We start from the raw sequence: 144179 nt of genomic DNA, 5'->3' as shown, positions 1-144179 counted from the left end.
TCTTAACATCTGAGGTCATCAGTCCCCTAGAACTTAGAACTACTTAAACCTAACTAACCTAAGGCCATCACACACAACCATGCCCGAGGCAGGATTCGAACCTGCGACCGTAGCAGTCGCACGGTTCCGGACTGAAGCGCTTAGAACACCCGTGCACAAGCAGCCTACTGATGGAGGAATCTTGTAAGCAGCAACACACTCTCTGGCGCTGCAATTCGCAGAGGCCATTTCCCTGGTCGTTATACATGCGCGGCTTCCTCTAAACATACTGCCTTGTGTGTTTTTTAGGTTGGATTCTGCTGCCTGAAATCAACACACGGTATCGAGACGCTGCCTATGGCTATTTAACTAATAACTTGTTAAATAAGATAGAGGTAATACAGCCCTTTGTAGTCCATATTGTAAAGTTCTATTGAAGGAACATTTGTGGATGGCTGATTGGAGAAATTTATGTAGTGAGTAGTAATTTAACACTTTCACTAGACTCTTCTTGGCAGTGTCACAAGTCAATACTGAATAATTGGAACCATCGTTATCCTGCAATCTACAGGAAATTGACACTTCTGTATTGTCCTTAGGAGTTCCTTAAAAGACCAATATGAAAGTGCAGGATGTTTTAGAAAGATTCTCTCTATTGCATGAAAGTATATCTTTTACATCATTAAAGACAGAATCGTGGGATGGATTTTTAATTCACGAACACGACTGCTGTTTTTTTTATTATTTTGAAAACATCTGACTTTACGACTTAGTATCTCTTACACGAATTCACTTATAAAGTTAAAGTAGTTTTTACAAGTACGTTTGGGCATAAAAGTTATCATTTATATTTCACAAATTTTCGATGTTCCATCTACCGGACGCACAACAGTAATATAGACGATAATCAAACTCGTCCCTCACTGATTTATATGTGTCTAGAGCTGCTGTATTCACTGCTTTAGTTTTTCGACATCATAGTTGTCAGAGAAAGGTACATCGACAGCGTCTTTCACAGTCCTCAACACAAATATAATTAGACATGAGGCACCCTTGGAGGCCAATGGCGCATCAGTTCGGCCAACCCATTCGGCTCTTAGCACGATCCTTCTCCGAGGTAGCTCATTGTCAAGGAAAGTTCATACTCACAAGCTCTGTCCCATTGAAAAATGGAATTTAGGGCACGTTCTCGCAAATATGGAAGACGTCGGCCCCTTAACATGTCCAGGTGAGTGATTCCTGTGACCAACTTTTCGGCAAAACAGTAAGAGTTGTAAATATTTTCTTTTGAAACATCGCAATCGCATTAGGTTTGCTATACTCTCGTGCTCTTTTCCATTGAAATGTGTATCACAAATGGGTGCGAAAACTTGATAAAAATATTGCAGAATGGCTCCATTAAAAATGAAATGACTTTTGACCAAATCTGAATAATATTATGCCACAACAACAGGCAACTGACATCTTACATTAAGTACAACAATTAGCTTCCGTGACTGCCTCAACATAATTTTTCCTCCACAGCTTACAAGTAGCCAATACTTACGGTAATTCGTAAATGGATACAAAATGTTAGAAACAAAGGTACTTTGCTCATCTGGAAAATAAATCACCTTAGGATTTGGCCTAGGCAAAAGGTTAAAATTCTTACCCTCAGCAAGCTTTCACAATTGTGGTAGTTATATCCCTTCCACCCACATAATTAAAATAGTTCATGTCTACAGTTTTGTTTCAGCCGTTTTTTCTCGAAGTTCTAGGCTTTATTCTGAAAAAATTACAAAAAATGTACGGTTACAGTACTGGCCCTCGCTGGCCCTTACTCTCTCCCGTATTTTGGATGGCTTACGAATCTCGCGGTGGAGGAACTGGGCGTCTTATGAGAACCACGAATCGATCCAATTTTGTAGTAGTTCGTATGACCGGAGGTGCTGTTCAGCCAGGCTGGGTGCTTCTGATGGAGAGAGGTGGTATCCAGAGACGGCTGGTGGTAGGAATTCCCATTTCAAAGTCTCCAAGTATGTTTTGACGGTTTTACGAGATGGAAGTCGAGCATTGTCATGCTGGAAAATCCCCTTTCCATGTCTGTTGTTGTATTGTAGCCGTTTGTTTTTCAGTGCTCGTCTCAAACGCGTCAGTTCCTTTCGATAACGGCCTTCTATGATTGTTTACGACGGCCTCAGTAACTTCGTAAACCTTCTCTCTTCCATCAAACAATCGTTGTTCTTGATGCATTGCAATCATTCACTGCACATTTTTTTCATAAACAAGTGCCGCGTCATAGGTATTACTCAGTATTTTATGACCCTAAGCCGTGGATTTCTTCACGTTAAGGTAGAAAATTAAAACTTCCCGCAAGTGACGAAATTTGCATCTAAAGTTGCCATATTCAGACAACAATAACTTTACGATGGAACCACAAAGCGATTAATATTTTGCAGGCGTTATGTTTACAAATCTCTAAGCTTATACAGTGACACAACCTACCACCAGCACGACCACTTGCCAATGCTGCCATCTATCGCAAAGCGTCTGAAGCAAAATTTTCGACGTAATAACATGATCCAGGTTCGGAGTTTTGAAAACATGACGGTGCGGTAGCGAATAAACAAAAATATTTCACAAAATGTTTAGTATATGCAGGAGGCCATAGCTTTAAACAACGCTCTCCTAGCTCAGAGTTTAAAGATTAAACAGCATGTTAATAAAGAACATTAAAATAACACTTCATAATGTAACTAACGTGTAAGGCTCCACCGAACTTTCGAAACCCCAAGACAACCCCATATCTCCTATAAACTGTTACATATAATTAATAACAACAACAAGCATCCGTTTAAATTACAGACAAAAAATTTACATAAATACTCCATGACCATCCCTAAGGTTCAGAATTTTAGGGAACTCTAATTGATGTGTCGGCAGCTGGGCCAACACCTTGTAGATAGAGGTGGCTTAAAAGGCACGCTAGACTAGCGCAGACGGGCGTGAAGTACTGGAACAGGATACGTAATTAATGCTATGAAGAAAAGTACGTAGCTGGTATAATACTTATCTTTAATCAATCATTGTGGTACATCGCACAAGGGAGACTTTAATTACAATCACTGTAAGGCTAATGGCGCCTTGCTAGTTCGTAGCCATTAACTTAGCTGAAGGCTATTCTGTCTCTCGGCTAATGAGAGAGAAAGGCTTCGTACGTCTAGTCGCTAGCTCTGTCGTCCGTACAACTGGGCTGAGTTCGAGTCAGTCTCTCGAGACCTGCCTTGTGGTGGCGCTAGGTTTGCGATCACACAGTGGCGACACGCGGGTTCGACATGTACTACAGGACCGCGGCCGATTTAAGCTACCACCTAGCACGTGTGGTGTCTGGCTGTGACACCACACTAATACCAAAAGAAACAGATAAAATTTTCTGTTAATACACCACTTCTTACAAAATTTCCATGTATCACTCACGCACCACAGCCACAGCGGCAACAAACCTCATCACCACTGACCGCAGTGCCAGCTTAGTTGCGTCGTAATGATCGTAAACAAACCGCATTGTCATGGGCTGCGAGTTCAGATATAGTTCACTAGCACAAAAAAAATACCATTACTCAGGAAACGAACCATCGGAATACACCGACAGTTCCATCTCTACAAGGCATGAAGAGCAGATACACCCGGAACACAGTTCACAACTAAGGATCAAATGGTTCAAATGGCTCTGAGCACTATGGGACTTAACATCTGTGGTCATCAGTCCCCTAGAACTTAGAACTACTTAAACCTAACGAACCTAAGGACATCACACACATCCATGCCCGAGGCAGGATTCGAACCTGCACCGTAGCGGTCGCACGGTTCCAGGCTGAAGCGCCTAGAACCGCTCGGCCACCATGGCAGGCCCACAACTAAGGAGTCTACAACAGATAACAGTCAGAACGTACAGCTTGCATTCGATATTTGATTGAGTAGGTTACACCTTTCCACAAAACAGTCCCTTTCGGAATTTCGACTATTCTAGATAGATGCAGCAAAATTTCTTTAACACTAAAACACTAATGGTGGAAATACTGCAATGCTATTAAACCATCTTAAAACTTATTACCCCACATTTCATTCAAGGTATCTTGCACTCCAAATTAAGTACAAATGTCCTGTTTTATACGTATCCGCAGTCATAAATCTTACGAGGGTTTAGTAATCTAGGGTTGAGAAACATGGTCTTGTACGTCCACAGCGCGGAATGCTAATCCTAATTACAGGAAAGATGAGAACCAACTGTGTGCAGCGAATACATTCACACATATACCTGTCCCATTTTATATACAGTACCGTAGATCTTGGATCCCACCTTACCAACTACTACGACCCCAGGTCCTTCCTGTTCGTAGACTAACACCAGGCTGCCCCACGCAGCCGCTCTGACCTACCTTCTCGGCTGCTTCGAACCGGTGACACCACCGCACGAAGCCATAAACCACAAAGGCTCCCGTACACGGCAATGTCACGAAGCGGCACAATCAGAACGAAGACTCGTCACTATACACTGGAAGAGAAAGGAAATTGGTACCTTCGATCTCTAGATCGTAAAAGAATATTCTAGTTCATGGGATTGCAGCACTTGTAATCGGTACGTTTTGAAACACGAACGTCGAAGTACAACACGCCAGACAGACACGTGACCATCATATTTCATAACGGGGTGAACAGGAAGACCATTTAGCAGTACCAGTTTTCTTATAGTGTTTAAAAGTTAATGACGCTGTTTGCTTCAAACTGGGGCATTGTGTGAATAGAAAAGCCTCCAAATTCACGACAGCAGGTGTATATAAAGTAAAGTGTGGAAACTGTCCAAAAGACTACTTATGTCAAACAGGGCGCTTCAGTTCACTGTAATAATGCTGGTTTGGTGAACATCTAATAACATCGAAGCATGCTGTTAGAACTATTGATACCTATTTGGGAGTGCTACACAGAGAACGGAAAGCGTACCTCCGGAACATGTTGGAAGAAACCGAGATTTCTGCACACTGTCTGCAAGATCCTGGCAACACATTAAATCAGCAGAACGATTTTCCTAACTATGCATTTCTTAGAAACTTTGACAGCCTCTTCTAGTGGTCCACGTAAGAGCAGCGCTCGTGTAATCAAAAGCCCTACTCACTGAGAAGAGACAGCGGCAGCGCATCGGGTCATTCGCCACCCTACCAGCAGGCTGGCGGGTACACTGGCTTCCGTAGTTACTGCAAAGCTGCACGACCTACAGCGCCACTAAGCAGAAGAAAATGCAGTTAACCACATCTGTCGCACCTTGCTCCCTGTAACTTTAGTTGCTGCATACAGTTTCACTTTTACCATTTATTGTTTTATATTTTTTGCAGGTGTAGACTTTCAGGGCTGCTTTTTAAAATTCATACTATTTAATGACACTTTATTCAGTTCTACGTCCTCCACTGATTTCACTTTTGTAATCTTACAATCGTTATGTCTTTCACTCATTATACATCTATTGGTTTAGGTCCCTACTCTTGATGTTTTAACGAAATATATCCATATAAGTATATAGTTCTTGCAATACTGGCCATGACCTTCTACATCTGTGCGGATGCACACATATTGCCCGAACTTTTACGGGACTTGATAAGACTGTCTTATGTCTTCCACGAGTAATGAGTGTGTCGGGTAGGGACACTACGAATGTCATGTGTGGACATATAAGGTGAGAATGTGGGATTGGAAGGATCAACAAACGAACTTGAACGGATATCATGCGACGTCCGCATCGACCAAATACAACGATCAACAACAAACAAAATGCAAAATAATTGACAACATTGCTTTGGTTCACTGCAAGACGCCTGGACACTTCCCTAGTTAAGAGCCCTACCTGGCACAAAGTCACAATGCGGACGCGATGGAACCGCGGTGTTGACCGTCTAGGCACGGTTGAACTACAGACAACACGAGCCGTGTACCTCCTTCCTGGTGGAATGACTGGAACTGCTCAGCTGTCGAGCCCCCTCCGTCTAATAGGTGATGCACATTGTAATGTGACAACATGCCATTTAGGGAAGACCAGGCATAGTCAAGGCGCAACGGTAGAGAAAGTGGATGCGCATGCCGTCTGTGGGCCAGAATCGAAGGCGAAGCGGAAGTGCTTCCGCTTGGTGGCAGCTAAATTAAAGAACGCTGTGCGGGAGACAGTGTCTGGCTTGTGCTGTCCTCTGACAGCGAAATAACAAAAGAATTAAACTAAATAATACTGTTACGTGTAGTAAAAATATAAATCTAATATTATTTTAATATATGAAAATGACTGTAATTGAATATCGTAATGTTGTGGTATGTTTAATTGTAAATAGAGAACTTGGCGTAATTTAAAATAATGTTTAGGGGTGGGGGGGAATCCCCGAGAATGAGAACAGTGTACAGGTTGGCGCGTAATATTGGCAGTAGATGTAAGTTGGCGTAGCTCTGAGGCAGAACAAGTGTTAAGTGGCGTAAAAGTGACTGCCGGTGTATGCTACGGTAACGTTGATAACAAACCATTTAGAAGTGAGATGAAAACAGATATGGACTTCGTTTATCGTATGGCTACAAGCTATATGGACACTAAGGCTTGTAAGACGCGGTATTTCGACGGAGATGGGCTGTGAGCGGCAAAATAGTACGGTTTCCCGCTCTGGGGTACATGGCACTGCATGGTGCAATGCTGCGTTAATTGCGACGAGTTGCTTGTGCCAACGGCGAGGTGTGAAGGACCAGTAGCCGTATTGTGATTTCCATTGGTGAGCACACCGCGGTAGCAACGAACTATAAGTTATCTTACCAGAGTATTATTATGAACAGTGGTGATTATACCGACGCCATTACCAGTACATTTATATTCTGTGAATCAGTTTGTGTAATAGTCAAACCAAGTTCTTTACAGTGTGTAAAGTTTGGAGGCAATAATAATTTTGTGGTTGAAATTGCATTCCCCGAGTGTAATCAATTATATAAAGGAAATAGCTCATTATTACCCCATATCCAGTGGTTTCTATGTGCTGCAACATTAGTGAAAAGCTATGGTGCGTGAGTATCGGCGTAGCTATATTGCAAGAGAAAATAGTTGGAATTAACGCCGAAATAGCCAGCAGGCGCCGCTTCATGCAACGCATGGAAGATGCCAGGTACTGTGCCACCTTAATTACTATCCAGCTCAATGTGGTGGCTCTTAAGTACATTGCCATAGTCAAAAATTACTCGGTTCCGCCCGAGCAACGTGATTCTCAATTATTGTTTTCAGTAACTATACTGACAAGCAGATCTATATTGTTCATTAATTAAGCGTTCAAGGAAATTGCGGCCACCACAGTACACATTGTGCCTTCAGCACAATGCAAGCTCAATAATATTAAATTAAGTAACTACAATTTGTGAAGTTTACATTAAATATAACAAGTTCAAGTGTTAATCATGTGGGTTTATGTACTGTGAAACGATTTCAGGCTGTGGTAGTGTTTTAAATGAATAATGTCCTACTGCTAAGCAATATCAAACATACAGAATTAAGTGCTCCCTGCCGCGCGGGATTAGCCGAGCGGTCTGGGCGCTGCAGTCATGGACTGTGCGGCTGATCCCTGCGGAGGTTCGAGTCCTCCCTCGGGCATGGGTGTGTGTGTTTGTCCTTAGGATAATTTAGGTTAAGTAGTGTGTAAGCTTAGGGACTGATGACCTTAGCAGTTAAGTCCCATAAGATTTCACGCAAATTTGAACATTTTTTCAGAAGTTCTGGATACCGGGGTGATGCAAAACTTTTTTTGATGTGTGTATTTGTTATCCCTTGTATAATTTAATCATTGTTTATTCTGCTGAAAGACGCATGGAATATGCGACGTTGCATCTCTGTCAATAATAGAATTTTCATTGAGCAAAAGAAGAAACAGAAATTAATAACTCTGGCTACAAATCATATAGAAATCATTTCTCAAGTACCTTCCTGCGAGCCGCATGTGGTAGCCGCGCGGCCTAGGGCGTTTTCTCATGGTTCGCGCGGCTCACCCCGTCGCAGGTTTGAGCCCTCCCTCGGGCATGGGTGCGTTGTCCTTATCGTAAGTTAGGTTCAAAAATGGTTCAAATGGCTCTAAGCACCATGGTACTTAACTTCTGAGGTCATCAGTCCCCTAGAACTTAGAACTACTTAAAGCTAACTAACCTAAGGACATCACACACATCCATGCCCGAAGCAGGATTCGAACCTGCGACCGTAGCGGTTCCAGACTGAAGCACCTAGAACCGCTGGGCCACACCGGCCGGCTTAAGTTACGTTAAGCTAGATTAATTATTGTGCAAGCTTAGGGACCGATGACCTCAGCAGTTTGTTTCCGTAGTCCTTACCACAAATTTCCATTTTTTTACCTTATTGCGAGTTTCAAAATATTCTCTAAAAACTGATAACTGATCTGGAACCTGAATGCAACGGACTACTTACCTCGGCTTGACACTGCAACTGCGTGAACAGCAATATGCTGAAAATGTTTCAAAAGTAATACTTGGACTTATGGAGAGTGCAATGCATGATCGTAATAACTGCACTAACTACTGCCGTAATTTTTTTTTTTTTTTGGAAAATTGAATGTTCAAGAGGGCCTGTGAAGTACCGTTTAACGGTATAAAGAAAATAGAACAAACCGACAAAGACTTTAATTTATTATATTCTCAAATTAGATTATTTGAACACTGACAAACTTTACATAGACTTAAATTATTCCACACTTTCTGCATTCAATAAACACAACTCTAGCCACAACAAAGATAAGAATATTACTCTCAATATATGTAACACAAATCTGACAAATACCCCCAGTGCGCAAGCAAGCGATAACTACGGGCAACAAAAAGAGAAATTACCAAAAATCCTCGATTAATACCAAAGTCTTCTCTCGCGCTACTAGCATGATCATGTTGCGCTGCTTCTCTCCCCCGCTGCGTCTACCACTTGCGACTCCTCTCAACAACTGTTCGCTCGCTACTACTAGCGATAATAAATTCTCAGACTCAGAGTTTACGTATGCAGACCACAGCAGAATCATTGGTTAACTTTGCAAAGAAATATTAACGTCCAACCTTCAATATCTAGATTGAGCCTTAGCATTTCCTTTTTAGATTTTTGAGCATCCCTACCACGTTCGAACTTCTTACAGTCCACGCTCCGACTCGTAGAACATTTTCCTTTCGTTGGTTATTCATTCTTCTTCTCTTAGTCACCTCCCCTTTGGACGATCCCTTCCGGAGAACCGAATGCGGGACTATTCTGGAGTCTTTTGCCAATGAAGAAGTCAGCACGAAACCTTTTGAATTACAGGCCACATGTCATCTGCATACACATCGTGAGCCTTCAATGCAGTTGTTTCCACTGCCTTCTGCACCTTCATGCCGTTTATCATTGCTAATTCTTTCGCCTTTAGGAGCAGTTTCTCACCCCAAGGAGAAGAGGGTGCCCTGAACCTCCTCCCGCTCCTCCGCCCTCTTTGACAAGGTCGTTGAGTGAGTAACGATGACTTCTTATATCAGAAGTTGTGGGCTCCCATAGCTGATTCAGAGCGGTGGTGGGATTCGAACAGAGCACCGAGGATGTTTTGATTACTAATCAAAGCTACCCCTAGAATGCAGGTGCACAAATACCACCAGAAAATCATGGTCACATCACTCTCATCGTCGAGTATCTGGCTCCCACTTGTTCAGCCTACGTCTGTCCACATTGGAGGCACCTAGCATCCCGCTCCCCGCATCTACAACATACCGATCTAGCGAGTCATCCTTACAATTGAAGCTCTAATGAGTGTATCAGACTCCATACACTGCCAGTTGGACTGTAATATCTACTGAAAAAATAGACTGTGGGAAAATGGTACAAATTGCGTAATATAATGTAAATCGAACGATGTTGTTTCTTAAGTCATTCACACATATAGCAGCTGCTGGACCAAGTCCCCTGAATGAAATAGGAGAACTTCGCCAAAACATGGCTGATCAGACCTCTCAACCTATGATGAGGAGAGCAAACTAGCTGCATGTGAAACCCTACTGCGGTGGGCTGAAAACTGCAGAGGTGGCATGGTGATAGACACCTGACCATTGCAGTGGCCAGCTGTATTACCTCATGCCATGTCCTGATGCTTTGCTGCCTCCGTTCTCTTCGTGAGCATAAACGAGTCCTCGTCGTAGTAGAAATCAGCCGTACGGCCCCCTGCATCACTCGACTGCTGACTACACCAAGGTCTAGTTCACAGCCGTCAACGTTCGCATGTGGGCCACTAATATTCATCTTCATTTAGATGCATTATCTGCTGGCTGTCATTCTATGGGCCGTTGATAGTACTGATGCTACCAGGGCTCGCGGAGCAGCCTTTGATTGAGGACCACCTCCTGGGTGATCTCATTCAGCTCCTGGATGGCTCCAGGTGCTCTGCATTCGCATTCCGCGTCTAGGCACACCTCGTACTTTACCCACTGTCAGAGCTGGCTACCCGTTCACAAGCAGCCTACTGATCGAGGAATCTTGTAAGCAGCCACACACTCCCTGGCGCTGCAATTCGCAGAGGCCGTTTGCCTGGTCGTTATCCATGCGCAGCTTCCTCTAAACATGCTGCCTTGTGTTTTGCTGGTTGGACTCTGCTGCCTGAAATCAACACACGGTATCGAGACGCTGCCTATGGCTATTTAACTACTAACTTGTTAAATAAGACAGAGGTAATACGGCCCTTTGTAGTCCATATTGTAAAGTTATATTGAAGGAACATTTGTGGATGGCTGATTGGAGAAATTTATGTAGTGAGTAGTAATTTAACACTTTGACTAAACTTTTCTTAGCAGTGTCGCAAGTCATTAACACTTTGACTAAACTTTTCTTAGCAGTGTCGCAAGTCAATACTGAATAATAGGAACCATCGTTATCCTGTTATCTACAGGAAATTGACACTTCTGTATTATCCTTAGGAGTCCCTTAAAATACCAATATGAAAGTGCAGGATGTCTTAGAAACATTCTCTCTATTGCATGAAACTATATCTTTTACATGAATGAAGACAGAATCGTGGGATGAATTTTTAACTTGCGAACAGACTACAGGTTTTTTTTTATTTTAAAAACGTCTGACTTCTCGACTTAAAATCTCTTACACGCATTCACTTATAAACTTAAAGTAGTTTTTACAAGTACGTTTGGGCATAAAAGTTGTCATTTATATTTCAGAAATATTCGATGTCCCATCTACCGGACTCACGACAGTAATATAGGCGATAATCAAACTCGTCCCACACTGATTCATGCGTGTCTAGAGCTACTGCATTCACTGATTTAGTTCTTAGACAACGTAGTTCACCCAACATTGTCGGAAGAAGAGGTACATCGACAGCGTCTTTCGCAATACAAAAATATACGTAGACATGAGGCACCTTTGGAGGCCAATGACGCATCAGTTCGGTCCACCCATTCGGCTCTTAGCGCGATCCTTCTCCGAGGTAGCTCATTGTCAAGAAAAGTTCATACATACAGGCTCTGCCCCATTGAGAAATGGAATTTAGGGCATGTTTTTGCAAATATGGAAGAATTCGGTCCCTTAACATGTCCAGGTGAGTGATTCCTGTGACCAACTTTTCGGCAAAACAGTACGAGTTCTAAATATTTTCTTTGGAAACTGTTCAAACGCATAAAGCTTTACAGTATTCTCGTGCTCTTTTCCACTGAAATGTGTACCGCAGGTGGGAGCGAAAACTTGATAAATATATTGCAGAATAGCTCAATTAAAAATGAAATGACTTTTGACCAAATTTAAATAATATCATGCCACAACAATAGGCAACTGACATCTTATATTACGTACAATAATTAACATCCGTTACTTGTTCAAAATAATTTTTCCTCCACAGCTTACAAGTAGTGCCATATTCAGACAACAATAACTTTACGATGCAATCACACAGCGATTAATATTTTGCTGGCATTATGTTTATAATTCTCTAAGCTTATATTATGACACGACCAACCACCACCACCATCAGTTGTCGCTGCTGCCATCTATCATAAAGCGGCTGAAGCAAGATTTTGGACCTAATACCATGATCCGGGCACGGTGTTTTAAAAAGAAGACTGCGCGGTAGTGAATAAACAAAAATACTTCATAAAATGTTTAGCATGTGGAGGAGACCATAGCCTTAAGCAACGCTCTGCTAGCGCAGAGTTAAGATTAAATAGCATGTTTAAAAAAATAAAAACATTAAAATAACAGTTCATAAAGTAACTAACATGTAGCTCTCCACAGAAATTTCGAAACCCCAAGACAACAGCATATCTCCTATAAACTGTTACATATAATTAATAACGCCAACAAGCATCCGTTTAAATTAAAGACTAAAAATTTATGTAAAGACTTCATGACCACCTCTGAGGTTCAGAATTTTAGGGAACTTTGATACAAAAAGAAACATATTAAATTTTTTTGTTAATGCACCACTTCTTACAAAAATTCCATGTTTCATTCACACACCACACCCAACGGCAGCAAACCTCATCAGCACTGACCTCAGTGCCAGCTTAGTTACGTCCTAATGATTGTAAACAAACCGCATTGTATCGGGCTGCGAGTTTAGACGTAGTTCACTAGCACAAGAAAAAATATCATTACTCAGGAAACGAACCATCGGAACACACGGGCAGTTCCAACTCTACAAGGTATGAAGAGCAGATCCACCTGAAACACAGTTCACAACTAAAGATTCCACAATAGATAACAGTCAGAAGGTACAGCTAGCATTCGATATTTCATTGATAAGGTTCCACCTTTCCACAACACATTCCCCTTCGTAATTTCGACTATTCTCAGATAGATGTACCAAGGTTTCTTTAACAGTGAAACACTGACGGGGGAAATATTACAATGCTATTAAAACATCTTAAAATGTATTACCCAGCATTTCATTCAAGGTATCTTGCGCACCAAATTAAGTATAAATGTCCTGTTTTATACCCATTCCCAGTCATAAATTTTACGAAGGTTTAGTAATGTAGGGTTAAGAAGCATGGTCTCGTACATCCACACTGCGGAATGCTAATCCGAATTACAGGAAAGATGAAAACCAACTGTGTGCTGCAAATACAGTCACAGACAGTCACACATCTACCTGTGTTAAAGTGGCGGAGTTATTTCAGTGTAATAAATGAGTACTTACCTGCAGCTGTTAAGTAAGTTTAGCTGTAATCCGGGTGTGGCTAAGCTAGCACACTGATTCACTCGTTCATTACCCAATGTTCGAAGATTCGAGACGGCATTTTGCTTTCCATTTCAATAGATGCATCTCAGTTACCGCTGTGTGGCGCATCTCCTATAGTTCAAGCATTCTACGATGACACCATCAGTATCAAGACGCGGGCTATCAATGTAAGGAGAAATTCACAGATCGAACCCTGTGATCGTTCAAGCAGAAACTCTTGTGCTTTAAATGTCTGCAGCTTGTCCATATGAGTTTACTCGTGGTGCTAGTCAAGAATTAACCATTTATCATATATTAGATAATTATCATTAAATAAAATTTTTATTGTTACGCCTTAGCTGCACGTTTTTAATTACATTAACACGAGCTCAGTGATTTTGTCTGCTCACATTAAGCCTCTGGACAGCATATTCTTGGGACATATAATCTGTCTGTAAATTTAAACGTGAGCACCGCTCGTTGGGGGAAGTTGCCTTTCCGGAAATAATTCTGCAGTTGCCGTACGATGTGACAAGAACTGATTTCCTCTCTAGCAGTGCAGAAAAATGTGCAGAGAGTTACATACTTTCTGTCCACACGCATTTCTTCTGCTTGTATTTTTAGTAGCTCCTGCCCGTATTCCGTGCAGTGTTAGCGTACCTTCTGGAAAATGAAGACCGTCTCCCAACTCCTCACCTCCGACCTTCTCTCGGGTATGCTAGCGCAATGCATCACCGGTGATTCCGAATGCGCGCTGCGGAGAGTCAGCTTAACTTTGTGAAACACCCTGTAGTTGCTTCTTGTGACATAGTGGCATAGATAGAGAGGGGAATCACCTGCTTGCTCTTCTGCATGCAGATCAATGAAGAAGGGAATTGCATGACCACATGACCACAATACGGTATCTACCTTCGTTCGTGGCTCTACACCTCCCCTCACCCTTGACCCTGTTACAACTCCAGAACAGTATTTATTTACGATTTGTTTTTAACCGCTGTTTTCTTCCTTCTTCTTTTAGTCGTCAATCTCCTGACTTTGATGTGGTCCGACACGAATTCCTCTACTGTGTCAACCTTTCCATCACAGAGTAGCACTTCCTACTTACGTCCTCAGTTATTTGCTTTATGTATTCCAACCCCTACCATCCGGGACTCCCTCTGGTATCATTGACGTTATTACCTGATACCTTATCAGATGTCCTGCCTTTCTGTCCCTTCTTCTTTTTAGGGATTTCAAAATATTCCTTTCAAAAAATGGTTCAAATGGCTCTGAGCACTTTGGGACTCAACTTCTAAGGACATCAGTCCCCTAGAACGTAGAACTACTTAAACCTAACTAACATAAGGACATCACACATCCATGCACGAGGCAGGAATCGAACCTGCGAACGTAGCGATCTCGCGGTTCCAGACTGTAGCGCCTAGAACCGCACGGCCACTCCGGCCGGCAAAAGATTCCTTTCCTCAGCGATTTTGAGAAGGAGATCGTTGTCATGCCTTTCTTGTCTTACCACTCCACCTTATTTTCAAAATTATTCTGTAGCACCATGTCTCACATGCTTCGATTCTCATCCCTTCCGGTTTTCACACTGTCCATGTTTTACTACCACACACTGTTGTGCTTCAAACGAACGTTCTCAGAAACTTCTTTTCACCAGGAATGCCGTTTTGGCAGTGCTAGTCTGCTATTGATGTCCTCTTTGCTCCGTCCGTCATGGGTTTTTGGTACCTAGATAGCAGAATTCCTCAACTTCGTCTACCTTCTGATTACTAAGTCACATGTACAGTTCTCGTTTCCGCTACTTCTCATTACTTTAGTCTTTCTTCGATTTACTCTCAACACGTATTCTGCATTCATCATACCGTTCGTTCCGTTCAACACATCGTGAAAATCATCTTCACTTTCACTGAGGATAAAAATGTCATCAGTGATTCTTAATGTTGATAGCCTTAACGTTGATGGCCTTTTAATTCCGCTTTTGAACCTTCTTTTATTTCCGTCATGCTGTTTCGATATATACAGGGTGAGTCACCTAACATTACCGCTGGATATATTTCGTAAACCACATCAAATAGTGACGAATCGATTCCACAGACCGAACGTGAGGAGAGGGGCTAGTGTAATTGGTTAATACAAACCATAAAAAAATGCACGGAAGTAAGTTTTTTAACACAAACCTACGTTTTTTTTAATGGAACTTCGTTAGTTTTGTTAGCACATCTGAACATATAAACAAATACGTAATCAGTGCCGTTCGTTGCATTGTAAAATGTTGGTTACATCCGGAGATATTGTAACCTAAAGTTGACGCTTGAGTACCACTCCCCCGCTGTTCGATCGTGTGTATCGGAGAGCACCGAATTACGTAGGGGTCCAAAGGGAACGGTGATGGACCTTAGGTACAGAAGAGACTGGAACAGCATATTACGTCCACATGCTAACACATTTTTATTGGTCTTTCTCACTGACGCACATGTACATTACCATGAGGGGTGAGGTACACGTACGCACGTGGTTTCCGTTTTCAATTACGGAGTGGAATAGACTGTGTCCCGACATGTCAGGCCAATAGATGTCCAATGTGGTGGCCATCATTTGCTGCACACAATTGCAATCTCTGGCGTAATGAATGTCGTACACGCCGCAGTACATCTGGTGTAATGTCGCCGCAGGCTGCCACAATACGTTGTTTCATATCCTCTGGGGTTGTAGGCACATCACGGTACACATTCTCCTTTAACGTTCCCCACAGAATGAAGTCCAGAGGTGTAAGATCAGAACGGGCTGGCCAATTTATGCGTCCTCCACGTCCGATGAAACGCCCGTGGCCCGTGTTTGTTACAACACGCAACTGAACGTCGGAGGTTTCAAGCGTCAACTTTAGGTTACAATATCTCCGGATGTAATTAACATTTTACAATGCAAGAAACGGCACTGATTACGTATTTGTTTATATGTTCAGATGTGGTAACAAAACTAACGTGGTTCCATTTAAAAAAACGTAGGTTTGTATTAAAAAACATACTTCCGTGCATTTTTTTATGGTTTGCATTAACCAATTACACTAGACCCTCTCCTCACGTTTGATCTGTGGAATCGGTTCGTCAGTATTTGATGTGGCTTACGAAATATATCCTGCGGTAACGTTAGGTGACTCACCCTGTGTATTGGACAGTAGGGGTGAGGGCTATATCCCTGTCTTACACCCTTTTTAGCCGAACACTTCGTTCATGGTCTTCCACTCTTGCCTTTCCCTCTTGGCTCTTGTACATGTTGTACATTACCTGCCTTTCCCTATAGTTTAACACTATATTTCCTCGGGATTTGGGAACATATTTCATCATTTAAAATTGTTGAACGCTTATTCAAAGTTGACAAATCCTTTGAACCTTCTTGATTTTTCTATAGACCTGCTTCCATTATCAGTAGCAAAGTGAGAAATGGCTTTCACGTGCTTTTACTTTTCCTGAAACCAAACTGATCATCGCCGAACACATTTTCAATTTTCTTTTCCTTTATTCTGTATGTTATTGTTATCAGTAACTTGGATGCATCAGCTGTTAAGACGACTGTGCGATAATACTCGCTCTTGCCACCCCTTGCAATCTTCCGAATTGTGTGGATGATGTTTTCCGGAGAATTTAATGGTGTACCACCAGTCTCACGCAACCTACACAATAAGATGAATAGTAGTTTTGTTGTTACTTCCCTCAATGGTTTTAGAAATGCCGACAGTACATTATTTATCTCTTCTGCCTTTTTCGATCTTAAGTCTTCCAAAGGTCTTTTAGATTCTGACACTAATACTGCATCCCCTACCTCGTCGGTATCGACTCCTTTTGTTATCAGACAAGTCCTCCCCATCAGAGGGGCCTTCAACAATTCTATCCTCCTTTCTGCTCTTTCCTCTGCATTTAACAGAAGACTTCCCATTGTACTGTTAATGTTACCGCCGTTGCTTTAATTTCACTGAAGATTGTTTTGACTTTTCTATATACTGAATAAATATCCGACAGCCATTTCTTTTTTGATTTCTTCACATTTTCCATATATCCATTTAGCCATAGCTTCTCTGCACTTCCTAATTATTGCATTCCTAAGTTATCTGTATTTCTGTTTTCCTGATCTTCCCTTCTTTCGTCGATTATCTGAACCTGAAGGTGTTTTTTTTTTTTTTTTTTTTTTTTACCCGTGGTTTCTTTGCTGTTACTTTTCTTGTCCCTATGTTTTTCCCTCCAGGTTGTGTTGTGGTGTCACCGCCAGACACCACACTTGCTAGGTGGTAGCCTTTAAATCGGCCGCGGTCCATTAGTATACGTCGGACCCGTGTGTCGCCACTGTCAGTGATTGCAGACCGAGCGCCACCACACGGCAGGTCTAGAGAGACGTCCTGGCACTCGCCCCAGTTGTGCAACCGACGTTCATAGGAATGGTTCACTGACAATCACGCTCTCATTTGCCGAGACGATAGTTAGCATAGCCATCAGCTACGTCATTTGCTACGACCTAGCAGGGCGCCGTATTCAATTAATATTGAAATTATAAAACATGTACCGTCAAGAGCGCTGTACACCAATTATGGATTAAAGTTAAGTATTACATCATCTACGTACTTTATTTGCAATTCTCAAGACATTGTCCTGTTCCAGACCTCACGCCAGTCTGCGTGTAATTAAACGCGTGCATTTCGGCCTCCTCTAGCAACACGGTGTTGGTTCTCTGCCAACACTTCATGTGTGATGGCCTTTTTTTACAGATTTACATTCCTGTGCAACAGAGCTATCTAATGAGCTATTCATTATCGCAGTATCGATAACCCCAGTGAACTTCAAGCGACTCTCTTCATTTCTGAGTATTTCCCACTTCCTTGCGCATTAATTTCGACTAACCAGTCTTCTAAACATCAGCCTACTCTTTATCATTACTAAACTGTGAGCTGAGTCTGTATCTACTCCTGGGTACGGTTTACGATCCAGTGTCTGATTTGGGAATCTCTGCCTGACGATGATGCAGTATAACTGGAATCTTTCCGTAACTTACGGCCTTTTACAAGTATACCTCCTCCTCTTGTAATTATTGAGCAGAGTATTCGCTATTACTAGCTGAAATTTACAGCAGAACTCAGTTAGTCTTCCTCCTCTCTCATTTCTGCTACCAAGCCCATAATCTCCCGAAATACTTTCTTCTGCTCCCTCCGCTGCAGTCTCATTCCAATCCCCCACCATTATCAGATTTTCGTTTCCTTCTAAGAAAGTAATTACCGGTTCAGTATTCTCATATACTTGAGTTCCTCTTCTACGTCCGACGTCGGGATGTATACCTGAACTACTGTTGACGGTGTTGGATTGCTGTCGATTCTGTTGAGAACAACTCTGTCACTGAACTGTTCACAGTACCTCACTCTCTGTCCTAGTTCGCAACCAATTCTGCCAGTTTCTGCTGCTGTTGATATTATTAAATACTCGTCTGCCGTAGATGCTTGTCTTCTTTCCATTTCACCCCACTGACGCCCACTATGTCTAAACTGGGTATTAGCATTTCCCTTTTCTCATTTTCTAGCTCACCTATAGCACTGAAAGTTCTGACATTCCACGCTCTTTTCTCATAGTAATCTCCCCATTGCCAGTCCCCTCCCAGAGATCAGCATGGGGGCCTTGTCCGGAATCTTTTGCTAATGGAGAGATCAGAGTGACACTTTTTCAGTTAGAGGGTACTGTCCCGACGATACACATTATGTGCCTTTAATGCAATGGTTTCCACCCCTTCTGCATCTTCATGACTCTAGTAATTTTTTGATTCTTCCGCCTTTTAGGGAAATTTTCCTAGTTTCACACGCCAAGTCAAGAGAGGCTCTAAACCACTGTCTCTTTCCTCTTTGACAAGACCGTTTGCAAAATGAAGATGTCTTCTTATGACAGGAGTCTTCGCCGCCATTGCTGACAATTTTGATTTAAAGTCTATGCATTAATCAAATACGCTACACCTGAACCTCGGATGAAACTTCAAGACAATAGTAATCAAGCTACTAATAATTTGATATTTTTCCATCCCCCTCCAACGCGATAGCTCTAAGTCTCAGAGGAAAAAATTGACTTTTTTGTAGGAAATTTAACGTAGTTTAATTTTGTGTTGCCGCTCAAACCTCACCTGTGGGGATTTTTAGCATGTTGTTCATGATTGCCGGCCGGGGTGGCCGAGCGGTTCTAGGCGCTACAGTTTGCAACCGTGCGACCACTCCAGTCGCAGGTTCGAATCCTGCCTCGGGCATGGATGTGTGTGATGTCCTTAGGTTAGTTAGGTTTAATTAGTTGTAAGTTCTAGGAGACTGACCTCAGAAGTTAAGTACCATAGTGCTCAGAGTCATTTGAGCCATTTTTGTTCATGATGCTCCCTCCTGTCACGGTACAAAATTTTACGGCTACATGGTTTTTTTCCTCTAATTTCTCTTTCTTGACTGGACTAATACCCCTAGTGACAGCCATATGAACTAGCAGCTTACAGCTGACGCCAAGGTAAACTTTATGTCTCGATAGCCGCAAGGGATAGCCGAGAGATCCAGGGCACCTTGTCACGCTTCGCGCGGCTCCCTCCGTTGGTTGTTCGAGTCGTCCCTCGGGCATGGGTGTGTGTGTTGTCCTTATCGTAAGTTAGTTTAAGACAGATTAAATAGCGTGTAAGCCTAGGGACCGATGACCTCAGCAATTAGGTCCCATAGGAACATACCAAAAATTTCCAAACAATTTTGTCTCGGTGATTTGTGATTTACCCTATGTTTCTAATTTCATCCAAATAGAAGAAATGGTCTTGTGATATCGAATTAATATGAAACATCCTGAGTCTTTCTGAATCTTTGTGCAGCCGTTGACACTCTTAAGCGATGACGTTCACATTCAACATATTATTCTCAGGTGTATTCGGAAAAAAAAGCGAGACACTAGTTCTCTATTCAGATACAATGATTTTGTCAACACATTACGTCAGATTCTGCTCTGTGGCTCAAATATATAACTGAATTTACTATAGGTAAATTTTTCGTATAACTTATTAACGTACGCATAAATGTGCGTTATATCTCGCTCCGCTACCGAAAATTACATTCGCAGAATCCTCCAACCGCAACCTGACAAGTGACGCACGCAATATTCGTTACGCCATCGTACAGCCGACGGCTATCAGACGACTGGCGTTAATTATTTCAAATTAACAGTTACGCGGCAAATGCTTTTTATTGTGGTATCGTTTTTTTGTGATGCAGTTATCTTGCTGTTATTCGTGCACAATCGTTCCTGAAGCAATATCGTTTACCATTTCGTTGAATAATAACATAGCAAGAAAAAAAATGGGGAACCGAAGTACATCTGGCATATATATAGAGAGCTTGAATATTCCCCCTGAAATATAATAATTCTGACAGCAGTGGAAATGATCGTTATCAACGAGAAGGATATGCATCATTTTGGCTCTGATTTGTAGAGTCAGTAGCAGAATTATCAACCTCCCAATGTAAACGGTGAGAAGTTGCTGTTGAGAGTCAGTCGGCAAATTAGGTCGTCCAAATAAGACGCTGTATTTACGAGTTCGTTTAAGTCGCGAAATCACTATTTGGTATACTACATTGATTTTCAATGATTTGTAAAAAAATTGCGGTAACGTAATGCCGCTTAATCAACTGTATCGAAATATGTATATCTCTACAATGTATTTATCGTTATGGATAATAACTACAAAAATAGTCAGACAGCATACATTAGAACCCAGACTTGTTTCTCACCTGTGTGCTGAAACTGATATTTATTTCGTGCAGAAAATTAAGAAAGAATCCTATAAATAATGAGAGCTGATAGTAATTGTCTGTCGATGATAGCGTAACACGTGAATGGTAAATGGCGGGTATACGACGGGAAAAGTTAAGTTTAAGAGGAGTCTGCTGGGGTACACTTATGTGTGGCACCCGAATATTGTAATGATACTAATGTAAACTAAAATGAAACTATTATATTTTAAACGATGTACGTCTCTCATGGGCACTATAAAGCGGATCGCTGACTTTGGACGACGCAAAGCCAATGATTGTCCTTCTGGTCTGAGACTGTAGTATTGGAGTAAGAGAGCTCTTGGCACGCAGCAGTGAGTGTGTATCAGTCTGTGAGCGAAAGAGGATACAGTAGAAAGTTTTTGTGGTGTGCTCTGTAAAGCCACCAAATGTACGAATTTTCTCATACTAGTATTTTGTGTTACGTCGCAAGTAAAATACGTAGTTAGAAACGAAGAGTGATTTTATAATGGAATGTAAAGTGAAATGATGAAATCTAAATTTAATTGTGACAAGAAAGGGTTACTGTATTGATATCACAAAGAAGCTTTATGAGTACATGTATTATTGGAAATATAAATGTGGAAGCAGAAGTCTTCTCGCAGTTCAGGTAAAGAAGATAACTTTTTTATTACTTTGCTATAGCCAGCGCGTTAGTGTAAATGAGTTGACCGATAATTGGTAACACTGAGATGTATTTTGAGTAAACACAGAACGTATGTAAACATTTTTATGTATAGGCTTGTTAGATATTTCCCTTTTGTAACGTTTCTAAGGTGTGTTAACACAGGTACACGTAATTTGACGATTTGTCTTTATATACCTTTTAGTGATGTTAGATAATACATGCTGTACGTATCTCATAGTTTGTGACTACGTCAGCATAGAAAGGTTTACGTTAAGTAAAAAGGATGTACTTTTCCTGAGTAATGTAATTTCAATTGTCAGATGTTTTGCAAAGCCAAACTTAACTTCGAATATAATTTCACTATTGACAAAGTCAATAATTCACTCAAGTCACTACCGTCTTCCTGTCCAGGTCACATGCTTTTCAAAGACATTGAAGTTTTCTTAAATGTTTTCATTTACCAGCCAAAAGAATTTCATGTATATTTCAAAGTATTACGGCCAGCATTGCACACAGCTCAGTCGGCAGCTAGTATATTTCATTCTTCTTCATGAGAGAGCAGAATACAACGCCATCCACCGTTGCTGCTTTAGAGGTAAGACAATTTCTTTCTTGTTACGTGGACAGGGACTAAAGTTATCAGTTCGAACAGGGCCAGAAGACTCGGTACCTAAGGGGCTGAATTCGTTTTGCACTAAGTGTATTTCTTTATTAGTATTGGGAGTTGCATTGCCCGACCAGTTCGTATAAAGTTTTCGTGACAATAAAAGAGAGTAAGCACACCACTTTCAGTTACAACACGCTACACGACAATTCAAGTTTTGTATGCATTCCCAATTCAGGCAATCATTTAAGTCTTTCAAGAAATATAAAAAACGTTACAAGTTAAATCTTATTATGGATCACATAATAATTTTTATTGAATGCTGCAGTGCACTTCAAAGTGACACAGATAAATGACACTAATGTTCAACACATTCACTAAGGTTCTTCAAACAACAGTCAGAAAGTTCTACCGAACGTTCAGTTCCTCCGCGATAGCAAACCGTTCCTTGGTCACGGACCCATTCGATAACCATTTCGTCAACGTCAGAGTCTTCTCCCATCTCCCCCTCCCCGCGGATGTACTTACAGGTTACTAAATAAATGGAATTAGCATGGTGAAAAATCTGGATACCCCTATTGGCATCACACGTGTCTGTCATGCCTTGATCAAATTGTTGGCACCAGTTCTCTACTGCTACGTGCGACGTTGTATTTGATCCATATACACTATGTGATGGAAAGGATCCGGACACCCCCAAGATCATACGTTTTTCGTATTAAGTGCATTATGCTGCCACCTACTGCCAGGTACTCCTTATCAGCGACCTCAGTAGTCATTAGAGATCGTGAGAGAGCTGAATGGGGCGCTCCAGGGAAATAATAGACTTCGAAGGTGGTCAGATGATAGTGTCACTTGTGACATATGGCTGTACGAGAGATTTCCACACTCCTAAACATCCCTAGGTCCACTGTTTCCGATGTGATAGCTAAGTTGGAACGTGAAGGGACACGTATATCACAAAAGCGTACAGGCCGACCTCGTCTGTTGACTGACGGAGACCGCCGACAGCTGAAGAGGGTCGTAATGTATAATAGGCAGACATCCATCCAGGCCATCACACAGGAATTCCAAACTACATCAGGATCCACTGCAAGAACTATGACAGTTAGGGAGGAGGTTAGAAAACTTGGATTACATGATCGAGCGGGTGCTCATAAGCCACACGTCGCGCCGGTAAATGCCAAACGACGAGTCCCTTGGTGTAAGGAGCGAAGCATTGGACTATTGAACAGAGCAAATACGTTGTGTGGAGTGACGAATCACGGTACTCATTGTGGCGATCCGATGGCACGGTGTGGGTATGGCGAACGCCGAGTGAACGTTATCTGCCAGCGTGTTTAGTGCCAACAAAGAAATTCGGAGGCGGCAGCGCTTGGTGTGATCGTGCTTTTCATGGAGGGGGTCGCACTCCTTATTATTTAGCGTGGCACTATCACAGCACAGGCCTACATTGATGTTTTAAGCACCTTCTGGCTTCCCACTCTTGAAGAGCAATTCGGGGTTGGCGATTGGATCTTTCATCACGATCGAGCACCTGTTCATAATGCACGGCCTGTGACGGAGTGGTTACACGACAATAACGTCCCCGTAATTGACCGGCCTGCACACAGTCCTGACTTGAACCCTCTAGAATACCTTTGGGATTTTTTGGAACGACGACTTCGTGCCAAGTCTCACCGACGGACTTCGATACCTCTCCTCGGTGAAGCGCACCGTGAAGAATTGGCTGCCATTCCCCAAGAAACCTTCCAGCACCTGATTGAACGTGTGTCTACGAGAGTGGAAGCTGTCATCAAGGATATGGGTCGGCCAAAACCCTATTGAATTCCAGCATTACCTATGAAGGGCGCAACTTGCAAGTCATTTTCAGCAAGGTGTTCAGATACTTTTGATCACACAATGTACCTGTAAAATGTCACGATGGATCTGTAAGTAATTGAGATGTTTTGTCGACAAGAATCGTACTGTCCAGCGCACTTCAACTTTGGAATACATATGCAGCTGGTACTTTATGCTTTTTATTTGGGGACTGAACCGGAATAATAAGAACATCAATAACAATAATGCTGTGCTATTCACTCGCATTCTGTGATGCATCTGCTACCCGTACCGCGGCAGAACAGTGTGCGCAGGGAACCCACAACTTGCGCTCTCTTCTGACAATGTGCCACTCTTCTCACACAAGGGTCTTAGTGTGGGGCCATATGTGTAACTTACTTTATAAAGACAGTAAGGACCTGAAATGTTCGCTTACTGTACTTGCTACAGACAATTTCAGTGGTACACCTGACTTAGAGGTCAATACCGTTTCTGATATGTAGTGTAAAGAGGAATGATTACGAAATGGTAAGATAACACTGAATACCACAATAGGCAGTCTTTAGAAAGGGCAATCACAGACGATGGACAGACATATACAGGTACAAGGATGGCATCTGCCAGTAAACCTTGGGTAGCTGAAAAAGATAAGCAAGAGATTCAGTATTAAGAGTGCAAGAGGAATTCCACTGTTAAATGCAGAGGAGACAGCGGATTAGTGGAAAGAGTACACTGAGGTCATCTACGAGGTCAGGGAACTGTCTGACGAGGTGACATGAAAGAAAAGGGAGTAAATATGGATGACACAGGGGTATCAGTACGTCTGCTTTTGGAAGAGCTTTGGAAGATCTGAGATTCAGACTTTTGGAATAGCATCATCCATTCAGTACCAAAGATAGCAGTAGTATATAAGTGCGAGAGCTACCGCACAATCAGCTTAACAGCTGAGGCATCCAATTTACTGTCAGGAATAATACAGAGAAGAATGGAACATAAAACTGAGTTTGACTCTATGAAAGGTAAGGGCACCAGAGGGGCAGCTCTGACTTTACGCTTCATAATGGATACGACATTTAAGAAAAATAGAAGACACATATCTTTTGTCATGAAGACCAGCAAAGTTTTCGAAACTCTCAAAAACAGTAGGTGTAGGCATATGGAACGATCGGTAATGTACGTTATGCACGTGAACCAAGAGAGAAAAACTAGAATGTAAGATCAAGAGCGAAATGCTCGTTAGCGAATGAAACAAGTAAGTAGTCTTCCGTCCCCACCTTTAAGGTTATATATCGAAGAAACCGTCACGGACATAAGAGAGAGGTTCACGAGTCGGATTAAAATTGAGGGTGATAGGATATCAACGGTTGAATTTGCTTAGGATACTGTTATCCTCAATAAAAGGAACGAAGAATTGCAGGACATGTTGAACGGAATGAGCAGTTTAAGTAGAACATTCAATGGATGGAAAGTAAACGGAAGAATAGTAGTAGAAATGAGGTTAACGACAAACTTAATACTGAAATGGAGACAGCGTAGGAGAAGAAGTAAAGGAATTCTGATACCTTGAAAGCGAAACACATGGCGGGAGATGCAAGGAGGATAAAAGGCTAGCGCCCTCAATGAGGTCATTCCTGGCCACGGAAAGTGTAACGGTATCAAATCAAGGATTGTGAGATGTTGTGCTGTAACGCATTTCGGAAATTAAGTGGGAAAGCCAAGAAATGAGGAGGGGCTTCGCAGAATCGACGGGGAGTGAAATATGTGGAGAAGACTGACAAGAAGGAACGGAATGATACTACACTTGTTAAGACGGCATAAATAGCTTTGTGCTGTGTGCCAATGCTACTCTGAGCTGAAGAAGTTGACACGGAAGAGAAAATCGTAGCAGACCACATCGAACAAGTCTGTAGACTGATGAACCACAAAAAGCCATTGTTTGCAGGAATTTAGCATTCATTGGGGCGCCTGCTCCCGTTAATGTGAAATCAGCTCATGAGCCTCTGAGTTAGATCCTCTTTTGAGGTGGCGCCGTTGATAGTTCTGTATTAAAGAGGCAAATATCCATCTTATCGAAGCGTGACATGGATAAATTATTGGCATACTGCACTGCTCCATTAGTCCTCTTGAATCGTTATGCAGCTTATTGGATAGACTTTTGATACAAACTTTATTGTTAAAATCTTTGCTCCAGTTATTTTACCAATTATTTGCCTGTTGCTGATGTGGTTGTGGAATGGAAATGCGGAGGAACGACCAGAGCTAAACCTACATCACGCAGACTTTACATTCTGACGGGCGGAGACTGTCCAGAAATGCGGAGCGTTGTAAAATATCACATGAAATCAGTGCCAGGAACCACTCGTGAGCTCAAAAGTGCTACCAACAGTCTGTTAGCGTAATGGCTGTGTTTTATTTGAAGAAAAAAACTGCAGGAAAGCGAAGAGGAGTATAATGGACAGGGACTGCGGGCAGGTGGCGCTCAATGGGAGTGTGGATCGACTGTGAGGGGTACCGAGATAGTCCATGCAGTTGTGAAGACGCTGTGTGCCGGATGGCTCCTGCCTAGTAAGTAGGCGATGCTGGGTTCGAATCTCCGTCCCGTATACATTTTCGCTCGTCGCCGCTGACTCCGCTTAAAGCAGCTGATAGCAGTGATCCCCCTTCGGTTTACATACAAAGGCTGTGGGTAGCGAGTTAAAAAAGAATGAGGTGCAATGGTTCGAGTAGTTCCTCATAAGCCAGACATTTCTGTAGGCCCTTGAGGTAGTATAATAAGCGACTGGACGAGCGATTTGGACCGATGAATCCCTGTCGCAATCCAACGGAAGTTGGTTGGTTTGGTGAATGTCCTTAGATCGTTACCTGCTATCATCTGCAGCAAGATCAGTGAAGTACAGAGGAGTTGGTGTTACCATACAGGGGTGTTTCCCTTAAGAAAAAGCTAAATCCTGCTAGACATTTGACACTGTGTACACTAGAGGAACATTTCGGAAAGGGTGGGACTGAAAATGCGTCTTGCCATAAAACATCATTGGGGAGACATGGGTTTGTGGAAAATTAATGAGATGGACTACCAAGAGTCCCGGCCTGAATGAAAACAAGCACCTTTGGGACGAGCTATATAGTCGACTTCGCTCCAGACTGTAGTGTCCAACATCACTAGAACCTCTGGTTTCGGCATTTTGGGAAGAAGGGACTGCCACTGTCCCCCCTCACTGAATGTGTCCGCAGCGAAGTTCAAGCGTCAAAAAGGCGATAGGTGGGCACGACCGATATTAAAGTTCACTAGTAGGGGTCCAGGTACTTTAAATCAGGTGGTGTATGTTTACAATTTGAAATCAAAGACTTGCCACATCACTCACTAAAAATAATATTCTTACCACAAAAATGCGATATACAGCGTGATAGTTGGCAACGGATGATCTTCGATTACATAAGATGGCTGATCGGTAAGAGAATAACATTCAATAAACGTCTTCGTGGCGTTACCTATATGAAAATACCAGATGGCATAGATGAAATATAGTTTGTAGCATATGATAAGGAACGGAAAGTGCGGTTAAATAGTAGCTGTGATACCAAGTCCAAACATAATAACAATATTGCAAATAATAACATATTCAAAAAGAAGTGCCAAATATAAGCTTCAGTGATGACTGCCAAAATCATCGCTGCCCGTTTCGTTCGCAGCAATTTCAGCCATGATATTTGGTGCCAACTTAATCACCACCTCAGAAACCGCACCTTATTTCCAAAAAACCCTCAAAAATAGATGACAGTCGTCACTGCAGCTGTCATGACTGCTGGTTTCATTCGCAGCAATTTAAGCTGTACTGTTAGGTCCCACTGTATCCATCGCCACGACTATCGCTGCGTATTTTGAATTAAACGGTACGCCAAACACGACTTGATAACGTCTGCCTCGAAATCCATGTTACAAACTTCACTTTTTTCCCACATATTTATTAGTTCGTTAGTTCGAAACTTGTTCGTATTTACCTAGAAGAATCTACACTTGCATTTTTTTAACGTTTGCCAACTCTCCTTCCGTTCGGATTAATAGTTCTGCTCAGTGTCTGTAAAGACAGTTCGTCGGTTTTACACAGTAAGTTCTTTGCTTTCGCTTGACGTTTATCTTTCTTACCAACTGTCTCCGCCAATAAGTGCTTGCTTTTCAACTTGCAGTTAGTGGAGTTGAGCTCAAGTTAAACAGTCCAATGTCCTCGTCATGATTAATTACGGCCCCAGTGTCACAACTGCAGTGAATGGCTCTCGTATTGCTACTTGTTCATCCGTGTTTGCTCGTGCAACGGGATGATCCGCACCACGTCACTGTTAATTCTGTACAGTTTAATTTTCTGTAAGTCCTTGTGCTAGTGCTCAGGTAAACAAGTAACCGCACAACCAGTAATCAGTTCCTGTAATCGCAATGCTCTCGTCACATGCTGTCGCTCACCGTAAGAGCTGAAGTGCAGTCTACGCCTTTAGTCGAGTGACGTATTACAGTTAGCTGTGTACACACGTCAAAAGGTATGAAAAGGTGCAAAAGCACTTCTGCACTCGACGACAGACGTAAGCATTCGAAAACTAACCTCAAATAAAGGATAAAATGCAGAGCGATCTTTACAGCTGCTAACGTCTATGTTGCTGTAACAACATTGACAGACAGATGAGTTAAGATGAAGTCAGTCCTGAGCAGAGTCAAATTTTTCTTTGGATCGGTGCCTTCCATAATATCTCTCCATTTCTACTTACGTACCATTTTCAACAATCACAAAAATCCATGTTGTATCATTCAATTTTTGTCCGTCACTACATCCCCCCCGCCCCTTGCAGTAAATATTCTGCATAATTACTGACCTAATGGTATTCTAGACATTTTCCCTTTAAAACGTAATGTGATACCTTTCAGTTCCGCACTTAACTTTTAACATGATTTATCTAATGGCACAGAACAAATGCAATTTTTCCTTGTCCAGTTTTGTTACGATTCTCGCTTGGCTTTAGTGTAACGTTGTATTCAAACTGTCAGCCTCAAAATCTTCCTTATTTCATATCAGTGAGTGAAGTCAGTAATCTTCATATGTTTGGGAAAGGTTTTCTCCGCAACAACAATCTCATTCTGAATTGGGCTTCTTGCGCTTTTAGGGTGGGTGAATCCCTACCATGTTATCTAAATGTCCACGCATATTTTGATGTCTAGTACGTCAACATCCACATCCCCTCTAGACTCCTTTCCAATCACATTAAGTTGTGGTTTATACCATTTCACGAACAAATGATGAAATCTTTCTTTAGGGCGGAATATATTGTATCAACAGTTGTTTTATTAAGACTACCTATATGAGTTCTAATTCAGGAAACGTTTACAATGCTGCAGTCAAACTATTCCATATTGTGCCCTCTTCCTGAGTACAGTGCTCCACGAGTCTGGAAGAGTATTTGAAACTGCCTGAAACAGATTTTCCTCGATGCAGGACGCAAAACAGAGTCGGAAACCGGTTTACTATCAACGGCCGTAGGTTTTAGCGAGAACTGAAAGTCTCTAATTTTGAAGATTGCGTCTGGATTTTACGAAACTACGGATTAGGCGGTTCAGCGTACGCCATATATTCCACATGTTCTTCTTGACGGGAAGGAAGATTTCCAGATGGTTGAGCCCATTTAGGATCGTTTATTTTTGCTTTCCACATTTCCATTCTTGGTTTGGAAGGAATCGCTTAAAGGCATCCCTGATTTTCTTGAAGTTTTCCAAGTACCTCATTCAGGATGAGTAGTATAGAATTATATAATTGGTGGATAAGTTTCGTGAGCAGGTTTGCCGGCCGCTGTAACCGAGCGGCTCTAGGCGCTTCAGTCTGGAACCTCGCGACTGCTACGGTCGCAGGTTCGAATCCCGCCTCGTGCATGGATGTGTGTGATGTCGTTAGTTAGGTTTAAGTAGTTCTAATTTCTAGGGGACTGATGACCTCAGATGTCAAGTTCCATAGTGGTCAGAGCCATTTGAACCATTTGATCCGGTTTGTTCATTCCGTACTGGCAGGAACCTCGCGACATTTTGGTTGTGCCATTGATGTCAGACTTTCTATGACGCACAATATTTCCTTTCGTGCATCTGTCTTCCGAATTGTTTGATATGTCCCGCAAACAATTCTTCTCTTGTGCCAACTTCTTCATCTCAGATTACCACTTGCACCCAATATTCTCAATTATTTGTTGGCTACTTTCCATTATCTGTCTTGCCACATGTTTCTAACCTCTAAAGCTTGCTCCAGTACCATCGAAGTTATTCTTTTATGTCTTGAGACATGTCCTATCATTCTGTCCCTTCTTCTTTTCATGTTAATCTTCTCGCCGATTCTGCAGAGAACCTCCTCGAAAAATATCTGCAAAAATAAGCTGGTACACAATAAAGTAATGATTGGTTAGGCTTCACGAATGGGTACGATGATTCAACAATGGCAGCAATTTCACAACATTTTGAAGATGCCCTTGTTATCCGGCCATCTGTGACCTAAATACTGAATGAAAATAGGCTTGTACTTGCTCATGTAATGGGTGGCTTATTGGTGACCGGCTACGTCCTTTCTACACTGACAGTTAGCTCACATTTTGGTAATGACCTTGGCCTCAGCACAGTCAGTTACAAAAGGTATTGAAAGAAACTAACATAAGACAAAAGCCAACATGAGTACCTTAGAAGCACGTATCCTCTTCTTAGTAAAGCAGCTTAAATCATTTAATAAACGCAAGTACTTCAGCACAGATTGTATACCAGTCAATTTCCTCTCGAAGTATGCTAATGCAATAGCTTCATATTTAGCAGTCATGTACAATCGCTCGCTTATCGAAGCATCCTTAGCTGAAAGTGGTTCAAGTCACACCAATAGCGATAAAATGACATAGGAATAATCCCATGAATTGCAGACCCATATCGTCAACGTCGATTTACGGTACAGTTTTGGAACATACACTGTGTTCGAACGTTATGAGTTATTCGACATAAAAGTTTTCTGCGTATGGTACCGCATCATAATGTACAAAAATACTGCTGCTGGAGAAAAACCAACGTTTCGGCTACGGTTGCAGCGGCCTTCTTCTGGGCCTAATGGTTTATGTCGACTGACTCTGGCCGCGGAATCCTACGCAATTATATTATATCTCTAAGAAGATTGTCTATTGAAAAACTGAAAAACACAAACCGTGGAGTCAGAAAATATAGGTCTTGTGAAAAAAAAGTAGCTCTTTATTCTCACAAATAATGAGTGCTATAGGCAGGAATACCAAATTCATTCGATGTTTTTAGATTCCCAGAAGGCTTTTGACACGATTTCGACACAGGGGCCATCCAATCAGATTGTGTGACTGTGGAGTACCGTCTCTGCTGTGCGATTAGATTCGTGATTTCCTTTCAAAAAGGTCACAGTTCGTGACAACTGACGGGAGGTCATCGAGTAAAACAGAAGTAATACCTGGCGTTCTTCAGGGATGGATTACAGACCCTCTGCTGTTCGTGTTCTATATAAACGATTTAGGAGACAATATGTGCAGCCATCTCAGATTGTTTGTGGATGATGTTGTCATTTATCGTCCGATATAGTCATCAGAGAAGCAAAACAAATTGCAAAATGTTTTAGCTAAGATATATGCATGTTGCGGAAAGTGGCAACTGACCCTCAATAATGAAAAGTGTGAAGTCATCTAAGCTAATGTTAAAGGGAATCCGCTATATTTCGATTCCACGGTAAATGACAAAAATGTAAAGACTGTAAATTCAACTAAATACTTAGGTATTACGATAACGAATAACGTAAGTTGGAACGATCACATAGATAATATTGTTGGTGAAGCAAACCGAAGACTACGATTAATTGGCAGAACACTTAGAAAGTTCAAAACATCTACTACACGGACAGCCATCACTAAGCCTTTCCGTCTTCTCCTGGAGTCCTGGTGCGTGCTGTGGAATCCGTAAAAGAGAGGATCGACTTGGACATCGAAAAAGTTGAAAGAGGGGCACCTCGTCTTGTACCATCGCGAAATAAGGGAGAGAGCACCACGAAAATTATACGCGAATTTGGTTGGCAGTCATTAAAGCAAAGGCGGTTGTGGGTGCTGCAGGATCTTCTCATGAAATTTAAATCACGAACTTTCTCCTCAGAGGGTGAAAATATTTCGTTGGTGTCCTCTTACGTAGCGAGGAATGATCGTCATAAAGAAAGTAATAGAAATCAGAGGTCGTACAGAAAGATTTAGGTGTTCGCTTTCCCCAAGCGCATTTCTAGAGTGGAACTGTACAGAAACACCTTGAATGTGGTTCGATTAATCATCTACCATGCACACTGAGCCGTGGGAAAAACTGCTGTTTTGAAGAGCGCGCCGCAGAGCGCAGTGTGAAGCAGTCGCCCTCCGTTTCTGGCGGTGGCGCCGCTGTGGCAATCGCAGCTTTGGTGTCTCCCTCTGGTGGGAAAGGGGAAAGGTAGCCTGTTCACCGGCATTTAAGGGGCGCGACGAGCTCGCTAGAGGCATCTTCCTCTCCCTGGACCTCGAACGAGCTTATGACCGCGTATGGCATTCCGGTCTCCTCTTCAAGCTCCAAGCCTTCGCCCTTCCCATTAACTACGTCCGTCTGATTGGCTCCTTTCTCTCCCACCGTCCTTCCTACGTCTCCATCCATAATACCGACTCCTACACCTTTTTCCCCTCCGCTGGTGTGCCCCAAGGCTCAGTCCTCTCCCCCCTTCTGTACCTTTTGTATACGGCGGACATGCCGCCACCGTCACCCCCCATCCACCTCCGCCAGTTTGCCGATGACACCGCCTTCCTTGCCCTTGCCCCCACCCTGCAGCGCTCCCAACACCTTCTCCATTCCCATCTTGACCGGTTCACTGCTTGGTGCAACCAGTGGTTGCTCAAGGTCAATCCCTCCAAAACCCAGGCGATCATTGTAGGCAAAAACCACCCCTTCCTTCCATCTCCTTGATTTCTATCTCACCATCTATGGCCATCCTATCGCCCTCACTCCCACCCTTAAGTACCTTGGCGTCACCCTCGACCGTCGCCTCTCCTGGAATCCCCATCTCCGGACAATCCAAGCCAAGGCACGCTCCCGACTCCATCTCCTCAAGCTCCTTTCCAGCCGTACGTGGGGTCTGGACCCCTCCACCATCCTCCACACCTATAAATCCCTCATCCGCCCTATCCTTTGTTACGCCCATCCGGCATGGATCTCCGCCCCCCCCCCTTACCTTTTATCAATCCCTCCAAATCCTTGAATGCCATGCTCTCCGCCTCGCCTATCGCATCCGTCTCCCCTCCCCCATGCGGATCCTGTATGATCTCATCCCCTTCCCCCACCTCCTCCTCTTTCTTGAAAGGATGCGGATCCTGTACACCTCCCGCAAACTCGATCCTCCTCATCCGCTTGTCTCGCCCATCCTCTCCCAACCCCGCCCGCTGCCGCGCCTGTATTCCCACGTCCCACCCGGTCTCCATCTCTCCACCCTCCTCACCCTCCCCCAAGGTGGCTTCCGCCAGCTCCCCCTCCCTGATGATGTCCTCCTCCCCTCCATCCACCCCTCCTATCAACTTTGATCCTCCCCCCCCCACTTCCTGTGTCCTTTCCTTTACACACCCTCCCTCCCTTCTCTTTCCTTTTCCCCAATCCCCTCCCTCCTTCCCTCTTCCACCGGGCTTCCCCTCCACCTTCCTCCCTTCCCCCTATCTCCCCTGCCCATGGAATCTGTTCTCCCCTCTCCCTCTCCCACCCCCCCCCTCCTCCTCTCTTGGCAGGTCCCCGGACTCGTACACGGTTAGTGAACATTCGCGCGCCGGAGATCAACGCCTCGTGTTCTGTGTGTGCCGTCGTTTTGTGCTTAAGTGCTTCAGTGTTCTTCGTTTTGTGCACCTACGTTCCCGTGTGACAATTTTCGTCTCTGTCTGTGTCCAAGTGTCTGAACAATTTTATCTTGGACTCTACGCCCGTCAACGGCACCTTGTGTTTTAAAAAGTGTTTGTCTCCGTTTATATGTACACCATGTTTTTCCTCTAAATGTCTTCATTTGTATATTTGTGTTTCTCTGCGGCCAAAGAGCGGCGTAGTATGCTGCTGCAGGCCTGCCTGTAATACAGGTTTCAAAATAACAATAAAGAAAAAAAAACTTGCTAGAGGCGAGTCTGGTCAGTTGGTCAGTAGGAGTGACTCTGGGTCAATCACTCGTCACCAGTTGCTGGTCTGTCTCTCGTTCGCATTTGTGCGGCAGTTAGTGTCTGTCTGTCGTCCGTAGTGCTAGTATGTGTTAGGCCGCCAGTCTGCTCGAGTTTATTCAGGCAATGCTTATTGGCGGTTGGATCGATCGCTTGGTCGGTCACGCACTGGGACACAGCATGCCTTGTCCGTCTTGAGCGTTGGGGCACGTGAGGTCGCCACGTCAGTCCAGTGGGCTTAGTGCAGGGCCGGCCAGAAATTCTGCACGCGTGCGGTGCTCCTGCACGCGTGCAGCTTCCGGGTCATAGTGTGCACGCCGCAGCCGTCAGCGTTCATGTAGTGCATGATTCTACGCACAGATGTCGCTTTATCCACTTGCTGGGATACTCTATACCGGCGCATTCTAGTGCTCTTTCCACAGCTTTCAAGCCAACCATGAGAAGGTATTTCGCATATTAAACATTTAAAATACTGTCACAGTCTACTCATTGAGACGTCTAATTTTATGTTAACAGTTTAACTCAGTAATACAAGTAATACAGTTAACAACCGTGGGTTTTTATTAAGGCAGCTTGACTGACAGCACGTAAACACGCGTAATGTTTTTGACCTAGTATTTAAGAAAGAGAGCACTTAGCGACTTCCAACGAACCTTATTCATGATTTCAAATAACATTAAACTAATGCAAGGTTTCCTATAACTAATTCTCGGTGCCCTCAGTTACACCCACATAATTTCTGTCTCACTGACCTCTGAACAGAATCATAACCGCAGACCTCTCGATGATCACCTGTTATTTCAATATCATTATTGCTATATCTTTCATCAGTTACATCTGAAATCTGCATAATAACCGACAGTTAGATGAATGTTATGTTTTATCGACTTCAGCTGAGCGTAGCCCTTCACACATAAAAAAAACCCTAAATGTAAGTATACATTGGGACAATCGGTTTAATGTCCAACTTTCCTGATAATAATGTAACATGGAGCAGAATGAGGCAACAATGCACAGTTAGTAAACAATAATTTTTAATTATGAAAGGAATAAATCCAAACACGTTTATCACTGGTCATGAGAAATGATAATCGAGTTGATGTATCTCATCCATTTTCTGAAGGACATTTAATTTTGCTTGTCGTTCTTCACTCTTGAGTACACTACACTCGTCTTTGTGATATGTATTGTGGTGTCTTTCAAATGAAAACTTACGCTGGCCGCCTATTATTCGGCGGCACAGTAAACACTGAGTTTTCACCAACGGCTACAAAAAAGAATTGCAGTTCCCAGTCATTCTTAAATGACTGAGAACATAGATCTCCCGTCCTTTGCTTATTCACAGTACCTGCCATTTCTCAGTACTTCTCTGTTAGGGTTACGGTTACCAGGGGTAAACCAGACTGGGTATGTTACGCTCTTGCTTGTACCACATAAACAGGGAAGTGGAGCCGCCGCCGTTCTTTTAGGACGCATGTCTATTAACAGATGTCGCTGTCGCACACGTGCGCACATGTGCAGCACTTCCGCACGTCTGCACACTGTGCAGCGTTTGGCCGGCCCCGGCTTAGTGGGTTCGCGGCCGACACGAGAGCAACAAGAGTCAACCCACGACATCGGTCTGGCCGGGACGAGCTGCGACGCCGTGAGACGGGAGATCGCCGCGCTTCCTGCGTCCGTTGAAGCGGCTTGCAGCGGACGGTTCGGGAGAGCGTTTTGGAGGGGTGCTGCGCCAGGTCTTCGCCAGACATCACAGGTTATTAGAAGTTAAGTGATTCGTGATGTGTTGTTTCATTTACTTATTAAATTCTACTTGTTTTCTTGGTCAGTCTCTCGTCCCCAGCTTCCTCGTCAGTCTCCGGTCCGCTTTTCTTAGGCAGTTATGTCTGTCTGTCGGTTTGCCGTACGTTAATAGCTGCCTCTGTCATGTTTGCCGAATTCCTGAAATATGTTTTTATCTTGTCTATCAGAGGCGGTCTATGTGTAACGTTGAGCATGTTTGTACATTTTATGTAAGACTGCATTTCATGGGTTTTTATGTAAATGGTCATTTTTATTATATAAAGTTGCCACCCTTAAACTGTAAGAGTTTTCTTTTAAAAACAATTTGCACTTTCGGTGGCAAGTAATTTTTTTTATGTGATTGTTTTGTACCATTTCCATCACCCCTACGGGGTGCATAGTATGTGTGTTTGTGTGAGTTGTTAACATTTTTAGTTTAAAGTAATCTGGTGTGTTGCAAATATGCACCAGTGTACTCTTTGAGAGGTTGTTGTGAGCCGTCGTGACTACGGCCGTGTTAAAAGGGAGCGCTAAGCTTCTCAGCCCAAAAGCTCACACTGTAAAAAAAAAAAAAGAAATTGTTATTTCCGCCTGTGAATAAATTGTAACTTGATATTTAGAGGGTGCTTTCTGATTATAATTTTTAAATGAGTTTTTTTAAAGAAATGGTCTTTAGGAATAAAATTTCCATTTGTTGAAAGAAATTTGTTTTCATCAGTTACCCATTGGCAACTACTTGCACGCTCACACAGTGTGATTAAATGTGTTAATGTTCTTCATGAATCGCTAGTAAATTCTAAAGTAAATTCTTTAAGAAAAGATTTTGAAAGTAAATTCACGGTTCACACATAACTTGGAATTGCACAGTAATCATGTAGATGTGGATGAAATGTAAAATGACACGTAAGACAGGTGGCGTAAATTACGACACCCCCAGTCAATACGCTGAATCAGTAGCAAGAAAATGTTTCTTTACGAAGTTGGATACTCTACCTCTGGTGGTTATAGTTTCGTTTTTTCCTGAGGTGTAAAGCAGAGTACACGGGCCCGTGGTGTGCTACTGTGCGAGCTGGGCGTGATAAGTTATTCGAGCCGCAGCCGGAGAAACGAACTGGCTTAGACGAGAGAGAGGTCGGCACGCAGATAGCAGGGCGCACGCTGGGCCGGATTACGCCGTAATCTGTTGGCAACGCTCCGGCCGAGTTATAAGCCAGTACAGCCCGGGCTCTGCGCGCCTGCGGCCGTGTTTCACTCAGCCGGCCACACCGACACGCCGCGGCGCCAGCCAGACGGCCGATCCGCTCTCTATTACTCGCGCCAACCGCTTCAGGACGATCTGCGTCGCCGTACACAAGCCAGCAAATGCCACAGAGTACCACAGCTACTGCACGATAAACCTGAAGGATGAGACTCGCTGCCGATATTTTAGTTTATCTGAAAAGAATTGTAAACAGGTGAAAATACACGGTGTTTCAGAAACGATGTTTACCTCGTAAATCACAAAATAGTAAGTGAAACACATTTATTCATACAAGTAAACGTAAAAAAACGTTACTTTTTCTACTGATTTATGAAAATAGTTCCTTTCCATTTGTGTAAAAAACTTAAGGGCGAAAGTAACTTTCGCATGATGCGTCACTACCAAGCAACATTGCTGGATGAAACTTGGCAGGCCGGTGTGTCCGAGCGGTGCTAGGCGCTACAGTCTAGAACCGAGTGACCGCTACGGTCGCAGGTTCGAATCCTGCCTCGGACATGGATGTGTGTGATGTCCTTAGTTAGGTTTAAATAGTTCTAAGTTCTAGGTGACTGATGACCTCAGATGTTAAGTCCCATAGTTCTCAGGGCCATTTTTTGATGAAAGGAAGGACTTTTGGTGCACAAGGTAGCTGAAATAAATACGCGATGAGACGAACGGAAATGACAAATACATGAAAACGTGGTGTCTGTTGTCGCAGACATGTCCGAAAGAAAAGACATCACGTGAAAACCCGCAGCTTTGATACGTATTTTGTAATCTGAAGGCAGAGGGAGGAGAAAGGAAAGGAAAGAGAAGCAACTAACTTTATCAGCAGTATCGGGGTTTTACGCGGAATCAGCGGCGATAAGTGAAAATGTGTACTGGACTTCGAGTCGAAGCTGGATCTGTTGTTTCCTGCCGGCCTGGGTGGCCGAGCGGTTCTAGGCGCTACAGTCTGGGTCCTCCGGTCCGCAGCAGCGATCTAAATACTGGCGGGCGAGAGGGCGTAGCGGCGCGTTTCTTGCGAGTCTGTCTTTGGCCTCTGTAGATATTCTCGCAGCCTCTTTGCCACCTGGTATGCTGGTGACAGCTTACGCCAGCACACCATCCGTGTCCTCAACGTTCGCTAATTTTTGATTTCCGCTGGAGGGAAATTAGCGAGCTTGGGGGCCATGGATGGGGCTGCAGTTAGGTGGCGCTGAGTGGGAATGTGAGTCGGAAGTGGTGTGTGCCGAGATACTTCACATATTTGCGATAAACACTGCGTCCAGATGATGTAGTGGTCAACGAAGCTGCCAAGTAAGCAGAAGTTCCAGGTTAGAGTCTCAGTACGGCACACATTTAAGTCATCGGCTCTGATTTCACATAAAGTCCCGATGCAGTTGATGTCATTTGTTGATTTCATTTCCTTTCTTCTCTCCCTGTTCTACCTTCAATGTTACAGCTGCGGACTTTCGAGCGGTGTCTGTTCTTTTGCAAATGTCAGAAAGAACAGACATTTCATATAACCGATTCTCATCGATGGGCAGTGACTCCAAAACCTCCATTGCTGATGCACATTTACGTTCGACCTCCTGCGAGAATGAAAAATTACGGAGCATGGAGGATATGGTCGTGGACTTCGGACAAATGGCACTGAGTGGGAATGTCAGTTGGCCGAGCAGAATGACGAGATACTCTATGCCTTTGCGATAAACACTGTGTCTATGTGGTGTACTGGTTACCTCAACTCCGTTGGAAGCAATAGATTTGGATTCAAGTCGTAGTCCAGCAGCTACTTTCACTCATCACCGCTGATTCCGCATAAAGTCAAGATGCAGCTGTTATCGTTAGTTCCTTCCCTTTTCTTTCCTTTCTCCCCACTCTAGCTTTAATTTACAGAAATGACACTTTCGTTGAAGGACAATAATTACACTGAGACCACCATAGCTCATGGTCACCCAGACAAAACAAAGGACGGGATATAGTATTTGTGTTTACCTAGTAAATCACAGTTCGGATTTCAGACATGTTCCACTGAGACAGCAATATACAATTTCACTGTCCACATAATAGAGTGTTTAAGTAGTAAAATTTCAACAGTATGAATATTCTGTAACTTATCCAAACCATTTGGTTGTGTGAATCATGACATTATGTTAGAGAAATTACAATTTAATGGTATAAATGGAACAGTATATGAGTGGTTTAAGTCATACCTACAGTTCAGGAAGCAAAAAGTCTCTTTATATGCTTAAAGTGATTCAAAGGAGTTTGCCACTTCATCTAACTGTGGTGAAATTACTTTAGGTGTTCCACAACGTTCGATCAAGAATCCCCTCCTGTTCTTGATATATGTGAATGACCTCCGTTCCTATGTGAAACAAGATGTTGAACTGACACTGTTTGCTGATGATACAATCATAATTATTAATCCAGTAAAAGAAATTCCGATAGAAAATAATACAAATAAAGTCTTTGGAAAAGTTATTAATTGGTTTTCTGCGAATGGGCTTGCTCTGAAATTTGAGAAACCACAGTACATCCAATTTTTTGCTGCAAAAAGTATAATTCCTTCTATAAACATAGCACATCTAAAGAAGTCAGTAGCCAGGCTGGAGCATACAAAGTTTTTGGATGTACATATAGAAGAGAATCTTAATTGGAAAATTCATATTTTGGATCTCCTAAAGCGACTAGGTTCAGCAACTTTTGCAGTCAGAATAATTGCCAATTTTGAGGATGTAGAAATTAGTAAGGTAACATACTTTGCATACTTCCACTCTCTGATGTCTTACGGAATAATATTCTGGGGCCACTCAACACTTAGGCAAAAGGTATTCACTGCTCAAAAGAAAGTAGTTAGAATAATGTGTGGGGTTCATAGTCACACATCTTTTAGGCATCTGTTTAAAAGGTTAGGAATTCTTACAACCGCTTCACAGTACATTTACTCAGTAATGAATTTTTTTTTCTCAACAACATGGACCAGTTTAAAATCAAAAGCGACATTCATTATTACAATACCAGAAAAAAGAAAGACCTACACTATGCTTTACTCAACCTCTCTTTGGCACAGAAGGGGGTAAAATATGCTGCTATAAAACTTTTTGATAAATTACCAGATGAAATAAAATGTCTGACAGACAGCAGTAATAGTTTCAAAAACAAATTGAAATCATACCTCCTTGACAACTCCTTCTGTACCATAGATGAATTCTTGAATATGAGTAGATAAATCTGGAGATATAGTATATGAATCTTGTGCCATTTAAGGGAATGCGATAGATAATAGAAACATGTAGGTATAACACTATAAAGTAAACAAAAAAAACTAGTTTCCTGTGCGCATTTCTTGTGCATTTGACACGTTCCATATCATAACGGTTTTCCATGCTATTGATCAATGGAACACGTAACTAACTAACTACAGGTAGAAATATATACTCTGCAACGTGCTCCCATGCTGGCCACGAGGTTGGTAAGAAGTTCGTGATAAGGTGTTTCATTATTCCGGCAATGCGGTCGACAACTGCTGCATGGCTGTTGGTACATGTGGGCATGCTGCAGTCCATGTCTTCAACGCATGGAATATGTGCTTGTTGGGGTTTGAAATTTGAGGTGTGAGCAGATCAGTCGTTCGTCGAATATTTTCCTTTTCCAAGAGCTCCTCCACCTCCGCTTTTCGATGTGCTGGTGGGCTGTGTAACGACTCATTAATGGGAATGATCAATAACTGAGATGGAGAACTGACGCAAAATTTATTTTGAAAACTGTGGTTTAAATGAAAATACAGTTCTGTAGTTGAAAGAGTATGAGCTGGTTTTCAATTTATTTTCGTGGTTTATTTAGCAAGATGTGAATATCTAGGAAAAAGAAAGCGATATGTGACCTTTGATATTGTGTAATTAATCTCTGTTCCTATTTCTGGACAAATATGGTTCTGTTTTGTTTCCCGTTGTGGCAACGATCAGTTGTCCTGATTACACGTGTGGTAGTATGGTAAATTATAATAGTGAACGTAACTGGATACCGACTATCATTTCGTAGTGAAATCTGAATTTTAAAATTCATTTACTGAGAACTGAAAAATTATTAGGACATCAATTCGGTGATGCGGTCTGGTAGTGTGCTGAAGCCCTGCTGTGTAGTGTTATCCGTAACAAGAAGTATCTGCATCTTGCTTCATACGACAGTCGGTTTATGAGAAGTAAAATAAATGTCTCATTGATATAAATACATAATTTTCAGATCGTATTAAGTTTCACATCGTTGTCTGTGCTGCGCAGCCTGTCAAACAGTAATCAGTCTTTACATGCCTTGCCCGGAAAGAAGTAAGCCGATTTAAAACTTGGTGATGCATAGCCCTAGTTTGATTGTTAACAACGGATCTCATACACGTTTCGCACAACTTAACAAATGTACTGCTGTACGATCTTGACACAGCTCGCTCTGTAATCTGCCTTTATCTGAGTTGCAGTCAAAGCAAATGTAAAATAATAATATTTTAGTCGGGAAAGGCGACATTAATACTGACATCCATAAAAATGAAGTCACGGCCGAGTGCACACTTGAAAATGTGGACATGGGCAAGGAGTACAGTGTCATAACAACATTCATTGATGAGTATACCACGTTGAAATATTTTGAGGTCCGTACATAAATGGGTAGTTACGCTTCCCCACGCCATAACACCTGGACCACCAAAACGCTCATGTTCGACAGTATTACTAGCGAGAGGTGAGAACACGTAATACGGGAGGTGGCTATCACAGCTGGCTCAAGATGCTTGCCAACAAGGTACGGTAGCATTGGAATATGTCGGATTATCAGCTGGCTATGACGAGCTGCAAGTGATGCCGTTGTCTGAACTCAAAGCCGTTACTGGTGTCAGCTGTTAAAACTGTTGGCCTGTCATACTTCAAGAGCCAGAGCTACTGTAATTTCGTCATTTGCTATGGGTATCTATAATCGTAAGGCGCCTGATGCACTTCTCAGCCAAGAGACTGGGTAATTCCTCGCTTAGGTAAAAGTAATCATTGCACAAAAGAAAGTAATTAGAATTATATGTGGAGGACACACACGAACATCGTGCAAGTATCTCTTTAAGCAGCTGGGAGTAGTAACCATAGACTCATAGTATATTTATTCATTTATTGAATAGTTTAACAAGAGTCCATCTAAGTCTGAGAGTAACGCAGATATTCACAAGTAGAACACTAAAAAGAAAACTTGTGGGCATTTTCCTTTAATGAACCTAGCTTCGGTACAGAATGAGGTGAAATACGTTGAAAATCTACCCATGGAAATAAAATGTCTGATCGCCAGCAGAGGTCATTTCAAAAGAAGATTACAGACAAGTAAGTTGAATTTCATAATGTTACCGCAGACTAACTGGTGATCGGCCCATACTGATTTGTTGTTCTGTCCTAGTTTAAAGTAACTCCCGTGCTCCGCTTTCTGTGGTATCCCTCCACACTCACAGTCCATCACTCGCAGTCCATCTTATAGACGCCCGCATTGTATAAAGTATATGCACAGACAAGCCATTGCTCACCCCGACGTTGATCGGCGCTTGCTACCGTTACAGGCACGTAACGAGATAAGGAATGCAGATAATCGAAGAAGAGGCGACTCATTCTTGTGATAATACAGCGAAATCCACTGACACAAGGGACTTCGACAAATGGCAGATTGTTTTGGCCCGGTGCTTGGGAATTAACATCTCCGAAACGGCGACACTGCTCGGCGACCCGAGTGACTGTCGGGGGCGCGTGTGAAAAGTGGTTAATGGACAGCAAAATCGTGAGAATTCAACACGACTCTGTACGTCCCGTGTAACGGTACCACTTAAACGGCAACCGTTGCTAACGTTATATCTCTGCGAGGAATTTTTGAGAAAGCTGACCGTGAGTTAACCAATGGAAATAGAACAGTCGAACTGGGATTCGTTTCGAAACACTCCAGCAGAGTGTAACTAACAGCAAACCAGTGGGTCAGTGAACAGACGTTCTCCCAGCACAAAAGCAGGTTGTAACATTACATGTTAAAACAGGTCGCCAGCCTAATTAGGCGTTCTTGTATCATACAAAATGATAAAGGAGAATACAGTGCTAAGGCTAACCTAATTTTTCTTGACACACACACACACACACACACACACACACACACATTAAACTTTTTCCTTGTTACTGTTCGTACTACAACACAATAACCTAACCTTGCAGATAAGTGTGCAGATAAATGTGCTACTAACAAACAAATGGCCAATGAGATGGTAAACGGTAACATATGCCCCTCAGCAACACGTACCTTAAATGAACCAGGTGTAACAGTTTATAGAACCAATTACCGTCACACATGAAACTAGTAGCAATACTGAACAGAATAAAGCTTGAAATGATTTTGAGTTTAAATCAGGGGTCTGCTAATTATCATACTCTATTACTTCATTGTTTAGTACAGGGTCTCTATGTCTGTGCATTAACCAACTTGCATCGCAGTAGATAACACAGTAAATAGTTCTTTCTTAAACTCAGTTTGAAGCATCTAAACAGAATGAAAATCTAACTACACTGGTTCTAAAGGACCCTATGAATTGCTTCATTAACTAACTAGCCTTGTAAATGAGGGCCTTTAAACTTTCATGGTTAGAAGAACCATGCTCATTCACAAAACTACACCAGAATGTGTAATAAATGGTAAGTATTCTTAGCATAAATTGTCAATTTAGTAAAGCACATCAACTATAACTCTTTAAATAACAAATGTGCTTTCATAAGCAGTCTTTTGACCCACTCAGAATTATAGCTGGCTGTACAAATGACAACACAAAGTTAAATTCAAGTTCAACCACTTTCTCATAATAAATTAGGACACTTAGAATTAAATTTACTGGGATAGGATTCCTGTCCAGCTATGTGATTTGGGATAATCATGGGTGTAAGATAGAGTTTTTCGCAACAACACGATTATTATTAAAATCAACCAAAATTTCACAAACACCTTGTCCATTTACAGACTGCCAAATCCTAACAATTTAGTGGAAGACTGGCGGTACTGGTGGCGCAATTTTCAATGGCTATTAACCTGGTGGCGATGCAATCATAGCAGTACTGTTGGTCTCACCCTGTTACAAATCTTTCTGGCGTCAAAATTATACTTTTAGGGCCAAAAACCATGCCATGATAATGGTATCACCAAATGCAGCTTCCGAGGTCCATAAATACTGCCCTGAAGCTTTACTGCCCTCAAACCTGCACGAATATGAGCCACAATGATCCGCTACTGCTAGCGAGGTGTTATCCACAGCACTGCTCTGCCTAGTCTCCTTACTCGTCACAAGCGACGAGTTGCCACTTGCGCGCCAACCACACCTTTTCCACTCCGCCACGCTACTTCCGTAGCTGCGGGCCTTCCCCACATCTTTTACATATAAACCTATGTTCCCTAACTATGGACCAAGTCATATATAGTACATTACATAAAAATCATTCCATTAGTTATATAAATCCACAAGCATAATGTAAACAACATCTTTCAGGAGTTTCACATAACTGAAACATGTATACATAGTCAAAGAATTTTCATGATAGATACAACAATATGCATAAGTTATACTAAAAATTTGCATCTAAATATCGACACAGATACGAAATAGGTCAAAAATGGGTGTTACACACGTATCATGTAGCACTGAACCCGGAGGCTTGCGCGCTCTGAAAGTAGGATAGGCGGCGATCAGTGATAGAGCTGTCGACGGAGTACAATGCTGGTACAGGTGCAAGTCTTTCGGAGCAGCCGGTTTAGCGCACATTATGGGAAATAGGACTCGGCACCTATGTGTTCCACGTTGATCCAATGACATCTTGAGTTATGACTGCAGTGACGACGGCATCATCCATATTGAATCGTGGATCGATGGCAAAGTAGCGTATGGTCGGATGCGTCACTTTCTTGACACTTCAGCTCCAGATTCGCCATCACACAGACATACGACTACTCTAAACGAGCAACGCGCCACGGACGAAGGCCAAAGTATGCTATGGCGGACATACCAGTTATGTGACAAAAGTCATGGGATAGCGATAAGCACATATACAGAAGGCGGTAGAACCGCGTATGCAAGGTACTGTTTGCTTTAGCGATGGTATAGAACTGGTTCGTTGCAATCCTGTGACCACCCCTCTACCGCTAACGTTAGTCATGACAATGACGTGTGTATGCTCCTGTGGGCTGTTTTTCAGTCAGGTTGACATGGAAATGTGGTACAATGACATAAAGGAGTTGTGGTGTTTGGACATTGTCAAATGGTTCAAATGGCTCTGAGTACTATGGGACTCAACATCTTAGGTCATAAGTCCCCTAGAACTTAGAACTACTTAAACCTAACTAACCTAAGGACATCACACACAGCCATGCCCGAGGCAAGATTCGAACCTGCGACCGTAGCAGTCCCGCGGTTCCGGACTGCAGCGCCAGAACCGCTAGACCACCGCGGCCGGCTGGACATTGTCACACAGACCCCTTCTCTCCCTCCAAAATAAAGTTATCCTCATTGACGGAATATCAGTGGGACCTGTCGATTGTGGCCGAGTGGTTCTAGGTGATTCAGTCCGCAACCGCGCTGCTGCTACGGTCGTAGGATCGAACCCTGCCTCGGGCATGGATGTGTTTGATGTCCTTAGGTTGATTAGGCGTACATAGTTCTAAGTCTAGGGGACTGATGACCTCAGGTGTTAAGTCCCATAGTGCTTAGAGCCATTTCAACCATTTGAAGCTGTCAATAGTTGTGTGTGAAAGCAATGGTGTACCACTCGCAGGCATGTAGTACGGCGTAAAACCTGTGGTCGCAAAGAGATCATAACCACCAACGACCGGGGATGGGAATCATGCTTTGTCAATATCATTCTGCTTCTGACCCGACAGGAAATAACACTGTCAGTGAATACATGTCCACGTCAGCCAGATTCAGAGCGAGCATCTGTGATTGGTATGACTTGCACCGTACATTTGCAAGTCTTCAACGGGTCTAACATCTAAGGTATTACGTAGTAACTTAATGAAGGCGAGTAGTGTTGAACGACGAGTTGGAATGTTGCCTCTTGTCTCATGATGCAGTGCATCGGGTCGATGAAACATGGACCACACGTTGTGCAGAGGGTGTGATTCAGGCTAGAGGATGGTTGTCATATTTCGGACGCATTTTTCACATCATGACTTCGCCGAATCACTCACGTTACCGTGAACACGAAGCAGGATCTTTATTTTTACATTCCCGATGACCAACTGCTAGCCTTTCTTCTACATGGTCATGATGATTAAGCTGTCGACTTTCCTGTCTTTCAATATCAGACAGCCGTGTTCACCGGGTGCACGTATACGTTCCTAATTTCACGAACACTCAGACACACATAGCATCCCGACTCACCACTAAAAATTCATCCATCTTATAGCCATATGATCTGTCTGGCACTACTGTATTTAGAACGAAGGTTGGAAAAATTGGAAAGCCGTGGTAAGGTCTTGTGGGACCAAACTGCTAAGTTCATCAGTCCCTAAGCTTACGCACTACTTAATCTAACTTAAAGTAACTTACGCTAAGGACAACAGACACACCCATTGTGAGCATGTGGGTGCTATTCTGTCATTCTGTGCAACGGATTAATCTGAGATGTACTCTTTACCCTGTGGCTGCAAGATGCAATTTCCACCCCCACACTACTACAGAAGTCAGACAGACGCTCCTAACGTTCTAAAGAGAAATGCCTGAAAAACTTCCAGCAATAAATATCTTCTGGAGTCGTTCACTGTAAGGAAATGACACAGAAATTCACAAAATTTCTTTCATAACTAGTGGGATACTTGGGTACTGGAGTAGTGCTAGTTAGTGTTAGGAAAACATGAAACTAACGAAAATTATTATTTATTTTGCAAAAATTCTGAGAAATCACAATGGCACATTTAGTCATGAACTGAACAAGTTATTTCCGGGTTCTTTTCGGAATGTGACCTTACCTCTTAAGGGTAGGATTCGCTAATGAAATTTCTATACAAAGCTTAAGATTGTTATTGACTTGGCAGAATGGCTGAGAGCCATACCTACTCGACTTGAATAAATATCCGTTAGAACGTTGCTAGGTATGGTCGAGGCTGTCGCACGTGTGAAATGCAGTTAAGTGTAGTGTTGTGGTGGAAATATGGGGCTCGCGAGAGCTGTAGCGCACAATACCGTAAGCTGCGATGACTGCTGTCTGCGCCGCTCGCTGCTGAAAAATTAGATAACTCTCATTCTATCTGGATTGACCTTCGCCAATCAAACTCTCCCTATGCCTTGATGAAGTCAAGGACGCCTATTCACCTCTAGTCTAACTATTGGCGTGGTATACCGGTCAGATAACCAGTCCACCGTGATGGCACTCAAAAATTCTCTCGCAGGTGTTTAACTATAACTCTGCCCGTTCACACCGCACAATAAGTATGGCGGCCAACACAGAGAGCAATGCTTATTCGCTAGGACTCAATATAGAGGCTGTTGTGGATTGGCAGGAGAGCCAACCCACGAATTTTAGAGGAAGCCGAAAGGCACGCGTTGAAGCTCACGCAGGCTGGCGTGAGGTCTGGAACAGGATAAGGAATTTAGACTTCAGAAAAAAGGAGGTAACTGGTGGAATACTTAACTTTAATCCATTAATTGATTGTGGATTGGCAGGAGAGCCAACCCACGAATTTTAGAGGAAGCCGAAAGGCACGCGTTGAAGCTCATTCAGGCTGGCGTGATTTCTGGAACAGGACAAGAAATTTAGACTTCAGAAAAAAGGAGGTAACTGGTGGAATTATTAACTTAAATCCATTAATGTTGAACGTAGCTCTTGTCTGTACATTATTTACAATATAAATAGTAACTGATAAGGCGCCTTGCTAGGTCGTAGCAAATGACGTAGCTGGCTATGCTAACTATCGTTTCGGCAAATGAGAGCGTATTATGTCAGTGAACCATCACTAGCAAAGTCGGTTGTACAACTGGGGCGAGTGCTAGGAAGTCTCTCTAGACCTGCCGTGTGGCGGCGCTCGGTCTGCAGTCTCTGATAGTGGCGACACGCGGGTCCGACGTATACTAACGGACCGCGGCCGATTTAAAGGCTACCACCTAGCAAGTGTGGTGTCTGGCGGTGACACCACAGAGGCGCACTCCGATTCGCTCTCGATAGAGGTGCTCTCCCAGTGAAGTATTGAGGAGAGACTTGTTCCTCGCTCTTTGAGTATACGTATGAGCGCACACGCTCTTGTTACGTGTTCTCGCTCCAAGAGTGATAGCAGAAGTGCCCCTCTCCATGCCATACGTGAAGGGGTATATCTTTCGGTCTCTTCCATTACTCCTTCAGCTCAAAGCGTCAGGAATATCGTCTGCCAATCAGCATTGCTCTTCTAAAACGGAAGACGTTTCGTTTAAGGCGACCAATCTGGAAATATGTAGCATCGGCGTTTGGCGTTTGCTATCTCCCTGTGAAAATCTCTGAAACTGCGTGCTGTGTTTGTAAAGAATGCTTAGGCTTGGTGGTCCCACACAATGTAGCGGAATTTGCTTTTAAGCGGAACACGGGGTCGTTCTTCCTTTCACTCGGGCAAACGCTGTCTGCTCTGCGGGCGGTCACCGGCCGATGTAGATAGGTTGACTCGTCCTCTGAAGGGACCAGCCTCCTGGCGTGTGGTTGCCTCTCCTGAACTAAAGGCTCCTGTGACTGTTATGTCTGGAATGTGTGTGTGTACGCCAGCATCGAGTATTTCAATCTCGGTGCGCATTTGCGATTTACTAGTTATCTGCACATAGTTTACATGAATTCATGAAACATTGACTTTATCTTATCGAGTTTGGGTTCGAATGAAGCGTCTTGATGTGAGGAATATGATTGTGAGGGCGGAATATGTAAGAAATGAAGGTCAGGAGACCATGACGTCTTACACCATGCCCAAGGGAGGATTTGAACGTCGGGGGAGCCACTCAGACCGTGACAAGACGCCCCAGACCGCGCGGCTACCGAGTGTGACAACGAATGGTGACAGGTAGAAATCAACATCCCTGCAGTTTGATAGCAAACAGGGATCTAATCACCAATGAGTCACTTCAGCTGTGCCACACTGCTTGAGTTGCGCTCTACCGACACTACAGTTCGGTAGTTGTGGCACACTACCTAAAAGAACCAGCAAATCGTAGGATTACCAGTAGTTGTATTGGTAGGATTGGTAGGGAAAGAATCATAAATGAATGTGAAAGAGAGAAACTGCGCACCGACGACTTCTCTTTGTTTTTTTGTTTGTTTGTTTGTTTTGCACATTATTTCAACTGTACATCATTCATTGTTAGCCCATTGTGTATTTTAAGTCCTTACAGAATGTAAACTGCATTTGATAGCTAATAAAAGTCGGTTGATCGAATAACTTCGGCGCATTTATTTAACAAAGCGTTTACTTTTGATGCAAGAACAGTTTACGTGCACGAACATAAATAATGTTGTTGTTATGGTCTTCAGTCCAGAGACTGGTTTGATGCAGCTCTCCATGCTACCCTATCCTGTGCAACCCTCTTCATCTCCAAGTAACTACTGCCACCTACGTCCTTCTGAATCTGCTTAGTGCATTCATCTCTTGGTTTCCCTCTACGATTTTTACCCTCCACGCTTCTCTCCAGTTCTAAATTGGTGATCCCTTGAAGCCTCAGAACATGTCCTAGCAACCAATGCCTTCCTCTAGTCAAGCTGTGCCACAAATTTCTCTTCTTCACAATTCTATTGAGCACCTCCTTATTATTACCTCCTCATAAACCTCCCCATTAGTACCTCTTCATAAAGAATATGTATAATTATTATTGTTATCTTGTACTCAATAGAACGTTCTTCAACAGGATCAAAAGCAAGAGTTTGCTGTTATTATTAATAAATGCGAATGCTGTTTGTGAGTAACAGCGAAAACATTCTGTATAAGTTTGACGAAGTAGAGAAATGATGCATAAAAAGTTCTCGGTTTACTTGCCGCGTCAAATTTGGATAAAATCCCGAGCTTTCGATGACTACCTCCGTCATCTTCGTCAGGGCAAGTAAACCGCTAATTTTTTATGCAAGGACTCCGTCGCGAAAGACTTCGTAGTCATATTAGTGAACTGATGTTTGATATATTGTGGTTTGCAAATTTTTTATTTTACCTTTTTGTTCAGGTAATTGTAGCTTCTAGCGCTGTATGGTACATCTGTATAGTTTCGTTTATTTTTACTGAAACATACCTCTTTTTCACAGTGTGAATCAATAATTTTCGAATAAAACATGAATTAAACATTGACAGCTTCAATTTTACTATAAATACTATTTGCTTTTAAGTAACGGACAAGAGGATAACTATGCATAGCAAAAATGTTCCGTAGTTTACCCGGACCTTTACATATGATTCAGTTTGTAGACGGTCCACCGTTTCTGGTTTTCGGGGGAATCTTGTACGGTATTGATGGCACATGTTAAGAAAGAGATCGTTATGAGGTAACGCCCGACAAGTATGCAACGAACCTGATGTACAGGTAATACGGGTACGATCTTAACTCACCAAAGCTACTACGACAACTACCGCAGTCTGTATTTACATATGATAGTCTATGGTATCCTGTGGTAGTTTAGAGCTCTGTATACTGCATGCCTGAAGAAACGTGGGGACTCTCTTCCCTACCCAATGCGGGGCATTGCCAACTTTAAAGGCACTGTTACATGTTGTTGTCCATAGCTGGTAAGTTCCTTTGTCCGGGATGCTTATACACATAAAACTTAATTTTGATGTACGTTCCGAAGCTGAACACGGATCTTGAAATTCTCAATCGGCACCATGTTCCACAGATGATTTCGATCGTCACTGAAAGACGCATCAAGTGTTTCTCTAATTTATTTTATTTCTTGCTTTTGGACAAATTATTTACAGTGACACTTGAGCTTCTTTTAAGATTTTTTATTTCCAAGTTTTGTTCAGGAAGTACGAAATGTAATAGATCTGAATATCGGTCGGTATTCTATTATTACTAAAACGATATAGATCACGAGAAAGCTGCGAAGTTTCAATTAATGCTGTGATCTGATATTTTTTCACGCTTCATTTACGTAGCAGCTGTTTTTCAATTATTTACATTTTTCCTCAAGTAACTAATTCACTTTTTCTTAATTACCTTGATTACTTTCAAGTAATTATTTTTTCTTTGCAAAACCAGGCCTCACGCTAGTCAATATGGTATCCCATTTGTTCACTTCCCGCTCTTCGTTTGGCTAACAAAATTCAGGCATAACATTTCCCTAAAATAACTAATTACCTTCTGTCTAATTACTCCGATTACATTCAAGCAATTAAATCTGTATTTGCTAAACTGCACCTCACTCTGGCCGATTTGATACCCCATTTGTCCCTTTGCCAGTTTTCATTTGGCTATGAAAATTCGCACAAAAACTCGTTGTGTAGTCTCTAGGGAGACTTTTTCGCTCAGCTCAAGTATTTGGTCAAGGAAACTTTAATTCGAGAGAGTGTCTCACTGTTTTTGGGAAGATACGACAAGCGAATGCCATTTGGCCAGGGAGCCATTTATTACTTAGCGACCGCTATCAGCGACAGTTACACTCCTTAAAGAAATTAGTTGCCATCGATCGCACAGCAAGGCACGCAAACATGTCGTCGCTGTTCTATAGGATCGTTTCTCTGTGTCGACCAGGGAACGGCACCTGCGTCCGCACTTTTGCAGCACGGGGAGTCACGTAGCGCTGCGGCTGGCGCTGAGGGCAAATGAATTGCATTAATATTCCGGCTGGCAGCTGGCGGCTAGCAGCTGGCAGCTGCCGGCTGACGGCCCGCGAAGCGAGGCGAGGCGACGCTGCTTAGCGCGCCGACCGCCCACGCTGCGATGAGCCAGCGGGGGCGTGAGCTGGCAGACAATGGCCGCCTTCTAATTGTCCTCGCGCGTCACACACATCCCGCCACTTCGTCCCCCGCCATCCGCTTAGCTCTCGCGGCCGTCTCTCTCGCGGCACTAAATCTGATTCGGCTGTCACGTTATCGCCAACATCGCAGCTCGCTCAGTGAGCACTAGCTGGCAGTGCAGTACGTTGATGGGCATAAAACGACTTGCCTAAACATGTAAAAACGGATACTGCTTAAAATGTTAACACTTCTGTTTGGTTCTATTGCGGCGCAATACTTACACGCCTCTATATTTACACTGAGGTGACAAAAGTCATAGCATAGCTATATACACATATACACATTGCGGTAGTGTCGCGTACAGAATGTATAACAGGGCAATGCATTCACTTTCCAATGCTGTCATTTGCACTCAGGTGATTCGTGTGAAGAGGTTCTCGATGTTATTATGGCCGCAGGCAGTTGGAGCTAGACGCATGGGATACACCATTTCGGAAATAATTAGGGAACTCAATACTCAGTGATCCACAGTGTTAAGAGTGTGCCGAGAATATCAGATTTCAGGCTTTAACTCTTACCATGGATCCGGCCGCTGTGGCCGAGCGGTTCTAGGCGCTTCAGTCCAGAACCGCGTTGCTCCCTCGGTTGCTGGTTCGAATCCTGCCTCGGGCAAGGATGTTTGTGACGTCCTTAGGTTAGTTAGGTTTAAGTAGTTCTAAGTCTAGGGGACTGATGATCTCAGATGTTAAGTCCCATAGTGCTTAAAGCCATTCGTACCACGGACAACATAGTGGCAGAAGAATTTCACTTAACGACCGAGAGCAGTGGCGTTTGCATAGTGTTGCCAGTGCTAAGAGGCAAGCAACACTGTGTGAAATAACAGCAGAGATGAATATAGGACGTACGGCAAAAATATCCATTGGGACAATGCGGCGAAATTTTACGTTTATGGGCTATGGCAGCAGACGACTGACGCGAGTGCCTTTGCTATCAGCAATGCCACTCCTGGGCTCATCACCATATCAGTTGGACCATAGACGACTGGGAAACCGTGACTTGGTCTGTCCCGATTTCAGCTGGTAAGAGCTGATGTTAGAATTCGAGTTTGGCTCAGACCCATGGACCAAAGTTGTCAACGAGGCAGTTTTCAAGCTGGTGGTGGCTGCGTAATGGTGTGAGCTGTGTTTGCATCGTATAGAGTGGAGACCATTTGCAGCTATTGATGAAATTTCTTTTCCAAAACGACAACACAATTTTTGTGTGGATGACTATACGCTATATGACCGGGTACCAGTGATCGCAATTTGTTTTGAGGAACAATCTCGAGAGCGCGGTGGAATGATTTGGTGACCCATATCACGCACATAAATCCCATAGCACCCCTATGGGACACGATCGAGAGGTCACGTCGGGCACAAAATCCAGCACCGTCAATACATTCGAAATTTTGGACGACTACAGAGGCAGCATTGCTCACAAGGGAACTTCCCCATCGCACCCCCCTCAGATTTAGTTATAAGTTGGCACAGTGGATAGGCCTTGAAAAACTGAACACAGATCAATCGAGAAAACAGGAAGAAGTTGTATGGAACTATGAAAAAAATTAGCAAAATATACAAACTTAATAGTCCATGCGCAAGATAGGCAACATCAAGGATACTCTGAGCTCAGGAGCGCCGTGGTTCCGTGGTTAGCGTGAGCAGCTGCGGAACGAGAGGTCCTTGGTTCAAGTCTTCCCTCGAGTGAAAAGTTTACTTTCTTTATTTTCGCAAAGTTATGATCTGTCCGTTCGTTCATTGACGTCTCTGTTCACTGTAATAAGTGTAGTGTCTGTTTTTTGCGACCGAACCGCAAAACCGTGCGATTAGTAGACGAAAGGACATGCCTCTCCAATGGGAACCGAAGACATTTGATCCCAAGGTCATAGGTCAACCTATTCCTCCACAGGAAAACGCGTCTGATATAATCTATACGACACTGGTGACGGCATGAGCGTCACATAACATGAATATGTTGTCGACCCACCTAACTTGTACACTTGGCGAATGGTAAAAAGCTTCTTCTACCTTGCCCGATGTAGGTTTTTCTTGTGGATGTGATAACCACTCCCGAAAAAGTATGTTTCGATGTTTGTTTAGGTGTATCGTCCCCATACTACGGCGCAGTTATCTCGCATCGGGCAGACGGACGGACAGATAATAATTGTCTGAAAAAAAAAATTAAATTTTTCACTCGAGGGAATACTTGAACCAAGGACCTCTCGTTCCGCAGCTGCTCACACTAACCACGGGACCACGGCGCTGCAGAGCTCAGACTCTCCATGATGTTGCCTATCTTGCACATGGACTATTCAGTTTGTATATTTTGCTTATTTTTTTCATAGTTCCACACAACTTCTTCCTGTTTTCTCGATTCCCTTGTGTTCAGTTTTTCAAGGCCTATCCACTGTGCCAACTTATAACTAAATCTGAGGGGGGTGCGATGGGGAGGTTCCCTTGTCAGTATTGCTGTAGGACTTTTTGAGTCTATGTCATTTCGAGTTGCTGCACTACTGCGGGAGAAATGAGGTCTGAGACGATATTAGGAGGTATTCCAAGACTTTTCTCCCCTTGGTGTATATACAGGGTGAGTCACCTAACGTTACCGCTGGATATATTTCGTAAACCACATCAAATACTGACGAACCGATTCCACAGACCGAACGTGAGGTGAGGGGCTTGTGTAATTGGTTAACACAAACCAGATTAGCCTTCTTGCCAGTTCCACTGGCGCGGAGAGCGTTTGAACAGTGGTCGAAAAGATGCCTCTGTGCGTGCTGAAATTATTGTAATCTTGTTTTCGTAGTCTTTACGGTAGCAAGACGTGTCTACCAAGTGAGGTTTCACTCTCTTCCGTGTGTCAGTCAAACTTGCGGCACTCGCGATGCCCTGTCTTGAGTACATTTTGCTGCTTCCATACGATCTCTTTTAAAAGAGTAAATGTGGCAGTAGGAGTTATAGACATTGAAATGGCCCCCTGATTTCCGATTCCCAAGTAACAGGTACATTTGGCCTTACATGCTAATACTGTGGCGAGTATCAGACCTCATCTCTTCTAGCAGGGAATTGTACTTATTAATTACAGGGTTGTTGGAGGCAATAGGTGACTTACGACTTCTACAGGCCGGATGTCGGACAGAGAGTCGGACGGATCTCTTAAAACATTCCATATACACTCCTGGAAATTGAAATAAGAACACCGTGAATTCATTGTCCCAGGAAGGGGAAACTTTATTGACACATTCCTGGGGTCAGATACATCACATGATCACACTGACAGAACCACAGGCACATAGACACAGGCAACAGAGCATGCACAATGTCGGCACTAGTACAGTGTATATCCACCTTTCGCAGCAATGCAGGCTGCTATTCTCCCATGGAGACGATCGTAGAGATGCTGGATGTAGTCCTGTGGAACGGCTTGCCATGCCATTTCCACCTGGCGCCTCAGTTGGACCAGCGTTCGTGCTGGACGTGCAGACCGCGTGAGACGACGCTTCATCCAGTCCCAAACATGCTCAATGGGGGACAGATCCGGAGATCTTGCTGGCCAGGGTAGTTGACTTACACCTTCTAGAGCACGTTGGGTGGCACGGGATACATGCGGACGTGCATTGTCCTGTTGGAACACAAGTTCCCTTGCCGGTCTAGGAATGGTAGAACGATGGGTTCGATGACGGTTTGGATGTACCGTGCACTATTCAGTGTCCCCTCGACGATCACCAGTGGTGTGCGGCCAGTGTAGGAGATCGCTCCCCACACCATGATGCCGGGTGTTGGCCCTGTGTGCCTCAGTCGTATGCAGTCCTGATTGTGGCGCTCACCTGCACGGCGCCAAACACGCATACGACCATCATTGGCACCAAGGCAGAAGCGACTCTCATCGCTGAAGACGACACGTCTCCATTCGTCCCTCCATTCACGCCTGTCGCGACACCACTGGAGGCGGGCTGCACGATGTTGGGGCGTGAGCGGAAGACGGCCTAACGGTGTGCGGGACCGTAGCCCAGCTTCATGGAGACGGTTGCGAATGGTCAACGCCGATACCCCAGGAGCAACAGTGTCCCTAATTTGCTGGGAAGTGGCGGTGCGGTCCCCTACGGCAGTGCGTAGGATCCTACGGTCTTGGCGTGCATCCGTGCGTCGCTGCGGTCCGGTCCCAGGTCGACGGGCACGTGCACCTTCCGCCGACCACTGGCGACAACATCGATGTACTGTGGAGACCTCACGCCCCACGTATTGAGCAATTCGGCGGTACGTCCACCCGGCCTCCCGCATGCCCACTATACGCCCTCGCTCAAAGTCCGTCAACTGCACATACGGTTCACGTCCACGCTGTCGCGGCATGCTACCAGTGTTAAAGACTGCGATGGAGCTCCGTATGCCACGGCAAACTGGCTGACACTGACGGCGGCGGTGCACAAATGCTGCGCAGCTAGCGCCATTCGACGGCCAACACCGCGGTTCCTGGTGTGTCCGCTGTGCCGTGCGTGTGATCATTGCTTGTACAGCCCTCTCGCAGTGTCCGGAGCAAGTATGGCGGGTCTGACACACCGGTGTCAATGTGTTCTTTTTTCCATTTCCAGGAGTGCATTTCCTTAAACGCACAAGCTGAAGTACGAGGTAGACTGCTCCAGGATACTACACACAGAAATAGCATAAACGTGGCACAGAAAACGTCTTGTTACAAGACAAGACAAAGGGAACTATTTGCAACACAAACAAACGTCTTATTAACTCGTCGAGCCCTTGATTAGAGAGAGAGAGCGTTTGAATTGGGAGATAAATTTTAATCATTGCCATTATCTACGAGAATGTATAAACTGAAGCCCAGAGAGAGGCAGTACATACTATTACCGAGGAAGCATGGTTAGCTCTGTCGCACCTGTGGCGCTACCGTAGTATTTGTGGTGGTTTACTGCCGAAATAATCGCAGCTGCGTTATCTTTAATGCGAAACAATTGAAACCAGAGTTGTAAGATCCGTCGCTGTTACTGTGTACAGCAGACAAGTACTGAGACATAAATGCGACAACTACTGTGCTAGTGAAATCCATGGACCTGCTCCCACCAACCACTGCAAGCAGCTGAGGACGAGAGGACCTACCCCGTTAACTCTGTTACCGAAAGTATCGCAACGCAGTAAGCGTCTACTGGGAGAAAGAGGAGCCCGTAGCAAACCTAAGCAGAGAGACGGTTACGTTTTGCTCCGATCTGAAAGGCCTGGTCTCATGGTTCTGAAGTTGGGTTCCCTGGAGTGGCGGAAATCTCGTCGGAAGGGGAGGGACAAGCTGGTGTCCCTCCGCCGCGAAGAAGCCGTTGTTTGGAATTCAAAATATCGGCCCGAACAGCGTTTGTGACTATGCCGTATTCGAAATTATTAGCATTATTTAAACCAAGGCTCGGGAAATTACTTCGCCCCCCACGAGACCACATTCCTCTGTTTAGATAAGTCTACAGTGATATCTAACTGCCAGGTAAAATTAGTTTGATATGGTTTACTTGACGGTTAATTTCATCATCTTTCTGAATACTAATCGGATCGACATATGTGATGTTTCGAATGTTTCTTAAATTTGAGTATAGTTTGAATCTACTGTCAGAAAAGTAAAATGTATTTCGGTATGACACGCTCTCTCTGTTAGAAAGGGTTGTCAGGGTGGCAGTCGTTCCTACTACTCACCTAGTGGTAGGCTGGAGAGGAGTCTCTGCTCTTCATTTGTATAAGGTCAGTAAGTCCTGCTAGTACTATGCGGTATCGGCAGCATAGGTTTCAGCAGTGTTATCAAGATGGGACTCACACGTATTTTGTAAGCAGTCTTCTTCATACACGGTTTACATTTTCACGGTATCATCCCACTTAACCGAAGTCTGCTACCGATCGCTGTGTTTCATATCCCTACAAATATTACTTCCAGCTATTTGTATGAGTTGTGTTATGGTAGACAGCTAGGTTTGTGGCGGTAATGTACTGTTTCTCACTGAATCAATGTCCACAATTAAAAGGCAGTTTATTTATAGAAATAAAAATATTTCTACAACAACATTTTCCAGCCGTCCGTAAAATGGCACGAACAAATCTACATAACACCGTAATAATGGAGTAAATTGGTCATTTTTTAATTATCAATATAGGTACCAGGTAGGGAAAGCCAACTGAAACGGAGCTCACGCAAATTTTTACGTATGAATAAGATGTGTTCTCACCGAAGAAAGAAGAAGTTGATCATCTTCCACCGGACTGCTTAATCTTTCGACAATTATAACAACTGCACACAGCCATTCTGCTCTATATCTACGGTGTCCAAAAGCCTCGTCAGTCTGTTCCGCTTCTCAAGGTAGCTCGGCACCAGGCCGCACACAACGTACCTTCAAACTCGCATTAGCGGAGTAAACACCTCAATCAGCACGCTGGTCGCGTCTCTATAGAGCCGTTCTTCACGGTCCTGCCTGTCCTCTGCTGTCACCTTACTTCTGCCAAAGATGTATCTAAGACGAGCGCAGAGTGGATAGCGTGGTGCGCGACAGAAATACAGGACTTATTTGTGCCTCAACGATATTGTAATCGTAGGATACCACTATTATGCGTTTTATAAAATGCAGATTATTACATTGCTGTGATTTCTAAACAGACTGCCAGTCCCTGCCCCAAAATACACTCCTGGAAATGGAAAAAAGAACACATTGACACCGGTGTGTCAGACCCACCATACTTGCTCCGGACACTGCGAGAGGGCTGTACAAGCAATGATCACACGCACGGCACAGCGGACACACCAGGAACCGCGGTGTTGGCCGTCGAATGGCGCTAGCTGCGCAACATTTGTGCACCGCCGCCGTCAGTGTCAGCCAGTTTGCCGTGGCATACGGAGCTCCATCGCAGTCTTTAACACTGGTAGCATGCCGCGACAGCGTGGACGTGAACCGTATGTGCAGTTGACGGACTTTGAGCGAGGGCGTATAGTGGGCATGCGGGAGGCCGGGTGGACGTACCGCCGAATTGCTCAACACGTGGGGCGTGAGGTCTCCACAGTACATCGATGTTGTCGCCAGTGGTCGGCGGAAGGTGCACGTGCCCGTCGACCTGGGACCGGACCGCAGCGACGCACGGATGCACGCCAAGACCGTAGGATCCTACGCAGTGCCGTAGGGGACCGCACCGCCACTTCCCAGCAAATTAGGGACACTGTTGCTCCTGGGGTATCGGCGAGGACCATTCGCAATCGTCTCCATGAAGCTGGGCTACGGTCCCGCACACCGTTAGGCCGTCTTCCGCTCACGTCCCAACATCGTGCAGCCCGCCTCCAGTGGTGTCGCGACAGGCGTGAATGGAGGGACGAATGGAGACGTGTCGTCTTTAGCGATGAGAGTCGCTTCTGCCTTGGTGCCAATGATGGTCGTATGCGTGTTTGGCGCCGTGCAGGTGAGCGCCACAATCAGGACTGCATACGACCGAGGCACACAGGGCCAACACCCGGCATCATGGTGTGGGGAGCGATCTCCTACACTGGCCGTACACCACTGGTGATCGTCGAGGGGACACTGAATAGTGCACGGTACATCCAAACCGTCATCGAACCCATCGTTCTACCATTCCTAGACCGGTAAGGGAACTTGCTGTTCCAACAGGACAATGCACGTCCGCATGTATCCCGTGCCACCCAACGTGCTCTAGAAGGTGTAAGTCAACTACCCTGGCCAGCAAGATCTCCGGATCTGTCCCCCATTGAGCATGTTTGGGACTGGATGAAGCGTCGTCTCACGCGGTCTGCACGTCCAGCACGAACGCTGGTCCAACTGAGGCGCCAGGTGGAAATGGCATGGCAAGCCGTTCCACAGGACTACATCCAGCATCTCTACGATCGTCTCCATGGGAGAATAGCAGCCTGCATTGCTGCGAAAGGAGGATATACACTGTACTAGTGCCGACATTGTGCATGCTCTGTTGCCTGTGTCTATGTGCCTGTGGTTCTGTCAGTGTGATCATGTGATGTATCTGACCCCAGGAATGTGTCAATAAAGTTTCCCCTTCCTGGGACAATGAATTCACGGTGTTCTTATTTCAATTTCCAGGAGTGTATTTTGAAGATGTTCCTGAGTATTTATGCACCTTTTACGAAATTCCTGCACCAAAGATAACTGATCACCTGCAAAACGCTGGGGTAGCAGTTAATAACGCAGTTAAATTTCAAAGTGAGGATTAAAAAATTCTTTCTAAAAATTTTCAACAATGGTGTCACATGGCAAACGAAAAAATAGCTTCAGTCGTCTCAGAAACTTACTCCACTGGCTGCAACGTACACTGCCGGAAAGGAAATGCAACGCTCTCAAAGGACACGGTAAATTTATTGACAGATTAGTTGAGAAGTAGTTCATCATTGTTGGAGAATAAGATATCAAATTCACATCAAATGAAACACATATGTCACAGCAAAGAAGGCTCAACTCAAAGAGTCGCAGCAATACTCTGTGTATCCTCCTTGCGCAGGTACATGTTTACCAGTGCAAACGATCGTAAAGGTGCCGAATGGCATCCTGAGACAGATTGTCCCAAGCACCTTGTATCTTTTGTAGCAGTTTGGCAGTAGTTCTCGCAGGTCTTGGAGAACGAGTAAGTTCCTGCGTTACGGTGTCCTATTCATGTTAGAGAGAGATTTGGTGATATTGGTTACAGGTCAGCTGTTATACACCACGAAGAGCACAATGCGTCGAAGCAGCAGTTGTGGACGTGCGTTGTCCTGCTAAAAAAGCACATCGCCTTCCTGTCGAAGAAATGACAGTAGCACGGGGGGATAACAGACAGTACAATATAGGGGGCAATGGTAACTTTAGCCTGCAGAAACACGAAGTGTGACCAAGAGTTTTAACTGATGGGCTCTCACAACATCAAGCCTCGGTTGAGACCTGTGTGTCATGGGCGAATACTCACCTTAATAGGCCGCTCACCAGGTCTACGCTGTGTACGTGTATGTCCATCATACGTATACGACCATCACTCTCATAAAGACTTCCCAGAAGATTTTGATTTTACTGTAGAACCTGATATCATGAATGAAGACTACAGAGTGCCATTCCGCACTCCAGTCAATACTTCCGTGACACCAGAACGGCAATGCTTGGCGGTGTCAATGTGTCAGTGTTATCATGGGCAGAGGCTCACGCAATCGTAGTGGTGCTGCAAGTAGACGGTTCCCAATAGTGCATTGTGACATATCGACATGTGCCCCGATTGCGTCCCTGGATGATGTCTATTCGGCCGCTGTTTATCACACAATGCGTCGATCTTGTCGTGCGTCTGCACTACGCGGACGTCCAGAATCTGGTCTGCAGGTGTGAAAATATTCCGACCATGTAAAAACCAGCGACACACCACCAATACGATGTGCGCAACGTAAGCAGTAATCCATTGGTACGTCCATCGAGCTTCACATAGGCCCACAATTTTACCCCTTACAAGTGGCTGACACTTTTCAACAGGAGTATGAAGCATCACTGGTGCATGATTGTATCCCAGAATGAGTGTTGCAAACACTGTCACCTCTAAACTCAACACAGTTACTTCTGGTAGAATCAGAACAGAGGGTGCACAAATATAGTCTCTTGAGCGCCATCTGATCGCCGACGACCGTGACAAATAAATCATTAGCTTTGCATCTCCTCAGGCTGCACTTACTGTAGCCTTGTACTACTGTAGCCTTGTACTAGCCTTGAGGGTTTTGCATTTCTTTCATGATAGTGTATTTGTCAACGATACTACACTTACAGGAAACTGTCAACAGGTTTCTCTTATAATCGTTGAGGGAACGATTTCAACCGCCATTTGATACCCGAAAAATAATGAGGAATATTTTACAACTTCAAATCGTGCTTGTGGTACTACGTTAGTGCCGTAAAAAGGCATGGTAGCTGGGGTGCTGATAAAAATATGAGAATGGCAAAATGAAAGGGGACGAAGAAGGGCGACGAACAAGAAGCATTATTGCTGAAACGGCGGAATGTTCTCATTGAATTAAACGTACAAGTAGTGGAAATTCCGGGCACAAATGGACTGCGTCACCGTATTGCATTGACATTAAGGACTGAAGACCAAATACCAACGTTTCACAAAAGTTGCAGCTGTGATATGTAAGGAGAACAGCTGTATCCAGAAAATTTGAACTGTAGGATGCTGTTGTACTGCTGTGATAACAACAAACTGCAAAGACCAGAAGAACTCTTGCAGTTCATTGTGAAATACGACCACGAAAGTATCTCCCGGAATTTAAGAGTTGCCCTCTGATCATCCAGAAATTCCTTGCCTTCGTTGTTCCATGGCGCGAGTGTTAACGCGATAAATGAGAAGTAAATTACATGCAGGTGCGTACGTCACGAGTTAGCCGAATTTGAACGTGGTATAATAATCGATGCTAGACGCTTGGGTCAAAGCATCTCGAAGATTACACAAGTACCGGGAATATGAGGTAAACAGTGTGTTGGATGGTTCTTCCACATCCCAGAGCTGTTTTTTTCTCATGCGTAAATCCCCACACAGAACTACGACAATTGTTTCACGAATGGATGTCCATTCGTCTGGGCAGAGTGATAGGTGGACTTACTGTGAGTCAGATCCCTTTAGACATGAGTATGGGATGCCAGGAAACAATTTCTGCCCTGACTGTACGGAGAAGAAAGCACTGCTTACGCTTCAGCAGACGAAGACCGCCTTCTGCCACGGAACAGTGACTTGTAATAACTTTCGGCCATGTGGTGTGTTTGTGGCAGCGAAAAGATGAACAAATGTTAATTTATAGTAATACATAAAGGTCCAACGTTCTTAGCAAATATCTTTAACAGGTCTTAACTGATTTACAAAAAAACTGGTTCAAATGGCTCTGAGCACTATAAGACTTAACGTCTGAGGTCATCAGTCCCCTAGAACTTAGAACTACTTAAACCTAACCAACCTAAGGACAATACACACATCCGTGCCCGAGGCAGGATTCGAACCTGCGACCGTAGCAGTCGCGCGGTTCCAGACTGTAGCGCCTAGAACCGCTCGGCCGCAACGGCCGGCTAACTGTTTTCCAAGCTGACTGAAAAAGAAAGGAAGGAATTGAATTATTTATAAGAAACTGTGAGGTAGAAACACGTTTCACATGTCACTGGATACAGGAATGTTCGAAGTCCTGACACAGGTGTGCTGTAGTTTGTTTGGTAGAACATAACGACTACGTCACAAGAGAAGCGAATTTGTCTGTTCGAATTTGCGTGAAGTCAGTCCATTGTTCAAGTATAGCGTGCGTTTCGCTGTCGATCCAGCAGGAAGCCGCTTCTGCAAAAGCAGACATATGAGTGGAATAACAAATTCTAGGAAGTTGATTGCATATGAAAAGGAAGAAGCACACGTTACCCATTCACGTATGATGAAAATGTTGAGCGTATCCGAGATGCATTCGCAAAGAGCTCTCGGAAGTCCACAAGACGGACAGGACTGGAACTTCATCTTTCTCAAACAATGTGTGGCGTGTTCTGAAAGACGCCTACGTATTAACCCTTATGAGTTACAGTTATTGCAGCAGTTGCGTCCCGGCGGCCATAACAGTAGTTAGGAATTTTGCACTTCATTTCTCCAGGATGCGGGATGGTACACTTTTTCCAAAAGACTCAGCTTTTCGGACAAATTGACGTTTCAGCTATCGGTAAAGGAACCCTCCATATTGTAAGAATTTGAGGGTCAAAAAACCTGGCGCCCTCGTTGAGCATGAGAGAGACTCATCAAATACGTTTCGTGCCGTTTCTGTTCACAAAGTTTATGGAAAGGAATGTGATATCTGTACCTGCTGCAATATTGGTCGTTTCCTCAACTTCAGAAAGATTGCAGTGACTTCCTTTTTACGCATGACGGCGCCCCGCCTCCTTTTCACCTTGAGATGCGGCGTTATCTTAACACCACCATCCCACAACTTTGGAATTGAAGAGGTGGACAACTACATTTTGTTCATTGCTTTTGGCCTCCGGGTCACCAGATTTCACAGCTTGCATTTATCTTCTCTAACGGTATGTAAAAGACAGAGTATTTGTTCCATCTGTGGCAGCTACTCGTCAACATATAGGAATTCGAGTTGCTGAAGTTGTCGATTCGATAAGCAGGGACCTGTTGTTCGTGTGTGGAATGAAATAGACAATCGTTTTGATGTTTCTCGAGCAACGCATGGTGCTCACGTTGTGTGTATTGTTTAGTGTCTGTACGATCATAGAACTTTGAACCTTCTTCTCTCTAGTGACATACGCAATGTGTTTTTATTTTTTATAGTTCGTCTGTATCAAAAAACTGAAAACTGTCATTCCTTTTTTAATCATCCTACATACTTTAATTTTTACACAGAGTACTGGTAAACATTCGGAAGCACTGATAATTTTTTTTTTTATACAGCAATGAAAAAATATCTCTTGAAAGCGTCTGTGTGAAACAAAATTCTGTGCTATGCTATGAAAATTTGAAGCTACTTTTTTTTGGCAGTCGATTTTACGAGAAAAGATGTACATATATGGTTTATTGGCTTGTTACTGGAATATTTTATGCCATTAATTTATTATAAAGCCTATACTATTATTCTTTGGCAAAGGAAAACCATGCGAAATTTATATCAGAGAAAGCAGTATGGACTGTACTACTATACTCACATTTTCATCTGCCGGAGGAGGTTCCCTCATACCCGTACGATTCCAACCGTTTCACCCATTTAATTACAGCGAATCAATGTTTCATTTGCAGTAACGTTAAAGAAAGCTCAATGTCGGATCACAGTGTTTTTACCATGGTCAGTTGTATGTACCCTCTCACTGACTCTCATCATAGTACCCCACAAATGAAAACTGTATAGTATTAGGACATGGACGAAGTACCAACAAGGAGAAGATATTTGCATCCAGCAACAATTGCTAAGGATACCCCTGATCAGCACGTAAATCCAATTCCCGTTCTCTAAGGAAAAAAGAAAGAAAAGGGACGCGCCACGAAGGAATAATCCAAATGGGAAGTAATTCGGTAGACGTGATGTACACGTGCAGGCAAACAAGTGATTAGAATCTAAGAAAAAAATGGATGAATTGGTCACGAGAAAGCTTCGCAAATTGAGCAAGTCAGTAACGCATCGGTCCACCTCTGGCCCATATGCCAGTTGTTATTCGGCTTGGCGATGATTGACAGAGTTCTTGGACGTCCTCACGAGGGATATAAAGCCGAATTCTGTGACTTTATCTCGCTAGATCGTCAAAATCCCAAAATGGTTGGAGGGCCAGGCCCATCATGCTCCAATCTTTCTCAATTGGGGAGAGATCTCGTACTTTGCTGGCTAAGGTCAACGTACGCTTGGAAAGCACGAAGACAAGCAGTAGTGACTCTTGGCTTGTGCATTATCTTGCTGAAATGTAAGCCCACGATGGCTAGCCATTAAAGGTCACAGAATGGCGTGTCTAACATCGTCGACAAACCGTTATGCTGTAAGGGTTATACGGCTGACAACCAAACGGGTCCCGCTATGAAACGAAATGGCATGCCAACCCTTGATTCCTGGTTGCCAGGTATAATGGCGGGTGTCAGGTCCACAGCTGTCTGGGAAAACTTCAGACACACGTTAGTACACGACGAGTTTCTACTGCTTGGCTTGGTGCTTGCCAAACCCTACCTTGCAAAATACGTTTGCCAGATTCTTTCACAATTGGGAACGTTTGGAATATGATGAGCGGGGCTCTCGTACTAAATCGAAATTTGGGTGCCGGTCCAAAGCACCAACTGTACAGAATTGGGCGCATTATACCTCGGCAGGATCCAACAACTTCATCGATAAATGCCGAGCCGAATGACAGCTTCCATAGGGCCAGATGTGCACGAACGTGTTAATCAGAGCCTCAGTTTGTGAAGCACTTTCTCTTGAACAAACCATCCATTTTTGTTGTTGAAACTTTAATCATTTGTTTGTCTGTACATGTACTTCAGATCCAACGATTTCCGTCCCATTCGGATAAGTCGCTCGTAGTGCGTCTTAATTTCTTCTTAGAGTGCATTTACCAATTGATGGGTTCTTTACTTTTAATTACTTAAGCTTTTCAGTCACAGAAAAAAGATTTAAACGCTCTTAATTAGTTTGAAATTTGCAGTTTGGGAACCTCTTGTAGAAACAGATAACCGACCAATACCAGACTAAAAATTACTCTTGCGTAAAATCCTCTTTTGATTTATTGATGCATTTCAACACAAGAAACTGACGAAGTCGGGCGATGAATGAATTGAAGATTAGGGAATAAAATATTGAGAGTTTGGGAGCGCAGGGTGACGGAGGACAAAGTCGAATTTTGCATCTGCCGTCGATTACCTCAGTAATGTCACATCACCTTATGCACTCCCCCCTGCAACGATGCTTCCAGGAGAGATGAACAGTAAGTGAAGCCGAGCACCAGTGACTGTAGTCAGCAAATTCTACTCTAATTTGTATCTGGTCTAGTCTAAAGGCCATGAACTCAGCTAATAGCTGGGAATTATAGTTTCGAAGAACTTAAATTTGAAAGAACACATATGAAATGGTGTTGGGAAGGCGAACCAAGGAATGTGTTTTATTGACAGAACACTTAGCAGATGCAACAGATCTGCTAAAGAGACGGCTTGTCTGTCCTCTTTTGTAGTACTGCTGCCCTCCTTACCAGATAGGAGTAAAGGAGTACATCGAGAAAGTACATAGACAAGCAGCACGTTGTGTATTATCGACAAATAGGAGGGAGAGTGTCACGGACATGATATAAAGGATTTGGGGTGGACATAATTAAAACAATGGCGTTTCTCGTTACGCCGGAATCTCACGCACTTTCTCCTCCGCATGCGAAAATATTTTGATGACGACGACCTACACAGGGTTAAACGATGGCCATAATAAAATAAGGGAAATCAGAGCTGGTAGGAAAATATATAGGTGTTCATTTTTCCCGTACGCTTTCCAGTAGTGGAACAATAAGGTATTAGTGTGAAGGTTGTTCGGCGAACCCTGTAATAGGCACTTGAGTGTGATTTTCAGAGAAGCCTTATTGATGAAGATGTATTTTGTTTCCAGTGATGGGGCATACATAAACGTGTCAGTAAAGATTTTATGACAAGTGGATTCTTATTATTTACCGATCTGATACCTTGTTAGTGCCGTTTTCCTGTAATCGTACAATGGTCACAGGTCCTCTGCCAAACTTTATCCCCCATGTTAAGCTCGTCTGACTACATTTTTCGCAGACAGCATTTAACATTTAGTTTTTTGTTATCCTTCGTGGTATTGAAATCTTAATGACTAGAAATGTATACGTCGCAACTCCTGGATGCCTTTGTAAGGATAAGCTGCACTGCTATTAATTGGCACGCCTAAGTATGTAACATACTTCATGTCAGGAAAACGTACCAATCTTTCCCTTACAATAGGAAGTGATTAAAGATCAGATTCCTCTTCCTCCGAGTGACCTGATACATTACCTGAAAGGTAATGACTGAATGCTACGTATTTATGCGAAATCAAAGACAGTTGAGTGTTAGTGGCACCTGTGTCAGTGCGGGCACTCTAGAACAGACATGTGTGACTGTGTGCTCTGGGAAGACGCTGAAAGTAATGGTTGTCAGGCATTAAGGACGTGTAATCCTAAAGGAGTACTGAGGAGCGAGACTATGAATCTTGGCATAAACTGTAATAGGAATCCAGAAGACAACGGGTGTTGAAAGAGGTAACATGGGGGCGGATCCAGTATTGGTGACCACTATCTACAGTCATATTCGTCAAAATATATGAATTAAAACAGAACAGGTTCTGGGACACTAACAGTAGCACTAGTAGAGAAATAACTGTTGAATATTTAATTGCAGTTTTGCTGTTGTAGACGGAAACAAAAGAAAGATTTAAGTGTGGGATTAAAATTCAGAATGAAGGGATATCAGCTATAAGATTCGCTGATTACAGTGCTGTCCTCAGTGAGATTAATGAAGAATTACAGGAGCTGCTGGCTGGAGTGAACGGTCTAATGAGTAAATAATATGGACTGAAAATAAATACAAGAATGGTGATAGTAATGAGAAGTAGCAGATACGACAACAGTGAGAAACTTAACATCAGAATTGGGGATCGCGAAGTAGACAAAGTAAACGAAATCTGCTGTCTTGTCAGCAAAATAGCCCATGATGGATGGAGAAAAGAGGACACAAAAAGCAGACTAGTACTGAAAGAAATGTTATTCCTGTCCAAGAGAACTCAAACAGTGTCAAACATAGGCCAAAATTTGAGGAAGAAGTTTCTGAGAACGTACGTTTGGAGAACAGCGTTGTCTGGTAGTGAAAGACATACTCTGGGAAAACCAGGACAGAAGAGAATCTAAAAACTTGAGATGTGGTGCTACAGAAGAATGTAGAAAATTAAGAGGATCTATAAGGTAAGGAATGAGGAGGTTCTCCACAGAATCGGTGAGGAAAGAAATATATGAGAAGCACTGGCAAGAAAAGGGGCAATGTGATAGAGCATCCGTTAAGAAATTAGAGAATGGCTTACTTAGTATTAAAGGGAGCTGCAGAGGATAAAACTGTAGAAGAAAGTAGAGATTGGAATACATCCATCAAATAATTGTGGACATAGGCTCCAAGTGCTACTCTGAGATGAAAGGGTTGGCCCAGGAAAACAAATCGTGGTGAGCTGCGTCTAACAAGTCAATATGCTAATGATTCAAAATTAAAAAAAAGGTAGAAAGTAATTGTACTATTATCATTTTCTTTGAATTACGTATGATTTTTATTTTGTAGCAGGAATTACTGAAGATTAAATAAATAAAATCTTAATCACATATTTACGTTGTTGCACGATGCATTCATGGTATTACAATCTTAGTGGTCAGCAGTGAAATATGCATTTAAATCTTAGGACTTCCCATCCGAGGGTATTTCTCTGTAGCATAGTCTTATGCAGCAGTGAGCCTTAAACAATAAACAGTTCAGGCAAAAGGAGACGAAAGGTTTTAGAAATACAGAACATGAGAAGTATTCTGAAGATTAGAATGATGGATCAGATAACCAACGAACAGGTGCTGCATTCAGAAAAGAAATTTATGGTACAAGTAGTCGACTGGTAAGACACATCCTAAGCACCAGGGAATCGTCAGTGTGGCAATGGAGGAAATTGAGAGAGATTAAATTGTAGAAGCGTCAATGACTGCAGAGTACAGGTTCAAACGGATGAAGGTTGCACAATAGTTATGCAAAAGCGTTGAGACTTGCCAGGATAGTCTAGAGTGGCGTAGAGCATGAAACCAGCCTTTGTACGGAAGACCTCAATAGTAACACAGAAAAAGAAGTGCATTGCTCTATGTAAGCACACACAAAATTAATTAATAGTTACAGAGCTGGCATGGTCTAATCATATGGAAATTACTAAGAAATTCACATTAATATTGATCAGCGTAGTTGAAGAATTAAGAGCATTATGGATTTATTAGTTTCTTGTTTAAAGTGCGGGTGCACAGTTATTTGTAAAGTAATGTTTTAAAATTGCTAAAACTTTATTTGGAATGGGTTAACCTGACGGTCCGTACCAAATTTTACATTTATCTACACTATCACAAAACGCAATAAAATACTCACTGGCACAGTGTATGTTTTTCAGTGTATTCCTTATGTGAATCAGAAGTTTTGTTTCTACAGCGAAACTAAATTTAAGGTAGCCAGCCATGAAACCAGATTACTAAAAGGGTTGCGTTCCATGGTAGTCGCGCCAGCTGACTGTGCGCGCGGCAGTCCGTAATGTATGGATGCGACGGGCGTAACAAATGCGGGCAAAGCGGGAGCGCCGCTAGGGCTGTGCGGCGGGTTGCCTGCCACGACAGGGTAAAAACCAGCCGGTGCCTGCTGCGGCATATAACGAACCAACACAGCCGCTGTTCCACGGCTTGGCTTCCAGCGTGGCCGTGAGTCACCATAGTATAGACATCGCGCTCCCTCTGTGGTTCTTTCCGTTCCACTACAACAACAGTCAAAACATGTCACTTTTCTTTAGATCATTTATCAGAGTTGATGCGACTCGCCACGAACTGCTTCATTCGTTTGCAGCACGTGCACCCAACATCACTAGTTATGTGTAGCATATAATCCAATCCCCATCCACCTGTATAGTTTTTACGCTCTACAGCTTCGTCAAGTACCACGAAAGCTTTCCTTGGTGTTTTAACACATCGCATCATTCAGTCTATTCACCTTTTGACTGTTCGCCGCTTGTTTCTCTCCTTCCCGATTCTATGTAGAATATCTCCATGCGTTACGTTACCAGTCCACCTCATTTGCAACATCCGTTTCAAACGCTTAGATTCGTCTTCCGATTTTCCCACAGTCTATGTTTCACTTCCATACAATGTTGTGCTCCCAATATAAGTTCTCTGAAATTTTTTATGGCAGAAGTACGATGCTAGTAACCTTTTTTCTTTGCCCAGTAGTACTCTCTTAGTTTATGGTACTATGCACTTCATGTCCTCCTTGCTTCATTACCGAGGGAGGTGGCGCAGTGGTTAGCACACTGGAACAGCATTCGGCAGGACGATGGTTCAATTAGGTTTTCCCTGATTTCCCTAAACCGCTTCAGGCAAACGCCGGGATGATTCCTTTGAAAGGGCACGGCCGACTTCCTTTCCCATCCTTCCGTAAGCCGATGAGACCGATGACCTCGTTGTTTGGTCTCCCCGGAAATCACCCACCCATCTAAGTATTCTCCTTGCTTCGTCCGTCCTGTCTTATTTGGTTCGTCTACTTCGTGGTCCCCAATTTTGATGGTCAGTTTCCCATTAATCTCAGTTTTGCTCCTGCTTATAACTTGCGTCCTTCTTCAGTTTGCTATTAGTTTGTATATTGTGCTCAATATGTCCTCTAGTTTATTATCGCTTTCATTGAGAGGTAACAATGTCATCAGTGAATGATAAGTGATATCACCCTCAATTTCAAACCCAAAGCTGAACATTTACTTTTGTTTTTGGTCATTTCTTCATATACACGTAGAACGTACAGTAGAAGCGACAGAGTACATCCTGAGGGTTTCAGTTAGTCATCATTTATTCCAGGGAAAAGCTGCACGATCGACAACAGTAATCTGTTCTTTCGAGAACAGTTACTGTCTTCATATATATTACAAAATGAGTTGCTTTCATTGAACTTTCTCAATGTCCTCCGTCAATCATATTTGGTAAGGATCTCAAATCATGCAGCAACACAGATCAGGATAGACAAGTGTAGCGTCATTGTATATGAGTTTAAGATTTGTTTCATCTTGTGTTGTGCCAGTTATAGTCGGCGCACCTTCCCCACAATATTTTCAATTTGATGATACCAGTGATCCCTAGGTATATAGTTGAATTTACAGCCTTTAATCTGCGTTGTTCGTCGTATAACCGAAGTTTAACGTACTTTTGTAGAACTCATGTGAAGGATTTCACACATTTTTTTATTGTTTATGGTCAGTTACCACTTTTCTTATCGTGCACATACATTATCTACAACACTTTGGAATTAGCTTTGGTCTAATCATGTTTTTACCAGTCCGTAAAAGGAGGAGCATTTGCAACAATCAAAGAGGGCTAATCAGATTGTTTCCTAAATCGTTTGTGTACATTACGGACACCAGAGGGCCTCTCTGGAGAATCTGAGGTAGCACAACGCTCTCATTACATAAGTTACCGTCAGCTATTGCGAATTATTCTGACAAGAAATCACGGATCTACAAGCACAACTGTACTGATGCTCAGTTCTGCGATTTGATTAGAGGCTGATTGTGAGGAATTGTGTCAAACATTTATGGAAGTCTAGACATATGGAATCATCTTGAGATCTCGGGTCGATAGTACTCAATACAAGGTGTGCTTCATGACAAAATTTTCTAAACACATACTGTTTACGCGTCAATAGATAGTTTCATTCGAAGTAATTCATAATGCTGGAACAGAGTATATGTTCCAAAATTATATAACAGATTGATGTTAATGATATGGTACTATAACTCAGAGGGTTACTTCTATTTTCTTTCCTCTTTATTGGCTTGACATTTGCAACTGTCCAGTCTTTCGATACACATCTTCCGTCTAGCGAGCGGTTTTTTATGTTTGCTGAAATGGAACTAGTTCATTTTCTTAGCAGCTGGTAATTTGAGAAAAATTGGACCATGTCAACGTTATACACTTTTTGCAAGATATTTTTAAGCAGTTATTTTTATGACTATCATACCAAAACATTTACAAAACCAAATTATTTCTCTCGGTGCTAGAACTGGAGTTTCTGGTTCCCTCAACTTAATCTTTATCAACATATTCATTAAGTCCTCCCTGTTGTATTTGATCAGGTAAGGGGGGCTATGTAAGGAATTTCTTGGGACTTTAGTTTTGTTGAGGCGCTCTCTTGCTGCTTCTGCTTTTCGCATACGCAGCTCATAAGCATTATTCGGAATTTCCCTTCATTCTCTGTTTGTAAAACGTATAAAAATTTTAAATCCATCTATGTAAGGAGTTTCTTGGGATATTTAGATCTGTTGAGGCCCTCTCTTGCTGCTTCTGCTTTCCGTGTATGCAGCTCATGAGCATTATTCGGGGCTTCCCCTTATTCTCTATTTGTAAAATGTCTAGTAATTTTACAGTCATTAAATATTTGACAATATATAGAACCACTCGCTAGACTGAAGATGTGTACCGGAAGACTGGACAGTTGCACATGTCAAGCCAATAAAGAAGAAAGGAATATTTGACAATTATCTGCTGCATTGAAAACTTTGAAATTATGTGTGTAGGACTGTTTGGAATCTGCAACTCACTCCAACTGCCATCTAGTGCCAGCTTCCAAACTGGGCAGGTCAGACTGTCCAGTATAGTCTGCTCCCTATCGAAGGACCTTGTAACCTACGTGCAGAAGTGGATCTCCTAGGTCCTTTGTGCGCGCAGGTAAGATTAGCGTTTGTAACCGCCGAGCAGGTAGCTTAGAGACCCCGTAGCGGACGGGCATGTATGTCTCTCAGCTAAGCCAGGATCCGCAGTTGGCGCGCTGCCTGTGCACATTGTACAGGCTCTTAGAACAAACATTGATACCATATATAGTGTTCCGTCTAATTATTGTGATAGGAAATAAGGGAAGGACAGTGAGTCCTCACGCCCTATACACTCAAACTCAGATGTACCAACATGGGAGGAAGAGCCGTACATACAGGGTCTGTTCCTACAAGGGCTCAACTGTGTTTCCTAGTAGAGAAATTGAACAGAGATTATTTTATTTTGAAGCGATATGCTGAAATTAACCATGCATTTAGTACTCAGCTTAACACATATGTTAACTTAAAACTTGAAATACCCAGAGTTGTCACACGTTGTTATATTTGTATTTAATTTTATCGTCCCCAGAATTACTAAACCTCAAATCACACTGCATAACGTTCAACACTCCATTGGTATGTCCCTTTATATTACTAAACAAAGGGATCTCAGTCTTAGAAATACACAGATATGTTATCATATTATCTCTTCTTCAATTTAAAGCCGATTTTTGAAACTAGTAGACGTCTTTTCCCAGGTATGCCCTCTTTTGCCGTGCTACTACTCTTTTTATGTCCTCTTTGCTTCGTCCGTCACGTGCTATTTTCTTTCCAAGGTAGCAGAATTTCTTAACTCTGTCTGCTTCGTGGCACCGATTTTGATGTTAAGGTTAGCGCTGATCTCATTTAGCCTACTCCTGATTCTCTTCATGGTCCTTCACTTTACTCTCAACCTATAATCTGTGTCCATTGGACTGACCAATATATTCAGTTGGCACTGTGATCGTTCTTCACTTTCGCTGAGAATAGCAATTTCGTCGGCGAATCTGATTATTGTCATCAGGTCACTATGAGTTTTAATACCTGTCTTGAAACTTTTTCTTACTGCTTCTTCGAGATACGGATTCAACAGTAGGGGTGCAAGGCTACGTTCCTATCTTGCAGCCTTTTAATCTTAGAACATCGTTTTTGATCTTCCACATTTAGTGTTGCCTCTTTGTTCTTTTGCATATAACACTTTTTTCCCTTTCCCAAAAATTTACTCCCATTTTCTGAGAATTTAGGATTTATTGCACCATTTGTCTTTGTCAAAAGCTTTTTCCAGAACGATAAATCCAGTATTGTTGTTGTTGTTGTTGTTGTTGTAGTCTTCAGTCCTGAGACTGGTTTGATGCAGCTCTCCATGCTACTCTATCCTGTGCAAGCTTCTTTTTCTCCCAGTACCTATCGCAAGCTACATCCTTCTGAATCTGCTTAGTGTATTCATCTCTTGGTCTCCCTCTACGATTTTTACCCTCCACGCTGCCCTCCAGTACTTCAGTACTAAATTGGTGATCCCTTGATGCCTCAGAACATGTCACACCAACCGATCCCTCTTCTAGTCAAGTTGTGCCACAACCTTCTCTTCTCCCCAATTCTGTTCAATACCTCCTCATTAGTTATGTGATCTACCCATCTAATCTTCAGCGTTCTTCTGTAGCACCACATTTCGAAAGCTTCTAGTCTCTTCTTGTCCAAACTATTTATCGTCCATGTTTCACTTCCATACATGGCTACACTCCATGCAAATACTTTAAGAAACGACTACCTGACACTTAAATCTATACTCGATGTTAACATATTTCTCTTCTTCAGAAACGCTTTCCTTGCCATTATCAGTCTACATTTTATATCCTGTCTCCACCTACCATCATCAGTTATATTTCTCCCCAAATAGCAAACCTCCTTTACTACTTTAAGTGTCTTATTTCCTAATCTAATTCCCTCAGCATCACCCGATGTAATTCGACTACATTCCATTATCCTCGTTTTGCTTTTGTTGATGTTCATTTTATATCCTCCTTTCAAGACACTGTCCATTCCGTTCAACTGCTCTTCCAAGTCTTTTGCTGTCTCTGACAGAATTACAATGTCATCGGCGAACCTCAAAGATTTTATTTCTTCTCCATGGATTTCAATAAAACACAACAAACATGTCTTGTTTCCTTATTCTGCACAAAACCATAAAAACTTATATGGTGCTTTTACCTTTCTTAAGGCAAAATTAATCGCCATCTAACAGTTCCCCTATTTCCTTTTCCATTCTCCTATATATTATTGTCATCCATAGTCTAGATGCATGTGACGTTAAGCTGACTGTGCATAGCCATCACACTTACCGACTTCTGCTGTCTTCGGTATTGTTTCGATGACCTTTATCTGAATGTCTGATGGAATCACTACAGTCACATTCATTCTATACACCAATTTATATAGGAATTTGAATGCCACTTCCCCGAACGGTTTTTGTAGTTACGAAGCAATGTTATCAATCCCTTCAACCTGACTTCATAGATCGATTTCCGTTTCTTCTTCTATCATATCGACAAGTCCTCCCCCTCGTAGACGTCTTCAGTGTACTGTTTCCATTTATCTGCCCTTTCTCTCTCTCTCTCTGTCTCTCTCTCCCTCCACTGCGCTATACGCTCTTAATGACGACGCCCTTACTTGCCCTTTTACCTACAATTGTTTTACCTTTTCTGTACACAAAATTATTTCTTCCGAAGACTTTTATTTTTCAGTTTCTTCCCATTTTTATAGTCATATTACTTGACTTCCCCAGACTTCCTATATATTTAATTCCAAACTTACTTATACTGCTGGTTTCCGGTCTTCCCCTGAATATTTCTGTACTTCCTTCTTTCGTCAAACAACAGAAAAATTATTCTGCTGCCCAAGGTTCTCCAGCTTCTGCGGTTCTCCTATTTAGACATTCTAATTCATCTTCCGTTGTACCTACAAGCTTATAGACAGTACCCACAAGCTTATAGATATTCATACGCATATTGCTTCTCAGTACTTCAGTATCCCACTCCCTTCCACATTCATTCATGATGAAAGATATTACTAGCATTTTCTCCTGTTGTGAAGGTAGTATCCGTGAAGTACCTTTTTGACAATACTTCCTCCGCAACACTGAAAAAGATTGTAACAGCATTCGTTCTAGCTCGGGAGCTCGGTGGTTCGCAGTCACCTAAGTACAGATGCAGAGGTACTGGGGTCTGCTTGCCGTCACTACAGTAACAGCTCAACAGAGCTTCGTTCTGCCGCTCTTCTATTGCTTTCAGTGAACCCATACAAGAGGTGATCATTGGCCAGAGCTTCATTAGTAAACCTACTCACGCTGTAGTGTATCACTGGCAATGTACAGCTAACACTGTTCGAAATCAAACTCGAACATTACATAATGCTTTGCTGTGGGCGTTCAGTAAAGTGGACCTTAATGTTTTCAACAGCAAGTACTGCGAATTAATGGAACTAGTTTCTTTATAAGTAAGACGCACAGCGCATACGTCTATATTTTCATGGTTCTGCATGTATTTTCAGTGATATATGAATACTAACATAAAAAGGGGTTAGGCATCAAACAAAATGCAATTACTCTGTAACGAACATCCAGGAACAAAGAGTCCCATATACCAAATTACTCATAAAATATCCTTGAACGAATTTAGAACTTTTGTCGTTGGAATATGGGTTAGTTTGGATATATACTGAGGGTATTTTTTATAACATGAGATAGAAAAAGTGTAGTTATTGTTTTATGTGATGTTTATGGCATTCGCCAATTCTTCCTGTGCAGATGGGGAGACGATCGAAAGTTCTTATTACCGTGTCAAATGTTCAGTTGAGGGAGGTCATATTCTGTCTAAGAATAATTTGAACAACTTTGTGTCTGAATTAGGATGTTCCACCTGCAACATTTTTTAACTCTTCCTAACATTAATAACTTTATTAAAGAGTTAAAGCAATAGAAATATCTTGATTGTGCTACTTTCATTGTTTGTTCACCCTTGAGTTGGCTTTATAGGTATAAACTTTGAGTGTATACTCTTGAAGGTATTTGACATGGAGTTATAAATTTGTGTATCATGTCGTCTGTTTAGTAAATCATAAAGGGAAATCAATCTCGAGATGGGAACGTAATTTTATCACAAGAAGTTTCTAATGTACACTCAGTGGCGGCTTCTGACATCCCAGCATTTCTTTTGTACTTTGTAATAGGCCTACCGAGTGTCGTGAATAAGAATAAACAGACACATCATTCGCGTCTTGTAGTGATATTAATTTTTTGTATAACGGCTCTGCTGGACCATCATTCTAAATACGGTTCTTCTGGACAGATGTAGGTCTAGTTTTATTTGTCATAAAATAATTTATGTAGCTTTCAGTAAAGATTTTTTCTTTATTTAGACATTACATTATATGTTTCGCTAAATAATTCCCATTTTCTGGTTCTTTAGTCGTCTGTTATGATACTTATACAAGAATGGGAACTGTTTTCCGAGATGTGTGGTTCAGGAAATAATGGGAACAAATCATGACTCGTAGCAGCAGTTATTATTTCATAACAAAGGAAGTTGTCGCTGGCTTTCACGACCCATTTGTAATCGGTAACATAAAAAGTACATCTAGCCAACCATCAATCCTGCAAGAACACGTAATATATGTGGCCAAAACCCTCCAACTTAATGGAACATTTGTGGTTATGCAGGTTTTCTGGTCACTGGTGTTCGTGTTGGATTTAAACTGTGTCCGTCGTGTCGCATTCATTAAGAACATCAGAAGCTTTTACTGATAGTTGTCCATCTGCAAGCCTTCTACGTCGGAACCGACCGTGGGGTCACGGTTGTCAAGATTCTAAACGAGTGACTTGATGGAATGAGTTCTAAATCCCTGACCAAACTTCCTGAAGTATCTTTCGACGGACAATTAGGGTATCTTCTGATGAATGTCATGCAGTGGCGTTTTCAACATCTTTTTCAGTTTAGTGAATCCTTCTCCGCAAACTACATCTATATCTACATCCATACTCCGCAAGCCACCTGACGGTGTGTGGCGGAGGGTACCTTGAGTACCTCTATCGGTTCTCCCCTCTATTCCAGTCTCGTATTGTTCGTGGAAAGAAGGATTGTTGGTATGCCTCTGTGTGGGCTCTAATCTTTCTGATTTTATCCTCATGGTCTCTTCGCGAGATATACGTAGGAGGGAGTAATGTACTGATTGACTCCTCGGTGAAGGTATGTTCTCGAAACTTCAACAAAAGACCGTACCGAGCTACTGAGCGTCTCTCCTGCAGAGTCTTCTACTGGAGTTTATCTATCATCTCCGTGACGCTTTCGCGATTACTAAATGATTCTGTAACGAAGCGCGCTGCTTTCCGTTGGATCTTCTCTATCTCTTCTATCAACCCAATCTGGTGCGGATCCCACACTGCTGAGCAGTACTCAAGCAGTGGGCGAACAAGCATACTGTAACCCACTTCCTTTGTTTTCGGATGGCATTTTCTTAGTATTCTTCCAATGAATCTCAGTCTGGCATCTGCTTTACCGACGATCAACTTTATATGATCATTCCATTTTAAATCACTCCTAATGCGTACTCCCAGATAACTTATGGAATTAACTGCTTCCAGTTGCTGACCTGATATATTGTAGCTAAATGATAAGGGATCTTTCTTTCTATGTATTCGCAGCACATTACACTTGTCTACATTGAGATTCGATTGCCATTCCCTGCACCATGCGTCACTTCGATGCAGATCCTCCTGCATTTCAGTACAATTTTCCTTTGTTACAACCTCTCGATATATCACAGCATCATCCGCAAAAAGCCTCAGTGAACTTCCGCTGTCATCCACAAGGGCATTTATTTATATTGTGAATAGCTACAGTCCTACGACGCTCCCCTGCGGCACACCTGAAATCACTCTTACTTCGGAAGACTTCTCTCCATTGAGAATGACATGCTGCGTTCTGTTATCTAGGAACTCTTCAATCCAATCACACAATTGGTCTGATAGTCCATATGCTCTTACTTTGTTCATTAAATTGAGAGGCACCCACTGGCCTTTCTCATACTGTGGCATCAAGCAGTCAGGCCTGCAAGATGAGTGGTTTGCCAAGCGAGTGGATTCTTCCTTAATATATCGAGTAACATGAAATCTCGTATCTTACTATTTAGTTACAAATTATCCTCCTGTGTGAATAACACGCAACGGAAACACGCATCTGACTATCAGTGATTTATAGAACTCTGACTGCACACTACGCATTGGCAATACCACATTTACTTTTTGTCTTTGATTTACCGGCTTTTATATGAATTCGGGATATTACGACAACATACAATTTAATGAAAAAGGCCACCAATCTCTTTCTTTTCACTATTTGATTTATTCCTAAACACACAAATTCTACAACCTACAACAAAATCACATGAGAAATTCCGCCCAGTGGGCATGGATTTACGTTAGTGAATCTCTACACTATGGTCTCGTAATCTATTTACCGCAACAGTGCACTCCCTGGATCGGATGGTGGATCTTTTATTATACCTCACACTTCGCCTCTCACAATCATCCTCACGAAACTTTCCTCCAGATCGAGCGATACAGAAGGAACAGGCATACCCACAAATCTTTCGAAACTACCTTGCTACCCCCATGCAAAACACACATACCCAAATTACATGACATATACAACACAACAATATGATATACAACACAAAGAACTGTTACAACATCATCACTTTCCGCTTTCCCAGTTCAATCAATATCTATCCCAGTTTCACACGACACTGCCCCACTTTGTAATTCTACTTTCCTACTGTGAACTCTGGAGATAAACGCACGTCTTCCTGTGCAATGCAAGCCAAGTGGCGTTGCTGGAAAAACGGCCGACTCACCTTGATTCTCTCTCAGAGTTTAAATTTAGCGTCACACGGAATGATATTTCTTAAATACTTCAACTTATGATACACACGCTATTTCTTAAATATTTCAGCTTATTGTACACACGCTATTAATTCTTAAATATTTCAGCTTATTGTACACACGCTAGTATCTCAACTTATAACTACACGTGGGCTCATTGTGACCGTTGGTTTACTACAATCCCCTTAAAATTACCTGCCTCACTTTGTAATTTTCCCCACAAAATTTCCTGGGAAAGAGAAATGATTAGTTCTAACTACTCTTAAATATTCCACATCCATACCATGCCTCCACACTTTCATTACGGAGCACAACAAAAAAACAGGTCTTTACAGCAGAAGGTTCAGCGCCAGAGTGCCGAGTCTGAAACATGGCCGTCTTCCGGTTCTCTCGCACCTCTCTCGAAGTGGGAGAAGCACCTTGCTACCTTATTGGTCAGCCACATTTCAGACGCCCAAAGCTCTGGTAAAATTTTCATCTCTTTGGTCTCACCAAAGGTAGCCAAAGGATCGACTCAAAGATGATCATATATTCCCATTCACTATCTGTGGTTAGCAGACGACCATACATTCATTCAGTTCACAGATCTCACCAAACTGGATGTAGGGATTTATTTTGAGGGAGTGCACATGTGATCAATTAAATAAAAAAATTGTCATTCTTTCCCACACTGGTATCCGGCTTCGCTGTATTAATTGAAATTGAGTTACTTTTACACAAAAAATGTGTTGTTCTGACAAGAATTTCGTACCTATTTTCAATGTTGGGCGGTACTGTACCCTTTCAAAATGACTGGGGGGAACTGTAACGAACGCCTTGCGGAAGTCAAGAAACACGGCATCTACCTGGGAACCCGTGTCTATGGCCCTCTGAGTCTCGTGGACGAATGGCGCGAGGTGGGTTTCACATGATCGTCTTTTTCGAAACCCATGCTGATTCCTACAGAGTAGATTTCTAATCTCCAGAAAAGTCATTATAATCGAACATAATACGTGTTCCAAAATTCTACAACTGATCGACGTTAGAGAGATAGGTCTATAGCTCTGCACATCTGTTAGACGTCCCTTCTTGGAAATGGGGATGACCTGTGCCCTTTTCCAATCCTTTGGAACGCTACGCTCTTCTAGAGACCTACGGTATACCACTGCAAGAAAGGGGAAAAGTTACTTCGCGTACTCTTTGTAAAATCGAACTGGTATCCCATCAGGTCCAGCGGCATTTCCTCTTTTGAGCGATTTTAATTGTTTCTCTATCCCTCTGTGGTCTATTTCGATATCTACCATTTTGTCATCTGTGTGACAATCTAGAGAAGGAACTACAGTGCAGTCTTCGTCTGTGAAACAGCTTTGGAAAAAGTCATTTAGTACTTCGGCCTTTAGTCTGTCATCCTCTGTTCCAGTACCATTTTGGTCACAGAGTGTCTGAACCTTTTGTTTTGATCCACCTACCGCTTTGACATAAGACCAAAATTTCTTAGGATTTTCTGCCAAGTCAGTACATAGAACTTTACTTATGAATTCATTGAACGCCTCTCGCATAGCCCTCCTCACACTACATTTCGCTTCGCGTAATTTTTGTTTCTCTGCAAGGCTTTGGCTATGTTTATGTTTGCTGTGAAGTTCCCTTTGCTTCCGCAGCAGTTTTCTAACTCGGTTGTTGTACCACGGTGGCTCTTTTCCATCTCTTACGATCTTGCTTGGCACATACTCATCTAACGACTTGACGCTAATGTTGAGGTAAAATCTACAGTCTTTCTGTTCGAAAACAACTTGAGATCCATTCATTTACCTTAGGGCACATTAGTGAGCAAGGGACAAATTCAACAATACATCAGATTATAGTCGTCGAACTGCTAGACGGAAACTTCCATGAAGTACTTAACTGTTAAATATGTCGAGGTAAGTTCGTATCATTGTGTATGTTTTGTGTGTGTGGTTTTGTCTTCCTCTCCGCGGCCGGGAGAATGTGAAGAGAACACTGAAAGACCAACAGGAGGTATAAAATTGCCACTGCTGTGCAACTGTAGTGAAATACACAGTGAAATACGACACTCACTAGCATTTGTTCTTACCTTCGGTCCGGTGTGTAGTATGCAGGGTGTTCCAGGGGGAATGGTCTAAATTCAATGATATAGCAGGAACGCTCATTCAAAGCAAAAAAGGGTGATAAACATGGACTATAAAACACATACCTTCAGCTATGAGCTCTCCTTCCTCTTACATACTGTGAAACACATCTCTTCTTCTGCAAGCTCTTTGGTTTCAATATTTTTGGAGGAGGTAATACTGGCCAAAACAAGAAAAAATTTTCAAGTAAATATGGGCTCTAATATGCGTACCTTACCAGATATGAGCACTTGGTTAGTAGAAGACATGTGTTTTACAACAGAGAAGATGAACAAGCGCCCACAGCTCTTAACGTATCCAGTTTATAGCTCACGTTTACTCAACACTTTCTTCTTGTTCTGGTCCATACTAACATCTCGCAAGATATGAAAAGGAAACAGCTTGCAATATAAAAAATTTGTTTCACATTATCGGTGATTAAGAAGAACTTATAGGTCTTGTGGTATGCATTTTGTAGCCCGCGTTTAATGAACGTTTTTGCTTCTAATCATCGTTCCTGTCATATCCCTGAAGGCCGAACAGTTCTCTTAGACTCCAGTGTATATGCAGTTTGGATAGAAACTGAATCACTACATCAGCTGTGAGCTAGTCTTTTGTTAAAATAATGGATGTGAGAGACCTACAATTGTCGCTTGTCTAGCAGAATATTCTGATAGTACTTGAATAAATATTAGCCGCCTGTGTGGTAGGTCAGTATAATAACAGCCGAGGTGTGGTCTGAAACTCTCTATGGAATATAATTGTAGGAAAATGTTGTCACCAATCATTTTTTTCCATAATATTTCTTTTTATATCAGTTATGGTCGAATCTAGCAATACTTGTAACCCAACAGTTACTTCGAAAATAAAAGATCCATTTCTAATTTCCGGTAGGGCTTCGAACAGAAAACGAAAACATTTGTACTCTCAAGAACAAATTAGTTTAAGCTACGTAACAGTAACAGCCCATCCCTCTAAAATACACAATTACCAGAATGTCTAAACATTCTGCGTGGTGTCTGTCTCTCCTATATCGTGTCTCCCTACCACTTTCGCGCAACGACGCTCTGAGCGTGTTGTTTAGGGAATTGACTAGTTTGAACCTTGGACCTGTTGCTGGTAAGGAGACGCCAGACCACACATGGCATGTAGAATTCAGAAGAGTTCAATGGGACTAGCGATGATATAACCAAATACTTAATGATTTCAGCGTCAGCTCCACTGCACTCCCTGTAAAAGAATCTTAATACTAACTAAATTTAGTGGAAGGGGTTCAAGGTTTTCCTATTTTTAGTTAGCTGGTAAAATAACGTCGAAAAAGCAGTTAAGTTTAGCACTGGAAATTTTATTCTACTCACAAAACATCGTTTATAAATTGCACTATTGATAAAAGGAAATGTTTTAATACAGGATGGTAAAAACCAACTGCGTTCAACAAAAATGTGAACGAATATTCCCTGAATGGGTTTCCAAGTTCTGCAATGGATCGAAGGATGACCTATGTCACATCACATCTATAATCTAGGTTTAAATTAAGTTTCACAAAAGAGAAAACTATCAAAATGGTCTACAGTGACCCTCAATTATCTTTAATTACTTATCTAACTTATCGTAAATTACAGTGGCCGATGTGGCTTCTCAATAACTATATAACAGAAAAATCATCGCGTTTCAGATTTTTACTTCAAGTGGCAAATGTGAACACCATGAGCTTTAATTGACGATCGACAGTAGTATTACGTAAAGGGGATGTAACAGATGAGACTTCTGCAGTTCTGAGTGAAGCCTTATGCGCTCAAAAATGCAGCTTCGCGTGCGTTCATTACCTTGTCGGTGTTCGTCAGGGGGCGACGGCCGGCGCAGCTCCGTCCAGCTCGCCCTCTCGGAAGCAACTCTCTTCTAACTTCTCCTTCCTACAATTTACAGAAGTTGGTTGGAAAAAAACTATCTGGCTGTGTTTTCATCTGACCAATCAGGGTCTCAATGTTAACCTTAAGCTCCGCCTACAAAAATTCTGTCTATCCAATGAGAAACGTTATACTTTTCGTGGTGGGGCAATATTTTCAAAGTTTGCAACGTAACAGAGAAGCGAAAAAGTCTCACGCTAAAACTTGCAGCTGGTGTGGTCCTTTTAGCGTTATCGTAAGATCTCTACTGTTCTTCTGGAAGGCTCTATCTTTTAACATGGGCTGGGGGGTGGTCCTAACGTAACAGAGACGCGAAAAGGTCTCACGCTACAACTTGCGGATGGTGTAGCCCTTTTTTGTGTTATCGTAAGATCTATACTGTTCTTCTGGAGGGCTCTAGCTTTTAACATGGGCTGGGGGGTGGTCCTAACGTAACAGAGACGGGAAAAGTCTCACGCTAAAACTTGCGGGTGGTGTAGCCCTTTTTGTGTTATCGTAAGATCTATACAGTTCTTCTGGAGGGCTTTAGCTTTTAACATTGGCTGGGGGGTGGTCTTGATGTAACAGAGACGCGTAAAAGTCTCACGCTAAAACTTGCGGGTGATGTCCTAGCGGTTAGCTGGCGACGTGGGTGTCCATCCGTCCCTTATCGTAGGGCCTTCCAGCTTAACACGGTTCTGCTCTCGGCTTCTGTTCTCGTTTCTCCCCTCGGAACTGCGTCTGTCTCACGGTGGGAAGGTATGACATGCATTTAGGCATTCTTGTGTTAGTCTGTGGTATTCCATTTGCTCACTCGTTACTCGTATTACTTTGGTTAATTTAATGTCACGATTTATTCGGAGCGATGTGACATACTACTGGATTTGCTTATCATGTCAGGGTTTTCATGGAAGGTGTTGGATTTGCCTGACACCTTACATATCACCACCCTTCGAACTTAATTTTTGCGCTGAAGTTAGGCAATGATTGAATCGTTGTATAAGTCAGTCAAAAATTATCTTAATTTTGTTGCCTACTGTTCAGCCACGTTATTCTGTTCTATGCTAGTTTGTATTACAAATTTATATTTTTATACTCTTCCACATTATAATTAAAAATGACAAGAGAAGAATATTTTTATGCTATTAGTAATTTTTAATTATTTTCTTTCTTTATTTAAGTGTGAAGTTTGTTTTTTAAGAAGTTTGTTATCGAAAGTGAGGAGTCTTTCACATCGATTTTCTTAGAAATATTTTTTTTATAAATGTAGTAATTAAGTAAAATATATTCCTAACAGATTTTCTAAATATCATGTACAAGTAAAATGTTTTTGTTTCTAGACACTCATTTCAACATTGTTACACTAACAAATAAGAATTATTTCCAAGAATTGCTTTGACAAAGAAATATACATACAGAAGTATTGAGATATTATCCTAACAAATGATACAAATGTTAAAAAAAAGGGAAAACATCCAACAAGATAATTTTTATTCTTTATTTTTTAAGGAGAAAATAAGTAAAATATAGTTATTCTTTTATTTTTATGAGGAGAAAATAAGTGGCATAAAGTTTTAGTGTTTATTATGCCTTACTTTTGGTGTTTATATACTGTCCATTTCAGAACTAACGACTTATTTTTATCGATAGTGTATTTTTTACTTAAGTCCATAGTCAATTACTGTTATTTTCTAGTTTATTAGCTATCTGGTGGGCTAAACTTATTTATTTTTCACATGCTTCTTTTGCACAATTCCTACATCACATAATTTGATTTCACACATTAACACAATCCTATGAATGTTTAAGCATGAGGTTGGCGAATGCTTTTGCATGAAGGTGAAGGACTTGAGCGAGATGGTGTTGGGCAAGTATTTGATGTACAGCTTCGTTCGTCGTTCCTTGTTGGATTTGCAAGTGTGTGTTGCTGTTGTGGAGGTCCCATAATGGAATGGAGCTGTGAGTGCAGAATCTCATGGTTTACTGGCTTTTTATGCGTGAAAGTCATCGTTATGTGCCGCTGAAAGCGGTCGTTTTTCGTTGTAATACTTCGCAGACGATTAGTTTACAATAGGATAGGGATTTTGGAAGGTATGTCGTCTATTCTTCACCCATCTTCTTTCATGGTCTCAATCTTGCGAATCTTCAACTTCTGTTCTTCCTGCTTTTTCTCTGCTTCTTACTTGATTCTTGGTTCTTCTCTGGGCAGGATATGGAAATATTTATTGATAACTAGTCGCTTTGAAGTTCTCCTCTTAGTAACAGTTTGATGAATTGTTTGGGCATATCATTTCTACTTTGTGGGCGTTTTCTTCAGTTTTGTGCATCAGCGTGCTGTTTAATAATGGTAGTGTGAATTTTACACATATTTTTTTTTTGCCAGTGGTGGCTTGCCCAAGCCATCTTCTCATCTTCTCGTCGGGCCATTTTTTCCTTGCTCCATTCATTCGGGGCACTCGGAGGCCGTTTCGGCGTTCGGCGTCCGGTCGCGTCACTGCAGGGTGCTCCGTCCCAGCAGGGTTCCCCCCAACGGTTAAATTTATTGCCCACTTCAGTTACAAGGCCCTTCTGTTGGTCTCGCTGTCCTTTCCCTTCTCTCGACGCTTCTGCCTTGTAGGAATCGTGTCTTGCTAATTACATCCTTTACTTTCTTTATACTTCTCGTGTTGCAACTTGTGGGTCGTTGCATTTGGTCTTTGCTGGAGTTTTTACAATGGTACTTACAAAAAGTTTTACTTATATTCATCTAACATATGTCTAGTACCTATATTATTTTACGCCTTCTTAAAAAGCTTTACAAATTTCGGCGTCCTTTACATGTTACAATTCTAAGATATTTTGAACCTTAACTTCTACAAAAATCCTCAAATTCGTTTTTTTTATTTTTTGTGTATTGTCGTGGTGTATAGCATTTTAGTACTTCATGCTGTTAGACTATCTACGCCTTATCCCTTCACCTTAATCTATGGTACTATGGGTGTTATTTTTTGTTTTTGTTTTTATTGAAGCTACTTTCTTTTTCCCACCTTCCTCTCTCTTCATTCTTCTTTCTCCTGACGATCTTATCTGCAACATAATCTTGAAATATTGTGCTGATTAAAAACCAGTAATAAAATTAATCTTCAAACTTTTTGATATGGCTCACATGGTGAAGTCCTAAGGTTTTGCCTGTTTTGGGTTCATTAGTTCCACAGCATTATCAAATGGTTCAAATGGCTCTGAGCACTATGGGACTTAACATCTTAGGTCATCAGTCCCCTAGAACTTAGAACTACTTAAGCCTAACTAACCTAAGGACATCACACACATCCATGCCCGAGGCAGGATTCGAACCTGCGACCGTAGCAGTCCCACGGTTCCGGACTGCAACGCCTAGAACCGCACGGCCACCGTGGCCGGCACAGCATTATCATGAGCAATTTGGCTAATTATGACAGGTCCTTTGTATGCAGCGTAAAACTTATGTATTTTGTGTTTCTGTTTGGTTGAGAGATGGTGTGTCTTTACAAATACTTTCTGGCCAACTGAGAATGTTCTTTTAATTGCTGTTCTATCTCCTCTTTCTTTTCTTTTAATGGCTGCCTTTCTGATGTTGGAGAGTGCTGTTGCTATGACTCGTTTGTGCTGTCTACGTGGTACAATAGGAAATCCAACATTTTCTCTGGTTATGTTTGGGGGTTCAATATTTTTAACTACAGTAACTGGAGGTAGTAGTGTAGTGCTATGTGGCATTTCATTTATTACTTCTTGAAAATCTTTAAGGTATATATCCCAAGTGTTGTGTCTTTTGTTTGCATGTAATCGGCATAAAGTGCCTATGTCCTTCATAGATCGTTCTGCTGGATTTACGCTAGGTTTGTACTTAGATATGTTGATGGGTTTTATTTTGTGTTGTTTTAACGTGTTCTGCCATTGCACTGATTTTGTATTGTGGGCCATTATCCGAAATTATTCGTTCCACTCGACCTACTTGTCTGAGAAAATCTTGTCTAAATGCTTTACTTATAGTACGATCTGTTGCCCATTTTAATGGTGTCAAGGTAACATATTTAGAAGTAATTTCCTAAACGACAAATATGAAAATATATCCACTTTTTGTGCGTGGGAGTGGCCCCATCAAATCTGTTGCAGCTATTTGTTTTAATCTTTTGGGGATTATTGGAAACATAGGTGGTTTGGTTTGGAAAGTGACGTGTTTAGCCCTCATACATTTTTTGAATTGGACTAATACTGTTCTAATTCGTTTTTCCATATTAGGAAAATGGCTTGTTTGTTTTATTTTTAAAAAGCATTTCTTTGGTCCAAAGTGGCCATTGCTTAAATGTGTATACCATATGTACTTATTAATTAGTTCATCTGGGATATAAATTAACCATTTATTCGTTGCAACATTTCGTCTAAAAAATAAAACATTGTTTTTTACGAGATAGTGCTGTCGAATGTCTGGAAAATCCTTACTTCTCCACTTGTGTTTGATTCCTAGTATTTCGGGATCCTTGTCCTGTTCTTTGCCTATGTTTTTCAATGCTGTCGTAATGTAGTTTTCGAAAGGTACTTGTTTCATATAGTACATTGTAAACTGGTCTTCTCATGCTTCCAAACCTATGTTATTGGATGCACCCTGTGGACATCGTGATAAAGCATCTGCTAATACATTCGCTGGTCCTGGTATGTGTGTAATAGTGAAGTCAAATTCTTGTAGTATTAACATCCATCTGGCTAACCTTCCATGAGTTAGTTTGGTGGATAACAAAAATTCTAATGCTTTGTGGTCAGTGTATACTTTTGTTTTTCTTCCGAATAGGAAGTATCGAAACCGTTGGAAGCCCCATACAATGGCCATTGCTTCCAGCTCCGTGACTGAATAGTTTTTCTCGCTTTTTGTGAGTACCCAACTGGCAAATGCAATTGTTCTATATGATTTTAGCCCTGCCTGTTCGTATTCTCGGAATAAAACAACTCCTAAACCTGTTTTCGCGCTATCAGTGGCCATACAAAAATTTTGTGTTAGATCAGGATGTGCTAAAATCGGTGCTGTTGTTAGTGCGTTTTCCACTTTTAAAAATTATTCATTGGCTTGTTGATCCCATACGCATGGCGTGTTTTTTCCAGTCAATGCACATAGGCGTGGTGTTGCGAGAGAGTCGATCCAAATATTTTTTTTTATATTATCCGGTGAGACCTAGATATCCTCTGAGAGTTTTCTTATTATATGGAGTACAGAATTCTTTGATTGCCGTTAGTTTTTCTGGGTCGGGCATTACCCCTTTCTCTGAAATGATGTGTCCTAGAAATTTGACCTCTCGCCTTCCAAATTTACTGTGACCCCATGCCCTTTCATGATCTGTAAAAACTGATTTAATGTGTCGTTGTGATGTTCCCAAGAGGGTTCTGCTATAATCACATCATCAACATAACAAGTAATTTTTTGTAAAATTTCAGGACTGAGTATAGTATTAAATCCCCTAATAAATGCTGCTGATGATATGTTTAAACCAAATGGCAATCGTTTAAACTGGTAACATCCACCGAATACGATAAATGCTGTAAATTTTCTACATTCTGGGGCCAATTCTATTTGCCAGAAACTGCTCCGTAAATCAATTGATGAAAATATCTTAGCGCCGTCGAAGTTTTGTATCAATTCCTCTAATTTTTCTGGGCGATCTGTTTCAGTGATTATGATTGTGTTGATCTGTCTGGAATCAAACACTAACCTGATTCTCCCATCTCGTTTTTGTACAATATGGAGCGGGCTGTTATATGTGGAGGTAGGTGGTTCAATAATATCGTCATCTAACATTTTAGATATCTCCTGGAATACTTTATTCCTGTAGCTTAATGGGATTGTATACGGTGGCACTCTAAATGGTTTGTGCTGTTTTACTTCAAACTTGTACTGAAAGTGTTTAATACTGCCAGTCTTAGGTAAAAATGCCTCTGCTTTATCTCGTAAAATACCCTCTAATTCTCTTTTACTGTGTTCCGAAATACCTTGAACTTCTTGCAATTTTTCGTCGATTTCTTTATGGACTTCTAACATGAGTTGAGGCGATTCCCCCTTTTGTGCATACCATTCTAATTCTTCATCCTCTTTATCTCGCATCATTCTTAATTGTTTGTTTATAACTGGTATTTCTTCTAATTTTAGCTTTTGCTCAAAAGGAAGTGTGACATTCCCGAATGTTACGTTACCTTTCCCCATATCTATTATCGCTCGTCTCTCATTTAAAAAATCTGCACCTATAATCAAATCTACTGTTAGTTTAGGTATAATCACGAAGTTGGATTCGATCTTTTGACCTTGGCACGAAAGAGTTAACCTTTTTTGTCTCGTAGCTTCCGCAGCATTGTTTCTAATAGGACCTCTTACTTTAATCTTACGTGTTTTCAGAACTGGCAATTCCTCATTGGCATTACACTGCATGAATAAATTTTCTGAGATCGCAGTCAGTTCACTTCCGCTATCCATTACAATATTGACTGGGATATGCTTTACCATGGCCTTCACAATTGGTTTAATTTGAAAGGGTTGGCTCTGTTCTTCTTCTTCTTGCATCAACGAATCCTCCACAGAATCGTACATGAGACTTTTTAGGAATTTCCCTTGTGAATTCGAACTTTCTGTAGGATCAGCTTCGACTGCTACTTCTATCTCTTTTATTTCCTCTTCTCTGTTTCTTCCTTCATTTACGCTTTCTTCAACATCCTCTACTTTTTCCTCATCCTCGTCTATCTTCTCCTTCTTCGTCGCTACTTCCACATAATCGCATCTAAATGCTCTAATTATCGCTTCATAACTTCCTTCATTATATACGTTGGGTTGTGTGCCCACACGTGACTTATTTTCAACTTCTGTCGACGGTGCATTATCCTCATTGAATTCGCTTTCCCTGGTTTCCATCTCAAATAGCTCTGCAATACTCATTACTTCGTCCTTTCCTCCTACATTCGTTGTGCATGCCTCTGGTAATTCATCTTCCTCGTCAGTATTCCCCCAATTAATTTCGTCCCAACACGATATTGTTATTTTCTTGTCTTCGTTTTCATCTGGTCCCTGCGGATTTGTTTCTTCCTTCTTCTCTTCTCGTGATAAGATTTTTACTTCTCTGTTCAAGGTGCTGCAATTGCCCTGGGTCGGTGCGTCATTCTCTTTGGCATGGGCGGTTAGCTGTCAATTCGAACGTTTATGAATGTCTATGTTCTTAAATTTATGACAGTTCCTGATGAATGTGGCAACTCCTCCTTTCTCCATTTCTGATCTACAAAAGTGAGATGCTAACCTAAACCCTGTAACACTTAAAAGTTCTATACCAGTGGTCACATGATGTTCAGAGAGGCAGATCATGTCAGCTGGGTTTGAAGACTCTAATTCATCTATGCAGATAGTTAATTCATTAATTTTATTTCTCAGTCCTCGAATATTTTGATGCAATAAAGATAGCTGACATTTCTCATTGACTGAGTTAAGATTGGGTGGAGTTAAAATATCTGCTGACAGTTGAAAATTCTTAACCAATGGCTGTTTATGCTGATGTAATAAGCTGGAATTATGTTTTTTGATTTCTTTCTCAAACTGAAGATTTGTCTCAGTTCTAACCTCTCTTAAAATTTGCTTTCTTTCTGTCCTCCCTACCCTAAAAAAGGGTTTTTTCTGAATCCTATAACCACTGGTATTTTACCACTCATGATAGTGCCTCCCCCCTTTAACTTTTCTGCTATTTCCCCAGCCAATTTACCCTTCCCCTTCCTGTTGAGGTGAAGGCCATACCTAGTATAATCCCACCTACTGAGAGAATCAGCAGGAACCACTCCAATGTGTGACCCCGCACCCGACATGAGCAGCCGTTCCAGCCCCAAATTAACTCTCTTGACAGAAGAGTTCAAATGAGGTCGGTCATGGCGCCCAAGAACAGATACAAATTCAACACTAGTATGCTTCGATGCTGACGCAATCTTCGCCAGGTCACACTCTATACTGTACCCAGGATCTCTGTCAATACTGTTACCTGCCCCACCCACTATAACCACGGTGTCTTCCTTAGTGAAATCTTTGCAAAGTGATCCTAAATCCTCTGTCACCTGCTCCAGACCAGCACTAGGTTTAAAAAAATTGGTGACCTGGTATTCTGATCCTAGTTCATCCTGCAAAAGTTGGCCAACACCTCTTCCATGGGAACTACCTAACAACAACACTTTCTTTCTCTTTACTGATTTCCCTACATTCTTACTTTTCAATTTGCTGCTGAAAGTTTGTTGTGCCCTGTCTACACCTGCAACTGCTTGAGGCTCACCAGCTTCTAACTGAAGCAACAGGTCAAATCTATTTTCCACATTCACCATAAAGCTGTCAGACAAAGTTCTAGGCCTGTTCCTCCTGTTGCCTGTTGCCACTTCCCACCTCTCTTTACCCTTCTCCCTCCTTAACCTGTCAAGATCTCCCCTGGCCTTGTCTAACTCAGCCTGAAGGGCGGCAATTTTCCCCTCCTGTTCTAGTATCTTCCTATCTCTACTACAAATCCTACAAAACCACTGATGAGTCTCATTTACTTCCCCTATTCCCACGCCACTACAGTCACCCACATGGAAAAAACTACAGCACCCATCACACCAAAGCCCCGACCTAACAATTCTACGGCAAGTCAAGCACTTTTCACTCATGATAAAAGTAATAGTTTATTAAGAATAAGTCAGTTAAATTACAGATAAACACGAAAATATGGTTACACAAATTTGGCCTATACGCAACTGTGTGTAAACAAAAACAAAAGTGCAAAGTTTCTGAAACAACAACTTAAACTTTACGCTACTTTCCGGAAATGCTAGTTAAATAATGAAGAGGTACGCTAAGTTAAATTGCTGGAGAGAGCAAGGAACAACTAAACGAAATTCTATAGATTTGCTTCAGCAGAACGTAAACAGAAAATACGACTGTACGGTCTTTTCGTGTTTTCTGCTATATTACGTAAAGAAAAACGAAACCTTTAATGGTAGACTTAAACGGCACACTAATACACTTATTTACCACGTATTCAGTACTAATCTATATGTTTTATAATCTAAAATGACTTATCTTTACGAGAACACCAAAACTCGCGCTAGTCGCCTGGCTGCAGGGCTGCCAACCTCTCCTGAATGTCATCACGCAATGTTTGTACGTCCGCTTGTACCTTGTCAATGCCTGTTCTCAATTGATTGTGACCTGTTATTAAGTGTCCTATCACTTCTCGAGATTCTTTTTCCTCGTCTTCAATATGACTTAGGTGTAACTGAATTTTTTAGTTTTGTTCTTTAATCTCACGCATTTGTCTCGTGGTTTCTGCATTTTGAATTTGAATTTGGTTCGCTATGTCTTTGTTTTGCCTTGTCATGGTTTCCGTAATTTGTTGTAATAATTCTGCCAGATTGGTGGGTCCTATTGCGTTTTCTTCCGACGTCTCGGTGTTTTCGCCCAAGTGTTGGTTCGCAACCGATTGCATTGAACTGTGCTGCGACACGTTTCTGCTCGCGTTCCTTGTACTCTGTGGTGAGGGAGCTCTGATTACTTGCACTATGGGTTCTACGTATTCAAGACGCAAGTTAGAATCCTCATCGACTGTCTCTCTACTTTCCTGCTCCTCTGTCGTATGCTGACTTATGTTTTCTGTGCCTTGACGTACATTATCCTCGTTATGGTGCGTTATCTGTCCTATTTCTCGCGATACTGCATCGTCTGTTGTACTGTCCTCTATTCTCTGTCCGTCTTCATGTTGGGTCTCTACCTCAATTCGGTCAAGGTCTCGATCTGCCATTGCTAATCTTTCCGAATCCCTTATTTTCTGATTTAAAAGCAATTCACGCGCCCTACTTCGAGTCAACATGCGCTCATACGATCTCACGCGTTTCATAAACATTTTGTTCACACGACTTGACACTACCAAGACTGACAATCCATTCACTTACTTGTTGGGTCAGAACCAACTTGTCAACGATGTATCAGCCAACTGTGCGTTTGCATTGGAGAGAAAACTTAATTCTAACAATTTTTAAAATTCGTAACTTAATTATGCTATTGTCACTGACACTTTCTTACTATCTATCGCTGCTGCTACTGTTTTCGAGCATTAAAAACTTTAGGAAAAAATTTTTTTTTACTACGAAAATTTATCAACAGGATATTTTTCTGACCTAAATATGTGGAGGTAGGTGGTTCAATAATATCGTCATCTAACATTTTAGATATCTCCTGGAATACTTTATTCCTGTAGCTTAATGGGATTGTATTCGGTGGCACTCTAAATGGTTTGTGCTGTTTTACTTCAAACTTGTACTGAAAGTGTTTAATACTGCCAGTCTTAGGTAAAAATGCCTCTGCTTTATCTCGTAAAATACCCTCTAATTCTCTTTTACTGTGTTCCGAAATACCTTGAACTTCTTGCAATTTTTCGTCGATTTCTTTATGGACTTCTAACATGAGTTGAGGCGATTCCCCCTTTTGTGCATACCATTCTAATTCTTCATCCTCTTTATCTCGCATCATTCTTAATTGTTTGTTTATAACTGGTATTTCTTCTAATTTTAGCTTTTGCTCAAAAGGAAGTGTGACATTCCCGAATGTTACGTTACCTTTCCCCATATCTATTATCGCTCGTCTCTCATTTAAAAAATCTGCACCTATAATCAAATCTACTGTTAGTTTAGGTATAATCACGAAGTTGGATTCGATCTTTTGACCTTGGCACGAAAGAGTTAACCTTTTTTGTCTCGTAGCTTCCGCAGCATTGTTTCTAATAGGACCTCTTACTTTAATCTTACGTGTTTTCAGAACTGGCAATTCCTCATTGGCATTACACTGCATGAATAAATTTTCTGAGATCGCAGTCAGTTCACTTCCGCTATCCATTACAATATTGACTGGGATATGCTTTACCATGGCCTTCACAATTGGTTTAATTTGAAAGGGTTGGCTCTGTTCTTCTTCTTCTTGCATCAACGAATCCTCCACAGAATCATACATGAGACTTTTTAGGAATTTCCCTTGTGAATTCGAACTTTCTGTAGGATCAGCTTCGACTGCTACTTCTATCTCTTTTATTTCCTCTTCTCTGTTTCTTCCTTCATTTACGCTTTCTTCAACATCCCTTACTTTTTACTCATCCTCGTCTATCTTCTCCTTCTTCGTCGCTACTTCCACATAATCGCATCTAAATGCTCTAATTATCGCTTCATAACTTCCTTCATTATATACGTTGGGTTGTGTGCCCACACGTGACTTATTTTCAACTTCTGTCGACGGTGCATTATCCTCATTGAATTCGCTTTCCCTGGTTTCCATCTCAAATAGCTCTGCAATACTCATTACTTCGTCCTTTCCTCCTACATTCGTTGTGCATGCCTCTGGTAATTCATCTTCCTCGTCAGTATTCCCCCAATTAATTTCGTCCCAACACGATATTGTTATTTTCTTGTCTTCGTTTTCATCTGGTCCCTGCGGATTTGTTTCTTCCTTCTTCTCTTCTCGTGATAAGATTTTTACTTCTCTGTTCAAGGTGCTGCAATTGCCCTGGGTCGGTGCGTCATTCTCTTTGGCATGGGCGGTTAGCTGTCAATTCGAACGTTTATCAGGGTTTGGTGGTCTTACCTCCACCTCTTCTATCTGCATTCTCTTTTCTTGTTCAGCTTGTTGATATTGGTTTCTTGGTTGATAATTTGTCGGTCTATTGGTTCTCCAGTACCCGTTCCGGTTGTCGTTATTCCCTCTGTAATAGTTGTTGCCGTTCCTGGGTGAATTATAATAGTTATTGCCATATTCTCTTCTAAATCCATAACCGGTTCTTTGTTGAAATCTATTGTCGTTTCTTGGTGCGAAGTTATCACATGGTTCGTAATTATTTTTTCTTCGTACTGTGTCTTGTGGATTCCACTGTTTTTTTCTTTCGTTTTCACGTGCGCTTCGTCTTTTTCTTGCGTCATCTTCCGAAAATATGAACTGTAGTTCCCTTAGAATACCTTTAAATGCTTCGACGTCATTGCCTCCGCGACCTACTAATGATTTGTGGTATTTTAATGGTAGCTTCATCGCGCATAATTTAATCAACTCTCCGTCACTGTATGGTACATCTAAGCATTGATTTTTCTTTGCCATTAATTCGAAAAATTTCACGGGACTCTTCTCTCCTGAATTTTCAAAATATGGGTTCTGTAATGATTCGTACTTCACTCTGTTCTGTGCTTCACTGGACCAGTATCGTGAGAGAAACTTCTCTCTGAAATCTTCGTACGATCGGCATGTCGCTGCAACATTCTGCATGGTTTCTGCGACTGTTCCTGACATGTGTGCACATATAAAGTCTAATTTGTGTGCTAGCGTCCAGTGTTCTGGTAATGCTACTCGGAATTGATCAATAAAAGTTCGTGGATGTAATGAGTTTCCATCTCGAAAGTGTTGGAATTTTCTGACTGTGAGGAAATGATCGTTGTCGTACTTCGTCATAGTTCCATATGAAATTCGCGATTCTTCGCCACTTTTGTTTCTGATCATTTCTCCCGTCGTTCTTTCCGGTTGTGGTAGATCCATTGGATATTGTCCACTGTAACTTTCGCCTACCCTTGCGTAGTATCGTTGGAGTGGTACGCAATAATTTTCTTCCATCGGTTGTGAACGTGTAGCTGAATGCATTGCACTGTACTCTTCGCGACCTGGCTTTCCATTATCAGGTATTGGTTCGGTATCTTGTCTGGCTAACCTTGATACTTCATTGCACGATCCAAACTGTCTTGAAACATACATTTGTGGTTCCGCATGTGTTTGTGATGACGTTTGTTCATCAAGAATTTCGAAACGTGTTTGTTGCTGTGCAGGCTGTCTGATTTCACGTATGTTACTTTCCGCCTGTAATTGGAATCGCAAATGTGTAATATCTTCGTTAATTGCTTGTTTTTCCGGTGCTGTTACAGATACGGATGTGGTTGCAGACTCTGTGCTTGTTCGATCCTGTTCACTACGCTCTTCAATGGTTTGCAACAACTCTGTTCGCAATTCCTGAAACTGTCGCTTCGTTTGCGCTTCTATTTTGACTATGCGGTTATCATATCTTTTCAGCGCTGCTTTGGTGATACGTTTGTGTAACACACTGTTTTCAACAACTTTACGCGCTGTACCTGCTGCTTGTCTAGTAATTACGTTTATCTGTTTCTATAGTTTCTTGACTTCAAATGGTTCAAATGGCTCTGAGCACTATGGGACTCAGCTGCTGAGGTTATTAGTCCCCTAGAACTTAGAACTAGTTAAACCTAACTAACCTAAGGACATCACAAACATCCATGCCCGAGGCAGGATGCGAACCTGCGACCGTAGCGGTCTTGCGGTTCCAGACTGCAGCGCCTTTAACCGCACGGCCACTTCGGCCGGCTTTCTTGACTTCTCCCTGGGTGTTGTTACATAGTGTTTTGATCTTTAGATTAGATTAGATTTACTTTCATTCCAATTGATCCGTAGTGAGGAGGTCCTCCAGGATGTGGAACATGTCAGAAAAACAACAATACATGACAAATATTTACAATTAAAACAAATAAGCTAATGTACCATTCCACAGGTCCCAAGTGGAATGATCGTCATTTTTTAATGAACACTAAGAGTAATTTTACAAATACTAATGCACTGAATTTAAAATAAAAAAGTTTTTTATTTATTTATAAGGTAATACAACTACTGTAATACTTATTTACGATGAACACATTACTGCACTGAAATGGTGCAGAAGTTAGATTATACTAACACACACCTACACGCACACACAAATTTTCAATGAACACATTACTGCACTGAAATTGTGCAGAAGTTATGTTGTACTTATATACAAATCAGTTGGTTTTACTAAGAAATTCATCAATGGAATAAAAGGAGTTGGCCACCAATAAATCCTTTAGGCTTCTCTTAAACTGAATTTCATTGGTTGTTAAGATTTTTATGGCTGCTGGCAAGTTATTGAAAATGTGTGTTCCTGAATAATGCACACCTTTTTGTACAAGACTAAGTGACTTTAAATCCTTGTGAAGATTATTCTTATTTCTAGTATTGATTCCATGAATTGAGCTGTTCGTTTGAAAAAGTGATATATTTTTAATGACAAATTTCATTAAGGAATATATATATTGGGAAGCAGTAGTTAGTATCCCTAGTTCCCTAAACAGGCTTCTGCAGGATGTTCTTGAGTTCACACCACATATAACTCTCACTGCACGTTTTTGTGCCCGGAAAACTTTAGCTTGGCTTGATGAATTACCCCAAAAAATAATCCCATATGACATTATGGAATGAAAGTAAGCATAGTATGCCAGCTTTTTCATTTTTATATCCCCTATGTCTGACAAAATTCGCATTGCAAACAGAGATTTGTTAAGACGCTTCAGCAGTTCTGTGGTGTGCTCCTCCCAGTTGAATTTATTATCAAGCTGTAATCCCAAGAATTTAACACTGTCCACTTCTTCTATCTTCTTGTCATCGTATGTTAGACATATACTCTTGGGACACCCCTTACAAGTTCTGAACTGCATGTAGTGTGTTTTTTCAAAGTTTAGTGACAAAGAATTGGCTAGGAACCAGTGATTAATGTCCACAAATATTTTATTGGCTGATCTTTCTAAGACTTCATTTGACTTGCTATTTATTGCAATGTTTGTGTCATCGGCAAACAAAACGAACTTGGCATCTGGTAATGTTACTGATGAAAGGTCATTGATATACACAAGAAATAGTAAGGGCCCCAAAATGGAACCTTGTGGGACCCCACATGTAATTAGTTCCCAGTTGGATGAGGCCTGATAGCTTGATACATGTCTCTTTCCTAATAACACCCTTTGTTTCCTGCCAGAGATATAAGATTTGAACCGTTTTGCAGCATTTCCTGTTATACTATAATATTCTAGTTTACTTAAAAGGATATTGTGATTTACACAGTCAAATGCCTTTGACAGATCACAAAATATACCAGTTGCCTGCAATTTTTTGTCTAATGAATTAAGCACATTTTCACTGTAAGTGTAGATAGCCTTCTCAATATCAGAACCTTTTAGAAATCCAAACTGTGACTTTGACAGTATGTTATTTGAGATAAGATGGTTATAAAGACGACTGTACATTACTTTTTCGAAAATTTTTGAGAATGCTGGCAACAGTGAAATTGGACGGAAATTTGATGCTATTTCTTTATCTCCCTTCTTAAACAGTGGCTTAACTTCAGCATATTTCAGCCATTCAGGAAATATTCCACTAATAAACGACTGGTTACACAGATAGCTTAATATGTTACTTAGCTCAGAATCACATTCTTTAATTAACTTTGTTGATATTTCATCATACCCACTAGATGTTTTTGATTTTAAAGATTTTATGATGGACATTATTTCTGTTGGGGTAGTGAGGGTCAAATTCATATTAAGGAAGTTACTTGAAATGTCTGGTCTAAGGTAATCCATAGCAGCATCTACCGAACCTGACAACCCCATCTTGTCAGTAACAGTTATAAAATGTTTGTTAAAAAGTTCTGCAACACTATACACATCTGTCACCAATGTATCATTTACTCTTAATGCTATTTGTTCCTCTTCATGCCTGGTTCTACCGGTCTCCTCCTTCACTATATCCCATATTGTCTTTATTTTGTTATCTGATATGACTATCTTTTCCTTGTAATATATTTGCTTTGACATCCGTATTACAGTCTTTAATATTTTGCAGTATTTCTTATAATGTGCTATAGCATCAACATTGGAAATGTTTCGGAGTGACAGATACAGTTTTCTTTTTGTTTTACAAGATACCCCTATTCCTCGAGTAATCCATGGCTTCTTTGTAGACTTTGCTCTAACCTTGGTAAGTTTTGGGGGAAAGCAGTGTTCGAATAAGGTAAGCACTTTATTAGCAAAAATGTTATATTTTTCATTCATGCCATGAACGCTGTAAACATCAGTCCAGTGAATGTCTCTGAGGAGTGTCCTAAAATAATCAATTTTTGGCTTACTGATTACCCTTTTGAGCTCAGATTTAACAGATTTTATATCCTGTTCAGTATTAACATTTAACAGAAGGAACTGCATGTCATGGTCTGAGAGGCCATTGACTATTGGTTTTGTGATATAATTTTGTTCATTGGACTTTTCTATAAAGATATTATCAATGGCTGTTTGTGAGCAAGTGGCTATCCTAGTGGGGAACTTTACTGTGGGAATTAAGTTGAATGATAGTGTTACTAACTCAAACAAGTTCCTATTGGGAGAGTCTTTAAGGAAATCTACATTGAAATCACCAGCAACCACTATTTCTTTGTTTTTGGTTGTTAAATGGGCCAGTACAGCTTCAAGGTGGTTGACAAACAGATTAAAGTTACCTGCAGGTGCTCGATATACACTTAATATTATGAAGGATTTTTTGTGAAATTCTAATTCTGTTGCACATGCTTCCATATGCTGTTCTAGGCAAAATTTATGAATGTCTATGTTCTTAAATTTATGACAGTTCCTGATGAATGTGGCAACTCCTCCTTTCTCCATTTCTGATCTACAACAGTGAGATGCTAACCTAAACCCTGTAACACTTAAAAGTTCTATACCAGTGGTCACATGATGTTCAGAGAGGCAGATCATGTCAGCTGGGTTTGAAGACTCTAATTCATCTATGCAGATAGTTAATTCATTAATTTTATTTCTCAGTCCTCGAATATTTTGATGCAATAAAGATAGCTGACATTTCTCATTGACTGAGTTAAGATTGGGTGGAGTTAAAATATCTGCTGACAGTTGAAAATTCTTAACCAATGGCTGTTTATGCTGATGTAATAAGCTGGAATTATGTTTTTTGATTTCTTTCTCAAACTGAAGATTTGTCTCAGTTCTAACCTCTCTTAAAATTTGCTTTCTTTCTGTCCTCCCTACCCTAAAAAAGGGTTTTTTCTGAATCCTATAACCACTGGTATTTTACCACTCATGATAGTGCCTCCCCCCTTTAACTTTCCTGCTATTTCCCCAGCCAATTTACCCTTCCCCTTCCTGTTGAGGTGAAGGCCATACCTAGTATAATCCCACCTACTGAGAGAATCAGCAGGAACCACTCCAATGTGTGACCCCGCACCCGACATGAGCAGCCGTTCCAGCCCCAAATTAACTCTCTTGACAGAAGAGTTCAAATGAGGTCGGTCATGGCGCCCAAGAACAGATACAAATTCAACACTAGTATGCTTCGATGCTGACGCAATCTTCGCCAGGTCACACTCTATACTGTACCCAGGATCTCTGTCAATACTGTTACCTGCCCCACCCACTATAACCACGGTGTCTTCCTTAGTGAAATCTTTGCAAAGTGATCCTAAATCCTCTGTCACCTGCTCCAGACCAGCACTAGGTTTAAAAAAATTGGTGACCTGGTATTCTGATCCTAGTTCATCCTGCAAAAGTTGGCCAACACCTCTTCCATGGGAACTACCTAACAACAACACTTTCTTTCTCTTTACTGATTTCCCTACATTCTTACTTTTCAATTTGCTGCTGAAAGTTTGTTGTGCCCTGTCTACACCTGCAACTGCTTGAGGCTCACCAGCTTCTAACTGAAGCAACAGGTCAAATCTATTTTCCACATTCACCATAAAGCTGTCAGACAAAGTTCTAGGCCTGTTCCTCCTGTTGCCTGTTGCCACTTCCCACCTCTCTTTACCCTTCTCCCTCCTTAACCTGTCAAGATCTCCCCTGGCCTTGTCTAACTCAGCCTGAAGGGCGGCAATTTTCCCCTCCTGTTCTAGTATCTTCCTATCTCTACTACAAATCCTACAAAACCACTGATGAGTCTCATTTACTTCCCCTATTCCCACGCCACTACAGTCACCCACATGGAAAAAACTACAGCACCCATCACACCAAAGCCCCGACCTAACAATTCTACGGCAAGTCAAGCACTTTTCACTCATGATAAAAGTAATAGTTTATTAAGAATAAGTCAGTTAAATTACAGATAAACACGAAAATATGGTTACACAAATTTGGCCTATACGCAACTGTGTGTAAACAAAAACAAAAGTGCAAAGTTTCTGAAACAACAACTTAAACTTTACGCTACTTTCCGGAAATGCTAGTTAAATAATGAAGAGGTACGCTAAGTTAAATTGCTGGAGAGAGCAAGGAACAACTAAACGAAATTCTATAGATTTGCTTCAGCAGAACGTAAACAGAAAATACGACTGTACGGTCTTTTCGTGTTTTCTGCTATATTACGTAAAGAAAAACGAAACCTTTAATGGTAGACTTAAACGGCACACTAATACACTTATTTACCACGTATTCAGTACTAATCTATATGTTTTATAATCTAAAATGACTTATCTTTACGAGAACACCAAAACTCGCGCTAGTCGCCTGGCTGCAGGGCTGCCAACCTCTCCTGAATGTCATCACGCAATGTTTGTACGTCCGCTTGTACCTTGTCAATGCCTGTTCTCAATTGATTGTGACCTGTTATTAAGTGTCCTATCACTTCTCGAGATTCTTTTTCCTCGTCTTCAATATGACTTAGGTGTAACTGAATTTTTTAGTTTTGTTCTTTAATCTCACGCATTTGTCTCGTGGTTTCTGCATTTTGAATTTGAATTTGGTTCGCTATGTCTTTGTTTTGCCTTGTCATGGTTTCCGTAATTTGTTGTAATAATTCTGCCAGATTGGTGGGTCCTATTGCGTTTTCTTCCGACGTCTCGGTGTTTTCGCCCAAGTGTTGGTTCGCAACCGATTGCATTGAACTGTGCTGCGACACGTTTCTGCTCGCGTTCCTTGTACTCTGTGGTGAGGGAGCTCTGATTACTTGCACTATGGGTTCTACGTATTCAAGACGCAAGTTAGAATCCTCATCGACTGTCTCTCTACTTTCCTGCTCCTCTGTCGTATGCTGACTTATGTTTTCTGTGCCTTGACGTACATTATCCTCGTTATGGTGCGTTATCTGTCCTATTTCTCGCGATACTGCATCGTCTGTTGTACTGTCCTCTATTCTCTGTCCGTCTTCATGTTGGGTCTCTACCTCAATTCGGTCAAGGTCTCGATCTGCCATTGCTAATCTTTCCGAATCCCTTATTTTCTGATTTAAAAGCAATTCACGCGCCCTACTTCGAGTCAACATGCGCTCATACGATCTCACGCGTTTCATAAACATTTTGTTCACACGACTTGACACTACCAAGACTGACAATCCATTCACTTACTTGTTGGGTCAGAACCAACTTGTCAACGATGTATCAGCCACCTGTGCGTTTGCATTGGAGAGAAAACTTAATTCTAACAATTTTTAAAATTCGTAACTTAATTATGCTATTGTCACTGACACTTTCTTACTATCTATCGCTGCTGCTACTGTTTTCGAGCATTAAAAACTTTAGGAAAAAAATTTTTTTTACTACGAAAATTTATCAACAGGATATTTTTCTGACCTAGTTAGGCATGTGGTCGACCTTCAATCATGGTATTTTAACATCCTGGCAGGGTCGCCATTTTCTAAACATTCTGCATGGTGTCTGTCTGTTCTATATCGTGTCTCCCTACCACTTTCGCACAACGACGCTCTGAGCGTGTTTTTTAGGGAATTGACTAGTTTGAACCTGGGACCTGTTGCTGATAAGGAGACGCCTGACTACACATGACATGTAGAATTCAGAAGAGTTCAGTGAGACTAGCGATGATATAACCAAATACTTAATGATTTCAGCGTCAGCTCCACTGCACTCCCTGTAAAAGAATCTTAATACTAACTAAATTTAGTGGAAGAGGTTCAAGGCTTTCCTATTTTTAGTTAGCTGATAAAATAACGTCGAAAAAGCAGTTAAGTTTAGCATTGGAAATTTTATTTTACTCACAAAACGTCATTTATAAATTGCAAAAAAATGGTTCAAATGGCTCTGAGCACTATGGGACTTAACTACTGAGGTCATCAGTCCCCTAGAACTTAGAACTACTTAAACCTAACTAACCTAAGGACATCACACACATCCATGCCCGAGGCAGGATTCGAACCTGCGACCGTAGCGGTCACGCGGTTCCAAAGTGACACGCTTAGAACCGCACGGCCACACCGGCCGGCTTATAAATTGCACTATTGATAAAAGGAAATGTTTTAATACAGGATGATAAAAACCAACTGCGCTCAACAAAAGTGTGAACGAATATTCCCTGAATGGGTTTCCAAGTTCTACAATGGACCGAAGGATGACCTATGCCACATCACATCTATAATCTAGCTTTAAATTAAGTTTCACAAAAGAGAAAACTATCAAAATGGTCTACAGTGACCCTCAATTATCTTTAATTACTTATCTAACTTGTCGTAAATTATAGTGGCTGATGTGGCTTCCCAATAACTATATAATAGAAAAATCATTGCGTTTCAGATTTTTACTTCAAGTGGCAAATGTGAACACCATGAGCTTTAATTGACGATCGACACTAGTATTACGTAAAGAGGATGTAACAGATGAGACTTCTGCAGTCTCACGCTAAAACTTGCAGCTGGTGTGGTCCTTTTAGCGTTATCGTAAGATCTCTACTGTCCTTCTGGAGGGCTCTATCTTTTAACATGGGCTGGGGGGTGGTCCTAACGTAACAGAGACGCGAAAAAGTCTCACGCTAAAGCTTGTGGGTGGTGTAGCCCTTTTTTGTGTTATCGTCAGATCTATACTGTTCTTCTGGAGGGCTCTAGCTTTTAACATGGGCTGGGGGGTGGTCCTAACGTAACAGAGACGCGAAAAGTCTCATGCTAAAACTTGCGGGTGGTGTAGCCATTTTTGTGTTATCGTAAGATCAATACTGTTCTTCTGGAGGGCTCTAGCTTTTAACATTGGCTGGGAGGTGGTCTTGACGTAACAGAGACGCGAAAAAGTCTCACGCTAAAACTTGCGGGTGGTGTCCTAGCGGTTAGCTGGCGACGTGGGTGTCCGTCCGTCCCTTATCGTAGGGCCTTCCAGCTTAACACGGTTCTGCTCTCGGCTTCAGTTCTCGTTTCTCCCCTCGGAACTGCGTCTGTCTCACGGTGGGAAGGTATGACATGCATTTAGGCATTCTTGTGTTAGTCTGTGGTATTCCATTTGCTCACTCGTTACTCGTATTACTTTGGTTAATTTAATGTCACGATTTATTCGGAGCTATGTGACATACTACTGGATTTGCTTATCATGTCAGCGTTTTCATGGAAGGTGTTGGATTTGCCTGACACCTTACAAATGGTGGAAGTTTTAAATTTTTTTTTTTGTGGGATCTAAAATTTAAAAAAACTCTCTCACACCGGCCTGATTTAGCTTCACTGCTCAGGATAGTAAAAACAAGCGTAAAGTAAGTGAATTTTCATTCACAAAGCATGCTTATCACATTCACACAGTTCAATACTGTTCTATCCTGATTAAATTGAGCTTAACTTAAATTCCATAAGACAGTGAAGCAATTGCGAAGTCTCGGTGCGACGAAAATTGTCAGTCGATCTCTTGAAAACATTTGTAATAATAATTAACTTCCGGTGATCACATGGGGAGGACCGGAGATCTGCTGGTAAGACCGTGTTAGCATATTTATTTGAACTGGATATCTTGAGCATACAAAACGGCAGGTTCGTCCAGGGTAAATCAGTCGTTCCCCACTGATCCCATGCAACACAGCGTAGTAAGCAGACACTGTCAATAATAATCAGTTAAATAATGCGCCAACACACTTACTTTAGTTTAGTTCATGTATTAAATTCCTTCTCATACAGAATGTCATCAAGATGGCTGCTAGCTCAACAATACATACATATACATCCTCCTTCTTTCACGGCTAATCGGCAAGATCTCTTTCATTCTTTTCATAAGAGAAAACATAGATAGCAGAGAAGCTATTCCATGGAGTAAATGGTACACTCCAAGGAATAATAGGGCTTGAAACTACTTTGCATAGATAATCATCGTATATTAAAGTTTAGGAATTGGTAAGATAAGAAGAGATATTTCGAGATATGTACTGAGTTATATAATTTAGAAAATTTGTGAAAATATCGCGGAGAGACCGCTGCAAGAGACATTACAAAGGGACATATGGACATCTGTAATTAATGATATCAAATTTATCCTTAGGCAAATAACTCTAGCACGAGACAGAAGGTAGGTTCATTACATTATTTGGCTCACAGTGCATTAATTTTCACTTGCAGTAACACGAGACCTGTAAGGAAAGTAACAGCAGGTAAGTGTTAACAGCGTAGATCGATTTAGGCATTAATTTGTTGCTGTCACACAACTACACGCCAACACTACGGAGCAAAAAGGTATACTGATTCGTGAATTTACAGAAATGTTTGGTTTAGTAACTACATTTTAAATTTAAGACAATTTTAAGGAAGACCTTCGTTAAAGTCCAATGTAGCAGATCGTAAGATAAACTGAAATCAAAGCCTCTCTGATCCTCTTATGCCACTCGGCAGTACTAAAATTCTAAATTAAAATTCAATGCCTAATATCAACTGAATCTGTATCTATAGTGACAACATATCAAAGCTACGTATCACCACGAGACTGTAGTCTTTTACCGTCATTACCCTCATATCTCGCGTAGTTAGTTCCTCTTGTTTACATTAAAGGACAGCAAAATAATTTTCTTTGTACACACATCTTAAAATTTACGATGAATATTTTGTCATTATATCCGGCTGCTCTTGGTGTGTGTTCATACAATAATTTATGTGTGTGGTTACGGTGCTAAAATGTTCAGGCTAATGTCAATATCTAGCTTCCCCATTAAGACTTTGATTCACGTAGTCTTAGAGCCGAGGCTCCTGCTAGGAATTTGAAGTCTTGGAAGACAAAGAAGTTCTCGTTAACTAATGCTTCCATCGCTTAGCGCAATATTGTGTACGCTCTATAGAATTAAATTATATAGTTAACCGTTATCAGGGCCATTATTAAACTTTTCGTGACAATTATAGTCTTTCTTTAACCTTGATGGGGAAAGTCTGTTGATGGGTCGTTACTAAAATATATTAATTCTGTAGAACATTCACAACATCGTTCTTTTCATTTATGAAACGGAAGTTCTCCGGAACACCACCCTACACAAAAAGCATAAAAATACTTCTGTGTGTAGTGTATAGTATTCACGTCACTGAAATTCGAAGGAGTTTAACGTTTTCACCAAAGGAACAGCACACAGTGAATAGTGTGACGTATCATTATGCATAGAGATCAGACTTGGGATTTAACTCAGGATTATAGCACATAGTTAGTGATTAAGAAGCTTAGGTGACAATTTCTTCTTCTTATATCACAAAGACTCCATTGCCCACAATGGTGTGAATTTGTAGTAGGGTTCAGTACTGTATCGTGATACTGTATTCAGGCTTTCACCTCCACTCAGCTCCGCAATTGAAGTTTAATATACATTTTTTATTCAATTTTTAAATGATAGCATTAACTTTTTATGTTTTGCACTCTTTTAAAAAAAACAAGTTCTACTCCGGAAATTTGAGGTCTTTCCAAATGGAAAAACATTTTCCAAGTCACATACCTAGGAACTAACATACTGTTCAAATTTAAAAGCGTTGTCATTAATGTGTTTGGACGTCTACCTGTTACATTATTACCCTACTAAATACCAATAATCAGCAAGTGAAATCAATTTAAGCAGAATTATTATCAAAAACTAGTTACAAGTTAAATACACTATGAAAATGAAGCTACTGGAAAATAACACAAGTTTTCATTTTCAATACAGGTGAAATAGTTAATACATTAACAAAACTCATTTAATTTGCAGTTATCCCGTGTGCCTTGGCAAAAGACCTGCTCACGTTTCCAGAAATAAGATGGTGCAAGGATCACGAAGTATCGCTTTGCCGAACACACGTTATGTGAATAATTTTAAAAAGAATATATAGAATTTTGCTTGCCTTAAAATTCTGTAGCTGAAGAGTTAACCACACCTTCCAGATAGTTTTAACGTAATACATGGCATTTAAATGTGTACAACTAGAAACATTCACAAATCTGCGCAAAATATAACATCATGTTCAGGAACAACAAAAATCTGCAATAATGGCAGAAACTGCTAATGGCAGTCTCTAGTGTCCAGTCCTTCATGTGATTTTAAAATCAGTCACTGGACTGAAACTGCGAGCAAAAAACGTGTTCCTAAGTGCACTATACTCTAGGTACAACATTCTCCCCTCCTTAATTCATCTGTCAGTAGTCAGCAATTCTTTTGTTTTAGTCCAATTCCGGTGAACTTTATTCGGTCTATGATTTCTTACACACACACACACACACACACACACACACACATACACGCGCGCGCACATGCACACGCACTTACATACAAGAGGTAACACCCAGATCCAGCCGATAACCGAACACGCTAACTACAAGGATACGAGCTGCTGACAGCAAGGTGAACCTTAAAGTTCAATTAGTAGTGACGCAAGGAGTGAATAAAGCAACGGAAAGTTAGCTTATTGACGCAAGGAGTTAATAAAGGAATCGAAAGTTAGCTGCCATTTGCAGTTGTAATGTGCCTAACCATGAATTCCATTGTCCTATATGGTCACATATATATTAAAACATAAATACAATTCGTATTTACGATGAGTTGACAAAAGTCATGGGATACTTCCTAATATTGTGTCGAACCTCCATTTGCCTACCCCAGTGCAGCAACTCGATATGGCATCAACTCAACAAGTTGTTGAAGTCCCCTGCTGAAATATTTAGCCATGCTGGCCCTACAGCTGTCCATAACTGTAAAAGTGTTGCCGGTGCAGGATTTTGTGCTCGAATTGACTGACATTACCTCCCATAAATGTTCGACGTCATTTCAGGTGACCGTATCATTCACTCGTATGTTCTTCAAACCAATCGCGAACAACTGTGGCGCAGTAACATGGTGAACTGTATTCCATAAGAATTCCATCCTTGTTTGAGAACATAAAGTCCACGAATGGCTGCAAGTGGTCTTCAGGTAGCTGAACGTAGCCATTTGGACCAGAGGAACCAGCCCATTCCATGTAAGCCCGGATCACACCATTAATGTGCCACCACCAGCTTTCACAATGCCTTGTTAACAACTGGGGTACAGGGCTTCATGGGGTCTATGCCACATTCGAACCCTAACGTCAGCTCTTACCAACTGAAATTGGGACCCCTTTGATCAAGCAACGGTTTTCCAATCGTCTAGTGTCCAAGCGATATGGTGAAGAGCCAAGGAGAGACATTGCAGGCGATGTCGTGGTATGATCAAAGGTACTGGCGTCGGTCTGCTGCCATAGACCATTGACGCCAGATTTCACCACACTGTCCTAACGAATACCTTCGTAATAAGTCCCACATTGATCTCTGCATTTAATTCATACAGTGTTGCTTGTTTGTTAGCACTGACAACACTATTCAAACGCCGATGTGTTGCCGTGGTGAGAGGTAATGGCTGAAATTTGGAAGTCTCGGCACACTCTTGACACTGTGGATTTCGGAATATTGAATTCCCTAACGACTTCCGAAATGTAATGTCCCATGCGTCTAGCCAAAACTACCATTCCAGTCTGGTAATTCCATTCGTGCGGCCATAATCTCGTCGGAAACCTTTTCACATGAACAACCTGAGTGCAAATGACAGCTCCGCCAGTACACTGCCCAATTACACTTTGTGTACGCGACACCACCGCCATCTATAGATCAGTTTAGAATGGCAATCTTTGAATACGCAGAGAAGAGTTTGACGCAAGATAGAAAGTCCGAAGTAGAATCAACAACAAGCCGTCTAGACGACTCTGGATCTGACCATAACTTAATGAATTTAATGTACAAAAACAAAAGTTATAATGAAAAACGCTTTAAGATATCAAAAGATCTATGGAAAAATACCTATTATTTAGCTCACTTGAAGAAAGCTCACAGAGCAGTTGGTCGTCTGCCATTATTCCATATTTTGAATTGACTGGGTTCGGGCCACAAAGGCGCTGAAATCATAAAGCAGCCAGTAATAAACACAAAATTCGAAGTAGTTTTCGAGGCTGGAATTCAGAAACATTTCATCAGCAAAATTGGCGTTGCGAGGAAACGGTTGCTTACTACGAGTCCTACAGCACTGGTGAAATGCAAGACTCGTTTTAAAATGGTTGTCCATTGTCGCCATAATGTCAAATCACACATCCTCTGGCCTAAACCCAGCAGCTTAACTTGCTGCAATATTGACATGATATGTAATCCTACAATCTAAACGGTCTATGTTGCCAAGTTTAGCGAATTTAATAAAATACAATTTGCATAGTTACTAAAATATGTGGAAAAGCGGTATCCTTTAGGGGAAATGCTGGTAGGCTGTCTCAAAGAATTTAGATTTAACGAACTGATGATTGATTTATCTGCTTAGACAAAGAAAATAATCGAAATGGTGGTCTAGTAAGATCCATACACAAACATAAATTAAAATTAACACTATTAAAAGATTGCTGTAAGGGTTGCTCGTGTGTGTAACAAAGTGATAGTAGATTCCTCAAAAATTAACTAGGGATCTTTAGGGTTTGAAATAGAAAATGGTTGTCAGTTCACAAATACTTTAAGTTTAATAAAGCGATTAATATATCTAAACTCACAAAATCTGAAAGTATTCCAACAGGCTAAACCATAATGAACTAACCTTTCAAATTCCAGACATGCACATCGCCAGACTCTCGCGAAATAATGATTTTCCCAAAAGTCTCCTAGCTTCTAACTTCACCCGAAAGCTGAATCATTCACGCGACCTCTTCTTGCCCAAAACCTGTTTAGAAGTTCCAGACCACCCGAGCAGACCTCCAGCATAGCAGTTACCTCAATGAACGATCTGTACAGAACGACTGCCTGAAACAGAATGTGCAGGTTCGGACGTTCACGGGCCGTTTTATACCTTCGCCGGCCGAAGTGGCCGTGCGGTTAAAGGCGCTGCAGTCTGGAACCGCAAGACCGCTACGGTCGCAGGTTCGAATCCTGCCTCGGGCATGGATGTTTGTGATGTCCTTAGGTTAGTTAGGTTTAACTAGTTCTAAGTTCTAGGGGACTAATAACCTCAGCAGTTGAGTCCCATAGTGCTCAGAGCCATTTTTATACCTTCTGTAAACCCACCAAAATTTGCTGTGACTAACAAAATGCACAAAATGGACCACCATCCAACATAATAACAATTCACAGACACAGTACATTTCAGAGAAGCGTCTCTCTCTACCTGTCTCCTTCACTGTGAGCACTGTGACGTCCCCTCTCACCTTTTTGTTGTCGCTCTTGATGTTGAGCCGCTGCTGCTACAGCTCGGTCGGTGGAATGGAGACGCGACGCGCAGTGATGCTTGTCCCCGTCGGATAACGTGGAACAGCACCTGAAAATCTCTAAAGAAAATTGTTCCTAGCGTAATGTATGAAAGTCCGTTTGCGAGTCCGCACAGTCTTCTCAGCGATGCGAACTGCTCTTTTTTAATTGTCTGTTATGGTTTTACGATGATTTGCTATGTCCGGTTAGTTAGTTATTGTAGTAATGAGTGAGTCATTCATTACCGGCGTCGTTTCACACCACTGAAGCGAGGAAAAATTCATTTACGGTTCAGTATCGGTAGTTGTCGTTGCGTTGCTAGGCAGAATTGTTCACTACGGTACGACGCAAATCCAGAAATAATCTAAATGCTATCTTGCTTTCAAAAATGGTTCAAATGGCTCTGAGCACTATGGGACTCAATTTCTGAGGTCATCAGTCCCCTAGAACTTAGAACCACTTAAACCTAACTAACCTAAGGACATCACACACATCCATGCCCGAGGCAGGATTAGAACCTGCGACCGTAGCGGTCGCGCGGTTCCAGACTATAGCGCCTAGAACCGCTCGGCTACCTCGGCCGGCTTATCTTGCTTTCGTGCGTCGTAATACTATTTCGGAAAAACACCTCTTTCAATGCTCAATGTTCATCAAGTCACTCTTTCAATTAAAATGTTCACAGTTAATTAATTTTGATCATGAAATATCACACAGTTCAATTAATGATGGAGCCAACACGTGAGATTTCCATTACTGACGAACAATTTTTGTTGTTCCTTCTTAGCAGTTAGTTTATAATCATCCCACTACACGCACACCGATTGATCAGATCAATTACGATTCTTTTCAAATCAGTGATCGTGACAATTACGACAGCTTTTACAATCGACGTATTTTTGTTATCTTCGTGTGGTCATATTAATGTTTCCTACTCAAGGCTAATCAGGTATTGCAGTCTTCGATACTATGTCCATTCTTCGTTGTAACTGTTCACTGTGATGAAGGTTGAGTCCAACAAAAATATCTCCAATAATGAAAGTTCATTAACTCGTCGTACACTATCAGAATTTCACTTCAGTTCAAGTTCTCAATTCAGCATAACTGAGAACAAAGTCCGCGTATCTCTATCACGCAATAGTACCTTTTTTTAAAAAATAGAAACAATCTCGTAGCGCTCCGTTTGTAGTACTATAACAAACGGTGCTCTCTCACGACTTGATATCAAGCGACTAACATTTCCATGATCGAGCATTGTAGACGCAATGAATTTCCTTTTCGCCGCGTTTACAACACTCTTTCACAATAAATGTTATTTCTGACCGACATATTACTTTGGACTTAACTTTCGTCGTACGGATGTGCAGTTATTACTGCGGTGTTTGACAGCTAATTAAAAATAACCTTTCTTTCTTTGTACCTTTATATCATGACATACGCAGCAATTATTGAAATTGGTGTTTATCAAAACTTTATATCATGACATACTCAGCGATTATTGAAATTGGTGTTTATCAGAACTTTAAGGTGTTATATTACTGTCAAAGTTGTCGTACCTGTCAGGATAACACTGTCCCCTACTTTAAATTATGATGATATTCTTATTTGGGTTTTCGGGTTTCTTAGGGTGTTACAGTATGTAGACGAAGGTTCAACGAATGTCATGCAGCGTTCGTTTTATGTGTAAGTGTGTAGGAATAGGTGTTGTAACCCACTGTATAATTATAACTAAAAAAAACATTGCATAACTCAGTATATAAAATAGACATCAAAGCGTAACGTTTGTGATGGTATTTAGTGACCTCAGCTAATTTCCAACAGCTTGATCCTAAAAATATGGCTAATTTATCAGGAAAATCATCTTTGATCCGAATGGAGGAGTTCTCTAATCTAAAAAAGCCCCATGTGCACACCGCACGTACTCCGCTGACCTAGAAGCCGTTTCCTGTCCGACCTATTAAGGGGGACCCTACAGATCAGCACCCAATAGCAGACGTCAATAAATTCGCATCCCATACGGTCGCAGAGTCGTCTGAGAATCTAGTTTAAACCTACCACTCTGTTTCAAACCAGAAGACTGCATTCAAACCTCAGTATGATGTTACATACAGAGAGCGTAGCCTGCATCCCGCGTGCGATGCTTGTTGCACTCACCAAATCAGCCATCCTCCGAAAGGAGCCGAGGATGCTCTAAGAAGCAAAGCGGCAGGCGTCGTTCGCGCCGACATGGGCCAGTGTTTTACGCAGCCGGTTACATCCAGTGCGCTCGACAGCCGCGGCAGGGCCTCCTACATCACGGACGAGAACCCCAGACCCCCCCCCCCCCCCCAACAAACATACTGAGTGAACACTGGGCAGAAAAATCGGCCGCTGGCCCAACAGGAGAGGCATCTCGTGCTGGCTGAGAGCTGTCATCAACACTGGGTAGCACCTCGTATCTGCTGCTAAGCCGCAGGCAGCGAGCCGCACGACCTGCTCGCTCTTTCGCTTTCCGTCCAGTGACAGGCGAACCCACCACAGTCTGCAAACCACGCTCGAGTAACGACGGACCGGTCAGACGTTGCGTATGATATATGTAACGAAATGATAACTCTCAACCAGCACGGGATGCCTCTCCTGTTGGGTCAACGGCCGATTCTTCTGCCCAGTCCAGACAAGTGCACGGAGTCATTGGGACCTCCAATATCAGACGGCTGGTGCAGCCCCTCAGGGAAATAGCAGGTAGGGCGGTACACCCGGATCACCAGGGGATTCCAACGCCACGAAAGGCGTCACAGATCTCGTCACCAGTGCACCGGTGTCATCGAAACTGAGCATTAGCCAAAAGCAAGTCGAAGGCTGCCAACGCAGCTGTTTACAGACAGCAGCCAATTCTCCTTGTGTCCGTTCACAACAAGCAAAGTCACCCAATAGTACCGTAGTGTGTACGAAATAGATATAAGACCTCAAATGGCGCTATTGAGTCTGGAATGTACGCGAAATATAACGAGCATAATACAGAAATACTAGAAATTGCTCTGAAAATTCCTCAGTATATCTTGAGACGGCAAGCTCTTAAACAGAAATAAATATCTCAGCTGAAACCGAGCGAGGTGGAGCAGTGGTTAACAGACTAGACTCGCATTTGGGAGGACGACGGTTCAATCCCACGTCCGGCCATCCTGATTTAGGTTTTCCGTGATTTCCCTAAATCGCTCCAGGCAAATGCCGGGATGGTTCCTTTGAAGGGGCACGGCCGACTTCCTTCCTCTCCTTCCCTAAAACCGATGAGACCGAAGACCTCGCAGTTTGGTCTCTTCCCCCAAAACTCTGTACTGAAGTGAATATATCAACAGTTACCTGTCACTAGAAACTCTGCTGACTCGAAAGGTACTGCATGAGATGAGTAATCAAACTAGAATGCACTGGCCTAAACTGTATTCTGTGTAGCAGCACGAGATTTAACCTTGATGGCGTGGCGTGGAGCTTTTGGTGGCGAGAAAATTGCAGCAGGAAGCCGCGTTACACAAGGATATGCACAAAGATTTACGCAAAAAAAGAAACTCACACTTATTTGCAAACCACTAGTCAGATATAGCTGACTTCTTTGCAAAACCACGTGAAAAAAAAGAAAAAAACAAACAAAGCCAAATTTATGTGTATCAGACAGCTACACCGCTGCTCTCGCGTCCGCTCGGCTTGGTCCGCCGGTACACAAAACAACCCCTACGGTGGGTCACAAACTAACAATTAAAATTTCGAAGCGCTTTCACCACTCTAAATATTACAAATGCCTAGTGGCCAGGCAGCGATTCCAAAAACACACGAAATTAACCATAGCGACTCAAACACGTAAATTTTAATTCTAATCGAAAAGAGCGGATAATATGCTGTGCTCAGCGTCACACGTACAGCAGTCACACTCTATTGCAAACTGAAATAAATAAATAAATAAATAAAACGCCCACTCTCTAGCGGATGCTTTTATACCATCAGACAAGTCTTTCTGTAACTACAAGACTCAAACTTAGATTTTTCGGCTGTATTAATTTAACATACACGTATCGTTAACGTTATCAAAAAGCTATTGTCACAATTTAATGCACGCCTTTAACTGATTTACCTGACAACTCACAGTGCACTTTAATCTGAATAGTTCTCCTAGTCTTAATAAAACCGTAGTTAGCGAGTTTATACATTTAACAACGTAATGTCTGCTGTGTTCATGTGTTAAACTCAATGTAAATTACGGGGGATTGTAATTACGAAAAAATTAATTAGCTCAAAATAAACAATTAAAACGAGTTATATGTAGTTATAAAAAACTGTATTGCAATTGGAGATGTCGTTATACTTGCTAAACTATTGAATTAAACTTGTTGTTCGATCTGCGTATAATTCCCTTTAGCGGCGAAATGTGTTGCCGATGAAAACTTGTGTCTCAGGGGAAGTGTATCGGAAAAACTTTTAGCTAAATCATCGTAGTTGATTAAGAAGTTATTAATTTTGTAACATTTATCTGTTACACCCTGACTCCCCTTGATGAATTACATCTCATTTACATGATGGAGCACGAAGTGTAGCAGCCGGCCGGGGTGGCCGAGCGGTTCTAGGCGCTACTGTCTGGAACCGCGCGACCGCTACGGCTGCAGGTTCTAATCCTGCCTCGGGCATCGATGTGTGTGATGTCCTTAGATTAGTCAGGTTTACGTCGTTCTAAGTTCTAGGGGACTGATGACCTCAGCAGCTGAGTTCCATAGTGCTCGGAGCCATTTGAATTTTTGAACGGTAGTAGCGAAACATTTGAGGCAAACTTGGAGAAGTTTCCGCGTAAATTTCGGGACATGAAAATGTATGGGCGGGTGTAATCGATGATTACATTATAAGGCTTTATGTTTTATCTGCACAGTTGACCGGTAACAATTACCGAACATTTCTAGAGGAAACAATAGCCGTATGTCATAACGTATGGTTCCTCCACGATGGTGCTCCACCCCACGTTGCTCATAGAGTACGAAGATTTTTTGATAGACAATTTCTAGGACGATGGATAGGACGTTTTGGTTCACGTCAATAGCCATCACGCAAGTCCTGATCTAAATACACTGGATGTTTATTTTTCGCGTCACATGAAGGAACTTATTTATGGTGAGGAAGTAAATAATGTGGACAAACTTACACATATAGGATTTTCGATGGTGCCAGCACCATGGAGACAAATGTGCATTAGTGTGAAAGAGTACGACAAAATTGGGTTCGCCATAATGAACCATGTGACGAATCGAATGGTGGGCATTTTGAATACTTATTGTAGCAATGGTGTAAGAGGAAAGAAAATAGTGTTTCATTTCCGTTATAGTATTGTTGTACAAAATGATAATAATTTGAATTTAGTTTTTCTTTTGGTTTTGTTGTAAAAAGAGACAACATGATATTGTAATTCATGCACAACGAATTACGTGGTAATTAGTTGATTTTGTACTAAGGGAAATATTTGATTTTATGTTAGCTTCTCCTTATTACCCGACCTACCTTATGATAATGTTGTAAAAGAGGAAACGTCTGGTAGTACTTAATTGACTGTTTGTGTAAAACGAATTACATGTTGCCGGCCGTAGTGGCCGAACGGTTCTAGGCGCTACAGTCTGGAACCGTACGACCGCTACGGTCGCAAGTTCGAATCCTGCCTTGGGCATGGATGTGTGTGATGTCCTTAGGTTAGTTAGGTTTACGTAGTTCTAATTTCTAGGGGACTGATGACCTCAGCAGTTACGTCCCGTAGTGCTCAGAGCCATTTGAACCATTTTTGAATTACACGTTCTTGACAACCCGATGACTGTTTACCTTGCTAGTTTCGGTAGCACCTGACCGCCATGCCGCGTCGTTGCACACGTCCAATGTTTACATTGCTCTGTTTTGTCCGTTACCGTTCTCTGACCGCCGCCACGATGTCGCTAATACACGGAGCAAGGTCGTGTACCGCCAACTGACAATGTAAACAGAAATGCGTTCACTATCAATCCTACAAATATCTCTTTTAGAAATACAAAAATTAAGCACGTGATACAACGATATTTCAATAGACTTTTTGTCAAGCACACCGAGATGTACCGTCTGTATAATTTTGGCAAATTATATCGTTTCCACCCTTTATAAAACCGTTGTGAGCACTCACTATTATCAGTATTTAACGTGTCGCTGCGACTGAAAATACAAAAAAATGGTTCAAATGGCTCTGAGCACTATGGGACTTAGCTTCCGAGGTCATCAGTCTCCTAGAACTTAGAACTACTTAAACCTAACTAACCTAAGGACATCACACACATCCATGCCCGAGGCAGGATTCGAACTTGCGACCGTAGCGGTCGCGCGTTTCCAGACTGTAGCGCCTAGAACTGCTCGGCCACTCCGGCCGGCGAAAATACAAGTGTGCGGGCTACAGCTGTGTAAGTGGGGACAGGTATGCCGTTTCTTTTTTTAGTTGGGACCTCAGTCCCTGATTTTAATTCTTAGCCCGCGGGATTAGCCGAGCGGTCTACGAATGGCAGATGTCATCACATGCAGCACCGCGGATTAGCTGAGCGGTCTTAGGCGCTGCAGTCATGGACTTGCGGCTGGATCCTGCGGAGGTTCGAGTCCTCCCTCGGGCATGGGTGTGTGTGTTCGTCCTTAGGATAACTTAGGTTAAGTAGTGTGTAAGCTTAGGGGCTGATAACCTTAGCAGTTAAGGCCCATAAGATTTCACAGACACTTTTTTAATTCTTACAGAAGGCTCTTTTCCTTTTTGTCTCGATTTATTCAAACTGAAATTTATGCTTTTCGTCGGTTTACCTCTGTACCCACGAAACGTGTCGGGTTTGTCATTACCATCAGGTGCAGACACCCTGTGAGTATGTGCGTTTTCCTGCCTTGAATGTGCCCTGTAGCTGGTAAGCAAGTAAGCGTACCCATGTGGGCAGACCCTGTGGGAAGCGTCTGAAAACTATCCAGTGTTTAACACTGATTTTAATTTATTAATTTCCTGGCCATTTTCGAGACTTTTACTCTTCTCCTAATTCGTTCTACGATAGTTAGATGCTGTGTTTGGAAATTAATATATGCAAAAACATAGATGTATCAACTAATTCTTTTTGCAGTTGTGCGGTTTTGGCCTATGACCACATAACCTCTCCTCTCTTGCCTGAATATGCACCTGCTTCATTTGCGTTTGACGTTATAACTTGCCAGGATATTCCTATGTTGAACACCAGTGGTGCCGTCATTTTAGGGTATCACCGAAAACGGAACGTATTGCATTCAAATCTCAAGCTACTGTACTGTCCGGCGCAGCAAAATTGAACAAAAAAAGATAGGAAACGGAAGGCAAAGATGATTCAGTGGAGCACGGAGCAGGAAAACGACGCGCGCTGCAGAGGGCAGCCAGCTAGTGGCTCCGCTCTGTTCGTAGTTCAGCGCTGCGCCGGCGGCGGCGCTGACAGCAGATGACGGGGGCTGAGCCTCTCCTTACGTCCGGCCGCTTCGTGTGCAGCGCTGCGGGCGCAAGATAAGCCACGACTCGGCTGCTGCTTCATTCGCCACATTGCCCACGGATTCCGCTGTTACTCTTTTCCCCCGGAAGACTGTCGAGGCTGCGCTGACAGGGATGAACTTTGTCTTTCACTTGTGAATAACCCTTGGTCGCAACGTTTAATCCGGAGGTTTACTACGTGGTGACATATTTCATTGTCTTCTGGTTTTACTAAGCGATAACGTCCAAGTGTTCTATGAGACGATATATATTCGGACGTCAGTCGTGGCAGCTGGCACACGACAGAAATCGCTGTTCGAAGCTTTACATGTTACCATGGAAAGCATCTACTTTCATGGAGTGTATCTCATATGTCATGTTTATGTATCCCACGTGGTAGAGCTTAGTTTGCGCTTCCACAGCGAGATGTCGTATTAAACTACCTTCAGATATTACCTGCCGGTAAAGCCACTCAAAGAGTGTTATTCCTGAAATATAATTACTCAGAAAACCACTGGCGTCATATGAGCTTCTACTGTAGAAGACACTAAATTAGTGACCACAATAGGCATCACATTGAGTGTCGCGCTTCTAAAATAAAAAATCTCGAATAACACTAAAAACAATAGCGCTTTATTTAAATATGCACATTTTTTATTGATTTAGTATAAATTGCTTTTCATTATGTGAACATAATGGTTGTAATATTTCAGAATAAAGACCTCTGTGGGGTATGAAATATTTGCTCACATTTCTTACATTTTAACTATGCATCTATAGTATCAGAAAGGTTTTGGGTACTTTTCTGCGCTCTGAGGTCTAAACAAGCATCCATCTCATTTCAACTAACCTAATTAAGACACTAGAAACGTGTTAAATTAGAAATTGTGAGACTAGTGTGTACTGATAAGACTATTAGCACAAATCATCTTTATGATGTTCATTGATTCCCAAATACAATTCCACGTATGCAAAATTATGATTTTACTTGTACTTATGTCTCAAAAATATTCTGAAATAAGCGTTTGTAACTATTTATCTCTCTCTTAATTGAACTCAGTCTTATTTAGATTACGATATGTTACATGTGGAAGTTCTTAGTTGGCTGCTTGGACTTGAAATGAACATTTGTTAGGAAGTACGTGGCTCCTTCCTTCGGTGATTACTTGTACTTGTAATCTGTGTCTGCGATTATTGTTTTTGAAATTAAACAACAATCGGAATACTTTTTTACTGCCCACTATAATGGTAAACAAAATGGTTCAAATGGCTCTGAGCACTATGGGACTCAACTTCTGAGGTCATTAGTCCCCTAGAACTTAGAACTAGTTAAACCTAACTAACCTAAGGACATCACAAACATCCATGCCCGAGGCAGGATTCGAACCTGCGACCGTAGCGGTCCTGCGGTTCCAGACTACAGCGCCTTTAACCGCACGGCCACTTCGGCCGGCTAATGGTAAACAATAACGAGGCTTATTGATGTGTTTTCTGCTACAAAAATCAGATCTAGAAACGTTAAAATGATTTAATAAAATGCAATGACTGAAAACGACGCATATTGGTCGAGTCTCTAATGGGGCACAAAAGATGTTTATAATGAGAAATCAGAGACAGAAATTTGGAGGCAGTTTCAGACTGTGGCAGATAACATTAAATCCCAAACTCTCCTGTCATGCAAATTCAGACGCGGAACGACCACAGCTGCATCAGGGACAACCACCAGAACGGTTTTTCATAAATGGTGAAACAAGTAAGGAATTTTTTTAAAGATGGCCCTGTTAACAGTAAATTACGTTTCGTTTGTGATAAAACAAAGGATTACGTATAAAGTTTGAAAAATCTCCAACACAATATAGATACCAAGGACAGGGTTGCAAAAAAAATATAGTGACTTACAAGGGGAATGGAAAGAAACAGGTCCTATGAGTGAGGTACGAAGTACTTCAGGATTTAGAATCACTTGTGAAGATGTAGGAAACGGAGAGAGGTTCAGGGAAAAATAGTGGGAGTAGTGGTTCTATCTGACGAGAATGCAAGAACATCACGAAGGGTATTTGTGGAAGAAGCGCGAACAACAACAAATCGAGAATGAAGACATACTGGTGACAGGAAACGGAATTCAAGAAATGAACACAGTTGTGTAATTGCAGCCCACAGGTAGCTGGAACTGTCAAATAAGGCAATAAATAAGAAGGTTGTAAAATGGTACAGTTCTCAGACTTTCGTCTGTAGCCAGCCCTGTAACAGAATAGTATATATATTCATATCCCTTTTTGAACGATGGCATTCGTTTTTTATGTACTGCAGTCTTCTTATAAAATTGTGAAATTACTCTGGAAAATTTTCCAAATGAGAAAACATGTTGGAAGTTACAACGTGCTCATGTACCTAGTACCAAATATTCTATTGTAATTTAAAAGCGGTGCAATCGCTAACATCTTGTCAATACTTCATGTAACAGTCTAACTTTTACGTTGTTACTCTAAAACACAAGAATAAACAGTAAGTGAAACCAGATCAAGCAGAAGTATTATCAAAAAGCAGTTACAAGTTAAATACATTTTGAAATTGAAGCTTTGATCAACTAACACAAATTTTCATTTTTGCCAACGGCCTTTCCACAGTGGTAACACCGGTTCCCGTCACATCACCGAAGTTAGGCGCTGCCGGTCTGCCGAGCGGTGATGGCAAGCAGGTTGCACCAGCCCTTGTGAGGCAAACTAAGCAGCTACTTGATTGAGAAATAGCGGCTCCGGTCTCGTAAACTGACGTACGGCCGGGGAGAGCGGTGTGCTGACCACATGCTCTTCTATACCCGCATCCAGAGACGCCTGTGGGCTGAGAATGACACGGCGGTCGGTCGGTGCCGTTGGGCCTTCCAAGGCCTATTCCGACGGAGACAGAGTAATTCCATTTTCAAGGCAGGCGAAACTCTTAAGACTTAAATGACACTCAGTTCATTTGCATGTATCACACATTTAATAGTACAAGAACTTCAGTTTCCTGGTATGGTGCACGATTGGCCAAATATGGCTCATCTGTCCGCATGTGATACAGGTAGTTCTAAAAATAAATAACATTTTACTCTTTATAATATCCTGAACCTTAACAATTAACAATTTTTTCGAAATAGCTTTAATATATTACACAGAATTTAAATGTGTAGAACGTGAAATACTTACAAATGCTGCGTAAAACACAACATCTGTCTCATAACATCATAAACTGTAGAGAAAGGCGAAAATTGCTTGTGGCGGTCACTAGTGCGTATTCCTTCATCATTTAAAATCACTCACTGGCTTGAATCACCGACCAAAGTATACGCTTCTGTTCGTAGCTATAGTATACTCCATGTACAAAGGTCTCTCCTAATGATAAGAAGAATCTTGTAATTTCGTAGTTAGGAAGTTTACTACTTATTTTCTCGTAGCTATTTTACTGCTATGTGACTACTCGTTTGAAAGCTGTAGATGAAACTGTCAGGAAAATAAACTAGTTGCTGAGACATAATACCGTGCTAAGTGAGTCTTCACACCAGCAAAACTTCACTGGCATCCGTGACTAATGGTCAGTGAGTAACTGTCCGTGCCAAATCAGTTCTCGAAGCTGCTGTACTCAAACAACGACGTCCCTAACATTTGGACTAAGAAAGTTGGCGCAGTAGATGAGACACTGTACTCATAGTCTGGAGTACCACGGTTCAATTCACTGTCATGTCGTCAACATGTACTTTTTCTGAGCTTTCCCTAAATAGCTAGAGGCTAATGTCAGCACGGTTCTTTGAAAATGAAACGGGAAGTTTCGTTCCCTATCCTTCCACAAACCATATCTGCTCTTCATTTCACGGAACTTGTCGCTTAAATTCCCTTCATTCGTAGGCTTTAATACATTGTTGCACGAGGATCTAGTGGCCGAGCGGTTCTAGGCGCTTAAGTCCGGAACCGCGCTGTTGTTGCTGTCGCAGGTTCGAATCCTGCCTCGGGTATGGATGTATGTGATGTACTTATGGGACTGATGACCTCAGATGTTCAGTCCCATTGTGCTTACAGCCATTTGTACCATTTCAACTGTCTAAAATACGAGAAACGTTTCTTATTTTTTATTTCAGCAGGCAATATAATGAAAATTATTTTAGATATACCTGTACACAGTGTGTTTCTGATATAGGCCATTTTTGTGCGGAAAAAAATTTCCTACTTCTAGACTTAAAGGTTCATAATTTTGATCTTGACTGATGCTTTAAAATCCAAGTCTGATTTACAGTAAAACAATCACATTCGTATACATAGAAGAGCTAATGGTTTAAATTTTTTAAAGATTCCTCTTCATGATTCCGGCTCCGTGACCTCTATTATTATTCTTGTACCTTGCTTTAGGATTTTAAATGTCTTACAATACTTAAATTTCCACAGACCATCACTGTAGCTTCAGGTTAATAATTTATCTGCATATGCATAGCAAACTCACAGTACTGCGCCAGTGCTACAGTAACCCCTTAGCATTCTTAAGATATAACCGTATTTCCTCAACTTTTTGTCAAGCAGTTCAAACTGTTTTCCCCATCTTAAATGGTCTATCTTTTCGTATCATATTGTGAGGACGTTTCCACATTAAGACACTTTACCTGACTTTCCACCCATAGTAATGCTGCTTTTAGCGTATTCTGGAATGGCTTAACTATTCGTGCACGCTACGCTCTGAGTGCTGACCAACTGTCGCCTTATCAGTGGGAACTTACTCATTTTGGGAACACTTGAACTAATTATTAATGGCGCTGTAACTCGTACAATTTGACTGTAGATCGCACATTCATAGTATGAACTGTACAGTAGGCAAATTACTCGTTTCTTGCGTTACCACCTTACCACTTGTTTGATTGTCAAATATTCAACTGTGTTCTCCTGCCGCAGAACATTCAATACATCCGCAGCTCACACCATGATACAAATCATCAATACATTCAGTTTTACACACAGACAGTCACACAGGTTTATATATTGTTGTTGTGTTCTTCATTCCTGAGACTGGTTTGATGCAGCTCTCCATGCTACTCTACCCTGTGCAAGCCTCTTCATCTCCCAGTACCTACTGCAGCCTACATCCTTCTGAATCTGCTTAGTGTATTCATCTCTTGGTCTCCCTTTACGATTTTTACCCTCCACACTGCCCTCCAGTACTAAATTGGTGATCCCTTAGTGCCTCAGAACATGTCCTACCAACCGATCCCTCCTTCTAGTCAAGTTGTGCCACAAACTCCTCTTCTCCCCAATTCTATTCAATACCTCCCCATTAGTTATGTGATCTACCCATCTAATCTTCAGCATTCTTCTGTAGCACCACATTTCGAAAGCTTCAATTATCTTCTAAACTATTTATCGTCCATGTTTCACTTCCATACATGGCTACATTCCATATCAATACTTTCAGAAACGACTTCCTGACACTTAAATCACTACTCGATGTTAACAAATTTCTCTTCTTCAGAAACGCTTTCCTTGCCATTGCCAGTCTACATTTTATATCCTCTCTACTTCGACCATCATCAGTTATTTTGCTCCCCAAATAGCAAAGCTCCTTTACTACTTTAAGTGTCTCATTTCCTAATCTAATTCCCACAGCATCACCCGACTTAATTCGACTACATTCCATTATCCTTGTTTTGCTTTTGTTGATGTTCATCTTATACCCTCCTTTCAAGACACTGTCCATTCCGTTCAACAGATCTTCCAAGTCCTTTGCTGTCTGTGACAGAATTACAATGTCATCGGTGAACCTGAAAGTTTTCATTTCTTCTCCATGGATTTTAATACCTACTCCGAACTTTTCTTTCGCTTCCTTTACTGTTTGCTCAATATACAGATTGAATAGCATCGGGGAGAGGCTACAACCCTGTCTCACTCCCTTCCTAACCACTGCTTCCCTTTCATGTCCTTCGACTCTTATAACTGCCATCTGCTTTCTGTAAAAATCGTAGATAGCCTTTCGCTCCCTGTATTTTACCCCTACCACCTTCAGAATTGGAAAGAGAGTATTCCAGTCAACATTGTCAAAAGCTTTCTCTAAGTCTACAAATGCTAGAAACGTAGGTTTGCCTTTCCTTAATTTCTTAATCTTTCTTCTAAGATAAGACGTAGGGTCAGTATTGCTTCACGTGTTCCAACATTTCTACGGAATCCAAACTGATCTTCCCCGAGGTCAGCTACTACCAGTTTTTCCAGTCGTCTGTAAAGAATTCACGTTAGAATTTAGCAGCTGTGACTTATTAAACTGATAGTTCGGTAATTTTCACATCTTTCAACACCTGCTTTCTTTGGGATTGGAATTATTATATTCTTCTTGAAGTCTGAGGGTATTTCGCCTGTCTCATACATCTTGCTCACCAGATGGTAGAGTTTTGTCATCACTTGCTCTCCCAAGGCTGTCAGTAGTTCTAATGGAATGTTTTCTACTCCGGGGGCCTTGTTTCGACTTAGGTCTTTCAGTACTCTGTCAAACTCTTCACGCAGTATCATATCTCCCATTTCATCTTCATCTACCTCCTCTTCCATTTCCATAATATTGTTCTCATGAACATCGCCCCTGTATAGACCCTCTATATACTCCTTCCAGCCGGCCGCTGGTGGCCGAGCGGTTCTGACGCTACAGTTTGGAACCGCGCGACCGCTACGGTCGCAGGTTCGAATCCTGCCTCGGGCATGGATGTGTGTGTTGTCCTTAGGTTAGTTAGGTTTAAGTAGTTCTAAGTTCTAGGGGACTTATGACCTCAGCAGTTGAGTCCCATAGTGCTCAGAGCCATTTGAGCCACACTCCTTCCACCTTTCTGCTTTCCCTTCTGTGCTTAGAACTGGGTTTCCACCTGAGCTCTTGATATTCATGCAAGTGGTTCTCTTTTCTCCAAAGAACTCTTTAATTTTCCTGTAGGCAGTATCTATCTTACCTGTCATGAGATAAGCCTTTACAGCCTTACATTTGTCTTCTAGCCATTCCTGCTTAGCCATTTTGCTGTTCCTGTCGATCTCATTTTTGAGACGTTTGTATTCCTTTTTGCTTGCTTCACTTGCTGCATTTTTGTATTTTCTCCTATCATCAATTAAATTCAGTATCTCTTCTGTTACCGAAGTTATTGTACTAGCCCTCGTCTTTTTACCCACTTGATCCTCTGCTGCCTTCACTATTTCATCCCTCAAAGCTACCCATTCTTCTTCTCCTGTATTTATTTCACCCATTCGTGTCAATTGTTCCCTTATGCTCTCCCTGAAACTCTGTACAACCCTTGGTTCTTTCATTTTATCCAGGTCCCATCTCCTTAAATTCCCACCCTTTTGCAGTTTCTTCAGTTTTAATCTACAGTTCATAACCAATAGATTGTGGCCAGAGTCCAAATCTGCCTCTGGAAATGTCTTACAAATTAAAATCTGGTTCCCAAAACTTTGTCTTACGGTTATATAATGTATCTGAAACCTTTTAGTGTCTCCAGGGTTCTTCCATGTATACAACCTTCTTTCATGATTCTTGAACCAAGTGTTAGCTATGATTAAGTTATGCACTGTGCAAAATTCTACCAGGCGGCTTCCTCTTTCATCTCTTAGCCCCAATCTATATTCACCTACTACTGTCGAATTCCAGTCACCCATGACTATTAAATTTTCATCTCCCTATATGCATGTATTGATTATATCAATCTGATTCTCTTTGCTTTACGTAGAGGCACTTTTAAACTTTTTATTTCTTTAGGTTTTGACAATTATATTTTGAAGATGGCCTCCGTTCTGCTCAATGCATTTGGAGAGTCGAGTCGAAATCGGAAGTTTCGGTCCACTTCATCCAGCTCTTTTCTGTGTCTCTGTAGCCAAAACCAGTATGAATATTAGTCCGTGGACAAGTGGTACACACCAGAGATTTAAGATAGCCACATAAGAAAATGTCGCAGAGCTGTAAATCTATCGAGCGCACTGCCCACTGAAGATCGCTTCTGAAATAATTGAGACGGCCAGGGAAGTGTTCGAGCAAGAGATACATTGACATATCCAACGTGTGACCCATATTGCCGTTGTTTCGGAACCAAACATCCCCCACATACATCTCTTCAAGTTTAGTAACAAAAAACTCGACATAACGATCAGAATTTAATGTAACTGTCCTATCGTCTTCTTCGAAAAACCATGGGACAGTAATACCAATTTTGGATAATACACACCAGTCACACGTTCTGTATGCAGGGGCTGCTCATGGATTTCTCGAGGTTTCGCGGTACGCCCATATGGCATGTTTTCTTTATTCACGTATCCAGACAAATTAAAGTGCGCCTCGTTGCTGAGGAACACAAGGGCGTCATGAGGCAATTTTCGATAAAGGCTTGGAGTAGTTTTTTCTCATGAAACAAAATGGCGTGGATGCAGTGAGCGCACCATTTCCAGTCCATATGGTTGAAATCGTAAGTCTTCGCGAAAAAGTCGTCTCACTGAGCGATCAGAAAATGCAAAAAGCAACTGCATGTTTGGGTGCAGATTGCTTGGAGGAATTCAAAATTTCCAGACTGCTTTCTTGACTTTTTCTGGTGCCCTGATGTCTGGTATTTAAAGATTCCGGTTTCTTTCCTGCAAACTACCTGTACTCATAAATGTGCCCACCCACACAACAATCGACTTTCCATCACAATAATGCCTGCAGAGATAATATTAAACTATTCCCTGGATGCCCACTGGAAAAATAAGTCACCACGGCGAAAGCGCGATCCCTTCTCGTACACTGTGTCTGGAGAAACCCCGTACAGCAGGGGGATTCCAGACTATTGCCTGCCATACGGCCCGACAGCCAGGGATTATCCCTTTGGTTGTCGTCCGTGGCACCGTCACTTCCAAGATAACGCTCGTCCGCACACGGCGAGATATTCTGCTGTTTGTCTTCGTGCTCACCAAGCCCTATATTGGCCAGCAAGTTCGCTGTATCTTTCCCCATTTGAGAACGTCTGGACTATTATGGGTAGGACCCTCCATCCATCTTGGTATTTTGGCGATCCGACGCGCCAATTGGACAGAATTTGGCACGATATTCCTCAGGAGAACATACAACAACACAATCAATACATGCCAAGCCGAATAACTGCTTGCATAATGGCCGGAGGTGGAGCAATGCGTTAAAGACTTACTCAATTTGTGAAGCTCTTTCTCTTAAACTTTCAATGCGAACATTTTTGGTTAGGCCTTACCGTGACTGTTATTGCCATTAAATGAACAACAAGTTTACTGTTACCAGTCACTGTTTATTTATCTCCACGACGCGTTTCAAAGGTTTAGACCTCCATCCTCAGGTGGATTTACATTTGTTAGTATGACACATGCCTACTAGCGAATCTAAATCCACCTAATGTTGAACCCTTAATGGTCTCAGTTGCCTTCTACATTCTCCACCCACTTTGAAAAGGCTCTTAGCAGAATGATTAAAGCTTCTTCTACAGGAAGTCCAGTTTCGTACCATATAGTCAAAACTAAGAGAGTGGAAGCTTAGAATTTAATTTCTCTTTGTCTACAAAGCCACGAGAGGCGTACGCAAACCCAGAAAAGGGTTGAAGCGTATTCGGTAGGGTTACGTTGTGAAAAGAAACCACGAAAAAAGAGTATGCAGACAACTTCCGAAGAGCTGAAACCGGTATCATCCGGATACCACTCTGGTGAGTTAAGAACAGCTCCTCCTCTCTCACTAGTATTAAAAGTACACAATAATGTGTATAACGTTTGTACGAATCCTTGTTAAAAGCGAGAAACACATTGATACAACACTAGACAACATAAGGAGTTTAACAACGCTATGTAAAGGATAGCGTCTGACATTTACGCAAAAATTATCTGGGGATTAAAATCATCAAGTTTTCAGTCTAGTTATCCAACATAAAATGAGTGGGAGAGCCAGCATATATTTCCCCGCTTCATCTTTCACAAATGGTTGTACAGAATCGATACATGCATGTGCAACTGCAATCGACAATGGATGAAGAAATGACGTCAGATCACATTTCCACGGAAATCGCGCTTAGCATTGTTATACTTCTATATAAGGAAAGACGCTGGGAAGTTAAGGCAGAGATTCAGAGTCAGGTCGCTACGTGTAGACAGCGTGCTGCAGATGCGAACGTGTTTGTACGACGCCACCACCGCTTACAAGTCACTGGAAGAGCAAACACTGAGGGTGTGGCGGCGTCGAAGCTGTTTGATAACGATAGGAAGGTATGCTTTGGTGCCTGAGCACGTTTGAGCTCCCACGTCTCACTATAAACTTTTGGTCATGCACTCTCCTTTTTTCAGAGCCTTGGGTCCGCCTACAAGTAACTGGAAGCGCAGAATTTGAGGGGGTGGCGTCGACGAAAATGTAGTGGCGTCATCGAAGTTGTTTGCCAACGATATGAAGGTATGCCGTGAATTCTGAGCACGTACGAGCCCCCATGACTCGCAGTTAACTCTTGCTCATGTACTCATGGTTTGTTTTTCAGCGAATTGCATTTATTTGTGAATGAGAACGATGACGCCGAAGTGTACAAGTCACTGGAAGCGCAGAAACTGATGTGGTGGCGGCGTTGAAGTTGTTTGCCAACGGTAAGGTATGTCGCATATGGGCACGTACGAGCTCCCACGACTCGCAAGCAACGCTTTCTCATATACTTCTTTTTTTTTCAGCGTCTTGCATTAATTTGAGAGTGACGACGACTCCGCCACCGTGTACAAGTCTCTGGCAGCGTAAACCCTGAGGAGGTGTCGGCATCCAAGCTGTGTGCGAACTATTTGAAGTTATGCCGTGGTGCCGGAGCATACGACTCGCAGTAAACTTCTGCTGATGTATTCTCTTTTTTTTTTCAGGTTTGTGAACGACAATGACAACGACGACGACAACGACGACGACGACGACGACGACGACGCGGTGTACAAGTTGCTGGAAGAGGAAAAGCTGATGAGGTGGCGGCGTCGAAGCTGTTTGCAAACTACACCAAAGTACGCCGTGGTGCCTTACAGCTTAGGCCATTACAAGACTCAAGACACGTGAGGATGACGTAGGAGCAATCTAACCGAGCTGCAACTGACGAGCGTAGAGGAGAGCGTGTGCATGCTGAATTTCTGGATTCCCTGTTAATGCACTCACAAATAAAATGAAACAGAACTAAGTAATCTGATTTTGTTCTAACTGCTGCAGTAGTCAACATAAGGGAGATATACTGGTTTAAGGTTCATAATTTTCACCAGAGGTGCAACAGTATTTCATTTCAGACAGTGTGTCTGTAAAAAAAACTAAAGATGAACGACGAACATTGCGGTTATTCTATTAGAAATACCCATATACTAATGGGAAAGATACCCGTTTGAGTCTCACAATATTTACTAGAGAAGAAAAAAATAATTATTCAAGTTCATCTAAACCTACAGCCCACACAAAAGAATGGATTGTTTGCATATATGTTAGATACTAAATAATTTCCTACCCCAAAAGTTTTTCTTGGAGTATAGAACGCTGCATGTCACTCAGAAGTATGTTTCGCCCATAAACAAGAGGCTATGATTCTTACATCTTTCTCACGTACTACTCTGAAAGTTTCTCAAGAGTACATAACGCTGCATGTTAGTCAGAAGTACCTCACGCATAAGCCTATCCTTCTACTTAGACTACTCACCTGTAACTCCCGTATATGCTGGCGGGACGTTAACCTAGTCTCCAATGTGACACAGAGGTAATGCACACTGTACTGTAACTGCTGCACATTTTATGTCGAGGTGCCGCTTCTATACTTTATGGGTCATGTAATTCAAATGGCGTTGACAGCGCATGTTACGACGAAACGCACACGACAGTGGGCATTACCAACCTCTTTAGGAAGTTCTCTTACGTAGAGTGGAGATCACTGTTTCATTCGTGGCCAGTGTTGCTGTTCCACACGCCGGCCGCGGTGGTCTCGCGGGTAACGCGCTCAGTCCGGAACCGCGTGACTGCTACGGTCGCAGGTTCGAATCCTGCCTTGGGCATGGATGTGTGTGATGTCCTTAGGTTGGTTAGGTTTAAGTAGTTCTAAGTTCTAGTGGACTGATGACCACAGATGTTAAGTTCCATAGTGCTCAGAGCCATTTGAACCATTTTTTTGCTGTTCCACAGGATCTTGCGCCCAGTAACACCAGCTAGTAGAACGGAATTACATCGACACGACTATAGAGTCATGTCATGGGTGATGGAGCACTGTGGCGTGACACGAAATGAAAAAGGTCGACGTTCTAGGAAAGAGTGACGAAACCATATCACCATGTTCCGTAAACAGGCCTTCTTAAAAGTGTGACGGTAATTCAAACTCAAGAAATAACAAACAAGTGGTACCAAATATACCAACTTAGGAGAAAAGATTATGCTGATATTGTGCAGGACATCCCTGCTCAGAAATGGTACACCTTTTAGATGAATCAGAGAAAATTCCTCGTCAAAATTTTCTGGTCTCCGCTTCAATAACGGGAAATTCATGCAGCACCTCCGCCGTCTACAACGGACGGAAACACACCTGTGTAGCTGTGCTGCGAAAGAGCCTTTACCATAAGAAATATTGTCAATATGAATTATTTTTATGTTTCTTACACTACAGAAACTGCTAGCCGTTTATGCGTTTTTCATTTCTTCAGGCAGTGGAGAGAACGTTATTTTATGTTGATACACAGCGTAATTCTCTGATGTAAGACATGAGTACATCATTTTCGGCTGCCACTGCGGACCGTGTGTGTGGGGGGGGGGGGGGAGGGGGGGGGGCTTGGGAGTAATCCAGAACCCTCTCGTTAAATTTTAAACCCAGCTCAGAAGAGTAGAATGCCTCTATATAGGCACTCACGACTTTTAATTACATTTGGCTGACGTATTAGCCTGAGAGTAACAGCGCACTCCCACTCAAAATGACCAAAAATTACTTCCTGGACACAGCGTGTTTGTTTATTAGAAGAGCTTACGTCGCGTAATATCTGCCCTCCGTATTAAACCTAAAGTAACCAAATTACTAGATACCATGAAAATCAGTAGGTAGTATCTGTATACAACAATTTTTTGTCGAAATACAGCTACTTTTGATCTAGTGCACCATCTACCACTTTTTCAATGCGATAGTTACTGAAAAGTCTCCCCTCGAGGTCATACAAATTTGTATACTACGCAGGTGAGTGAGTTGCCTAAATACAGGAGCCTATGTCCTTTCCGATCTGTCGTGCGAAGAACATCAGCAACAGACACACAGTTTCCACCCTCCCTCTCTCTCTCTCTCTACACCTGCCTCCATCCCTCCCTCTCTACCCCCTCACTCTCTATCTCTATATCTATTTATCTTTCTATGTCGCATCTGTGTATGAGGTGGCATTACGAAGCGGCGTGAGAAAGAATTAAATCTTTTCCTAGGGTATCGCAATTAAAATCAGCAATTTTTGAAAAAGTCTTTAAAAGTGTCGGTGATATTTTTTTCATCACATCAGCGTTAAAATGACCCACGAGAGGCAGTAGTTTCGTAGCACAGAGACTGAAATTGTAGTTACATTTCTGTGTTTTGATTACTTAAATCGGTAAATTAAAAGATCTTAATTTTTGAATCGTAGTTTCGTAGCACAGAGACTGAAATTGTAGTTAAATTTCTGTGTTTTGATTACTTAAATCGGTAAATTAAGAGATCTCAATTTTTGAAAACCACGTAATTGAATCCATTTTTGACGTGTAAGTTTAAAATTTGGCTCAAAGTTGGCTACGACCTTCCTTCTGTGATGGTGCAAAAGCGCGGCGCCCTGTGATGTCAACCACTGGCTCTATGATGATACATTGGCACAAAATTTTGCCACGCTATTGCCCAACGCCACCGTGAATGGTTCTCACAATGGTAAGGTCGTCACTCCCTCTTTTACCATCATATCACACCTTCTCTCGAAACGCAGCGTTGAATGCAAGTGGTTTTCTTGTGAGCGGCTAGGAAACGTTTTCAGTCACGTCGCCGCTCGGAATCAGCACGAGAAGGCCTCAGGGTGTGTAATAGAGGGCGTCATTGAAAGCACTCCTTTCCTAGGGGCGTTACTCCCGTACAAATCATGGACTAAAGCGACTGTTCTCAGTGCGATGAGCAACAGAACACCATAGGTGTCAGTAGCGTCCAAGGTTGTCAAAACCTTGGACGCTACTGACACCTATAGTGTTTCAGCCCTTCTCTAAGGGCAATGTCGGGCTGCATCCTCATTGAACGTCATCGCACCCGTTTGGAGTATAGCCAAACGACAATTTTTACTGTCATGTACAGGTTGGAATCACTAGTAACCGTTCAAAATCATTCAACGAAATGTGAACGTGATCCAATGCAGCAGAAGTTGCTTACAGCTCACACGGATTTCCGTGCTGCGTCCTTTTCTCGCACGTGTCGATACTTTGGCGCTTGAAGCACTGTCGAGCCCGAGAGCGACGGTGCCACGCTTTTTCTCCATTACAGAGGAAGGTTGTAGGCACCTTTAAGCCAAATTTCAAGCCGATGCGTTGCAGTAGGAGACACCAACGAAGAATCGAAGAAATGGTCCTTTAACTGAGGTCCGCAGTGTATTTAGTTGCTTAGATTACAGTTTACTGTGTATGTGGCTGCATAGCGACAGTCGAAACACAGAAGCAGCAGAAGTATTCGCTACGCAAAAGGCTTTCTTCAAGATTATGTGTGATGTATTTATTATATCTTTCTCATAAAGAATAATGTCGATATGAATTACTTTCATGTTCTGTAATGCTACAGAAACTACTGCTAGCCATTAGGATAAATTTGAACTCTTTCTTAAACGTCTATAACGTTTTTTGTGAGTGCCGAATGATATGTCGCTTTGTGGAAAAATGGTATTCCCTCGTCGTAGTACATTCCCGAATTGCTTACTTAAAACTCGTTCTTGAGACTACAGTCGACATAATCGTCTTGAGAGAATTCAGCAACTGTATACGAGTACATTCCCATTTATTGTTCCGTCTTAGTTTCACACTTTTTTTAATTCGATTACATGTTTCAGTCACTCTGGATCATCCTCAGATCCAAAACAGCGTAAAACTAAATATGTACCGTCTAATATTTTACAATAGTGGAAAAGAAAATAACTGTGTGTAAATGTGGAATTTACACAAGTAACTGCATCAGCAAACCGTTTCGTCTATCCTGAACCGATCCTCCAGTCAGACTCAATCCATTTCCTCTCCCCCTCCTACCACCTACCTCCAATATGTACCTGTTTAAAACATTGAGCGCAGATGCTATGTACAGTACTCCGATATTTTCTCCGTGACACTCTCCTACGGGTCAAACAAACCTGTGACCATTCGCCCTCGTCTTCTTTGTGTAAGTTCTGTACCTTCCGTTTGTCCTATTTGGTACAGATCACACACACAACAGCAATGTTCTATGATGTGGCCCACGGGTATTTTGCACTCAATCTCCTTTCTAGACTGATTACATTTCTCTAGTATTCTGCGAATGAACCGAAGTCTGTCATCTGCTTTACCTAAAAATGAGCCTTTCCGATTATTTCATTTCTTATCCCTGTGACCGACTATTTGAGCATCTTTTTTCAGGGAGTAATCCATTGTAGATAACTAAATCATCTGCTAAAGGTCTGATGACTGTTAATACTGCTGAAAGATAGAAACTTAAGATATGTGTCTGAAAATGACCCACGGTGGAAACTGGCCAGTGGCACGGATAATAAAAAGAATACAGCCTACTTGGGTCATATTTTCATTCTCAAAATACATTGAGGCTGTGGACCCCCACAAAAATAGAATTTTGAAATGTTAATATAGCCTGAAAGGTCAATATATGAGTACAACACGAGCAACAGGGGTTTCTTCATGGTTGTAGTGATGTAGAGGGGGTGAAAAAAATGTGGAATCACCAGTAGCACAGTACATTACTATGGCTAATACGTTGCAAGAGGCCGGCCGTGGTGGCCGAGCGGTTCTAGGCGCTTCAGTCTGGAACCACGTGGCTGCTACGGTCGCAGGTTCGAATCATGCCTCGGGCGTTAATGTGTGTGATGTCCTTAGGTTAGTTAAGTTTAAGTAGTTCTAAGTGTAGGGGACTGATGACCTCAGATGTTAAGTCCCTTAGTGGTTAGAACCATTTGAACCATTTTGAACGTTGCAAGAAAATCTTTGGCACCCAAAATAGCTTCTAGTCATCTCCAAATGAATAAATACAGGTACTGTTCGGTTTTAAATGGCATTTTGTACCATTCTTTCTGCAAAATATGGGAAGTAGAGTTTCCGATGTTGGAGGTGGTTAGCGGTCACACATCTTTCTCTCCAAAGTAGAATATAAAGGCTCAATTATATTGACATCAGGTGATTGCGATCGTCAGGCGATATGCTACAATTCACCCTCACTCTTACAAAAACGGTTCTGGACAATACTAGCTGCGTGGGCAAGGGTCCTGTAATCTTGTAACCCAGCATCATTATGAAGAAACAAATATTGTCCCACGGGATGAATCTAATGAGCCACAATGCTCAAATAATCGTTGGCAGTAATGGGACTTTTCTGAGTAACCATGGGATCCATGGATTATTACGATATGGCAGCCAAGGTCCTCACCCAGCCCCCAGCATATTTCACTCTTGACACGAAAAGCCTGTCACAAGTTGAAAACACTGTAGAACAGGACTCATCCGACAATATGAGTTTTTCCATTACTCTACAGTCCAGATTTTATGTCTTCGGCATCATGTTTTCCTGTTACGGGCTCCATTTGCGTTGTTTTGGTGCTGACAGATTTGGAGAGTAAGACTTCCACTTCTGCAGTGACTTGTGCAGCTGTCGTTCTCTTATTTTTCTTCACAGTCCTCTTCAATAACTGTCTGTCATAATCAATGAACACACACTTTGGACCATGTCGTGACTTATCGGATGATGTCCTTCCGTTTTTCCTGTATGCGGTACAAATCTTCGATACGGTGACTCTCGGAACACCGAAAATTTCGACGGGTTTGCTTACCGAAGCATCCACTATACGAATACCAACAATCTGGTCACGCTATAATTCACTTGGCTACAACCTAATTCATTCAGAACTGCACAGAAAACTGTTCTAACCACGACTGATGCTTGTAGCGTGTTGAGGACATTGCACAGTTGCCTTTAGGGCAAATACAACACAACAGCGTGCAGGGTTGGAAAACATTTGCATTTACGTTAAAGCATGTATTTCTTGCGAAGTTTCCATATTTTGGCCCAACCCTTGTATATCACCACAATATAAAGATCTGAGGACTGTTACCATTGCCTGCCAGATCAATTACATACAACATGAACAGCTTGGGTCCCACCTCACTTCCCTGTTTATGGCGGAGCACCACACATGGAGGCTGCTATTTGCTGATTGCACCCGGCCTGCTCCTCGCGTGTTTCCTCGCAGCTGGGCGGACAGACAACACGCTCTGACTTGTCCCGCGACACTGGCGCGACGTCTGCATCTGCGTCACCAGCTAGCGGGACGGCAGGCCGCAATCCGCATAACGCCTCCGCAGTCCTCGCCACATCGCATCGCTGCCCACCAGGCATCTCCACGCCATGAAAAACAACAACAGCAAGGGAACCTTCGATGTCAGCGTCCCACCTAACCATCGTTACAAGGCAACTAGTTTTGTATTTCCGTTAGTCAGCTGTCTAGTTATAAGAACAAGACACAAATTGATCCATGTGAATAATACACATGGTATTTAACATAATTTCGACTGTGCAGTATAAATAAGAGTTATGGTGTTTCAGGAGAAATATCTACTTTAATAAATAATGGAAATTTTGAAAACTCTACATACCACCGTTTCACAATCTGGTGCATAGATAAATATTCATTTGAGTTCCAGAAGGAACATGCTACATTATTGCATCACGAATTTGTAATTTCTATTTCTAGATTCTCTACTTTATTTGGTATTACTAAGAAACCAGGTATCCTCGTCCGTCTGGACTAGATCGTGCTACATTAAACTTAAACTCAGGATTCACAGGGGCTATGATGCCGTGGCACCGAAGATGTGGAGATTCTGAGATGGCTGTCAGGGTCTCAGAAAATCATTCTTGGTCCTCCCCAAGGATGCTTGCGGAAGGCTTGTTGTAAGTGGATGTTGCGTGTGGCGCATCTCGTTGTGATGTTGTATAGCCTCTTCTTGGTTGTCTCTCAGCCATGTAGGCTTGCAGTTCGTAACAGATATTTTAGCCACCAGCACGTTCACCTTGTCTCACATCTCCTCATTCCGCATTATATTGTAGACTAGAGTATTACCATAGATGTTCCAATACTGGTCTAGAACATCTTGCATAATGGTAGACTCACCAACGTCGTGATCTCGGGGGCACATTGCTCCACATTCACTAGTGTCTGCGGTGCATTGACGCGATTTCTTTAAGTAACTGGGATCTGGACCAAGTCACGATAGGTAGCGTATGGCTCGAGACTTCTGATTGAATAAAATTGTGTCACGGACCGGTACTCGAGCGTGGGCCATCTACCTTTTCCTCTGCCGACTGAGTCATTCAGGCACGTCTCGAGAATTGTCCTGCCTGCATACTCTGCGAGACGGGCCTTTCTAAAAGAAAGTATATTATGGAGAAATGACTAAGTCACAGTCTGGTGTGCGGGGGGGGGGGGGGGAGGGGGTGGCTTGCAGGGCACTTAATCTGCCGGTAAGTTTCAAATAAGCACACTTTCCAGTGTAGCATGAAAATTCTTTCTGTAAACAATCCCTCGGGCTCTGGGTAACCCATGTCTTCTCAATACCCTGTCTTCCAGGAGGGCTAGTGCCCCAAAGTATGCAGGAGAGCTTCTGTGGACTTTGAAAGGTAGGAGATGGTGCACTGGTGGAAGTGAAGCTATGAGGACGGATCGCGAGCCTTGATTGAATGAGTCAGTCGGTAGAGCACTTGCCCACGACAGGCAAAGATGACACGTTCGAGTTCCGAGTTTGAAGTCAGCGCTCACTTAGCTGCTCAGTGAAGAGTCATTCTCGAGTTTATAGGTCCCTTGGTCGGAAGCAAGAAGAACGTTAAGAAGGAATGGGTAGGTTCCGCTTACCGTTTCTGCCCCGTGTCAGATTTCTCACAATTATGTATCTAATATGCCTTTATACCCTTCTTCAGTGTCCCCAGTATCTCCTTTACCTAATCACCTTCACGCTTTCCAAGCCAGTAATGTGCGCCACTATTTCTTACGCCTATATCCTGTGGTATTAGGACTAATATCACCTGATCCGACGTTATTCTATTGCAGTGATGGTCAAACTACGACCCACAGGCCGCATGCGTCCCGAATCGAGTATTCGTGCGGTCCGCGGTTCTTAGCCGTTTCATAATAACACGCATCTAGCAACTAACAAGCGCAACTAGAAACGTCAACTGACGTTAAGGACAACTAAAGAGTGCTGTTTCCGTGCTCAGTAGCAAAGAAAAATACTTACAGAGTCAGTAATATTACAAGATGTGCTTAATTTTAATTGCCGATGGTTCATTTGACCGTAAACTGAGTAAAAGTGGTTGCTGACTGGAGGGTAGTGGTTCAAATGGCTCTGAGCACTATGGGACATAAATTCTTAGGTCATCAGGCCCCTAGAACTCAGAACTACTTAAACCTAACTAACCTAAGGACATCACACACATCGATGCCCGAGGCAGGATACGAACCTGCGACCGTAGCGGTCACGCGGTTCCAGACTGCAGCGCCTAGAACCGCTCGGCCACTCCGGCCGGCGAGGGTAGTGGGGTAAGTATCATAGCTCCTACGGCGTTTGAGGGTGCGAGAGAGACAATGGTTTGTTGTTTCTCTTCCAGTACTGACAACTCACCGACATGCACGAAAGTACCGTGCAACTGGTAAGATATAAATTTTGTCTTCTTCTAATAATTTCCGGGTATGCAGCCGGATCCCGTCGACATTCTGCCACGATATTTCGGCCCAGAGACGTCCGACCATCATCAGGTGAGTACACAACTACTGAAGAGCCCAGGTGCAGTAGTGTACTCACCTGATGATGGCCAGACGTCTCTGGGCCGAAATATCGTGGCAGAATGTCGACGGGATCCAGCTGCATACCCGGAAATTATTAGAAGAAGAAATACGCCGGGAAAATTTCAGAAGTCACATATAAATTTTGTCTTGGAAGGAACCTGGATTTGTGAATGCGCGCTGTAGAGACGCTCATATTCATGCGAGGTTCCTATTTGAAGCAAATAATATGAAATTAAATGAAGACTGTTGTAATAGATTACAATGAGTAACAAAAATAGATTAAAAAGTTTAGTAAATATCGGTGATCGTGTCTCATAATCAATTAATCTTCCGCTCACGCAGCACAGCACTGTAATACTTCGTCACAGGTGATTGAGGGTGGCAGCAATATGAAACAGAGGAAGTGAACACGAAGTCTTCCGAATTGTGCCCACGTTAAACGATCAGACTGAAGGTAAGACGGGCAACGTATCGTGCTCTTACTGGTGCCAGTCTGTTTGGGGCTCGTAAGATGCTAATATACTTAGGTTACCATAACTAACAGAGATCAGTACACATGCGGCCGAACGTGCCGGCCTGAGATATCAGTGTTGGCTCTTGAACAGAAACGTCTGACGACCATTTCAGGAATGTTATTGTCCACAAACCATTGGCTCACAGATACTGCCTTATGACACGGCACACAGTCATGGTGATATAGTTATCGTCTTCTAACCGCTCCTCAATTGTGCCCGATACACAATAGTGCTAAATGTGTTCACATCCTTCCGTATTTAGAGTTTTTGAAAACGCAATAAGATAAGGAAACCCACTCTAACCACGACAAAAATATCGCCACACCATAACAGCATCACCTCCGTACTTCACCGTTGGCATTACGCATGACGGTAAGTATCTTTTCCGGGCAATCGCAAGTCCGATGTCCTTCCACCACTCTGCCACAGGATGTAGCATAATTCATCACTTCAAATCACTAGTTTCGAGTCATCCTCTGTCCAGTCCAGTCGCTCTTTACGTCACCTCAAGTGCCGCTTAGCAATTACTACGGAAATGTCGGGCTTTTAAGACGCTTCTAGACCAAAGTATTCCGTTCTTTTTAACTTACGAAGCAAAGTCACACGGCTAGCTGTACCGCTTGTAGCAATTTGGAAGTTTCGAGTGATTTCTTCAGCTATTTTCATGCGATGTTTTACAATGGTCGACGTCTCTTTCCGTCGGTAGATGAGGTCTTCCTGTCTTGGATTTAGCTGTGGTCGTTCCTTCACGTTCTAACTGCACAATCTCATCACCCACAGTCCACTATCGAAGTCACTGAAATCTCCCAAATGAATCACTATGCTCCTCTGCTGGCAACATAATCCTCCCTGTGTACTTTTATACCGGTGAGTCCGCCTCACGTGACATCTAGTGGTCAATTCCGCATTACATACCTGCATACCTCTGATCAGACAATGTACATTGACAAGTAGACATGGTACAGATGGAATTACTTTGAAGTTCCACTCGCCTTCATGAGAATTTTGACTTGGTTTTCTTATGTTAGCAATATAGATTTGACCATCAGTTGCGCCATGTGGCGAGGTCGATACGTCGTATCCGGCGAATCCCAGTGTGCGCCTGTTCCAGGAGCGGGACCGTGTGTTGGCGATTACGCTATAAAGCTCTGCGGCAATTGTTGCGGCCTGCCAGCCGTTAATGTTAAATTCTGGCGGGAACGTATGGTGAGTAGTTTGACCGGGCATTTGCCCGGTTTGCCACGCTTGGTCGACGATACAACTTGTGATCTGCCGTTACCTGTTTTATTGATGAGCTTTCTTTGACATCTCTGTGACGCTCGTTCCGGCCAGTGGCTCTTATTTGTGCTGCACCGGTTTAGTAATTATTGACTGCTTGGTGCTCAACTTTCCGCGATATGTTTTGCGGTCCTGTTTTCGTAATGTCTATTTCTCAACTTTTGTCATGTGTGCTCAACCCTCTCCCTAGTAGGCAAATTACTCGATCTACTAAGGCTAATTACCATAGTGAGATTATTTTAGATTACATCTTTTTAATTTTATTGGTTCTCTATTTCTTTTAAAATGTCTGATGTGTTCTTTTATACTTTAAATGTTAACCTTTGGTTTATCAAGAAGGGAGCTCCCCTTCGTAGTGCTAACAACCGTTCGGCGGAATTATTACTAATTTTTAATTTTTGTCAGATTTTAGCTAACAGTTGTTTGAGAAATCCTTTGGACATACTGAACTTTTTGGTACCTGTTGGCGTCGGTAACTCATATCTTGTAGTTGAGCATTTATTCATGGTTGAGGTAACCGGTAGCCAGTGCGTTGCACCCTGAAAAGATATTTGAAATTGTTTGCTATACTTTATTAACTTTGTGTTTCAATCCAGTTAAATTTCTCATGAGCCGGCCGAAGTGGCCGTGCGGTTAAAGGCGCTGCAGTCTGGAACCGCAAGACCGCTACGGTCGCAGGTTCGAATCCTGCCTCGGGCATGGATGTTTGTGATGTCCTTAGGTTAGTTAGGTTTAACTAGTTCTAAGTTCTAGGGGACTAATGACCTCAGCAGTTGAGTCCCATAGTACTCAGAGCCATTTTGAGCCAAATTTCTCATGTCCGCTTCTCCTCTAGCCTTGAGTACACTGCCTTTTCAGATGGAGCAATTAACTATTACTCTATCCACACTGTATTTAAGAGAGGTTTTACGTATGCTGTAGTTGAACCAGTGTTAACTTCCCGCTTCGTTGCCTCGGATCGGGTGCCATAGGTCTACCTCGGAGCATAATGTGCTGTATGCGGACTTGCATCCTGATCTATCACCAGGCTGATCCCTCATAATTTATTAATTGTGACATAAGGAACATCTTTGAGTAAATCGTTTGTAAGGTGTCAACTTGCATGAATGTTAATTTTGCACCTTACATGAGATTTTATATGTCGTAACAAGTAGATGGAAATGTCACATGGAATACTTCGGTGATGGTGAGCAGCTTTTTCTGTCAAAATGTACAGTATGAAATGCAAAAAGGCATGACACTCAGTTCAATTGTATTAACACACCAAACCCAAATCCTGCATTTCAGTGAGCAAACGGTGAAAAAACCTGCTGGAAGAAAAGCTTTAGCTTGGGACAGGCTCGAGTCGTATAGCCACGGCCCGCATAAATAGAGGGGCTTCTAAGACGGGTCAGTGACCAGTAGCGAGGGAGACAACGAATGCGCCGGGCCATACATCGAAGGGAGCAGCGCTGCCTGCAACAGAGAAATTCTTTAGAAAACTGCGATGGGGAATTTCCAGATGGATACAAAGAGGCCTGAGATGCAGTTAAAAGAGAGTCACATTTGCTGATCACGAGTTTTCTGTGGTTCTCTCATCATGTACGCTTGTAACTTTTAGGCATCATGAGTGGGCACAAAATGTCCGATTGTCTGAAATAAACTCGGAAGGAGCAGAAGTGGTGATATTACAGCGCAGTTTAATGGTATGACCTTTGTGATTTGTGGGGGTAGTTTCCACGAGATGCAAGGAACGCTCCTATTGGTCTGAATGGCTGGCGAAGCATGAAAGGACACACGGGGGGGGGGGGGAGGGGACAGTTTTCTACGAAAGACAGAATACCGAAAACTTCGGGGACTCTCCTCTGAACCAGCGTCAAGTGTAGAACAGCGCGCATCATTGTCTGTACGGCGCGAAAAGAGGAATTTTGTGTGAACACTGCACACAGTTGGGACGACATCCAGCTAGAAATTAGCTGAAGATTCGTTGAGCTCCGATAGAGGAGAAACGAAATATCCACATAGTTAATTGTTTTCACGAGAACTGAGAGGGTGTTAAAGTATACACGCTCCTCTATCTATGCATGCGTATATCGCCATAATTTCCAGACTAGAGATGAGTGCATGCCATCCCGCCTAACGAGAAACATAGGGCAGTTTCAGCTGATAACATCAGTAAAGATTTTGATTAGTTTTTTATAGGATTTTCAGAGGGCGAGAGCAGCCATGCAGCCGACAACACGTCACAGCTAAAGGACAATGCCACTGGCAGAGGTGTAAAATTGTTGGATCACCAGTGGCGTCCACCATGAACACAAGCATCCTTGAGTAATATTTTGCAATATTTTGCATATCCTGTCACAAATACTAACCATCCTCTACAGACTTAATTGTCATCCTAAATAGTAACGAACTTACAACAGCAATCGGATGATTTGACGTAATATTGGCCTACTCAGACAGTACTTCACGGTCTAGATGTATAGAAAATCTTGTAGAGAACCTTCTATTTAAAACTAATACTGCTGTGTTCAGTGTTATTTCTGCTAATCAGGACGTAATACGTTATCTTGACAATTGTCCTGAAATTGTCATCTTACAATCGAAGTAAACCAGTGAGCTTCGTTGACAACCACAAAGAAATTAAACAAAGTTTGTACAGCTAAACTCCAATGTGCTCTGTCGGCGAATAAGGATCCACTTTGTTCTAGTAACGCTGACGCAATCACACGGTGTTTTTGCTGATGTCTGACGAACGTGAAAAGGAGTCGAGTGTCATATGTTTTCCATGAAATGGTTGAAGGATTAAGGGTATATACACACATAAAAAAATTTGCACCAGCCCGTCAGCAAACAGAGCTTGGATGGCGTGTACAGGTACAGCTGCCCATGCACCTTCAACACGATACCACAGATCATCAAGAGTAGTGACTGGCGTATTGTGACGAGGCAGTTGCTCGGCCACCATTGACCAAACGTTTTCAGTTGGTGAGAGATCTGGAGAATGTGCTGGCCAGGGCAGCAGTCGAACATTTTCTGTATCCAGAAAGGCCCGTACAGGACCTGCAACATGCGGTCGTGCATTATCCTGCTGAAATGTAGGTTTTCACAGGGATCGAATGAAGGGTAGAGCACGGGTTGTAACACATCTGAAATGTAACGTCCACTGTTCAAAATGCCGTCAATGCGAACATGAGGTGACCGAGACGTGTAACCAATGGCACCCCACACCATCACGCCGTGTGAGACGCCACCATGTCGATAACGAATACACGCTTCCAATGTGCGTTCACCGCGATGACGCCAAACACGGATGCGACCATCATGATGCTGTATACAGAACCTGGATTCATCAGAAAAAATAACGTTCTGCCATTCGTGCACCCAGGTTCGACGTTGAGTACACCATCGCAGGCGCTCCTGTCTGTGATGCAGCGTCAAGGGTAACCGCAGCCGTGGTCTCCGAGCTGATAGTCCATGCTGCTGCAAACGTCGACGAACTGTTCGTGCAGATGGTTGTTGTCTTGCAAACGTCCCCATCTGTTCGCTCAGGGATCGAGACGTGGCTGCACGATCCGTTACAGCCA

The sequence above is a fragment of the Schistocerca nitens genome, chromosome 2, assembly GCF_023898315.1.
Source record: "Schistocerca nitens isolate TAMUIC-IGC-003100 chromosome 2, iqSchNite1.1, whole genome shotgun sequence".
NCBI lineage: Eukaryota > Metazoa > Arthropoda > Insecta > Orthoptera > Acrididae > Schistocerca > Schistocerca nitens.
The sequence above is the reverse complement of the archived record's forward strand: the minus strand, read 5'-3'. Positions refer to the sequence as shown.